Source organism: Nomascus leucogenys, chromosome 9 (genome assembly GCF_006542625.1).
Source record: "Nomascus leucogenys isolate Asia chromosome 9, Asia_NLE_v1, whole genome shotgun sequence".
Taxonomy (NCBI): domain Eukaryota; kingdom Metazoa; phylum Chordata; class Mammalia; order Primates; family Hylobatidae; genus Nomascus; species Nomascus leucogenys.
Genome location: NC_044389.1, coordinates 81243733 through 81387911, shown reverse-complemented (window position 1 = coordinate 81387911; position 144179 = coordinate 81243733). Strand labels below are relative to the sequence as shown.

Below are 144179 nucleotides of genomic sequence, written 5' to 3'. Positions count from 1 at the left end.
CTTCTTTTCTTAGCAAAATAGTACTTTTACATCAGTCCTTTCTGGTTACTCTATTTGCATATCTTTAAGTATCTCAAAGGAACACACACCACATAGCATATAAATCAGGAATTTTATAGTATCCACTCACAGACTGATTTATGGCAGGACTCCATTTCAGCTCTATTCTGGGCATGTCTGAAAGCAGCCCAAGAGGAGAGATCCACAGGGGCTAGCAGAGAAGTCTCAAAGGAGAGGTCAGGCATGCTACCAAGGTCAGAATGCCTTGTGAGAATGCCGCTATACCCAGCTGTGAGTACAGCTGCTGTTGTGAGAATGACCACTGTGACTGTGCGATGCTATTTAATCAAATGTCTCTTGGTAATTCAAAAAGTGGCAATATGCAACCTGGGATTGCATAAGCCATCCACTTTGCTTTATCTCAGTCTTATCAGCATCAAAATGAAGAATGCAATTGAATAATGCATTTCAGTCTCCTTCCATATATTACAGTTAAATCATATTTCTTCTCAAAACACTTGCTGCATTTAGGCAAGTTTTTTTTTTCCAATAACAGTCTTTACTACAAGAATACAAGTAACGTGTCTTTAGGGATTCTCGAGTAATTTTATCTTCATTACTGTTTATTACATGTATTCTGATATTTAAAAAATTTTTTTAAAAATGTGTGAGTACATACTAGGTGTATATATTTATGAGGCACATGAGATATTTTGCTACAGACATATATTGCATAATAATCACATCAGGGTAAATGGAGTATCCATCATGTCAAGCATTTATCCTTTCTTTGTGCTACAAACAATCCAATTATATTATTTTAGTTACGTTAAAATGTGCGATTATTGTTGTACTGTAGTCATCCTGTTGTGCTAATTCATTCTAACTACATTTTTGTACCCGTTAACCACTTACTCTTCAACTACCTTTCCCAGCCTCTGGTAACCATCATTCTACTGTCTATCTCCATGAATTCAATTGTCTTAATTTTTTAAGCTCCCACTATTCTGATATTTTTTACAAAGATGAACAGGATAGGCTTTCAATTCCTAACATCATTTCATCTTACTTAAAGCAATGCTATTGTTGTCTAGAAATACTTGAGTCTATAATTTAGAAAAACTGAATAGGACATGCCATAAAACATTTTTGGAGGACTCTGAAAAATCTGATATTAATGAAGCTGCTCTTTTAAGGCTTCTATCCTCTTTGAATATAAACAACAGTTCAGGTCCCTGAACAGAATTATGTTATGCTCCTGATGGTCTGGAATGCTGAATAACATTGAAAGAAAATATCTACCCTAATAACATCTCTTTTTCTTTTTCACTTAGGAAGAAAGCATTTGATGAAGTTCTGGGATTGTTGAAAGAATCTTCCTTACTAATACTGTTAGTGATACTCAAAGATTGATATGCAATCAACAGTTTAGTAAGAATATTCTTGGCTTAATTATCAGTCTCAATTCAGAAAATAAAGGAACAGATCCTAATATAAAGAAATTTCACAGAATACAAGCAGAGAGCACTGCTTATAAAAAAGCTAGACTGCCTGGCTAGAATCCTAGCTCTGCTGCTTACTGGCTATGTGATCCTGGAAATATTGTCAACTTTAACCACATTAGCTTCCTTATCTATAAAATGGGTATATTATTTGGAAGGTTGAACAGACTATACCAGCACTCAGAACAATGTCTGGCCCACGGTTAGCATTCCATAAGTGTTCGCTTTTATTCTTCTTCTCACAGGGTCTGCCACAATTACAACTCCTTGTGAGGTAAGCTCAGAAAAGCTTCAGAACCAGCTGGGCATGGTGGCTCACACCTGCAATCCCAGCACTTTGAGAGGCAGAGGCAGGTGGATCACTTGAGGTCAGAAGTTCTAGACCAGCCTGGCAAACAGGATGAAACCCCATCTCTACTAAAAATATAAAAATTAGCCGGGCTTGGTGGCACAAGCCCGTAATCCCATCTACTTGGGAGGCTGAGGCAGGAGAATCACTTGAACCCAGGAGGCGGAGGTTGCAGTGAGCTGAGATCACACCACTGCACTCTAGCCTGGGCAACAGAGCAAGCCAGCTCAAAAAAAAAAAAAAAAAGAAAAGAAAAGAAAGAAAGAAAGAAAAAGAAAAGAAAAGCTTGAGAACTCCTATCCCTGGCTGCAGCTTGGACCAGGGATAAGCAAATGATTCAGCAGTGATAGCCTTGCCCAACAGAGGTGGCCATGATTGAATGAATGGATCAATATTCTCTCTTACAAAACTGAGTGTACAACACACAGAGTAAGTCAGCAGTTTATCATGGGGGTAGAATTCAAAAAAAGAAAAGAACAAAGCCAACCTTTTCTCACCCAGAAAAAAGGCAATGATCAGAAGCCATGAGACAATAAAAGCCAAGAGTAGTCAGAAACCATGAATGGCAAAAGCTAAGAAAGACAATGGAGAGAAGTCAGTTCATTGCTCAGTAGCAGGAATAGCAGCTACAGAGAGCAGCTGAGTCACCAGAATGGTATAGGACTGCAATAGGAATCTACAGCAGCATGAGAACACAATGGCAAGAACTGGTAATATCCCAAATGATTTTCCAGATTCATTCCAACGCGGGTGGGAGGACTGGCTGTAAGACAGAAATTTGTCTTCTTTACTTTAACACCCCATTACCTAAGATTCCCTAACATGTCATTTTGGCTTGTGATTAGAAACAGCCTAACTCTCCTTGCAGCCACTGTGATCCATTGAAACTCAGAAGTGAGCTTGATTCTTGTCTTTTCTGATAACTCACGTATAGTGGGTGGGAATATCAGTTCTCAGGTATAGATGTGCAAAAAATTTTGTACATCAAGATACTTTCTGATTTTGAGCAACACTCCCCACCCACGATTCTACCCAGCATGCAGAAATTTAACTTTGTTCATTCTTTAAGCTTGATGCCAATCTCCCCAGGGCTGTTCGTGGTTCTGGAATCTTATGCAGTGCCAGGGCATCAAGGAGGTAACAGAAAGGCACACTAGTCATTGGTCATCTCTTCATAGACCTGTCCATGCTCTTTCTGCATCATCCCTTCAGGTCCAGTAGCGCTTTGCTGCTTCCACACCACGTTTGCAGCATGGGTATTTTTTGCCAAGCCTGAGAATTTCATACTTTGGGGTCTCTTGCTCTCTCCCTAGCAATACTACCACAAATCTGGATCAGGGTCCTCATGTCCAAAACTTGAGTTCCTCTGGTATTATAGAGCATGTGGGTATTGTTTTATCAACTGAGCAAAGTTCTTTTACTTCAGCTTTCTCCAAGTCATTTTATCTTTACCTGCTATTTCTCTCCTTTACTGAGGCTTAGCCTTTTGAAATAAAACCAGACAGTTTTCTAGGCAAGTTCAATGTCCATCCTTACAACAGACTTCACCTTGAAGAAGAAAGCACAGACATGGCTAATATGAGAGGAAGGAAAGGGAAAAATAAATGAAGATAAAAGTTAAATATTTTAAAATATTTTTGTTCTCATTTTTTTTTCTTTTTGCCTTAAATACTTGGAAGCCAAGATTTGAATTTCATGCTCAGTACCCACAGAGTAGAATATTTACCAGTGTTACATCTCTTTTAGAATTTGTCTAGCAGCTTTTCCAGTTTTCAACGAGGTAAAAAGAAGTAAAAAAATAAGGCCGAGCATGGTGGCTCACACCTGTAATCCCAGCACTTCGGGAGGCCAAGGCAGAAGGATAGCTTGAGCCCAGGAGTTTGAGACCAGTCTGGGTAATAAAGCAAAACCTTATCTTTATAATAAATAAAGAAAGAAAAGGAAAAAATAATATTTATTAGTTTATTTTTCTTAAATTTTCATTTCTGTCAGTCTTGTTTTGCTGTGTTACTAATGTCTACTAATATATTTTCCTTATTTAAATCAGTATTGATTTTTTAAAAACTGGTAAAATTCATTGCAGCCATGTGGGAGTAGCTAGAGTTTAGTAGGTTACAGGAATAAAGACATGCTGAAGCTATCCTGCAGGACTCAAGGAGACAGAACATGATTTGAGATTTGAAAATTCCTTCTTGATGTCCAGCCGTTCTGGTAACTGGGTAGCTTCTAATGGCTCCATTTTGTGCTCCACTATAATGGAGACAATTATTGTGAGTCTGATTGTCCTTCCAATAAGTCACCAATACGTGTACTCTCTTCTTTTGCTCAACATAATGGCATCTGTTGCATTAGCTTCTCCTTCTTCTTGGCTTCTCCTGCTTGTAGGCTTCTACTAGTTACATTTCTCTTTTTCTTTCAGTTTTTGCCTTTGCTAATAGTTGAACTCCTTTCAAAGAAAGGTGATATTCTTCAGTCTAGTTAGCTACAGTTATTTCCATTGAACAGTCTTCATGTTTGGACAAATCATAGGTTTTTGACTAAGTGATGGGTTGCTTTTCCTTGGATTAGATAACTGCTCTCATTCATATCAATTGTGGTTAAGGTGACAGGGTTGTCTTACACAAGAAAAGAACCACACACAGAAGTAATATCCTAGAATAAGACTATAGGGAAAATCCTTTCTAAGGGACTGTAAGCAGACAGCTATCTTAAGGCTTAGCTTGTTCAGTATTGCTGTTAAAAGTAAGATACATGAGGCAAATATTACTCTCAAGATAGTATAAATATATCCTTTCTCTTTGGGAATAAAATCCCACTCCAACTCATGAAGACATCGTTTGGTCCTATGACTTCTATGAGATAATGACCAAAGTGTAAATTGGTACATTCTCACAGTCTAGGTTATTTAGTCTTAAATAAGAACTTATACAACATTGTAACCTGTGACTACAAAATGAAATTACACTTTCTATTTCTACCTAAGTTATTACAACATAAGTTGCCCAGTGGCCCCCTAAATATTCCCATTATCTCTGATGACAACTTCTAATCTCTAGATTATTTTGTAGATCCATTTGCTCAGTGCCTTAGTCTGTTTAGTGTTGTTTTATTTTATTTTATTTTATTTTATCTTTTTTTGAGATAGGATCTCACTCTATTGCCCAGGCTGGAGTGCAGTGGTATGATATAGCTCACTGCAACCTTGAATTCCTGGACTCAAGTGATCCTCTGGCCTCAGCCTTCTGAGTAGGTAGGACTACAGGCACACATCACCATACCCAGCTAATTTTTAAATTGTTTTTGTAGAGACAGGGCCTCACTATGTTGCCCAGACTGGTCTTGAACACATGGTCTCACCCCTGCCTCCCAAAGTGCTGGGATTACAGGCATGAGCCACCACACCTGGCCTGTTTAGTGTTGCTATAAAGGAATACTTGAGGCTGAGTATTTTATAAAGAAAGAAAAGAGGTTTATTTAACACACAGCTTTGCTGGCTGGAACGTTCAAAATTGGGCATCTGGTGAGGGCCTCAGGCTGCTTTCACTCATGGCAGAAGGCAAAGGGAAGCTGGTATGTGCAGAGGCACAGTGAGAGAGGAATGAAAGAGACAGAGAGAGGAAGTGCCAGGTTCTTTTTTTTTTTTTTTTTTTTTTTTTGAGATGGAGTCTCTCTCTGTCACCCAGGCTGGAGTGCAGTGGCACAATCTCAGCTCACTGCAACCTCCGCCTCCCAGGTTCAAGTGATTCTCCTGCCTCAGCCTCCCAGGTAGCTGGGATTACAGGCATGTACCACCACACCCGGCTAATTTTTGTATTTTTAGTAGAGACGGGGTTTCACCATATTGGCCAGGCTGGTCTCGAACTCCTGGCCTCAGGTGATCCGCCCACCTCAGCCTCCCACAATGCTGGGATTACAGGCATGAGCCACCACACGCTGCAAGGCTCTTTTTAACAACCAGCTTTCATGGGAACTAAGAGAGCGAGAACTCACCACCCCCACAGTGAGGAGGTTAATCCATTCATAAAGCATCCACCTCCATGACTCAGATATCTTCCATTAGGCCCCATCTCCAACATTGGGGAACAAATTTCAACATGAGGTTTTGGGGGACAAATATCTAAACTATAGCACCCAGCTTCCACTAGCTTGTGGATACAAATAAGTCACATTAAGTGGAATAACCCAATAGTCACAGGTTCACAGCACCTGCATAATGCAGGACTTCAGTCTCCTTTTAAAATGTCAGTTTCTAGAGGTGTTTTTAGGCATCTTCAGTGGGTGTCTCACATATGCTCACAAACACACACTGATTCAGCAACCACCCACCAGGCACCACATTTGCTTACTGGAGCTATAGTTCTTCCACCAGCACTGTGTTTCCCCAAAGGATCTGGTTCTGCTCCGTTGGCATGGTAATTTCTTCTGGATTTTGCAGTGTTCAAGGAGGCCTCTGGATCATTTGATGAGCACTGCAGGCACCAAGTTCCCTATAGATGCTGCAGAGCCTGGGCATCAGCTTCTGCCTCTGCTCCACCAGGCAGGGCAGTTCTTACTGGTCTCAACCACTCCTCTGCCTGTTAGTGCCTCTCTCTTTAGGAAATGCCTTCACCACTATCTCTCACCAAGCACCACCACAAAGGCACGTGAAGGAAGGATGCTTCTCTTCCTCTTGGATTCAATTCTGCAGGAGGAATTCAAATCAGTGGCATCAGTGTTTTACAACTTTCAGTGAAACAGTACTTTCAATTTTTACTTACAGACCACTCTTTCTCTAGGTCCCAGACACCCACTCAGGGGACTTGTATATGATAAGAAGCTGAACGATAGCCACCAGCCTGCCTACAGAGCACTATTATCCTCCTACGAAGGCTCTCTTACAAACACAAGTTTGTTTCTGACTCAGCTTTTCTTCAACGTGATTTCTCCCAAGAGGGAAATTTTTCCTTATGAAAGTGGTTCCTGTTGGGCCAGACATCCCTGTTCATGTTGGGAATTCACCTAACTTCAAATTAAGATTCCCTTCTGTGCTTGGATACTATTTGGTACATTGTCCTTTCCCAGTTTCATCTGGTAGAGTGGAAGATCTTCAAGTAATGCACAAATACATATGCTGTCTTCGCCACTGAAAGAGAACCAAGACATCCCTATAGACATTAGCAAGTGAAAACATAATGATTAAAAATACTGTTGAGATGAGAAAAACAAAATCCACTTCATTTGTGTCAGAGCCAACTGCTTAGTCTAATACGCATAATTATAGACTTGCAGTTTTCAGCAATTTTACAGAAATTTTTTTCAAAAATAATAAATCATTGAAATCCAGAATCTTAGAATAATTTAGAAAGCTGTCAGTAGCTCATAGAACTCAATAACAAAAGGCTGGGCGTGATGGCTCACACCTGTAATCCCAGCACTTTAGGAGGCCGAGGCAGGTGGACTCACCTGAGTTCAGGAGTTCAAGACCAGCCTGGCCCACTTGGTGAAACCCCATCTCTACAAAAATACAAAAATTAGCCGGGCATGATGGCGTGTGCCTATAATCCCAGCTACTCGGGAAGCTGAGACGGGAGAATCTCTTGAACCCAGGAGACGGTGGTTGCAGTGAGCCAAGATTGCGTCACTGCACTCCGGCCTAGGGGGCTGAGCGAGAGTACGTCTCAAAAAAAAACAATAATAATAATAATAATAATAATAGTGCCTGTCTCGCAGGATTGTGGTGAGGATTGGGTGAGATTTCACATATATATCCTAAAAATGTTGCCTACATATATCTAAAAATGCATGCTATCATTTTAACAAGTATATATTATTACATTGTATAAATGTTTCATAATTTATTTGTGTTTAAGTTTCAAGTATCAGAGGAAAATCTTATTTCTTTTATTATTTCTAAATTCTTGAAAGTTATCTCACCATAATCTTTCTGGAACAACTAACCAGCTGACACATAGCAAAGTATATGTGATCATTATTATTACACCTTTAATTTATGTATGAGTACTTTTCAGTTTAAGTTAAAAAAAACTTAAAAGATTTTGAACTAATATGTTTTAAAAAGCTAAAAGCTAAACTTCTTTTTTTATTCTTTTCAAGACGGAGTCTCCCTCAGCTATCCAGGCTGGAGTGCAGTGGCACCATGTCGGCTCACTGCAACCTCCACCTCTCGGGTTCAAGTGATTCTCCTGCCTCCTGAGCAGCTGGGATTACAGGTGCACACCACCACGCCCAGCTAATTTTTGTATTTTGTATTTTTATTTTTTTTTTGACATGGAGTTTCACTCTTGTCACCCAGGCCGGAGTGCAGTGGCACCATGTCGGCTCACTGCAATGTTCGCCTCCTGGACTCAAGTGATTCTCCCGCCTCAGCTTCCCGAGTAGCTGGGATTACAGGTGCCCACCACCACGCCCAGCAAATGTTTGTATTTTTAGTAGAGACGGGGTTTCACCATATTGGCCAGGCTGGTCTTGAGCTCCTGACCTTGTGATCACAGGTGTGAGCCAGGACTTTTTTTTTTTTTTTGGAATGATTTATTCCGTTTCATAAATGGACAGTGTAAACAGACACTTATGATGCCTCATATCACATCCCTGGGGCCCACCCCTTATTTCTACAACAGATATGGTACACAGATACCAGCAAGTTAAGAATCGAGCTCACAGAGTCCACCTCCAGCTCACCTTGTGTGTGTGTTTCTGCTTCTGCCTCAGCATCTTACCTGTAGATGCAAGTGCTCACTCTGGCATCAAGCACAGAGTGGCTATCAACCTGTAGAGCTTCCCACATTCGTGCTATTGTCAATTGCTACTTATTACTATAATTATGTTGCTGTATTTATTGCAGTAAAGTTCAGAGGAAAATAAGATCTTATACAAACGTGTTATATGTTTCTTAGAAATAGAAGATTGTATTTTCTCTTTTTTGTGGCTTAGTCCATTTGTGCTGCTGTAACAAAATACCTGAGACTGTGTAATTTATAAATAATAGAAATATATTTCGTACAGTTCTGGAGGCTGAAAAGTCCAAGACCAAGGTGCCAGTAGGTTCAGTGTTTGGTGAGGGCCCTCGTCTCTGCTTCCAGTATGGTGCCTTGATCACTGTGTCTTCACATGGAGGAAGGGAGGGAAGGGCAAAAGGACCCAGGCTGTTTCCCTCCAGCCTTTTTATAAGGCACTGATCCATTCATGAAGGGACAGCCCTTATGACTTAATCACTTCCCAAAAGACCCGTCCTCTTAATACCACCACAATGGGGGTTAGGTTTCAACATGGATTTTGGAGGGGACACATTCAAACCATAGCACTGGCAAAGAACATTTTATAATATCCTGGCTACTTCATCCATTTATGCACCCTGCCTTTCCCTGTAGGTATTTAAGTTTCTGGACCATCTTCACAAACTTTACTTAAGTTAAACCACATAGTAAATTATACAAATATTACCTTGGTAAAGATTTTGAAAACAGTGGAGGCTGGATGCCGTGGCTCACGCTTGTAATCCCAGCGCTTTGGGAGTCTGAGGCGGGCGAATCACGAGGTCAGGAGATCGAGACCACCCTGGCTAATACTGTGAAACTCGGTCTCTACTAAAAATACAAAAAAATTAGCCAGACATGGTGGCGGGTGCCTGTAGTCCCAGCTTCTCGGGAGGCTGAGGCAGAATGGTGTGAACCCAGGAGGCAGAGCTTGCAGTGAGCTGAGATCGCGCCACTGCACTCCAGCCTGGGCGTCAGAGTGGGACTCTGTCTCAAAAAGAAAAAAAAAAAAAGAAAAAAAAGAAAAGAGTGGAAATGTCAGGGCTGGCTTCAAATGAACGCCTGTAGTACTTCATTGTTAAGTATGACATTGGTTATTGGTTTCATATAAGTAATTATTATTATGGTAAGGGAGCTGCCTGCAATTCTAGTTTGAATCTGAGGTTGGCACTTAATTTGTATTAAATATATTTTCAGCATTTATCTAGATGCATTCATGAACTGTTTCCTTTAACTGTTTAATGTGATTGACTTTGTATATAACATATACATGCATATGACAGGCTTTCAACGAGTGGATTATTTTTCTTTTTTTCTTTTTTTGAGACAGAGCCTTGCTCTGTCATGCAGGCTGGAGTGCAGTGGCGAGATCTCAGCTCTCTACGACTTCTACCTCCCCGGTTCAAGTAATTCCCCTGCCTCAGCCTCCCGGGTAGCTGGGATTACAGGTGCATGCCACCATGCCCAGCTAATTTTTTTTGTATTTTCAGTAGAGATGAGGTTTCACCATGTTGGCCAGACTGGTCTCAAACTCCTGACCTCAGGCAATATGCCCACCTTGGCCTCCCAAAGTGCTGGGATTACAGGCATGAGCCACTGCACCTGGCCAGATTATTTTTTATTATTGAAATAAATCTCACTTTGAGACATGACTGGTATATTTTTCTAATATTTTATTTGGAATTATTTTCCATTTTAATTTCTGTTCTTAATCAGTTTTGATGACAGAGTCATCTTAGCCTCCTAATATTGAGAAGTTTTCCATTGTTTCTATTTGCTCCAAAATATCTAAATAGAATATATGGTATCTGTTCCCTGAAATATGATGTAAAATAGTTTATCAGTTAAACCATTTGTGTAGTTTGTTTTGGGAAGAGTTAATTATTTGACCATCTTCTCAACAACTTCTGTTGTTACTAGTCTGTTTGGTCATGACTCTTCTTGGCTAATTTGTTCAAAATTTTGCCACAAAGTCGCATATTACATGTTCATGTAATATAATTTTTTTTCAGATTTTTGAGTGCATCTCTTTTCTCATTTATAACCTGGTATATTTGTTGTATTTTTTCTCCTCTCACTGTCTCTCTTTTGTTATAATTCAATGCTATTTGGCTGGGAATGCCTGAGATACATACCCCTTGTCAATAAGGCCTCCCCATTGGCTATGATTCTCCCTTTCTTTCACAGTGCATGGATCATCACTGCCTAAGTTTGTTTCTCTGATTCCTTGCATTCAGTGCTTCAATAGCTGACATGTCCCCTACTCGCCAACACATTCCTACTTTGTATATGTTAATGCTGTTATAGTCTAATCCATCTTTTACAGTCCAATCAAATTGGTTTAGAGCCTTGCTATTTGAGGTGACTTCACCCATTATTGGTTTTTGCTTTTGACATGAAAACAACGTTAATTTTCTGATTTTAAGAACAACATGAACTGGTCGTAAAACATTTAAATATTATGCTACAGCATAAACAATGTAAAAATTTACCAGAGATATACTACTCAGTTAAAGTCACTGTTAATGTTTTGGAAAACATCCTTTTAGATCTCCCTTAATTTAAAAAAAAAAAAAAATGGCTGGGTGTGGTGGCTCACGCCTGTAATCCCAGCACTTTGGGAGGCCGAGACAGGCGGATCACCTGAGGTCGAGAGTTTGAGACCAGCCTGACCAACGTGGAGAAACCCCGTCTCTACTAAAAATACAAAATTAGCTGGGCGTGGTGGCACATGGCTGTAGTCCCAGCTACTCGGGGTGCTCAGGAAGGAGAACTCGGGAGGCGGAGGTTGCAGTGAACTGAGATCGCGCCATTGCACTCCAGCCTGGGCAACAAGAGCAAAACTCCCTCTCAAAAAAAAAAAAAAAATGCTGTAAGTATATGCCTTTTTGTTACTTACTTTATGTACTCAAAAATATATCACAGACATTTGCCGATGTCAATAACTGCAAATGTATGTTATCATTTTAACAAGTACATATTATTAGATTGTACAAATGTTTCATAATTTATTTGTGTTTAAGTTTCAAGTATCAGAGGAAAACCTTATTTCCTTTATTATGTCTAAATTCTTGAAAGCTATCTCACTGTAATCTTTCTAGAACTAACCAATTTCTTTCTTTTCTTTTTTTTTGTTTTTTGAGACGAAGTCTCGCTCTGTCGCCCACTGGGCTCACTGCAACCTCTGCCTCCTGGGTTCAAGCAACTGTATTGCCTCAGCCTCCTGAGTAGCTGGGATTAGAGGCGCGAGCCACCAGTCCTGGCTAATTTTCGTATTTTTAGTAGAGACAGGGTTTCACAACGTTGGTCAGGCTGGTCTCGAACTCCTGACCTCATGATCTGCCCACCTCAGCCTCCCAAAGTGCTGGGATTACAGGCGTGAGCCACCATGCCTGGCCCCAATTTCCAAGTTTATCATGTCCCAGGCCCTCGGCTAAGATACTTCACATGCATTAGCTTATTTCATTCTTCTTACAAAATAAGAGCAAAACCTGAGTGAAAAGCGAAATCACAGACCACATTCCAGGTGACTGGGCACCATAAGTTTACCACACCGAAGTGTTTTTCTCTACTTGTTTTCAAAGGCCTCTTGAAGCTACTTGTTGACCCTCTGGGGCTGAATTTTCACTTTCACTTCAGTTAGCATTTACTGAGCCCTTACCAACATTGATTTGAGCCCAGTTTCTTCACCTATAAAATAAGATTATTGGATTAGATGTTTCTAGGACTTTTTCCAGCTCTGAAGTGTTTGATTCTAAGTAGAAGACATTGTGGCAGGTGGGTGTGTGTGTTTTCAGGGAAAGGGGAAAGACACAATGATTGTAAAATGTCCCTTACTATTAAAGAGTTTATGATATATCAGCAAAGACAAATATATAGACAACTCATTAGAAAGTGTAAAGCTTAAATCTTTTTTTTCCCATCTTACTCCTTTTATTATACAACGAACCATCCTTAGTGTGAAATTAATGGTTAGATACATAAATGTGAGGGATAACATGAGAAAATCTAGGAGAAAAAAAATCTTCATTTAAATCTGAGATTGTGGGATTATCAGCTCCAATTAGCCTTAATCAGCAACTTACCTATTTTTATTTATTTATTTATTTTTTGTGACAGAGTTTCACTCTGTCACCCAGGCTATAGTGCAGTGGCATGATCTCAGCTCACTACAACCTCTGCCTCCCAGGTTCAGGCTATTCTCCTGCCTCAGACTCCCCAGTAGGTGGGATTACAGGCGCCTGCTACCATGCCTGGCTAATGATTGTATTTTTAGTAGAGACGGGGTTTCGCCACATTGGCCAGGCTCGAACTCCTGGTCTCGAACTCGCGACCTCAGGTGATCCACCTGCCTTGGCCTCCCACAGTGCTGGGATTACAGACATGAACCACTGCTCTCGGCCTCTATTTTTTTTTTAAATACACAAATAAGACAAACTTGATAATTTAACTTTTAAATTGGCAATTGAAGCTCTAGGATGTCCTTAACTTTTTTAAAAGATCATTTTAAACCAAATCACTAATTCAACACACAGCAGAAATGGTACAAATTTCAGATTTGGCTTTTGCTGAATAGAGCCTAAGAATGAAGAAACATTTGCCTTTTCCAGATTACTTAAGTAATTTAAAATATAAATAATTGCCTTAAGTCTCACTGAGTAGAGAACGTGAAAGTTCCCGGTATAAAAAAATAAAACCTTTAGGGTTTGAAGTTTGATAGTCATTTCATTTTGCAGTAGAAAAGAGACTAGATTTTGTTTGCTTTCCATAATTACTTCACTGTCTCCCTCCATTTCAAAATTGAGATTCACAAATGAACTGAATACCACTGTCCCTGGTTGATCTGTCTGAACAATGGAATCAGTCTGCAATTTATTCTGTTGGGTGTTTTGTTTTTGTTTTTGTTTTTGTTTTGAGATGGAGTCTTACTCTGTCATCAGGCTGGAGTGCAGTGGCGCAATCTCAGCCTCCAGGGTTCAAGCGATTCTTCTGCCTCAGCCTCCCAAGTAGCTGGGATTGCAGCGGCACACCACCACACCCAGCTAATTTTTGTATTTTTAGTAGAGATGGGGTTTCACCATGTTGACCAGGATGGTCTTGATCTCTTGACCTCGTGATCTGCCAGCCTCAGCCTCCCAAAGTGCTGGGATTACAGGCGTGAGCCACCACGCCTGGCCTTATTCTGTTGATATTGTCTTTCTGCTCCTACAGACATTCTCCTCCTCTTCCTCCTCCTCCTCTGTTGGTACTGTCTTTCTGCTTCTGTAGACATCCTATTTTTCTCCTCTTCTTCCTTCACTCCACCTCCTCCACCTCCTTCTTCTTATGGGTCAAGAGTAGGCAAAACATCTTTCCTCTCTAGGCCATCAACTTCATCTTCATCTGTGCTGTATTCCTTCATTGTTTCATCCTAACAAAAGAGGATGGCTCTCCTTGGGACTTTCTTCTTTCCTTGTGTCACTCCCAGTTCTACATTTTCAAAGCCTCTTTTGTCACTCATCCAATCTCACGTTTCCCCGTGAGATGAAATTTGGTTTATGGTTGTCCTGACATCAACGGTTCCTTTTGGACCATCTAAAGTTTAAATCTTTTAAGTGGCATTTTATGGGAACACATCAGAGGACAAATTGACTAAACAAGTCAGAGACAGCTTCATGGAGAACGTGAAAATTAAGCTGAGCTCAAAGGCCAAATAAACAGCAAGCGGGCAAAGATTCAGGTATGTAGAGATTTAATCTGTGATTTGAGATGAAGAGTAGATTGGGTGTGGTGGCTCACGCCTGTAATCCCAGCACTTTGGGAGGCCGAGACAGGCAGATCACAAGGTCAGGAGATCGAGATCATCCTGGGTAACACAGTGAAACCCCATCTCTACTAAAAAAAAAAAATACAAAAAAAAATACAAAAAATTAGCCAGGTGTTGTGGCATGGGCCTGTAGTCCCAGGTGCTCAGGAGGCTGAGAGAGGAGAATCACTTGAACCCAGGAGGCAGACATTGCAGTGAGCCGAGATTGTGCCACTGCACTCCAGCCTGGGCGACAGAGTGAGACTCTGTCTTAAATAAATAAATAAATAAATAAATAAATAAATAAATAAAATAAGATGGAGAGTAAATGGAATGGAGGATGTGCCTGACACTGTCCATTTAGCCTTTGGCTTCCCTCCTCACTGTGCTCCATTCTTCTCCATCATGCTTTGTGCCCTGGGAAGCTTACCTGCATTGGTGGGCTTGTTTATCCTCTGGATTCAAGATGGGTTTAGCTAGCTTGGAGATAAGAGGGTGGGGAGAGAGTGAAGTATTCAAGATCTTTATTCCTTTGGCCCCTTCCCTACCATGTTTCCGTGGCTCACTCGCTCTCTCTACTGAAGTCCACAAATTTGTCTAGAGTCCTGCTCTGTACACTTCTCTCTCTGGGTTCTGGCAGAGTTCCTTCCCCTTAGCCTTCATACCTAGATATTCAGTTGCAACAGTCCCCCACCCACCCTAAAGCCAGCTGGGAATACTATACCACGTCCTGTTGGCTCCCTAAACTTTGCCCATGTTTGCAAATAATTACCTTACTAAAAATCTCCTACAATTACGCAGGTTAATATGCCATCCATTTCTTGCTGTTACCTTAATACTGTTGCTGTGATTACAGGAATCATTTAATATGCCTCTACATTTTCATAATTGTGAAATCACAATGTACCTTATCAGTGATGTGTAGGTTCCACTGTGCCTCTTGGTCCCTGACCCAAAAGGTTTGTTAAATCAATGACATACAATCATAATATATAGTCATATGATCGATGGCATGTTAGAATTGAGTAACTATGGTATATAGTGAAAGATACTCTAGTGAAGGGCTGAAAAGGCCCATCTCATATTCTTGTGGAAAAAAAGACCATTTGAATTTTACTCTATAGGCAACCAAGAGCAATTGCTTGGCTTCTAGAACAGAGTGCCATAATTAGGCTTGTGATATAAAAAAATAATAAACTTTCAACAGTATGAAGGGTGGACTGAATATGGAGGTCTGAATACAGGAAGGCCAATTGGGCTGCTGTTGCAATAATTCAGATGAAAAGCAGTGAAGGTCCAAGTAGGGCAATTAGAGTGGAAATAAAGAGAATAAGATAGCTATAACAGACTGATGAGCTGCTACAGTTGCAAGAAAAAGTGGTTAAATCATTATAGCTCAAGTATTGGGTTTATGACCTACAGCAAATCTGAAAGAATAGGTACAGACCCACAAAGCTTCCTTCTCCTAGGTGCTAGGAACAATAGCACCATCTATGTGGAAACTAGGGAAGAGTTCTCAACCTTATACTAATAACTTTTTTTTTGAGATAGGGTCTCTATATCATCCAGGCTGGTCTCAAACTGCTGGGTTCAAGTAATCCTTCCAACATACCAAGAACTGTGAAGGCCATAAGACAATAACAATTAAAACTGGATGTGTTTTAATTAAAACAATTAAAACATTAAAACCGGGCATGGTGACTCATGCCTTCAAAACCCAGCACTTTGGGAGGCTGAAGCAGAAGGATCACTTGAGCCCAGAAGTTCAAGACCAGCTTGGGCAACATAGTGAGACTCCGTCTCTACTTTAAAAAAAATGGAATAAAAATACCATAAAAAAGTGAAATTGGATGATGGGTAAATGAGATTTATTGTTATTCCTCCAGCTTTTGTTTAATGTTTGGAGTTTTTTATATTAAAAAATTTAAAATTTTTTTTTAAACTTTGAGAAACATCTCTCAAATACAGAAGAATTTGGACTAAATCGAAGAAAAAATAGAGAGACAAAAACATTAGAGGTTAGGAACACAGTCTCTGAGCAAGACTGAGTTCATTTCTAAATCAGAAACCAAGACCCACAAAATACTCAAGCTTCCCATAGCTTCAGCCCTCTTCCTCTCTCTCTTAAGCCATAGAAGGGGATGATCCTAATTTTAAAACTTACAAAGCCTTGACTGTGTACCAGGAACCATTTCATACATCTTATAAGCATTAACTCATTCAATCCTAACTAGTCTCCTGTTACAGATAAAGAAACTGAGCCACAGAAAAGTTCAGAAGTCCAAGGGCGGCTGGGTGCAGTGGCTCACACCTGTAATCCCAGCACTTTGGGAGGCTGAGGCAGGTGGATCATGAGGTCAGGAGATCGAGACCATCCTGGCCACATGATGAAACCCTGTCTCTACTAAAAATACAAAAATTAGCTGGGTGTGGTGGTGCGTGCCTGTAATCCCAACTACTTGGAAAGCTGAGGCATGAGAACCACTTGAACCCAGAAGGCGGAGGTTGAGGTTGCAGTGAGCTGAGATCACGCCACTGCACTCCAGCCTGGCGACAAAGCAAGACTCTGTCTCAAAAAAAAAAAGAAAGAAAGAAAGAAAAAGGAAGAGAAAAAAAAAAAAAGAAGTCCAAGGACACACAGATGGTAAGCAACAGACACAATCAGACATTCTGGTTCCAGAAGCTGTTTGTACATACTACATATCACAGAGTATAGTGTAGATGTTATTACAAAGAGAATATACCCATTCCTAATATTATGGTATAGTTTACAGTTCCCAGGTAAAAAGAGAGTGGACAGTCAAGCAGAATTCACCAACATTTTTTGGGTGAAAAGCAGATTTGGACAGAACTGCTCATAAATGAACCATGGAAAAAGTGTACTATAATAAATAAGTACACAAACTAAAAGAAAGAAAACATCATGGTACTATTGGATAATAGTTCAGAGTAAAAGTTTTTATATAAACACATTATATAAAGGTTTTTATATAACACATTAAACCAAAAAATTGCTAAATAATCCAAAGATTTAAACTTAAGATCTAAAAACATGAAACTGCATAAAAAATAATTAAATACACACACACACACACACACACTCAGTGTGCAGATGGGTAGATTAAGAAAATATATAAATAGGGCCAGGTGCAGTAGCTCATGTGTAAGTGCCTGTAATCCTAGAACTTTGGGAGGTTCACAAGACAGGAGGATCACTTGAGCCAGGAGTTCGAGACCAGCCTGGGCAAGACAAGGAGATCCTGTCTCTACAAAAATTTTTAAAAAATTAGCCAAGCATAGTGGTGCACATCTGTAGTCCTAGCAACCCAGAGGGGTGAGGTGGAAGGATCACTTGAGCCCAGGAGGCCAAGACTGCAGTGAGCCATGTTCATGCCACTGCACTCCAGCATGGGTGACAGAATGAGACTTTGTCTCAAAAAAGAGTATAACATTAATACTTTTATATTATAAATATTTATATATACTATAAATATATATTTTTATATACATATATTACATATAAAATATTTTTAAAATATTTATTGATAATTATTCAGGATTGATAATATTTATTTGGGATTGAGCATAGCGATGGGAACATGGTGTGCATATTCAGGGAGGTAATGAAAGACAAGAGTTCTTAAGGAAAAAATGAAAATATTACATAAGTGTCTATACACAATTATTCTTCATTACAAGAATCAATAACAAAGGTGGCATCAGTGCAAGGCTGGACAGGCAGTTGCTAGGCAGATGTACTCACAGAAGTATTTTTTGTGTACGGTTGTGATGGCCTTTGTGCAAGGTTGTGGTTTTTGCAGTCAGTCTTTTGTGATAGTTCTTATCATGTATATAAGCATGACAACCCTCGCTTTGTGGCCTTCTCTGGCTTCATATTTCAGGGTTTGACACAAGTGACTCCTTTTTGATCTGACAACTTTGATACATCCCCCTTTTGATCAAAAGATTTTTCTACAAGCATTGCTGATCAGTTATTCCATAGTTAGGGTTTGTTTTTTTGTTTGTTTGTTTGTTTGTTTGTTTTTTCCTACTTTTAAAAAAAGTAGGCAAGGCGTGATGGCTCACCCCTGTAATCCCAGCAATTTGAAAGGCCAAGGCAGGCAGATCGCTTGAGCTCAGAAGTTCGAGACTAGCCTGGCCAACATGGTGAAATCCTGCCTCTACTAAAAATACAAAAATTAGCCAGGCATGGTGGTGCATGCCTGTAATCCCAGCTACTCGGGTGGCTGAGGCAAAAGAATCACTTGAACCCGGGAGGCAGAGGTTGCCGTGAGCCAAGATTGCACCATTGCACTCCAGCCTGAGCAACAGAGTGAGACTCTGTCTTAAAAAAAAAAAAAAGTATAAACAGTGTCTTGATATGTTGCCCAGGCTGGAGTGCAGTGTCTGTTCATAGGCTCAGTCACTGTGCACTATAGCCTTGAACTCCTGGGCTGAAGTGATCCTCTTGCTTCAGCCTCCTGAGTAACTGGGACTGGAGGCAAATGCCATCACACCCAGCTATGGAGTTAGGTTTTGATTGTCCCTCAAAGCCAAGACTTATGTGTCCCAGGTTGTTGTCTACATTGGAGGGAGTGACTCATGACTAAGAATCAGTGGCAAAACCTTTTTAGCAAGGGAGGTTTGGAGGAAATGACTCTCAGGCTAAATCCGCCGGGAGTCCATTGTTAAGTTTTTGTGTGTTCCATAGATGTTGTCTATCATCTCAAAGTGCTAGACCAGCATTAAAATCTGCAAAGAGTTGTATAACTGCAAAAGTGACAGGCAACAGGTACAAAGTTTAAAAAGGAAAACACTAAGTAAAATTAATAGTAATATGATAATCCCAGTTTGCATAGTGGTTTTAAGCCATGAGCCTATGTTTAAAGGCAACCAATTGAATAAATCAAATGGCCATGGGAAATTGGATGAGACCTGGTTTTTTTTGTTGCTGTTGTTGTTGTTTGTTTTTTGAGATGGAGTCTCATTCTGTTGCCCAGGCTGGAGTGCTGTGGCATGATCTCGGCTCACTGCAACCTCCGCCTCCTGGTATCAAGCAACTCTCCTGACTCAGCCTCCTGAGTAGCTGGGATTACAGGTGCATGCCACCACGCCCGGGTAATTTTTATATTTTTAGTAGACATGGGGTTTCACCATGTTGGCTAGGCTGGTCTCGAACTCCTGAGCTCAAGTGATCTGCCCGCCTCGGCCTCCCTAAGTGCTGAGATTACAGGCATGAGCCACTGCACCCGGCCATATGAGACCTGCTGTAACCATGGCTTCTTTTCTTATTTTGTGTATTTGGGTCTCAACTTCCCCAGAAGAATTTATCCTGGTACAGCATGTAGTGTTTGTGTTGACACAGATATCTCTGTTTAGCTAGTAGGTAGCAATCCTGTTATTTAGCATTCCATGACTTGGTTGAATTAAAGCAGAGAGAGTTAGCTCAAAAAAAAAAAAGAAAAGAAAAAAGGACCCTTAGTATAATATGAACAAAAAGTTGTATTAGGGATGTTGCCAAAGTTACCCATTAACTAAAGGATTTCTTAGATCAGGTTCTGTCAAGTTACATGCAATAGCTACTAATTGTGAAATTTTCATTACACCTGTCAAAGACAAAAGGTAGGCATAAGCAAAGAAAAAATTAATAGGGATAAGAGTCTCATTATGATGGAGAATCTTATTCCATTGTCTTGGGAAAACCCATCTACAGTATGAAACTGTCAAATTCACATCCTGGTTTTGGTCCTGGCACTGGGTGGTCCAGTGAACTTTTGGGGAAGCCCTTACATTAGGCATGAGATTTGTCCCTTAAAAGTTATTCAGTTTCATCTTATAAGGCCTGAAAAACAGAGCAGTTCCTTTCTTTTTTTTTTTTGTTTTTTTGAGACAGAGTCTTACTCTGTCATCAGGCTGGAGTGCAGTGGCTTGACCTCGACTCACTACAATCTCTGCCTCCTGGGTTCAAACAATTCTCCTGCCTCAGCCTCCCAAGTAGCTAGGACTACAGGCACGTGCCACCATGCCCAGCTAATTTTTGTATTTTTAGTATAGACACGGTTTCACCATGTTGGCTAGGAAGGTCTCGATCTCTTGAGCTTGTGATCCACCCGCCTCGGCCTCCCAAAGTGCTGGGATTACAGGCATGAGCCACCGCACCGGGCTAAACAGAGCAGTTCTTATACTTAGTTGAATAGTTGTAGCCAGATATTGGTGGGAATGAGGTGAATTCAGGATCTAATCTAGTCTATAAGCAGATATCAAAAACTCAAAACACTGCACAGGGCTACAATTTTGTTTATCAAATTAAGCAGTGGTCAACCATGATACACGGCTACAATCTAGTCACAGGTGTATTATAGCTTTTTTAAAAAACAAACAAAAAACAACAACAACAAAAACACGTAACTTTCTTTCCAGTCATCCCAATTTCTACTAAAAACAATCAGAAAAAGACAAAATTATTTGTAAAATAATTTAGTGTCATCGATGTTGGTATGATCGTTTACAGAAGTGCAGGAAGAATAGTTATTTTTCACACAGAAATTTCATCTTTTTTCTTTTTCATTTTTTTTTTTTTTTTTTTGTTTGGTTGTTTTGAGTCAAGGTCTCACTCTATCACCCAGGCTGGAGTGCAGTGCCATGATCTCAGCTCACTGCAGCCTCGACCTCCTAGGCTTAAGCAATCCTACCAGCTCAGTGTCTCAAGTAGCTGGACCTACAGGCATGTGCCACCATGCCCGGCTAATTTTTGCATTTTGGTAGAGCTAGGTTTCACCACGCTGTCCAGGCTGGCCCCAGACTCCTGGCCTCCAGCGATCCGCCCACCTCAGCCTCCCAAAGTGCTAGGATTACAGGCACGAGCCATTGTGACTGGCAAAAATCTCGTATTTAAAAACCACTTGAGGCTAAGAAGCCAAACCAAAAGAGACTTCAGATTTTGCCTGCAGTACCTATAAATGAATTTTTTTTTTTTTTTTTTTTTTGAGATGCAGTCTCACTCTGTCACCCAGGCTAGAGTGCAGTGGTGCCATCTTGGCTCACTACAACCTCTGCCTCCTGGGTTCAAGCGATTCTCCTGCCTCAGCCTCCCAAGTAGCTGGGATTACAGGCACGGGCCACCACGCCCGGATAATTTTTGTATTTTTAGTAGAGATGGGGTTTCACTATGTTGGCGAGGCTGGTTTCAAACTCCTGACCTCGTGATCCGCCTGCTTTGGCTTCCCAAAGTGCTGGGATTACAGGCATGAGCCACTGTGCTCGGCCTAAATTATTTAAATATAACATCCCAGTCAAAATCTTGCTAGTAAAGCCAACATCTTCAATTGTATCCTGTTATAAAGAGAGCAGATCTTATTGAATTTATGCAAACTATTTTATTTAATTTTTCTATCATTTGTTTATTTATTTATTTTTTGAGACAGAGTTTCACTCTTGTCGCCCAGGCTGGAGTGCCACGGTGCGATCTCAGCTTACTGCAACCTCTGCCTCCCGGTTCAAGCGATTCTCCTGCCTCAGCCTCCCGAGTAGCTGGGATTACAGAGGCCCACCACCACACCTAGCTAATTTTTGTATTTTTTTTAGTAGAGACGGGGTTTCACCATGTTGGCCAGGCTGGTCTGAAACTCCTGACCTCAGGTGATGCACTCGCTTTGGCCTCCCAAAGTGTTGGGATTATAGGAGTGAGCCACCACGCCTGGCCAAAACTATTGACTTAAAAAAATTTAAACTAAAATACAAATAGTTTCAGAATTTTGGAGGAATCAAGTAGGAAGAAAAAGTAAATTCTTCCAATTTTATTACAAAAGTATGCATTATCAAATTTCCATAAATTATAGCTAGTTCTGAGAAAAAGTTTCCTTAAATCTGGAAAACAAAACATTTAAGTAAAGAGCCAACAATGTTTCAAATAAGAGTTATAAAAACATTATCCTTTTCAGTTATACAATCTCATGTAATTAATTTTTGTTTTACTTGGTCTTGATTAACAGTTTCATGAATGCATCAGTTTCTTCATTAGAATTCTGTAAATTTTTACTAGAACCATTGATTTTAAAGTTATCAGAAACCTGTATTCAAGAGCATTTGCTAGAGTCTTTCCATGAATCGGATTGCAGATGCTCTTATTTTTTATTTATTTTATTTTATTTTAAATAGAGACAGGGTCTTGCCATGTTGCTCAGGCTGATCTTGAACCTACAGTCGCAAGTGATCCTCCTGTCTCAGCCTCCCAAAGTGCTGGCATTACAGGCATGAGCCACCATACCCAAGCTGAATGCAGATGCTTTTAGTGAAAAATCAAAATTGTGGATGACAGAGACTTTGAATAACCAGGGTGAGAAATCTGATGAAAGTTTAGCAATTGACAAGGAAATTCAGTTATTTCTATTTCATATATCATTTTAAGATAACAACCAGAATCATGACTGACAGCAACACATCAGGATCATCAGACTTTCAGAAATTTTACATAATCTTCAGAACAGTCACAGTGTTTTTTTTTTTTTTTTGAGACGGAGTCTCGCTCTTTCACCCAGGCTGGAGTGCAGTGGAGCGATCTCGGCTCACTGCAGGCTCCGCCTCCCGGGGTTCACGCCATTCTCCTGCCTCAGCCTCCCGCGTAGCTGGGACTACAGGCGCCTGCCACCTCGCCTGGCTAATTTTTTGTATTTTTAGTAGAGACGGGGGTTTCACCGTGTTAGCCAGGATGGTCTCGATCTCCTGACCTCGTGATCCGCCCACCTCGGCCTCCCAAAGTGCTGGGATTACAGGCGTGAGCCACCGCGCCCGGCCGCAGTCACAGTGTTAATATATAGAATATCAATATTATATTCGTGTAAATATAACTTTAACAAAGATTTAACATCATTTATTTGACAATGCTTCCCAAACAATGTAATACATCTAACAAGCCTAATTATTAACATTTCTACCAGATGAGAAATACATTATTGGAGGCTCTCCAGAGTTCCAAATGGAAAATCTCAAAGTTAATTGTAGGTCAAGAAAACTTAATTTAGAGCTTTGATATGAGGAAGCCTGCCAAAGATGTCAAAAGGTTTAAAACATCTGATCAAAATGGGATCACATGTCATTGTGAAATAATAATCATTCACTTAACCAGAATGGTAATTAAAATATTTCAAAAGCAAATACAGAATATTATATAGATGCAAAATAGAAACAAAAACAAAAGAAAACAAAACAAATAAAGAAACTTTAACTCTTTTAAAGCTCAGTTTTCCTACGTAATAAAAAACCTAATAAAAACAATGTGATACGCAGGAATTATCTTGATGAAACACCAAATCTTTGTTTCCTAGGCCAATTACCAAAGCATAAAGAAAAACCTCCTGCATTGTGATTGCTTTTCTTTATGGGAAGCACATTCAGATAACCTGGAAGTCAGATTTGATATAAAGATACTTGAATTCAATCAGACACTGGAAGAGTGTATGTCCAAGGTTATGAGTGTACACTGTGTCATAGAAGTAAACAAGAAAACCAGTCCCTTGAGCAGGGAGAATATATGGCTCTTAGAAAAAGCAAAAGCATGTGAAATTGCCTGGTTACATGGAACAATTCAGATACATCAAGAAAAGCCAAGAGTACAGAATCTAGTTATATTGGAGGAAAGCATTGCTCTCCTAGGCCTTCAGGAGAAACATATTCGGTGTCAGGTCACAACAGCAGAGTTAGGACTGGAGAAAAAAGTTACAAGAGCTGACAAAAAAGCTGAAGGCGAGAGTCATCACCCCAGCCAAACAAAAAGAGTACCTTCTCAAGGAGAAAAAGAGGAGAAGCAGAAGGTACTCATGCCTACCTGCAAATCACATGCAGTGAGATGTAGCAAAATTTGAAATTCTGAGATATGAATCTGAAAAGCTTCCAAAGAAAAACTCTATTTTGAGAAATTAAATTACTATTCTCAATGAAGAAGATAGCATTTTTAACCTGGAATTATGGAAACTAAATGGAGACTATAAAACAGAAAAAAGTTTAGTTCAGAAGATGGTTAAAAACTTAAAAGAGTTCAAAATTGATTTTAGAAATCAAAACCTCTTACAAATTTTATGAAGAGCAGATCAATACTCCAAAAAAAGTGGTTCTAACACAGGGAACTAAAATTTTAGTTTTGTATCCATAACATATTTATATATATGTATATATATACACATATGTAGCTATTTTTATTTAATTATACATATAATTAAATCGAAATCTTTAGAAATATTTACAAATAATTCTCTTTTAATTTTAGCCAACTTCATCGCTTCTCAGCCTTTTGGCTAAAACCAAGTATAATTTTAGCCAACTTGATCACACACAAAATTTCTTTCATAAGAGTCATCTTTCACATTTTACAACTAGCTCAGATCGTCTGTGACCTGCTCAGACCTTTGGTTTTGTCCTATTTATAGTTGCTCCTTCTTTAACAACCAGTCATTTTACTTTAGGACAAAATTTACTTTTTTTCTTTTGATTTTGACCACTTGAGATTCTCTCTCATACCAAAAAAAAAAAACCTCTTCTCTTTTTAACCTCCCTTTCCAAAAATACATCTTCATACCTATAACTTTCTATGCAAGCCTCTCTTCTACCTACTGGTTCCTTTCTGCCTTACTGCTATCTTCTTTCTAAATTTACTTTCAAAATAACCTTAAATAACCTCTGAATTTAGACAAAACTATTCTTTCCTTTAAAAAAATTCTCATCTTCAAAGTTTTTCTCACCAAAAACATAACTTAATTTCTTATACATCTTGCATGCAGAATCACATACATTAATTAGAATTTTTAACTCTCAGTAACCCTAATTTCTAGTGAAAGCCCAGGAAGCAAGCAAATTCTGAACTATCTGACATATATCAACCTCCTATGAATATGTATTTCATAATCTCTAGAAACATGTGCTTTCTCATAGAACAATTTTCCAATGTGAAACAGAACATATTTATTAATAAGCCCAAATATCTTTTCTCTTTCTTTAAAACTTAAGAAGCCAAAAGTAGGCCAGGTGTGGTGTCTCATGCCTGTAATCCTAGCACTTGGGGAGGCTGAGGTGAAAGTACCGCTTGAGCCCAGGAGTTCAAGACAAGCCTGGGCAACATACAGAGACTCCATCTCTAAAAAAAAATCAAAGGCTGGGCATGGTGGCTCATGCCTGTAATCCCAGCACTTTGGGAGGCCAAGACCAGCGGATCACCTGAGGTCAGGAGTTCAAGAGCAGCCTGACCAACATGGAGAAATCCCATCTCTACTAAAAATACAAAATTATCTGGGTGTGGTAGCGCATGCCTGTAATTCCAGCTACTCAGGAGGCTGAGGCAGGAGAATCGCTTGAACCCGGGAGGCGAAGGTTGCAGTGAGCTGAGATTGCACCATTACACTCCAGCCTGGGTAACAAGAGCGCAACTCTGGCTTAAAAAAAAAAAAAATCAAAAAATTAGCTGGGTGTGGTGGTTCACACCTGTAGTCCTAGCTACTGGGGAGGCTAAGCTGGGAGGATCTGCTCGAGCCTGGGAGGTAGAGGTTGCAGTGAGCTGTGATCATGCATTTCAGCCTGGGTGAGAGTGAGACGCTGTCTCAAAAAAAAAAAAAAAAAAGCCAGGCACGGTGCTCATGCCTGTAATCTCAGCACTTTGAGAGGCCAAAGCGGGCAGATCACCTGAGGTCAGGAGTTCAAGACCAGCCTGGCCAACATGGTGAAACCCTGTCTACTAAAAATACAAAAATTAGCTGGGTGCGGTGGCAGGCGCCTGTAATCCCAGCTTCTTGGGAGGCTGAGGCAGAATTGCTTGAACCCGTGAGGGGGAGGTTGCAGTGAGCCGAGATTGCGCCATTGTACTCCGGCCTGGGGGAAAAGGTGAAACTTTGTCTCAAAAAAGAAAAAAAAAGCCAAAAGTAAATTAATTTGAATCTATGTTCAGTAATTAATGTTTTTATATTTTATATTATTTGGCTATGACCCAGACATTTAATGAATAACTATTAATTATTTAATATAACTTTAAGATCTCAAATTATATGAAAAGTTCATTTATAAATGCTTATTCCCTTTTCATTTACCTAATTTATTTTTTAACAATTATACCTAGATTACTTATGAAAACAAATATTACACAGAGCTAATCATTATTTCAAGTTACCTTTCTGTTAGCCATTTTTACAGCATGTGAATGTTAGATGTTCACCTTAAGAACCTTAAAGTACATGGATATTTTATTGATTACTTAGAAGATACAGCTGTTTTCACTAAAGTAACAATACTAAACTAGTCTTATTCATCAAAAAGTTGCACAAAAATAGGCTGGGCAGGATGGTTCATGCCTGTAATCCTGACACTTTGGGAGGCTAAGGTGGGAGGATCAGTTGAGCCCAGGAGGTTGAGACTAGCCTGGGCAACATAGTGAAACCCTATCTCTATAAAAAAATTAAAAAGAATAAAAAAGTACCATCTATTTGGGAGGCTGAGGTGAGAGGATTGCTTGAGTCTGAGAGGTTGAGGCTGCAGTGAGTCATGATCATGTCACTGCACTCCAGACTGGGAAACAGAGCAAGATCCTGCCTTTAAAAAAAAAAAAAAAAAAAAAAGTAGGCCGGGTGTGGTGGCTCATGCCTGTAATCCCAGCACTTTGGGAGGCTGAGGTGGGAGGATTACCTGAGGTTGGGAGTTCGAGACCAGTCCAACCAACATGGTGAAACCCTGTCTTTACTAAAAATACAAAATTAGCCAGGCATGGTGGCGCTTGCTTGTAATCCCAGTTACTCATGAGGCTGAGGAGGAGAATCACTTGAACCTGGGAGACAGAGGTTGCAGTGAGCAGAGATCGCATCATTGCACTCCAGCCTGGACAACAAGAGCAAAACTCTGTCTCAAAAAAAAAAAAAAGTGACATAAACTGTATTAGTCAGGGTTCCCTAGAGGGACAGACTAATAGGATACATACATACATACATATATACATACATACATACATATATGAGTTTATAGATATATAGGGGAGTTTATTAAGTATTAACTTATATGATCACAAGGTCCAACAATAGGCTGTCTGCAAGCTTGAGGAGCAAGGAAACCCAGTCCAAGTCTCAAAACTGAAGAACCTGGAGTCCAATGTTCAAGGACAAGAAGCATCCAGCATGGGAGAAAGACGTAGGCTGGGAAGCTAGGCCAGTCTCTCCTTTTCACGTTTTTCTGCCTGCTTTGTATTAACTGGCAGCTGATTAGATGGTGCCCACCAGATTAAGGGTGGATCTGCCTTCCCCAGCTCATTGACTCAAATGTTAATCTCTTTTGGCAACACCCTCACAGACATACCCAGGATCAATACTTTGTATCCTTCAATCCAATCAAATTGACACTCAGTATTAACCATCACACAAAGATCATTTTGCTTTTAAGGCTGGAATTATAGTTTTATGACCTGTGTGTCGAATCCTGACACTTTAAAACAGCTAGAACAAATATAAAATTGTCTGAACAATAAATGCAGGCAAAAATGTATGCTGACAATTCTAAAAACATTTCTATTTTACTGACAAATTTAAAACCAGCTTATTTATCAAAGATTCACTTAAGTCACATAAATGAAAAGGCATTTGTGTTAATTACTACATATTTCAACAGTTTTAGATATAATTTTACATGAGTAACCATTTATCTCTAAGCCAATCTAAATAGGCTTCCTTAAGGGATTTCTGGTCAATTATGCCAGATTTTACCACGTAGACACAACATATAACATGCATAAACACATATGTTAACAAAGATCTTATAGCTTTCACTTTTACATGTATTCATGAGACTGTAAAATATAGTAACATAAATTCACTGGTTGGATCTGAGTTACATCCCTATAGCAGCTGGTAAAAAGAAAAAAACTCTCTCTTACCTTTTTTTTTAAAGCCTCAAATTTAGTGGTTAGTTTCTCAGGTGTTTTTACATTTCAGCTAGGACTCACTGAATTGTATAATGAGCGTGTGTATTTTTTTTTAGTACATACATATATACCCAAAAATAAGTGGTAGTACAGAGATAAGATTGTTTTAGGCTCATGCAGGGAAGTCATCGCCTCAATAGTTAAGGAGTAAAATTTATTATATCTCCTACTTTACATTCCTTATTTCTCCATTTCCCTCTCCATGTTGACTGCAGCCAGTTTAAGTATTCACATAAAAACAACTTCTCCCAAGAAAATGCTCTTACTTCCAGTCGACTTTCTCAGGATTGTGGAAACCCTCCCAGAAGCCCTCTAGTGGACAAAACTTTAACACCTTACATTGGCCTGTTTTTGGAGACCAGTGAAATAAGCAATAGGATTGCCACAAATAGTTTCGACCAGTAGTTCTCAACCTGAGATGATTTCACTGTCTAGGAGTCACTTGGCAATATCTGGAGATATTTTTAGTTGTTACGCCTTAGAGAAAGGGTGCACTGGCATCTAAAGGATAGAAGCCAGGGATACTGCTAAACATCTCACAATACATAAAACGACCTCCACAACTAAGAATTATCTGACCCTAAATGTCAACAGTATGGTGACTTCTGACTTAGACTAATCATTGTGAGACACTCTTGTTGAGGAGTCATCCACCATGACCACTACGATAACCTCGACTTGTATAAAGTCAAGTGTCTGCATTCACCCTCTCAGTTATGACTCCTTCTAATTTTCCACCCAGGTCATGTTCCTCCAATAATGGTGTAAGGGGAACCATGAGGCAAGTCCCAGTAGAACCACATGGTTAGAGTGAGAAGGAATAGGTCTCCAAAAGATGAGAATTGCAATTATTACAGAAAGAAAGCTGAACTATAGATCTATAGATGTCCACTACACTAAGACAGTGAGAATGAAGAGGAGAGGGAATACTTGAGAACTTAAAAATATGGCCAGGCACGGTGGCTCACATCTGTAATCCCAGCACTTTGGGAGGGTGAAGTGGGTGGATCATTCGAGGTCAGGAGTTCAAGACCATCCTGGGCAACATGGTGAAACCCTGTCTCTACTAAAAATACAAAAATTAGCTGGCATGGTTGGGCGTGCCTGTAGTCCTAGCTATTCGGGAGGCTGAGGCACAGTAACCACTTTAACCCAAGAGGTGGAGGTTGCAGTGAGCCAAGATTGAGCCACTGCACTCCAGCCTGGGCAACAGAGGGAGACTCCGTCTTGAAAAAAAAAATAATAACTGCTAAACCTTGCTGATTTACTGGATGTGGAGGATGAAAGAGTGACCATCATTGGAGAGATGATGACAAGATTTTAGGAAAAGAGTGACTGGAAGATGATTTTATAATTAACCAGGATAAAGAATTCAGGAAAAGAAATATATTTGGTGAGGTAGAAGGGAGATTAGTACTGTTTTGAGACTTCACTTACCTTCATCAGCATTCATCTAGGAGCAATTATCAGGATTAATTTTATAAGGTTGTCCTTGAGGTTATTTATTTATTTATTTTATTTTTAAAAATTTATTTATTTTTAAAAATTATATTGCCCAGGCTAGTATCAAACCCCTGGGCTCAAGTCATCTTCCTCCTTTGGCCTGCTAGAGTGCTGAGATTACAGGCATGAGCCACCACACCTGTCCTGTTCTTGAGTTTTATAACCTATTCAATAATGGCAAGTGTCACTAACTTTCCTAGTCTGATATAGGGAGATACTTAGCCCATGAGTCAGCTACCATATTTGTATTCTAGGGCCTCGAGTAGTGCAGGCAACACACAGCCAAATCTTTCTGGACTATCCTTTTCAATGTGACAGGGAGACTACCACCAATTTCCTTTCCTCTGTTAAAGCACTTTTTTAGTTCAGGCAGAATATATTGCAACCACATAGTTTTACATTCCTTGGTTAAAATCACAATCCAATTGTTCTTCCCTAAAATTACACCTCAGCTATGTTTATTTAATTTTGGTACTTTCCACTCATTATTGGGGAAGTAGTTTCTGTTGTCGCATTTCCCTTTGAATTAATTAAAAAGCCAAGAAACTTACTAGTCCAAGAGGACTATCCTAATACCAAGCTACTTAGCTGCTGAAGAGAGAATTAGAGAAGTGGACCAGTCTACCAACAGCCCTAGTTTGCAATTACGCTTTTGTCCATACACTTACATAACTAAAAGCAGCCACTACTGTGATTCTTCTCAGAATAAAAATGTGCTAAAGGGAAATTCTGTCTCCACTTAAAGTAGCAGCTGACAGTTTTTAAATTTGTTAAAACAAATATCAAATTCTACATACCCAGGCAACACATTTTACTTACTAGTTCCATTCACACCTTGCAACATGCCTTGCTTTTAGCTCTGTGAACCACTTGTTTACTCACTCCCTTGCCATTTTTGTTATTTCGTAAATCATTGGCTACAGGTCTATCTCAAGAGACTGGGCCTTAGAAATATTTTAACTATCTCCAGCCAACTTTCTCTTGCCTCAGATTCCTCTAATACCTTATTTTTCTTTCTTATTTATTTAGACTAAAATGTACTTTGTAATCTCATGTCAGTACCTTACCAATTTCACCAATTTCCTTTCCTTCCTTCCTTCCTTCTTTCCTTCCTTCCTTCCTTCCTTTCCTTCCTTCCTTTTCTTTCTTTTTTCTGAGGCGAGTCTCGCTCTGTTGCCAAGCTGGAGTGCAGTGACACTATCTCAGCCCACTGCAACCTCTGCCTCCTGGGTTCAAGTGATTCTCCTCCCTCAGCCTCCCAAGTAGCTTGGACTATAGGCACACGCCACCAAGCCCAGCTAATTTTTGTATTTTTAGTAGACACAGGGTTTCACCATGTTGGCCAGAATGGTCTTGTTGGATACAAAAATGTTCTGGAAATAAATGCTCGGTGCCACGAAGTGAAACCAGCACTCAGGCAAAAGTTGTCTCAGCAGGGCAATTTACTTCGGAAGAAGGGTGCCACTTGTGTCAATCAAGATCGCAAGAGCACAGAGAATAAAGGAGACCAGGGGTTTTTTATATCCTTAATGCAATACCTACCTCTTTGTCCCTCCCCGATGGGCTGGGGTCGGACTGCACAATCTGAGCTGACCCGATTGGCTACTTGCAAATATTTTTCTAAATATGGAAGGGAAGGGGGACGTGAAGTACAGTGGTAAAGCATGTGAGACTGTTTGAGACGTGCAGTTTCCGGGGAACAATGGGTGCAGGTAGCCAAGGGAAAAGATGTGAGTTATTGATTAGAGCTGACAGGAAGGGGGTAGGCTGTTTTACAGTAACTAGGGGCAAGGAGGAACAGGAAAGTTGAGTTTGAGAACAAAGGACAAGGAAGTTAGCAGGCTAAACCTTTGAAGAGAAGTTCAAAGAAATTCATTGTATCTTACAGTCTGGATCTCTTGACCTTGTGATCCGCCAGCCTCGGCCTCCCAAAGTGTTGGGATTACAGGTGTGATCCACCATGCCTGGCCAGTACCTTACCAATTTCATTAGCCTGGATGTTATTTCTCTTACAGATAGTCTTCTCCCAGAGAGTAAAACAGCTATTCCCTCTTCATTTCAAATCTACAAAATCGGTGACCACTACATTCTACAGATTCTGTGTGGTTTTCATTACAGAAGACACATCTGTTGGTTTCCCAGTAGTTGACCCTTAAACAATGTGTGAGTTAGGGGTGTTCAGCTCCCCATGCAGTTGAAAATTCACACATAACTTTTTTATTTAATTTTTTCAAAATTTAAAACACTTTTTTTTTGAGACAGTGTCTTGCTCTGTTGCTCAGGCTGGAGTGCAGTGGCATGATCTCAGCTCACTGCAATCTCCGCCTCCCGGGTTCAAGCGATTCTCGTGCCTCAGGCTCCCAAGTAGCTGGGATTACGGGTCCACAACACCATGCCCAGCTAATTTTTGTATTTTTAGTAAAGACAGGGTTTCACCATGTTGGCCAGGCTGGTCTCGAACTCCTGGCCTCAAGTGATCCACCCACCTTGGTCTCCCAAAGTGCTGGGATTATAGGTATGAGACGCCCAGCTGAAAATTCACATATAACTTTTGACTCCCCCAAAACTTAACTATTCATAGCCTACTGTTGACAAGAAGTCTTACCAATAACATAGTCTATCTATTAACACATATATTTTATGCATTCATGACATACCTTTTTCTTAATTTTTTCAATATTTCTAGGCTATGCAGTTTGTGAGATTTTTCTTTTTCTTTTTTTTTTTTTTACAGCCCAGAGGTCCTTTATTTATTTATTTATTTTAACACCTATTATGCCATGAATTCATAGGGAATAGGTTCCAGCAGCTCAGGCTCCTTCCCATTGGTTCTCACAAAGTGTGCTTCTCTGGGTGGAGCAGGCTGGCGCTTTAGTTGAACCCAGGTACCTTTCTCTTTGCCTTCTTTCTTTTTCTGATCATTTTCCTTCACGCGTTTCAGGAAGCTGTCTCGGCTCTTAGAGTGCTTAATGTGCTCAGTACGCACATTAATTCTCTTGGCAAGAATCTTGCCCTTAACTTGTTTGTTTACAACAATGCCAACAGCATGCTGGGTAACATTGTAGACTCTTCCAGTTTTGCCATGGTAACACTTGTGGGGCACTCCTTTCTGAACAGTACCCATTCCCTTGATGTCTACAATATCACCTTTCTTATAGATTCGCATATACGTGGCCAAAGGAACAACTCCATGTTTTCTAAAAGGCCTAGAGAACATATATCGGGTGCCTCTCCTCTTTCTCTTTGTGTTTGTCATTTTGGTGAATTACTGGAAGACGGCAGTTCCGCGAGATTTTTCAAATTGTCCTAAATCTCCAAAAAAATTTGCAATATATTTATATTTAAAAAGTCCATGTGTAAATGTACCCACATAGTTCAAACACGTGTTGTTCAAGGGTCAACTGTATATAACAGTCTCCTATTAATGTTGCTTAAAAGACGTTTAAGGAATTTTGGACCTTCCATTTTTTTTGCTTTTCATGTATTACCTGAACCCCGTATATCCTCACTTAAACAGGAAGACTAGGATAGTACTTCAGGCTCTGGGTATCAATGTCAAGTCAAACCTGAGTCCGGCAGTATTAGAACTGCTTGGGTGTTCCCCTTTACAAAGTATACAGTTGCACAAGTAAACAGCCATAGATCATTTTGGGGGAAGAACTGGGGAATCATTAACCCCATTGCTTGCCACAGTTCCTTTCTCCTGGCGCTTAACTTCTTTAGTCAATGGATTTTGGGTCTAAAAATTGGCTCAGGTCCAGGAACTTGGCAGGGGATTGTGATGTTTCATTGGTACAACTGCCTATGGCCTCCTTATCATCCATCATTTATTTTTATTTTTTTTAGAAGGTGGAGCTTACCATGTTGTCCAGGTTGGTGGGCTCAGGCAATCCTCCTGCCTTGGCCTCCCAAAGTGCTGGGATTACAGGCGTGAGCCACTGCACCCGGCCAACAATACATTCTTTTAATTCCTTTAACACCCAACACTGATAAGTTGGCTGTGAAATCTCATGCCGATACCACACTTTTGGAGAGCAACATGAATTCCATTATGTATAAACAGTCAAAACTATGTATCCTATAAACTAATTCTATTGATGAAAAATTATCCTGAGGAAATCATCTAAATAGGAAAACACATTTCTCATAAATGTATGCATTAGAACATTATAATAATATAAGACTGGAAATTACCTGAATATGTAACCATTTGGAACTGATTAAGGGAACTGTGATATATCCACTCAGTAGAATATTCTGAAGCCACTAATGTTACCAATGATGTGATGCACCAGGAAGAATACAATATTATTTTTGTAGTATTTCTGTCAAAATGATTGAAGAAACTGGCAAAATACGAATATTGATTTTATGATTTTTATTTTAGATAAAACTACTATTATATTTCATGATTTCATTATTTGTATTATGGTGCTGTAAGAAAACGTCTTTATTCATAGGAGGAACATGCTGAAGTATTTAGAGGTAAAGGATCATCATGCCTGCAACTTCCTCTCAAATGGTTCAGAAGTAATGAGATTAAGAGAGGCAATGCAACAAATTAATAATTGGTGAATTTAGAAGGGCTTAGAAGAAGAGTTACTATTACAAGTATTCTGTAAGTTTAAAATTTTTCCAAAAAAAAAAAGTTTAAAAACTGTTATCCCATCTATAGGCAATGTCCAAAATGTTTGCAATAAGATGTCATGTGGAAAAAATGGAGAATTCAAAATTGTTTGTGCAGGCTGGGGGTGACTCATACATACAATCTCAGAGTTTTAGGAGGCCAAAGCTGGAGGATCACTTGAGCCCAGGAGTTCGAGACTAGCCTGGGCAACATAACAAGATCTTTTCTCTACAAAAAATAAAAAAATGAGCTGGGCATGGTGGCACATGTTTGTAGTCCTAGCCATCATTCAGGAGGCTGAGGTGGGCGGATCGCTTGAGCCGCACAGTTAGAGGCTGCAGTAAGACAGGATTGTGCCACTGCACTCCAGCCTAGTAGTACAGGAAGACCCTGTCTCTAAACAAACAAACAAAAACTCTTTGCACCCTATAATTGTAAAAGCATAAAATGTTGGCACATGGATATATTAGAATAGCAGAAGAGGTTTCCCTTAAAAAATTTTTTTCTTTACTTTTTCTTTTTCTTGATTTTCTTTTAAAAATCAAGGTGCCTTATTAGCCAGTAGGTAGTGCCTCAGTCTCATAAAAATCACCAAGGAGAGAGTAAACAAAAAACTAACTAGAATAATAAAATAATTTTAAAAATTCCAATTCTGCCCCAATCTTTTAATTTTCAAAATTCCTTGGTCACATTTGAGTACATCCCATGTTTTTAAGCAATGTCCTGAGTAGGTAATGGGAATTGGTGTCTCTCAAACTGTAAAATTAAAATAAGGGTTCACAGTGGCTCAGGCCTGTAATCCCAGCACTTTGGGAGGCCGAGGCGGGCAGATCACGAAGTCAGGAGTTCAAGACCAGGCTGGCCATCTCTACTAAAAATACAAAAATTAGCAGGTCGTAGTGGCAGGTGCCTGTAGTCCCACAGTCCCAGCTACTCGGGAGGCTGAGGCAGGAGAATTTCTTGAACCAAGGAGGTGGAGGTTGCAGTGAGCCGAGACTGCACCACCGCACTCCAGCCTAAGTGACAGAGTGACACTCCATCTCAAAAAAGAAAAGAAAAAAGTGTTTAAAGACAGATGAAAGAAGCACTAATCATTAATGCAGGTCAAATACTTCAGTGAGCAAGTTTCAGTAGTTTATAACAATTACAAATAAACCTGTTAAATTTTTCTGGACAATGCTAGTATCCGGATTTTACAAAAATAAGTAAATTTATTATTGATGGCAACTAAATGATATTTATAGTGTTTTTTATCATTCAATAGATTCTATCCACTCACTATACTTTTCTGGGTTGTCCTACAGCAAGTACATGTTTTTAATGGTGTCTGTCTTTTGTGCAATTCCTATAAGTTTGCTATTAAAATACATGAAGGCTGAGCATGGCGGCTCACACCTGTAATCCCAGCACTTTTAGGGGCTGAAGAAGGAGAATCACTAGAGGCCAGGAGTTGACACCAGCCTGGACAATATAGCAAGGCCTCGTCTCTACAAAAACAATTTAAAAATTAGACAGGTGTGGTGGCATGTGCCTTGTATCCCCAGCTACTTGGAAAGCTGAGGTGGGAGGATCTTTTGAGCCAAAGAGTCCAGTGCTGCTGTGAGTTATGATCATGCCACTGCATTTCAACCTGGGTGACAGAGCAAGACCCCATTTAAACTCTATTTTAAAAGAGTTCCTAATTCACAGGTCTCCAGTGATATAGTTGGAGTACAAAGAGAGGCTCATGGCAATTCCTGGGGAAGGATGGTCAGTTACCCAGACAATACCTGTAGTATAGCATGTCCTCAGAGAATCATCACAGTCTCAGGACTCAGAGAAAATCCAGTCCAGAGGGGGTTCTTTCCCTTAGCCAAACTCATAGAGGGTAATTCTAACAAGCCAACAAACCAGAAAACCGAATACCATTTTTAAAATGGACTCTGAGCAATGTAACTATTGTGGTCTGGATATTAATGTTTTCTGATCAGCCCTAAATGTAAATCAATATGGGAAGATATGTTTATCATATGGCTGCTTGATGAATCTGGAAGTCAAACAAGGTGAATTAGTTGTACGGTTTGTGTCCTCAAGCAACCAACCCCAACAAAGGCCAATGGACCAGAGATTAGTATTTTTGTGCCAAGGCACCCTGTCCCTGGGACAATGCTGGAGATGGATTACCAAATACTGTCATTCTAGGTTGTTCTTTTATAGATGTCAAGCAGCCAACTCCCACCTATTAACATATTTCTTTCTTTGAGACACGGTCTTGCTTTCTCACCCAGGCTGGAGTGCAGTGGCACGATCATAGCTCATTGCAACTTTGATCTCCTGGGGTGGAGCAATCCTCCCATCTCAGCCTCCCAGGTAACTAGCACTATAGACATATGCCACCATGCCTGGCTAATTGCTTTTTATTTTTTGTAGAGACGATGTCTCACTACGTTGCCCAGGCTCATCCTGAACTACTGGCTTCAAGCTATCCTCAAGCCTCGGCCTCCCAAAGTGCTGGCATCACAGGTGTGAGACACCACACCCAGCCTTGAGTTATTTTTAAAGACTATCGATTTATCCCATATATTTTATTTTTTCAGAATTTCAGTTTTATAAGATAAATTCATTTTGATAAGTATCTTGTTGTTGGCTCAACATGCTACCTACATAAATTTTTCACATACTTTGCAGATTATTTCTATTTCAATGATCTTTCTTATTATATGGTCCAATTACCATCTAGTTAATAATATATAGTGGTTAAGAGCTCCAACGATGGAATTGTGTTTTTGTGAAAGTTATTTAAGTTTTTTAAGCTTCAGTTTCCTTATCTGAAAAATAAGTGTATCTACCTCAAAATGTTGTTTTGAAGATACAATGAGGTACTATAAGTGCATATAAATGACTTAACATAGCAACTAGCATATAGTAATTTTCCTATTCGTTCCATTATTAGTTCTGAGACTAGACTTTAAAAAAAATTACATTTGGCCAGGTGCCTGGTAGCTCATGCCTGTAATCCCAGCACTTTGGGAGGCCGAGGCGGGTGGATCACCTGAGGTCAGGAGTTCCAGACCAGCCTGGCCAACATAGCGAAACCCTGTCTCTACTAAAAATACAAAAGTTAGCCAGATGTGGTGGCACGCACCTGTAGCCCCAGCTATTTGGGAGGCTGAGGCAGGAGGATTGCTTGAACCCAGGAGGCAGAGGTTGCAGTGAGCCAAGATCGTGCCACTGTATTCCAGCCTGGGCAACAGAGTGAGACTCCATCTCAGGGGAAAAAAAAATTACATTTGAGTTTTCCCCAAATATTTGATAGCAATCTATCTACAAATCATCAATGAGCTAATATTTTAGTAGTAGAGGCAATCAACAACTAATTAAATAATGTTTAACAGCAACTTTAGAGTTAGGGTTATGAAGTGGCCTAAAGAAAACCAAAGCAGAGTGAGGGGATAAAGAGTAATGGAAACAGTAATTTAGATAGGGTGGTCAAGGAAGCCCTCCTTCAGGAGATCACATTGGAACAGAGGCCTGGATGAAATGAGGGAAGGAAGTATGTAATTCTCTCATTCATTATGTGAATGTGTGCTGGTTATGGTGCTTGTTAACTGCATCCTTTTGGTTCTTAGTCACACCTCTTTATATGGGTACTGAACTATTTATATTTCTATGACTTAGTACGCCAGCCAGATTTTACAGTCGGGGAAGGAAGTGCCTGTACTTCCTGTGTCCTTTAAATATCCTCCACTGGTTACATAGTTCCCATTACTAACTTAGTACTCGTTGGATGGTTTCTATTCAGTTCTGTAAATGAACTTGGAATTACAAGTCCTTTGAAGAGCAATAAAGAATAATAGAGAATAGATAGAGAAATAAAACATAAAATTTCAGCTCTATATATTTAAGATTGGCAAAAACAAAACAAAACAACCACTTACACACATACATAAAAACCTAATCATTAAATCTTTGACATGGTAGAATCTCAAATAGGCAAAGACACACTAATGGTCATAAAACACATGCAACAAAGTATATACAAAAATGGAGATTTTCCTGAAACTCTGTGCTTGAAAAAAATAAAGAAAAATTGTTAAAAACTATTTAAAAAATGGAAAGAAACTAAACCATAAAGAATAGAGCATCTATAAGTATTGTAAAGGTATGAGTCTTGGTTGACAAGAGGGAATTTTTTGATTAACAGAAAATTTAATAAAAATGGAAACTGTTGTTTAAAAAAAGTTTTAAGAACATCACTGGCTTTCAGTCCTATAGGTATTTCCTTGCCAATCTCATTGATTTTTTGCTGTTATATAACAGCTTCATGAAAATAGGACATCTGGCCAGGAATGGTGGCTCATGCCTGCAATCCCAGCACTTTGGGAGGCCCAGGTAGGGGGATCGCTTGAGCCCAGGAGTTCGAGACCAGCCTGGGGAACATAGCTAGACACTCCTGTCTCTGCAAAATATAAAAAATTAGCTAGGCATGGTGGCCCATGCCTGTAGTCCTAGCTACTTGGGAAGCTAAGGTGGGAGGATCCCTTGAACCCAGAAGGTCAAGGCTGCAGTAAGCCATAATCATGCCACTGCACTCCAGCCTGGGTAACAGAGTAACACCCTGAAAAGAAAGAAAGGAAGGAAGGAAGGAAGGAAGGAAGGAAGGAAGAGAGAGAGAGAAGGGGAGGGGAGGAGGGGGAGGGGAGAGGGGGGAGGGGAGGAGGGGGGAGGGGAAGGGAGCAGAAGGGTGGGGAAGGGTGGGGAAGGGTGGGGAAGGGAGGGGAAGGGAAGGGAAGGGGAAAAATAGGACATCTATGCTGTCCTTTTCTCTTCAAAGAAGGTAACCTGACACGACTTCTAACCAGCAGAAAATAACAATGCGATCAACAGAATTATTTTGGATAGTCTAAGTAACAGTAGATAGTCTCTGTAATTAGAAATCCACTTATCTGTTTATTATTATTATTTTTTTTTTGGAAATGGAGTCTCACTGTGTCACCCAGACTGGAGTGCAGTGGTGGGATCTCGGCTCACTGCAACCTCCGCCTCCCAGGTTTAAGCGATTCTCCTGCCTCAGCCTTCTGAGTAGCTGAGATTACAGGCAGGTGCCACCATGCCTGGCTAATTTTTGTATTTTTAGTAGAGACAGGATTTCACCATGTTGGTCAGGCTGGTCTCGAACTATTGACCTCAGGTGATCCGCCTGCCTTGGCCTCCAAAAGTGCTGGGATTACAGGCGTGAGCCACTGCACCTGGCCTGTTAATTCTATCTACTTTAAAACCTAGTAGAGCTAAGCCCACTAGACAAAAGCTTTCATTCATCACTTCTGATATTCAGGTAAACCGAAACATATGAACAGGCAATGGCTTTGAGTTCTCATACAGCCTCAATTAGGTGTTAGTCAAGTCAAGCATCCATTATGTACTCAATAATAGGTATGACACAGCTCTGGACCTCATTAACACTATAAACACACAGGCACAGGCAGCCTGCATACACTCCTTTTCCTGGTGTCAACATTATTTAAAAGCATGGGAAATAGTAATGAGACAGTGTCTTCTTCATTAGAACCTTAGGAATCTACTAGATTTCTTCATCTCTATTTGTTGTTATTAGTAGCCAAACTGTGCAAAAAACACGGTCTTGAGAAATGATAGCACAGTATCTTAGAGGGAAAGGAAATGTAGGATGCCAGTGTGGGGACAAATTTCTGATTGCCAGTGATTGTTGTGAGCATAACAATAATTTCATGAACATTAAAGCCTCTATTGAGGGCAGCTGCAGTTGTAAAGGAAAAAAAAAATGGTCCCGAACATTTAAAACTACACTGGTGTATATCATAATCAAACAAAGTAAACAGAAAAAAATTTAAACTTTGCTAAAAAAAAAAAAAAGGGCAGGAGAAGCAGTTGATCTTTAGGAAGGCACGCAGTTGCTTATTATGAATCATTTCTAGGGTCCGATGCATTTTTAAAGCCGGTTACAGTCATTACAAAGCACACCCTTGTGAGGTAAGTGTATCATCACCTTTGGTTCATAAATAAAAAAGCTGAGACGCCGAGCGATTAAGTCACTCGCCTAAGGAGAATGAGTCAACGTCAAGAGTCATAGTTGACCCGGCCTAACGACTCCAGACCATAAGTCCAGGGCTTAGTCAGTGGGGCCCGGAGTGGCTTCCCCGGCTGGCACCTGGACTTAGGCTATTTCCGTGCACGTAAAAGCAGAATATTGGAACGGTTGCACAGAACTTCCAAATAATTTTTACCGCCACGCAAGATTTAGCCCTGAGGTCTTAATCTCAGGATTTGGGACAGTAAAAGCTGTCGTCCCTCCCCCTCGTCCAGCCGGTGGCAAGCGGGTACTGCGGGCGGTTCCGTCCGTCCCCTTTCGCAGAAATGGCAACAAATGACCACCAGCATTAGCTGAGCCAGGGGACGTGGGAGGGTTGATTGCCTAAACGACTCTGCATCGCCGCCTCTTTTTGAAACTAAGAGAAAATGGTGGGAGATCAAAAGAAAACTAAATAAACACACAGGCAACTTGTCCTGGGACCTCAACTAAGCAAATGAAGCCTTATTGTGTGTGCTGAGCCTGCAGTTCCCAACCTTCCGGGGAAGATGAGAGGACAGGGCGACAAAGGGCACAGTAGGCTTGCCTGGCAGTAAGTGTGACCGCAGCTATCTAGGCGGAAGAGCAGAAGACTGAAACCACCCTCCAGCAAGCGAGTGTCCGCCGCGTTGAGAACCGCGCACCCTACCCATCGGCCACGTGACCAGTCCTTCTTTAAAAAAAATTTCTTTGCCTTAAAAAAAAAAAAAAAAGGTGAGGGAGAGACTCCACTTCCCAGAAGCCTCTCGTTACCCACGCAGCCGCAGTCTTGCGCAGGCGCTGCCAGGGCCAAACGGACACATCCGTCACGTGGCCAGTAGCTGGCCAATCCGGTTTGAATCTCATTTTTTTCCTCTTACCCCCCCCCCTCTGGAGCGGTTGTGCGATCAGATCGATCTAAGATGGCGACTGTCGAACCGGTGAGTATTGCCTTTGGCCCCCACCCCCACGGGTCCCCGCGCTCCGTCTCCCTTCTGACTGGGGGACTCCGCGGGACGGCGTTCCCGGCGCGCACTGTACCCCTTGCCGCCCCCTCCCCCTCATATTGGACTTGACCTCCCGCGGACAAGTGGGGACGTCCCGGAGGCTGGCCGAGGCGGCGTGTAGCGCACACTTTCTGGTGGGGGCCTGAGAACTGGGGGAGCGGTGTGGGGGAGGGGCGGCGTGGCGCCTCCTGCGGAACCGCGAGATGTCTACAGGGTGGAGGGTAGCTGGGGTTCTGGGCTAGGTGTGTGGGGATGGTGTCGTCGTGATAGGAAGGCGCGGGGCCGGCTCCCAGCGAGCACTGGGATCCGCAGGCAGGGTGGGCGGCGAGCCGGCCTGGAGTGAGATGGAGGAGGGAGCCCTGGGGCAGCCTTTCCCTCCTTGCAGAGCCCCAACCCCGGGGCTCGGGTGCGGGGCGCGCGCACGTCTTCCTTAGACCGGTGGACTGGGGAGCTGGTGGGCGAGTGTTGCCGGAGGGTGGGTTAGGCGGGAGTGGTGCCGCGGCACGCGCGGAGGAGCTTCGACCTCGCTTAGGGGAGTTGAGACGGGCGAGCGCCTGTTAATCCGGCGCGCGGGAGAGTTGCTGGTGTTTGCGCCAGGGGAGGCGAGAAAGGTTTGGGGTGGGAAGGAACACTCGTGTGTCACGGTGAAGCTCTCCAAGTAGAATGAGAGATGGTGGTGGTGAGAAGGGGTATCACATTGTCCTCGCCCCTCCATGCTTGGGACTGGGCTGTCATGGAGGAGGGAAGGGGGAGGAGCGAGGCCTACAGATCGCTGTAGCCGGTCGGCTTGCCGGCCGGACCTGCTGCATTTCACACGCGCCCGTCTTCCATTCATTCATCCTTTCCGCGCAGTGCGCACGCCTCAGAGAATGCGAATGGGTCTCGATCCCTCTGTTCTTCCAGTCTTTATCACCTGGAAGATTTCTGAGACGCAGTTTATTGGAAATAGAAACTTTTAAATCTACTTTTCCATTTGACTTTTTTTTTCTCTTTATCTATGCTACAGGCTTTCATTTCAATTTAGGCACCATTTTAAACTTAACTGAAGCAAGCTAGTCCCAGGGTAGGTTTGTAGTTAATCTTTAAGCAGAGGGTATATTTTTCATAATTTGGGTTTGCCAGGACTGGCTCACTGAAACTTCTGGGCCCTGTTGCCTTTTTAGAGATGACACAGATAAGTGAAGATATCTTGTGTGCATAATGGAGTTTATTAGCAATCAGAAAACCTTTCACACTCTGGAACCAGCTCTAGACCTTGGTTGCCAGATACTTTTGTGTCTCTTTTCATGGTAGCTCGTGGTTTTGCTAATGGTTTACCAGTTTGCTTTGACTTTTAAAAAGACTTTTTTTTTTTTTTTTTTGAGATGGAGTCTTGCTCTGTCGCCCAGACCCGAGTGCAGTGGCGTGATCTTGGCTCACTGCAACCTCCCTCTCCCGGGTTCAAGCGATTCTCCTGCTTCAGCCTCCTCAGTAGATGGGATTACAGGTGCGCACCACCGTGCCCTGCTAATTTTTGTATTTTTAGTAGAGACGGGGTTTCACCATGCTGGCCAGGCTGGTCTGAAACTCCTGACCTCAAGTGATCCTCCCGCCTCAGCCTCCCAAATTGCTGGGATTATAGGCGTGAGCCACTGCACCCGGCACTTTTAAAGACTTTTATAAAACTATTTCAAAAACTCTTATAGACTACACAAAGGCTTATTTTTCATTGCGTTGATGTAAACTATCCTTACCTTGTCAGAATTCAAGGCAGCTTCTCTGCTTGCTTACTTGTTTTTTTATTGGCACCAGTTTTCATTTATGTTCCTGGGAATTAAATTGACTGAAAAACTCGTAAGTTGTTGCTACAGCTAACTGACTTTAGGACATTAATGTTATATAACACTAATGAAGGATAAGTATGTAAAATATACATTTTAAACCCCTTTGACAGGTTCTGATGTCCACTTTTGTCTAGATCTGTTCCTATCCCACTTATACTAGTGTCAGTAAAAAGCATTACATCTGGTAATAGGGGCAAGGCTACAAGACTGTAAACTATAAAACAATAAGGAATTCTGTGAGGTTTCTGTCACATTTAGGTCCCTTGAGTTTTGCAGTTTATGCAGTTTTGTTTCAGCAGCACAGAACAGAACTGCAAAGTGATGAAGGACTATATTTTGAGTTAGTAAATATTAATAGCTCCTCATATATCCAGGGTGTTGTACCAAGTGTTCTTTAGGATACAAAGTTATACAATATGTGACTTGTTGAATGTAAACCCTTAAGGAACTTAATTCCTAGGGATGTGGTCGGTGATACAGTATTTGTTCTGGTGCAGACTTTGGGAGATTTGGATGTTATGTTTAGATTTGGGGAGTAGGGGAACCTAAAAACAAAGTGTGTGAAGGTGGAAACTAAAGTATTTTGAGAATATATGTAAAATAGTATCGAAGTGTTTAGTTTTAGTGAGAAATGAATCTTTTTTCGATACTGACTTTCACTCTTGTTGCCCAGGCTGGAGTGCAATGGCACGATCTTGGCTCACCGCAACCTCCGCCTCCTGGGTTCAAGCGATTCTCTTGCCTCAGCCTCCCGAGTGGCTGGGATTACAGGCATGTGCCACCACGCCCGGCTAATTTTGTACTTTTAGTAGAGATGGGGTTTCTCCATGTTGGTCAGGCTGGTCTTCAACTCCCGACCTCAGGTGATCCGCCCGTCTTGGCCTCCCAAAGTGCTGGGATTACAGGTGTGAGCCACCGCACCCGGCCTGAAAATTTTTAGTACTTTTAATATACCCTTGTGCACAGGCTAGTTATGTAGAATTATTTTTGACAGTTTTAAATAGTTGGATTTTGTGTGTAGGGGGTGTAGGATCTTGCTCTGTTGCTGGGGCTGGAGTGCAGTGGCGCAATCATAGCTCACTGCAGCCTCAAACTCCTGGGCTCAAGAGATGCTCCCATCTCAGCCTCTGGTGTAGCAAGCACTACAGGCGCGGGCCACCACGCCCAGATAATTTTTAAACTTTTTGTAGAGGTGGAATCGCGCGATGGTTACCCAGGCTGGTCTCAAACTCCTGGACTCAAGTGGTCCTCCCACCTTGGCCTCTCAATATGTTGGGTTACAGGCATGAGCCACCGAGCCTGGCCTGGATTTTTTTTTGAAGCAACTGATTAGAATTGGATCGTACTTGAGATACCCCTGCTGAAGGCTGCAAAAGTCATGTTTTTTCTTACTTCAGCTAGTTTGTGAGCTTCCATAATGGTTTTCTGCTGTGCGTTATCATAAACACTTAAAAAGAGCCATGGGCTTTTCCTGCTTATCCCATCATTCATAGGTATCTGGATGATTTTTGTCTATGGACATTACATAAAGTATCATTTTCAGTTTGATATTATTGTGTGGTTTTCTCTTTGTATGAGTTGAGTTACATGAAGATGTGGCCCACAAATACTAAATTTGTTGAGAAGCTTGAAAGGGAAAATTAAGGGAAACATTTTACCTCTTAACGGATAATTTGGCAAAAATTTGAACATTAGGGCAAACAGTACTCTGATGTTACTCTATTGGCATTTGAATTGTGGCTGGGTCAAAATTAGGTTTAATATTAGTCTGTGAAAATGGCAAGGCCGTCTTACCTCCAGTGGGTCGTGTTTCTTTGTAGCTTTATCTTCATTCTACATCCTTCATTATTAGAATTAAAAAAAATTTTTTTGACTTGTAGTTCCTTTTGAGGTAAGAGATTAATTTTGGTTTCTTTAGCTTAGCTGAAAGTATATAATTTTACTTGTTTTTACATTGTAGCTCTTGAATTTTTTAAAACCACACTAATTTCATAAGTGAATCAACTTGGACAATCAGCTGATTTAATGCTTCCTTTTTTATACTTTGGAAACGTGCTCTGTACTACACAGCTTATTAATAAGAGTAATTAAGGCTTAAATACATATTGACAAATATATGTTGTGCTATATAATTCATATTAATGAACAATTGAACGCCAACCAGACTGTGCAAATTAGCGGGCTTTTTGCTTAATGAAAGAACCCACTGTATCAGAGTTCCTCGATAATTCACGTAAATTTGGCTCTGGTGTTCATATTCCAGATTTTTTCAATTAAAAGAAAAAAAATATACTTGCTGAGTTCGGTGGCTCACGCCTGTAATCTCAGCACTCTGGGAGGCCGAGGCGGGTGGGAATCACTTGAGGTCAGGTGTTCAAGACCAGCCTGGCCAACATGGTGAAACCCCATCTCTACTAAAAATACAAAACGTAGCCGGGCGTGGTGATGCGTGCTTGTAATCCCAGGTACTCAGGAGGCTGAGGCAGGAGAAGCTCTTGAACCCGGGAGGCGGAGGTTGTAGTGAGCTGAGATTGTGCCGCTGCACTCCAACCTGGGTGACAGAGCGAGACTCCGTCTCAAAAAAATAAATAAATCAAAGAAGTTTCCTTAATCTATTAGTACTGGTGAGTTGCACCGTCTTAGTCATAGAGACTTTTTTGAGAAGTGGAAATGAGCATGGGTTATAGTCTCATTTTAATATCTGAGTGATCTTGAAGACTGAAATTTCTAAGTCAGCTGAAAGTCGGAATAAGATATCTTACAGTGATTTCAATTTTTAAATGCAGTATTCAAAGGTGACAGTTTGTCAACTGTTAAGGGACTAAAGTTGACATTCCATGAATGTTTTATACTCATGTATACCCATGCATTTACATACTGTTTTCCCTCTTTTCTAGGAAATTCACATTGCTGCTTTTTAATTATCAATCCTTAGCCATTAGCAAGAAATGCAAAGCCTGTGATTCACAATCCTCAGATGTTCTTCCCACTCCTATCCCTACCATAAAAATCACTAGTGTTCCTTCAAAAGTCCCTAATCATGTCTCCAGAAAAAGAAAGGGGCTGGGCTTGGCGGCTCACATGTGTAATCCGAGGCTTTGGGAGACAAAGGCAGGAGGATCACTTGAGCCCGGAGTTTGAGACCAGCCTGGCCAACATGGTGAGACCCTGTCTCTCCAAAAAATTAAAAAATTAGCTGAATATGGTGGTGCATACCTGTGTCCTAGCCACTCAGGAGGCTGAAATGGGAGGATCCCTTGAGCCTGGGAGGTCAAAGCTGCAGTAAGCTGTGATCACACCACTGCACTCCAGCCTGGGTGACAGAAAGAGACCCTGTCTCACCAAAAAAAAAAAAAAAATTTTTTTTTTTTTTTTTTTTTGTATCTAAAATACTAATAGTCATTTCTGGGCACTTCTGGAACCTCAGAATGTGGTCAGAAATATAAGTGGTTTTTTTTTTTTTCTTTCCCCAGTTGGAATTTTTGATACATTATTCCAAAGAAACAATAGGAAAATGGGCTGGGCGTGGTGGCTCACACCTGTAATCCCGGCACTTTGGGAGGCCGAGGTGGGCGGATCACCTGAGGTCAGGAGTTCGAGACCAGCCTGACCAGCATGGAGAAACCCTGTCTTTACTTAACAAAATTACAAAATTAGCTAGGTATGGTGGCACGTGCCTGTAATCCCAGCTTCTTGGGAGGCTGAGGCGGAAGAATCGTTTGAACTTGGGAGGTGGAGGTTGCGGTGAGCCGAGATCTGCCTTTGCACTCCAGCCTGGGCAACAAGACTGAAACTCCGTCTCAAAAAAAAAAAGAAACAAACAATAGGAAAATGAAGTTTAGTCACACTATATTCAGTAAGTTTCTGTGGAATCATTACAAATCTTACCAGCATTGGATTTACAGGGATATGGAATTAAGGATATGGAATTAAGGATATGGATTTATGGTTGTAAGCAATTTAAAAAAAATCTTAACAAACATACCTTGTTTGTAACAGCTATTTTTAATGTAGAAAGATCGTTATTTGTAATTGCTACACATAGCACTTATTCTATGTTAAGTACCACACTGAATGCTTTACATATATTAACTCATTTAATTCTTAACAGTACAGATGAAGTAACATTGTGTGACTAACTTGCTCCAAGATCACACAGCTAATAAGTGATGGGGTGGAGTTTAAATTAAAGCAGCCCAAGTGCAGAGTGTATATTCTGCACTGTCTTTCCAGTAGGCATGTAATGTGCTTTGCTTAGGTGACTTCAGAAGGGGAGATGAATTTTGATAAGCTTAGTATATGTTTTGCTACAGCTATAAAATAAAATGCGTGGACATTTATTTTTAGGCCCTGTTATATTACAATGTTAGATAACAAAAATATATAATTTTGAGGACTAAACCAAGCAATTACACCAATCGTGTTTTAGTAACTAATTGAGAACTTTGTGGATAGATTTCTAAAGAAAGCGGATGGACACTTAACCTTCTCCCCCTTTCTAATTTGATTTTTGGCATTTCCTAGTTCGTGTGATTTCCCAGTTAAAATACTTTGCTAGTGAAAAAAGTTTTAGTACATTTTTAAAAGTTTGTGAATTTTGGATTTATTCTAGACTTAACTACCTTAGTACTTTTAGTAATTTTGGTGCTAGGTCTGGCAAAGGGTAAAACAGTTGTTTTCAAAAAGTTTAAGCTAAAATGTACACATACATGTTTCTTGGTGTATTTTAAGCTTGTTACTACAAAATGCTATACAGAAATTAGTTGTAATTTTTTTTCTGTGCTCTGCTCATTACTGTCATTGTTATCTCCACAAAAATACAAAATTAGCCGGGCGCGGTGGCTCACACCTGTAATCCCAGCACTTTGGGAGGCCGAGGCGGGCGGATCACAAGGTCAGGAGATCGAGACCATCCTGGCTAATATGGTGAAACCCAGTCTCTACTAAAAATACAAAAAATTAGCCGGGTGTGGTGGCAGGCACCTGTAGTCCCAGCTACTTGGGAGGCTGAGGCAGGAGAATGGCGTGAACCCGGGAGGCGGAGCTTGCAGTGAGCTGAGATTGCACCACTGCACTCCAGCCTGGGTGACAGAGCGAGACTCCGTCTCAAAAAAATAAAAATAAATAAAAATAAAAAATAAAAATACAAGAATTAGCCAAGCGTGATGGCAGGTACCTCTAGTTCCAGCTACTCGGGAGACTGAGGCAAGAGAATTGCTTGAACCTGGGAGGTGGAGGTTGCAGTGAGCCGAGACGATGCCATTGCACTCCATTACTGTCATTGTAGTGAGCAGAGCAGAGAAAAAAATATTGTAACTAATTTTGATATATATGTCTACATACATATGTCAACATATTAATATTGCCATGAAACTTCTTATGGGGCAGTAGCCTATGCTGGCACAAAATCTGGTCAGAAGTATTAACTAAGGCAAGAAAGCTTGATATTTTAATTGATATGTGAAATGTACATTTTTTCTTATAGTTCTTTTTCTAATGAATAAATGAATATAGGTGAGGAATTCGTATTTCAAGTGATTTTTAACTTTCTACCACGGTCACGTAGTTCTTTAAGTGTTACATATAAAGTTTTGGTGCCACAAAAGGAATAGCACTTGAATATAAATTTTCTTTTTTAAGTTTTAGCAAGGCAAGTTATTTTTATAGAACTCATATTTAACATAAGTGAGACAGAACTCAAACCTGAGTCTCAAGCTTTATTACTATCTTGTGTAAAAAGAGGAACAAATTCAACCAAAACTAAAGTCCATCCTTCAGTAAAACTTGTATGTTAGGGTTGATACTGATGCATAGGTACACAAATAAGTGTAAAATTCTAACTGAAAGAATATGCCAGATGGTTTATGGATGGTGGGATTAGGAGGGTTGAATTTTTTTCATTTGAACTTGTACACTTTGTTACCATGTTGTGGATTTTTTTTTTTTTTTTTTTTTGGAGATGGAGTCTGGCTCTGTCGCCCCGGCTGGAGTGCAGTGGCTCGATGTCTGCTCACTGCAAGCTCCGCCTCCCGGGTTCACGCCATTCTCCTGCCTCAGCCTCCCGAATAGCTGGGACTACAGGCGCCCGCCACCGCGCCTGGCTAATTGTTTTGTATTTTTAGTAGAGACAGGGTTTCACTGTGTTAGCCAGGATGGTCTCGATCTCCTGACCTCGTGATCCGCCCGCCTCGGCCTCCCAAAGTGCTGGGATTACAGGCGTGAGCCACTGCGCCCGGCCCCATGTTGTGGATTGTAAAATCTCTTTTGGATGTTGGTTTATAGATCATGGTATTTAGCTTTTCTTTATTTTTTGTTTTTTTTTCTTTGACTTAGTTACATATTCATGGTCCAAAATAGCAATTTGGTAAAGCCTATAGCCCCTATCTTAGAGTGTTTTAAAATGTAGGCCAGGCACAGTGGTTCATGCTTGTAAACCCAACACTTTGGGAGGCTGAGACGGGTGAATCACCTGAGGTCAGGAGTTCAAGACCAGCCTGGCCAAAATGATGAAACGTCATCTTTACTAAAAATACAAAAATTAGCTGAGCGTGTTCGTGGGTGCCTGTAGTCCCAGCTAAGGCTGAGGCAAGAGAATTGCTTGAACCTGGGAGGTGGAGGTTGCAGTGAGCCGAGATGGTGCCATTGCATCCGGCCTGGGCAACAAGAGTGAAACTCCGTCTCAAAAAAAAAAGAAAAGAAAAAAAATGTTTTAACATGTATTACATAAAATACATAGGTTTACAAAGGAAACCAATTATAGTGAAGTACAACAAGGATTGAATTAGCATGAATCATATTAAAGACATTATCTGGCACAGGCTAAGTTCTGTCTAATGTGGAAAACCTATCTCCTGCCTATCTTCCCCAACCACCTCATTCCCCTTTCCAAATTGCCCGGTTACAGTTTTTTGAGGATTCTACTAGAAAAAGGCTGTCCAGGAGAACTTTGTGAGATAATGGAAAGGGTCTTTTTTACTGTCCAATACAGTAGCCACTGGCTGTACATGGTAATTGAGCATTTGGATATTGTGGCTTGTGCAACCAAGGAAATAAATTTTAAACTTTATTTAATATTAATAATTAACCACATGTAGGTAATGGCTACCAAATTGTGCAGTATGGCCTCAGAAGCTAGAAATTCTGGCCGGGCATGGTGGCTCATGCCTGTAATCCCAGCACTTTGGGAGGCTGTGGCAGGTGGATCACTTGAGGTCAGGAGTTTGAGACCAGCCTGGCCAACATGGTGAAACCCCATCTCTACTAAAAATACAAAAATTAGCTGGGTGTGGTGGCACGTGCCTGTAGTCCCAGCTACTCGGGAGGCTGAGACAGGAGAATCACTTGAACCTGGGAGGCAGAGGTTGCAGTGAGCCAAGATTGCACCACTGCACGCCAGCCTGGGTGATAGAGCAAGACTCCATCTCAAAAAAAAAAACAAAGAAAGAATCTAGAAATTCTGGTGTGTGCAAATGTATGTATACATATTGTATTTAGTTCAACTTTATAAGGTATAACTGGATATGTCCAGTTTGGTTAGATACATTATTCTATCCTAGAAAAGCTTGTCGCTCTGTATTTTAAACTTTGAAAGATAGTTATTTACTCTTGTATAGAATTAGAAGTGTTCTGTGGGTTAATTTTTTTTTTTTTTTTTTTTTTTTGCTAGTCTTTTTGTTTTTGTTTTGAGATGGAGTCTCACTCTGTTGTCAGGCTGGAGTGCAGTGGCACGATCTCGGGTCACTGCAACCTCCACCTCCTGGGTTCAGGTGACTCCTGCCTCAGCCTCCTGAGTAGCTGGGACTACAGGTGTGTGCCACCACTGCCAACTAATTTTTGTGTTTTTAGTAGAGACAGCATTTCACCATGTTGGCTAGGATGGTCTTGATCTCTTGACCTCATGATCTGCCTGCCTCAGCCTCTCGAAGTGCTGGGATTACAGGCATGAGCCACCACACCCAGCCTTTTTACTAGTTTTTAAAATGTGTGTGTAAATAGACAGTACTTTACATTGTTCAAAACTCAAGTTTTATGCAAAAGTACACAGTCTCCTGAAGCTGATACTGAAGCTGATCTCTGTCCAGGCAGATGACCTAGAGGCAACCAGCATTGTCAATTGTTTAACTTTTAATAGAGATTTGTGCATATACAGCAAAGATGTATATTTATAAAAAGTAAATAGTAGCCAGCTATGTGCACTCTTCTGGCACATTGTGTTTTTTCACTTAATATGTCTTGTAGAGCATTACATATCAACACATAAAGTTTTCACTTCTTTTTTCTGATGATATATATTACACTATATGGTTTTAACATAATTATTTCTATATTAATATTTAGGTCATTTCCAACCATTTGCTATTTCAAACATTATTGGGATGAATAAACTTTTCCCTGTATCATTCCATACACGAGATAATATATCTATAAAGTAGATGTTTTGACAACAAATTGAAAAATTTTAAACCCTGTTGGTCAGATAAAACACTTCTGCAACTATAGTTGGTTTTCAGGCTACAATTTTTTTTTTTTAGTGCTCCTCCCTTTTTCAAAATAATGAAATGTTTATATGTAAAAACAAAGTATAAAATAGGTATGTAAGTTTTCTTTTATCTTTAATTTTTTTTCTTTCTTTTTTTTCCGAGACGGAGCTTTGCTGTTGCCCAGGCTGGAGTGCAGTGACACAATCTCAGCTCACTGCAACCTCCGCCTCCTGGGTTCAAGCGATTCTCCTGCTTCAGCCTCCCAACTAGCTGGATTACAGGCGCCTGCCACCACGTCCAGCTAATTGTGTTTTTAGTAGAGATGGGGTTTCATCATGTTGGCCAGGCTGGTCTCAAACTCCTGATTTCAGGTAATCCACCTGCTTTGGCCTCCCAAAGTTCTGAGATTACAGGCATGAGCCACCATGCCTCGCAAAAAAAAAATTTTTTTGAGACAGGGTTTCTCACTGTTGCCCAGACTGGAGTGCAGTGACTTGTTCTCTGCTTACTGCAACCTCCGCCTCCCACTTTCAAGCGATCATCCTGCCTCAGCATCCCGAGTAGCTCCTAGGTGTGCGCCACCACGTCTGGCTAATTTTTGTATTTTTAGTAAAAACGGAGTTTCATCATGTTGGCCAGGCTGGTCTCAAACTCCTGGGCTCAAGCAGTCCTACTGCCTTGGCCTCCCAAAGTGCTGTGATTACAGGTGTGAGCCATCATGCCTGGCCAGGTTTTAGAGTAGTAAACTGAAGACCCATGTACCATGACCTAGGACACTATAGCAGCATTTCAGCTTTTTTAATACTCCGTGATCACATTCTTGTGTCTTTGGCCCCTCCTCCATCTTCTTTTCTGACTTTTGAGTCAAGCATTCCCTTGCTTTTTGTTTTTTCTACATTAACCTCTCATGCATGTATCTTTCAGCTGTGTGTTGTTTAGTTTTGAAAAAACTAAAAAGCTAGATGTTTAAGGGAAAGATGGTATTGCCACTATTGGATGAAGGCTCATAAAAAATGATAATCTGCACACCGTTTTTGGTTTATAGTTTGGCTTCAGCTTCCTAGAATTTCTACTAGAGCCCTTTTTGGGGAAACCAGTGGGCATGAACATGAACATGCGAAACATAGGATTTATAGTTGTTATCTGGTGAGGCTGTTTTGTGGGCCAGGCAAAAAATCTCCAGTAAGAGAGTGGTCTTTGGGAATATGCTGCTATGTATCTTGTTTTAAGATTGGATTAAACTGAACTCTTCTGGTATAAAGTTACCTAATGCAGTTAGCAGGTCATAAAGGAGAGAAGAGGAACTTCATGAACACGTGGTCAAGCAGAGTTAAGTAGAGATAAAAGTCTGGGCTGGACACTTGAGCATTTGGGTTTTTTGTGTGTATGTGTTTAGAAAAGGTATAATAATAGGCATTTTAATCATAACAGCCATTAAATCGCATTGCTCCAGTCACATTCACCTGAATCACATTGCTCCAATCTGGACTGTTGCCATTTATATATGGTAAACATTTGTCTTCCCTGGATCTCCTTTTACCATGTTTTTGATTCTTTCATTTGACTTTTGTGTTCCACTCTTCCATTTGCTGTGCCCTTTATCTTCCTGTTATTTGGTTTCTTGTCTCACGTTGGTGGGCCACATCTCCAGCAGTTTTTTGAGAAAAAGTACATAGTAAAAAAATTTTTGAGGATTCTGAAGTCAAGTTTCATGGTGGACTTCTGTTGTAGCTGCTGATGAGTCTGAAAGTATTCTGGTAGCTAAAAATTTTTTAGAGTGACCTGTTCCTCTCTCACCCTCACTCCTTAGAATTTGTAGACTCTTTTTCTCGTCCCCATTTCACAATAATACACCTTAGTATAAGTCTGTTTTCATCCATTGTACTGTGTACTCATTGGGCATTTTTAATATGGCCACTCGCGTCCATCACTTCTCGTAGGTTTATTGGTAATTCTCCTCTTTTTTCTCTTCTCTTTGAAACAGTTACTCAGATATTAGATCTCTTGGACTAGTTCTCTAGGAAATTTCATTCATTTTTCAACCTTCATTGTAAATTTCCATTCATTTTGAATTTCCAGGTATTTATTTTCTCCCTCCCATCCTCCTTCCGTTCCTTTTTTTTTTTTTTTGTCCTCTGAATGTTCATTTTTATAGCTTCCTGTAATTGTTATATACATGCAAAATCTTAACTTATTCCTTTGAGGAAGTATGTAGACTTGTTTTTTTGAGACAGCCTCACTCTGTTGCCCAGGCTGGAGTGCAGTGGCACCATCTTGGCTCACTGCAACCTCTGCCTCCTAGGTTCAAGCGATTATCCCACCTCAGCCTCCCAAATAGCTGGGATTACAGGTGCCCACCACCATGCCCAGCTAATTTTTATATTTTTAGTAGAGACGGGTTTTCACCATGTTGGCCAGTCTGGTCTCAAACTCCTGACCTCAAGTGATCCGCCAGCCTCGGCCTCCCAAAGTGCTGGGATTACAGGCATGAGCAGAAGCAAAGTTTTAAAAAGGAAGAGCAAAGGTGACTGGGGAACTTACCATACCATGAAGAAAAATATTATTAAAGGTAATGCCAGGCGCAGTGGCTCACGTCTGTAATCCTAGCACTGTGGGAGGCTGAGGCAGGTGGATCACCTGAGGTCAGGAGTTCGAGATCAGCCTGGCCAACGTGGCGAAACCCCATCTCTACTAAAAATACAAAAAATTAGCTGGGCGTGGTGGCGGGTGCCTATAATTCTAGCTACTTGGGAGGCTGAGGCAGGAGAATTGCTTGAACCTGGGAAGTGGAGGTTGCAGTGAGCCAAGATTGCGCCATTGCACTTCAGCCTGAGTGACAGAGCAAGACTCTGTCTCAAAAAAAAAAAAAGAAAAAAGTAATTTACAAAAATATGATATTGGCTGTTGGCACATGAGGGGTGGGCAGATTATTGGAATACACTGAGCAGTCCAGGAGTAGTTTCGGATGTTTATTTGGGCTTTAATGTAACTGTGTTATAATACATTTGGAACATTTAGATCATTGTGAAAAAAGTAATCTGTAATCTCAACAACTAGGTGTTCTCTGGTAATATTTTGGTTCACTTGTTTGTGAACTTTTTTTTTTTTTTTAACCATATCCTCCTTCGTACCTTTTCTTTTTCCCTTTTAAATACTTAATTTTCAGCCGGGTGCGTGTGCGTAGCTCATGCCTGAAACCTGAAGCACTTTGGGAGGCTGAGGCAGGTGAATTGCTTAAGCCCAGGAGTTCAAGCCCAGCCTAGGCAACATGGTGAAACCTTATGTCTACTAAAGATATTAATAGAAAAAACTAGCTGGGTGTGTTGGCATGTGCCTGTAGTCCCAGCTACTCAGAAGGCTGAGGCGGGAGGATTGATTGAGCCCTGGAGGTCGAGACTACAGTGAGCTGTGATTGTGCCACTGCACTCCAGCCTGGGCATCAGAGCGGGACCCTGTCTCAAAAACTAACTACTTGATTTTCTTAGAGCAGTTTTAGGTTCGGAGCAAAATTGAGCAGAAAGTACAGTTCCCGTAACTTACTCCTTGCCCTGGTGCAGGTACAGCTTTCCCAGTGTCATCATCCTACAACAGAATGGCACATTTGTTAGAATTGATGAACCTAAATTGACATTATTGTCACCCAAAGTTCATACTTTACATTAGGGTTCACTCTTGATGTTGTACATTCTGTGGGTTTTGTGAAATGTAAAATGACATGTATCTATGGTTATAATATCGTACAGAATAATTTTACTGCCCTAAAAATCCTCTCTGTTCTGCTTGTTTATACCCTCCCCACCAACCACTGATCTTTTTGTCTTTTCCAAAGTGTCACAGAGTTAGAATCATACAGTATGTAGCCTTTTCAGCTTAGCTTCTTTCACTTAGTAATATGCATTTAAGTTCTTTCTATGTCTTTTTATGGCTTGATAACTCATTTTAGCACTCAGTAATGTTTCATTTTCTGGATGCACTACAGTTTATTTAGGACTTCTTAAAATAGATCAAAAGCAAAAAAAAGTGTTTTGTTTTTTTTTTTGAGACGGAGTCTGGCTCTGTTGCCAGGCTGGAGTGCAGTGGCATGGTCTCAGCTCACTGCAACTCCTCCAGGGTTCAAGCGATTCTCCTGCCTCAGCCTCCCAAGTAGCTGGGATTACAGGCACGCGCCACCACGCCTGGCTAATTTTTGTATTTTTAGTGGAGATGAGGTTTCACCATGTTGGCCAGTCTGGTCTTAAACTCCTGACCTCATGATCTGCCCACCTTGGCCTCTCAAAGTGCTGGGATTACAGGTGTGAGCCACCGCGCCTGGCCCCTTTTTTTTTTTTTAAGTGCTCATTTTTATATGGTTCTGTAATCTGCTTTTCTCCACAGTTGTATTAGTTTTAAAGTAATTTTTACAAACATGTTTAGTGCTTACATCATAAGTGCCATGGTTTGTTTATCTGTTACCTTTTGGTTATATCTGTTGATAGATGTATTGTCTCTTAGAAGTCTAATTACTAGGTTAAAGAATGTAGATCTTTTTGTTTTAATTTTACTATTTTTCTATTTTCCCATTTAGTTTTGACTTGGAACTCAGTAGATCCTTTTACGTTTGGAAGCTTCATAGTTTATTAACTTAAACTAAGTAAATAGAAGGTTGTATTCCACTCTGTAATCCTGGGAACATATGAAACTGACTATACCTGGTTTTGTAAATTTTTTTAAGGCATATATTTCTTCAAAATATTTTCTTTTGAAAGGTGATTTTAAAACCTTAGTACATAAAAAGGCAGGTGTGATGGCCCACGCCTGTAATCCTAGCAACTTCGAAGGCTGAGGCAGGAGGATCACTTGAGGCCAAGAGTTTGAGACCAGGCTGAGCAATATAGTGAGACCTGTCTCTAAAAATTAGCTGGGCATGGTGGCTCATGCCTGTAGTCCCAGCTATTCAGTAGCATCTCTTGAGCCTAGGAGTTTGAGGCTGCAGTGAGCTATGATTGCACCCCTGCACTCCAGCCTAAGTAATAGTGATACCTTCCTCTGAAGGCAAAAAAGAAAAAAAAAAATCTGTTGGATAAGAAGTTGTTACAGAAAACAAAATGACCTTATTAAAGCTATAGTTTACATTGAAATTATAACTTTAACTTTCAAAAACAAACACATAGAATTTTTTTTTTTTTTTGAGATGGAGTCTTGCTCTATTGGCCAGGCTAGAATGCAGTGACACTACCTTGGCTCACTGCAACCTCTGCCTCCCAGGTTCAAGCAATTCTCCTGCCTCAGCCTCCCACGTAGCTGGGATTACAGGCGCGTGCCACTACACCTGGCTAATTTTTGTATTTTTAGTAGAGACGGGGTTTCACCATGTCGGACCAGGCTGGTCTCAAACACCTGACCTCAGGTGATCCGCCTGCCTTGGCCTCCCAAAGTGCTGGGATTACAGGCATGAGCCACCGCGCCCAGCCAAACACATAGAATTTTAACAGTAACTGCTCATTTGTTTAAACTGTGACATGTAAAGATTGATTTTTTTAAAAAAACTAGAATTTAATTAGTATCATGAAATTTTAGTTATGCTTTCTAAGTTTTAAAATGTATAAACGTTTAAATAGCAGTTAAATTCTTTAAAAGATTTGCCTTTCAAATACTTCTTATAAAGCTTTAAGGAATAATTGAAATGGAAATTATCATGTTACTGCAGTCAACAGTTTTGTGCACTGGTCCTAATGCCATTTTAGTGTTGATATATTTTGAATCATTTTTTACTTTTGTATAATGTTCAATGTATGTAAATTTTTCTTTGTGTTTTTTTTTTTTTGAGATGGAGTCTCGCTCTTTCGCCATGCTGGAGTGCAGTGGTGCGATCTCGGCTCACTGCAACCTCTGATTCCCTGGTTCAAGTGATTCTCCTGCCTCAGCCTCCTGAGTAGCTGGGATTACAGGCATGCACCACCACGCCCCCCTAATTTTTGTATTTTTTAGTAGCTGCTGGGTTTCACTATGTTGGCCAGGATGGTCTCAATCTCCTGACCTCATGATCCACCCGTGTTGGCCTCCCAAAGTGTTGGGATTACAAGCGTGAGCCACAGTGCCTGGCCGTTCGTAAATTTTTCTTTTTCTTTTTCTTTTCCTTTTTTTTTTTTTCGAGACTGAGTTTTGCTCTTGTTGCCTAGGCTGTAGTGCAGTGGCGCGATCTCGGCTCACTGCAATTTCCCTCTCCCGGGTTCAAGTGATTCTCCTGCTTCAGCCTGCCAAGTAACTGGGATTACAGGCATGCGCCACCACGCCCAGTTAATTTTGTGTTTTTGGTAGAGATGGGGTTTCACCATGTTAGTCAGGTGGGTCTTGAACTCCTGACCTCGTGAATCGCCCGCCTCGGCCTCCCAAAGTGCTGGGATTATATGTGTGAGCCACTGCGCCCGGCCTGTAAATTTTTCTAGTTATTTTAAATTATGAATCTTCTGGTAGCCTTTGGTTTAAATAGTAGAGACATTTAAATTTTATCATTACCCTTGTCATCCTAGATCACACATCTGTTATTTCTTGTGTCTGTGTTATCACCTCCCCAAACCTAAACTGAATTTGTGATGTTGGCTTAAGCTATATAATATGTGCAAAGTAATTTGATCAGTAGGTACATGTTAGTGCTCCCTTAAGAATGCTCATTAAAAAATTTTATTTTCAAATGTTAAAAGGTGTCCACAAGTCTTATGTTTTTTTTTTTTTTTTTTTTTTTGAGACAGAGTTTCGCTCTTGTTGCCCAGGCTGGAGTGTAATGGCTTGATTTCATCTCACTGCAACCTCTGCCTCCCGGGTTCAAGCGATTCTCCTGCCTCAGCCTCCCGAGTAGCTGGGATTACAGGCATATGTGCCACCACGCCCTGCTAATTTTGTATTTTTAGTAGAGATGGGATTTCTCCATGTTGATCAGGCTGGTCTCAAACTCCCAACCTCAGGTGCTCCACCTGCCATGGCCACCCAAAGTGCTGGGATTACAGGCGTAAGCCACCGCTCCCGGCCTCCTACAACTCTTTCTAGTAGTTAAGAATGTGCTGGGCACGGTGGCTCACACCTGTAATCCCAGCACTTTGGGAGGCCGAGGCGGGTGGATCGCGAGGTTAGGAGTTCAAGACCAGTCTGGCCAAGATGGTGAAACCCCCGTCTCTACTAAAAATACAAAAATTAGCCGGGCGTGGTGGCAGGCGCCTGTAATCCCAGCTACTTGGGAGGCTGAGGCAGAGAATTGCTTGAACCCAGGAGATGGAAGTTACATTGAGCCGAGATTGTGCTACTGCAATCCAGCCTGGGCAACAAGGCAAGACTCTGTCTCAAAGGGAAAAAAAAAAAAGGATTCATCCAAGTTTTAGGCCTGGTGCAGTGGCTCATGCCTGTAATCCCAGCACTTTAGGAGGCCGAGGTGGGCGGATCACTTGAGGTCAGGAGGAGTTCAAGACCAGCCGGGCCAACATGGTAAAACCTCGTCTCTACTTAAAATACAAAAAAATTAGCCAGGTGTGGTGGTGCATGCCTGTAGTCCCAGCTACTCGTGAGGCTGAGGCAAGAGAACTGTTTGAACCCAGGAGGTGGAGGTTGCAGTGAGCCAAGATCTTGCCACTGCACTCCAGCCTATGTGACAGAGTGAGAATCTGTCTCAAAAAAAAAAAAAATCCATCCAAGTTTTAAAACTGTTTATTTGAAGATCAGAAATGCAAGTGTAGACTGTTGGGAGTTTTTTAAATTAATAAAATGTGTTTAAGTATAGCTTGCTGAGTATCCAGAAATATAAATATTTGGCAACAAATGTAATCAGCTCTATTCACTCATGAGTTAGTGCTACTTATTAATTTTGATCAAGTAATTAGGTTATTATTTAAATAAACAGCTATTGAATTTTTATAGTATTTTTGGACACTGCACAATTTGTACACATCATCACAACTCTTTAGTAATCCAGCTACCAGTGATTTTTTGTTATTGCTGAGATTCCATTTTATATTAATTGAAAAGCACTTTAAGAAGAACTGTTTTTTGAATCATGATTGATACATGATGTCTCAGGGTCTTTTACATGAAAATTTTTTCCATGTGAGCAGTGTTTTAATGTTGAAAGATTTGTATTTTGCTAAATCTCCATGTGTTTTTTTAAATTTCAACTTTCTAGGTTAAGGGAGGAGTATAAAAGTCATAGTTTTGATGCTTTATTACAGATAAGGAAGACCTGCAAAATCCACAGCCACACTTTCATGAGTGATGCCATATTAGCTGGTATTCCTTTACTATAAATAGATGTTTGAAAGCTGAAAACCAAAACAGTTTAATAGCCTGAGGCAATTTTTCAGTGTTTTTCACCAAATTTTTTGTTCCTTACAAGACAGGTGGTAAGACTATAGTTGTTCTTGTGTATTAGTTAATTAATTACACTAATTTACATATAGGAGGGTGCTGTGAGGAAATGCATGGTTTGTTGAAAAGAACTGAGGACTGACAGCCGCCTCCTCCATGGTTACCCTGGCTCTCTGTCCCACCCTTCTCATGGCGCTTGGGGGACCATGGCTGATCCTGTCGTGAGACAAATTAAGACTCCTGTGGTGAAGCAGTTGGTCAGAGAAAAAGTGATGCATGAAAAAGAAGCAAAACAACAAGAAGGAAAGAAAAAAATGAGAGCTGAAGATGGTGAAAATGATGCCATTAAAAAGCAGGCAGAAATTCTGCGAGAATCCCAGGTGATAAGCCTTGTTTGCCAGCACAGGTTGGAAGCTGCATATACCGTTCTTCGGCAGATGTTAGAAAGTGAAAAAGATTTGGGAGAAGCTGAGGAATATAAAGAACATTTAGTCCTGGATTCAGTGAAGTTAGAAGTCTGAAACTTTTCTGTACAGGATGTGTTTTGCATTAAATCATGGGGTCCAGTTTACATTTCATTATTTTTGACCACTCCTGTGTGTTCAAGTGTGACAACGTGATTCTTTTTATGTGATTGTATATATTTTTTTGCCTGATTTAATTTGTCAAATGAATGGCAAAACTGAGAACTGAGTGGATACTACAAGGAGCAGAAAAGTATGAAGTCTGTTTACATATTTGTATTAAATAATGTTCTCATTAAAGTTATTTGTACACATAAAAGAGGTTTGTACTTACACTTACCTGTATATGTGAGATATTTGACCAATGGGTATTTAGTGTCCTGTTGTGCATAATAATACGAACTCACTATATAGTTGCTTTTTTTCCTGGTAGTGGGTTTTTTTGTGTGGGAGGAAGGGTGAGGTGTACCATTTATGCCTTTTTTACTAGTTTATTGGCAGTCACATGCATTGGCAAGATGAGCAAAGGTGTTGAGCCTGAGGCTGTAGAGCAGAGCACAGTATATATTATAGATTTATGTTGCCTAGAAAGAGAATCTTTGTAACCATATAATTTATTATTCAGTCCTGGCCACCTTTGGGAGTGAATGAGAGTTCTATTAACAATTATACTGAAACTACAAACAGGTAGAACTAGGACATGTGTTGTTCTTAGCCGTAAACCCTGATAGTCCTGGATTTAAATGACATATTTACTTTTCTAGGACTTCAGATTTGAAGAGTGGAGAGAATAATGGTTGTTTCACAGGATTATGAAGATTGACTATGTTGAGATGATTTATAGTATGTTGAGATAATATGTATGAAAATAATGTAGCACATGGCCTGGTAGTTACTGCTTAGTAAATATTCCCTATTGAGTAAAAACTCATAGTTTGGATGAGGTGTGAGCTTTTCAAAATCACGAAGCACCACCCTTTTCTATTCTTACTGTGTCTGTCCTTCTGCTCATTATTTGATACCTTTATTTAATATAGTGACTTCAGTTTACTAGAACGTTGTATTAGTACCTTGTAGAAATAATTGCAGCTGTCTTTGCCATATGTAGCATTTACATTTCTAATATGGACACAGCTGGTTTTCCAGTTCAGCTACAGAAAGTGAAGGAAGGGGGAATATAAGGAAGCGCTACTGGATGTGGGTCATCAATCATGTTGTTATCCACTATTTGGTGCTGTAGCATTGACCGAACACGTTTATTTTTGTGTCATCAGGAAGGGGGAGAGTGTTGGTATCAGAATTATTTAGGTGTGGTAACAGTAATCTGGGCAGTTATTTCTAACTTAATCATGAGTTGTTTCTCTTTTCATATCCCCACTTACTGTATGTATGATTGGGGGTGGGATGAAGGTGGGGAAGGTCTGGTGTAAGGATCTGAGGATAGATAGAAATTATTGAGCCAGGACAATAATTTAGAGAGCATATCCTAGGTAGTTTAGGTTACCACTCCCTGTTCAGTATATTACTGGGATATGAATGTTCGTAATTTATCTTCTATTGTTCTTAAAGTTTTTTCCTCACCTTAAAATTTAAAGGACTGGCTGAACTTCCTCCAGAGTTTGAAGTCTAGTTCAGTATGCCGCATTTACTCAGGTCTTACCTTTGTAAACTCTTATATTAATGTCATCTCAAGTACTGATTGCTCATAGTAGCTGACAGTTATTGATCACTTTAATGCCAAGCTCTTGGATTGTTGATGAAAACCCCCACGGCACTTTTTTTACAAGGGAAGAAACTGATCCTTACAGGGGTTTTAAGGACTTGCCCTAGATCACTTAAATCCCTATTGTACTCTGAAAGTTTTCGCCTATCATACTCATTTTAAGACTTAAAGGACTCCAAATTGGGGTTAGAGGTGGATCCAGGCTGTGTTGTTGAGCTACCCATTTTGCAATATGGCTCCTAGAGCATCAGGGATTGATAAACCTGGGATTGCTTTTTCTGTTATGAGAGGAAAACTGTAGTAGTGAAGTCAGAGCCTGGTATATACAGACTGTCAGTTGCAGCATTATTTGGAAGCACAGAAGATGGTATGTGAATAAATGTGCCTGATACAGAATGTCTTTCTCCCTCGAGCCCCCTTTTTTGTGCCTTTTTTGATGCTTGATTTCAATGTCCTTTATGCCGTTCCTTGGTAATAGATAGTTGCAGCTCAATGCTACATTTTAGCCATCCATGAGGCCAAAGATACGATGCCTTCAGTACAGAAAAGGGGAAATAGGGTATCTGGGAGTACCTTTAAAAGTAGGAAAAGTAGGTTTCCTCACTTGAATTTACTTTAAAATGACTTTATATTGCGTTAATCATTATTGTTCTGGGAGGAATACCTATATCTACACATATCAAAGAATTCAGGAAGGAGGAAAGTGATAAATATAATTAAAAACTTTTATTTCTAAAATCATACAAAACAACTCAGCATAGTGTCTGGTCATGCAGTTTGCTCTGAATAAATATTTGGAGAATGGCAAGCCAGGTAACCATTCACTTAAAATTTTTAGCTACTTTATAAAAAGCAACCCTTATTTTGCATTTCCCATGTATCAGTTTAAATGCTTTTATTTTTTAATTCATTTAATCCCCATTGTGATCCTAGGAGATAAATGTCACAATGTCCATTTTAAGATGAGGAAATTGAGGCCACAGAAGTTACTTGCTCTGAATTTTACAGCTGTGAATGGCAGAGCTGGGATTCCAACATGGGGAACATGGCTCTAGAGGGTGTGATCAGAAGCAGTGCATCTCATATTCTGATGACAATCTGGTTTGTGTTTGTTTTTAAAGTTTCATTTAATTTAATTTTTTAGAGACAGAGTCTTACTCTGTCACCCAGGCTGGAATGCAGTGGTGCTATCATAGCTCACTGCAGCTTTAGAACTCCTGGGCTCAAGTAGTGCTCCTCTTTTGGCCTCCTGGGCTCAAGAAATCCTCCTGCTTTGGCCTCCCAAGGTGTTGGGATTACAGGGATGAGCCACCATGCCTGGCCTTTTCTTTTTTTTAAATTTCTAATATAATACTTTTGTAAAATGATAAAGATGAAGACACGCATACAAAATGTAAGCTTGAATTTGATTAGTTTCAGCAGATACAGAATTGTCAAATTGCTACAGATTTTCGAAGTCTTTACTTTGCATTTCTATACTTAACCTCACTGTCAACCATAACCAGTTTGTGGACCAGCAGTAGTAGTCTGTGGACTATACTTTGAGTTACTGGTTCAAACCATTATTAGTGCCGAGAGGAACTACTGATTATTACATACTTCCAATAAGGTGTTAGGTGATTTGTCTTAACCCGGAAAAAAATTTTTTGGAAGTCCTGTGAGTAAGTAGATGTTTGTTGAATGAAGGTAATGGAGGACACAAATGGGGTGTTCTGAGGGGGAAGGCTCATCATTATTTCTAGAAGAAATGGTTTATATGTATATTTAGGTTGAGAGTTGCTGAGAAATCTTGAATGTTCAAAACTATGGAAAAGCACATCATGGTTTTGGAATTTAAAGAATGTAGACTTGAACATGATGAGGAAAATCCAAAGTTTAGTCAGATTTATTGAAAACACCACAGAATGATGCTAGATCTGGGAAATATTTACCTCTATAATGTTAGGATTGTCCTGTAAGATTAATATTATACCTGTGCTAATTTTTGCAGAATGTAGTAAAAAGCTATCTGACATTCTTTGCAGCCAATTGTTAGACTTTTCTCGCCCTTGCTTGCTTTTTTTCTTCACTTTCAACTTTCTCTTGTTGCTATGACAGTTTATTCAGTCCTGGGTTTGCTAAATTACAATACTGAACATTTTTATTTGAAGCTGATAAACTCAGCAAATCTTAAACCAGGTTTAATACTTCGCTCTCAAATTGGTTATCTTTTTCTGTTCCCTTACTTGCCATTTGTATTTAATCTCTTTGACCTTCTAGTTAATGGCTTTCATTGCCCCCAAGATGAAAGGTACACTTTTAGCCTGACCTTTGAGGCCGTTAACAGTCTCACTCCAACCTACCATTCTAGCTCTTTGGTTTCATGAACCCTCTCTTTCAGCCACATTGGTTACTACCTGGATGAACACAGCACCATCCCATGGCCTCACTCTTAGTCCCTATTCTACCCACTTAAAATTTGTTACACAATGCTTTTTCAAGGGAATATTGCCTATTTTAGGGTAAAAATGTGTTTGACTACTTTGAGATTAGCTATACGCTAAATTAGCCTTTACTTTTTTGTCCAGGTAGTTTATAAACCTAGAAATATTGGTCATTTAATTTTTTTTCCTTTTTTTTTTTTAAAATTCCCTAATAGAATCTGAGATTGGTCATTTAGGATGTAATTTCCAGTTAAATTTGCTTATTGAGAGAACACCAGCCTAAGAGAGTAGAGAGAGGAATATGGTAGGATTTTGCAGTAGAGTTTTGTTTTTAAACTGAATGTAAACTTAAAACTATTTAGTGTCTATAGGAAGCAACCTTAAAATTAAGGTTAGATATCTTAAAATAGAACTTGTTTCTTGAAATATTTTTTAGTTCCCATATAGATCATACGAAAAGATGACTGTCTATGCCCAATAAAAATTTTTATGGTATTTCACATCATTTGTTTTAAAATCTAGTATGTTTAAAAGTGAAGACTAAAGATTTTAAATTAGTATACTTACTGGTTCATACATATACACATACTTAAAAATGTGTAGCTCCTTTTTTAAGTTGTTGGGAAATTGTCCTTTTTTGTTTTGTTTTGTTTTGAGACAGTTTTGCTCTTGTTGCCCAGGCTGGAGTGCAGTGGCACGATCTCTGCTCACTGCAATCTCCGCCTCCTGGGTTCAAGCAATTCTCTTACCTTAGCCTCCCCAGTAGCTGGGATTATGGGCGCGTGCTACCACAGCCAGCTAATTTTTGCATTTTTAGTAGAGATGGGGTTTCACCATGTCGGCCAGGCTGGTCTTGAACTCCTGAGCTCAGGTGATCCACCTGCCTCGACCTCCCAAGGTGCTGGGATTACAGGCGTGAGCCACCATGCCCAGCCAGTTATGTGTTCTTGATATGAAGACTATAGTATCAGTTATTTACAGTGGGACTTTTATTTTAATTCAAAATAACATTTTAAAATTCTAGGAACTGAATATGTTTTTCCTGAGTGATAACTTGCTTTTAATTCCTATATGTCCAAAGACTTGAGAGAGAGAAAGAGGATTGTTTCTTTTTCTTTCTTCCCCTTTCTTCACTGGGTCTCACTTGCTGAGGCTGTTTTCAAACTCCTGGACTCAAGCAATCCCCTCGCCTTGGCCTCTCAAAGTGCTGGGATTACAGACATAAGTCCCTGCAGCCGTTTTGCTTATGTTTCACAAATACTGTGCAGTCGCAAGTTTTGGCTCACCTGTTCTTCTGTTAGGCCAACCAGAGTTACACTCTGAAAGTGCCAATTTAGGAGTTAGCCAAAAACCTGTGAGGCATTTTTACATATATTGAGGAGCCCACTTCTCATCTACAGCAGTTTTTCTCTGGTACCCTGTCCCCCAAAGTCTACCTGCCTGCCGGTCTCTCATTGTTTTCATTGAGACTCCCACTGTCTGCCTGGAAACCCATCATTAATTTTAAGCTAGTGGGATAGGAAATGGCATTCAGTAATTATCATCTGTTTGAACACTTAAATTTACTGGTAATTAAATGTTGATAAAAGTGTTTGGTTTTAAGGCATTACTTACTGTATGTCAATTTTCAGGCCTTAATCATTCTATGTAAACATTTAAACTTATTCAATTAAGTAATCAAGTTAATAAGTTCCTATTGGGTTAAGTACTGTGATTATTGAGTAAAATCAAGACATGGTCTCTATTCTGGGTGACTTTATAGGCTAATAGAAATTCTTGTACGTGTCGTATGTTGATAAGAAAAAACATATCCCTTGGGAGGCTGAGGTGAGAGGATCGCTTGAGCTCAGGAGTTTGAGACCAGCCTGGCCAACATGGTGAGACTTTGTCTCTACTAAAAATAAAAAAGAATTAGCCGGGTATCATGGTGCCTGTCTGTAGTCCCAGTTACCCTGGAGGCTGAGGCAAGAAGATTGCTTGAGCCAGGGAGATTGAGGCTGCAGTGAGCTATGAGTGAGACCCCATCTCTAAGAAAAATAAAATACAAAAAAAAAAAACAAACCCATATTCTTTCAAATAAATATTTACCACCTTTCTGCTCTGAGTTCTTTTAGATAATAAATATTTGACTTACATATCTCGTTATGTTAACATAGATCTCTATTTTTTGCTGCTTCAGTCTGATATCCAAACACTTGTTGCATTGTCCTTTTTTTGGTATCAGTCTTTGTCCTAGTGCCTTTCTGTGGCTCTCTTCTTTTGCTGACAACAATTTATGATAGTATGAAGAGCTACATGGAAGAATGTGGTGAACACCTATTTTAAATTACTGTCCCCAGACTCCTTTTCTTTCTGATATTTTTAGATGACAGTCTTAATTTTGTCTAGCCTAAAAGAAGATTTAAGTTCAAGCCAATGTCCATCTTGTTAGGGTCCATTGAAAATATTAAGTTGCCGAACTTTTAGGTTACCATAGGGTAAACAGTATGCCATGAAGGTAAGACCTGCGTATCACTAGCTTGATCACGTTACAAAGCTTTTTTGTCATCATAATGTTTTGTTTTGTTTTGTTTGTTTTTGAGACAGGGTCTTGCCGTGTTGCCCAGGCTGGTCTCAAACTCCTGGGCTCAAGCAATCCTCCTATTAATCTCCCGAGTAGGTAGGATTATAGAGACGCACCACAACCCAGTGATATAGTTGTTATACTCTTGAAACTTTAGTTTCCATCCTCTGTCCTTCCTGATACCCCTTTCAGTACCATATGCAGTATCTTAATATGATGGTATATTAAGAAAGATAGATTTTCCCAACTTTGTTGCATAGTCTGTGACAGTCTTCTTGCTATTTAAAAAATAAAAAAAAAGTGCAAGTGGAAGGATAACTATAAATACTGTTATATTTTCAAATATGAGAAACCCTTTGCTCTTTGCTCTTAATGAAGAGATAGGAGAATAGAGAATGGTTCTTTAGAGGTTGGTCTGTGGTCTGTTTTGTGAAGCAATCTGCTTTAATTCCTTCTTCTTAAAAAATATCAATGCTGGGCGTGGTGGCTCACGCCTGTAATCCCAGCACTTTGGGAGGCCAAGGCAGGTGGATCACGAGGTCAGGAGTTCAAGACCAGCTTGACCAATGTGGTGAAACCCTGTGTCTACTAAAAATACAAAAATCAGCCAGGCATGGTGGCACACATCTGTAATCCCAGCTACTCAGGAGGCTGAGGCAGGAGAACTGCTTGAACCTGGGATGAGGAGGTTGCAGTGAGCCAAGATCACATGACTGCACTCCAGCCTGGGCAACAGAGAGAGACTCCGTCTCAAAAAAAAAAAAAATTATCAGCATATCAGATCAGCTTTAGTTAGAATATTGCTGTCATAGATGTGTTAAGACATTTAAAATAATGTTTTATATTCTTTTCCACTAGGAAACCACCCCTACTCCTAATCCCCCGACTACAGAAGAGGAGAAAACTGAATCTAATCAGGAGGTTGCTAACCCAGAACACTATATTAAACATCCCCTACAGAACAGGTAAGCTTCCTGACACCTAGGTTTTCTGAGTTAGGCCACAAGGTAAATGGTGAATGGGGCAAGTTTGAAGGGAAGTTAGATTATGAAACTAGTTTTAGATATGCTAAGGTTGAGGGTTCTATTTTCACTTGGATGACCCATGACCAGCAGACGGTTTTATGTGTGTCTTGAGTTCAAAAGGAACTATGTGAGAGATTAGTTTGAAAAGTATTGGTCGTAATGGAAGCCACATTAGTAAATAAGTTCCCTTAAGGAGAAGTGAACTTGACTCAGGACAAAGACCTGGGATACTAGCATCATATAGTCAGTGGTGGTCGCCCAGCGTGGTGGCTCACACCTGTAAACCCAGCACTTTAGGAGGTGAAGGCGGGCGGATCACCTTAGGTCGGGAGTTTGAGACCAACCTGGCCAACATGGTGAAACTCCATCTCTACTAAAAATACAAAAATTAGCTGGGCGTGGTGGCAGACGCCTGTAATCCCAGCTGCTCAGGAGGCTGAGGTGAGATAATTGCTTGAACCCAGGAGGTGCAGGTTGCAGTGAACTGAGATATCACGCCATTGCCCTCCAGCCTGGGCAACAAGAGCGAAACTCCATCTCAAAAAAAAAAGAGACAGTGGTGGTCATGGAAACCAAGAAGGTGGTTTATTCTAAGATAGGGTGGTTTACAGCACATGTGCTAAAAAGGTCAAATGAAGCAAGATGTCAAAATATCCATTGGATTGAACACTTTTAAAAAAGTCCCTACTGACTTAGGAAAAAGTTTTTTAGTAAGGTTTCATAGAGTAGTTCCATAAAACATGGAAAAAGAGATTAGGGCAGTTTGAAGAGTGAATAGGAGATATACAGATGTATAGAGTAAGAACAGGTGACTTGAAGTTGGACTGAGAATGAGAAACGAGAGCCAGGGAATGTGGAGTTTGAAGGTTGGTTGGTTTGTAAGTGAGAGACTAGAAAAGGGGACAGATTAAAATTAGTTAAGTTTTCATAGTTAACAGTGTAGCAGGAAATTGAGTATTAGTTCATTATATGGCTTTTCCTAACTCTTCCCACTCCTTTCCAGTAGGTTTGTTTTTATTTATTTTCTGGGGTATATGAGAATTAACTTGAGTTCACTGAATGCTGATGGTGGGAAGAAAATGGCAGTTTAGAAACATTGTAACAATCTAGAGGAAAGTAAATTGGAATTAACTTCTGAGGTTCTTGAAGTATTTCAATTCATTTCGTTGTCTTTTTTTCTATTTACTTTTTTTAGGGCAGACCATTCACTCTTTACTTAAAAGAGTCCACAAGTGTATTTATAATTTAGTTTCATTTATTAAAATTTTTTTATGATCTTAATTTTTTAAAATGTTTCCTTTATTCATCATCGAAGACCTACTGAAATAAATAGTTCAAATATGCTGTATGTAGTTTTCTCATAGGAGACCCTTTGGTTCAGTATATCCTCCAGAGAGGAACAAATCAGTGTTTTAGACAATGGAGATTGTCAGCTAGTGGGGACATCAGAGGTCAAACAGTCTATGAAGGATAAAATCCTTCCTCAGGAAAGCAATGTACCACATGTATTAGGTTGAACAATTCATTAGGGGCAGTTTTATATAGTTTAACCTAATAGTAGCACCAAAACCCACATTTTTTTTTCATTTTTTCAGTGATATAAAACAAACTCTATATCTTCTAGCTGTCTGTGAACCCAGTTCTTGGTGTCGCTTTTATTGTGGGGAGAAGTAAACAAGGCGTATATCCCTCAAGGCTTGAATGGAGTCTAAGAAGGGATTCTTAAGGTTCCTTATCAGTTTAAAAAAAAAAAAAAGGGTTTCAATCTTAAAATGGAAGTCGCCGGGGACTTGAGTTTCTCTATAAATTCTACTTTTTGTGCAAAATAGCAAGTATCATTTGGAAAAATACTATATTTTATGGCTCCAATTTTGGCAGTTTTCTCATTATTTACTTCTTGCGTTTTACTTTCTTCACTCCCCAGAGTAGTCAATGTTAAATTTGGTTTGTATTCCAGAAGTATTAAATGCACATATATATACTTTTTAATACATATGTCCATACAGTTGATTTTTCTGTTTGTATGTGCAGATTTTACCTCATTGTTTTAAACCGCCGTCTTGTATTATATTAATATACAGCCATGTATTTTATTAGGTTTACATTAATGGCTGTATAGATTTTTCTTTTTACACACAGTGCTGTAATTTACATCCTTACATACTTGTGCACTTGTGTGAATTTTTTTTTTTTTTTTTTTTTTTTGAGACGGAGTCTCGCTCTGTCACCCAGGCTGGAGTGCAGTGGCGTGATCTCGGCTCACTGCAAACTCCGCCTCCCAGGTTCACGCCATTCTCCTGCCTCAGCCTCTCCGAGTAGCTGGGACTACAGGCGCCCACCACCACGCCCGGCTAATTTTTTTGTATTTTTAGTAGAGATGGGGTTTCACAGTGGTCTCCATCTCCTGACCTCGTGATCCGCCCGCCTCAGCCTCCCAAAGTGCTGGGATTACAAGCGTGAGCCGCTGCGCGCGGCCCTTGTGTGAATATATTTATAGGGTAAAATTTCAGATCTAGAACAAAGATTACCCTTCAACAACCTTTGCACAGATACTGCCACATTATTCTGTTTTATTGGCTTAGACTTAATAGTTTGAGAGTTCCTGGTTTCTATATCCTTGCCAACTCTTGTGATTAGTCTTTTAAGTTGTTGCCAATCAGATCGGTCCCAGTCTGATTTGGGAAAACAATTTCAGTATTTTCAATTTGCATTTTAAAATTGAAGTTTCAAAATATTTTCATATTGATGATTTGTGGTTTTTATCTAAGGACAGATTATTCAATTCTTCTATTTTTTTTTCTTTTGGATTATCTTTTTTCCCCTACTTTCAAGCTAACAAGTTATGGAATATCTTTTCAAGTTTATTTCCAAGCATTTTATATTAGAGTGCTAACTCACCCAAGGCAGGGAAGTTGGAGGAGTATTAAGTCAGAAACAGGTTGTCCAAATCATTTGTCTTCTAACATTGTCTGTGGAATTCTGTTTTTTTTTTTTTTTAAGAGGTCTTTAATTTTCATGTAGGCAAATACTGCTTTTCCTCAGTGGTTTCTGGGTTTCATATCAATTTTAGGAAAACTTTACCACACAATTAAGCTTTTTTTTTTTTAACTTTTTAATAGTTGCATAGTAGTCACTTGCATGGATGTATAATATTATTTAAATCAGCAGTACTCAAGTATTTGGTCTCACGATTCCTTTACACTTAAAAATTATTGGCAACTGTACAGAGCTTTATGTGGATTTTTATCCATTGTTATTTACTATATTTTTACAGTAAATAATGCTAAGATGTTACTTTATTTTTCACGTTTAAAAATGAATATATAATTTCACCTGAAAAACTTGAGAAATGTAAAATTATTCGTTTAGAAAATCTATCACGTTAATATAAGTGACATTTTGTAATGAAAATAATTATTTGAAATAAAAAATATATAATGGGAAGAACAGCATTTTTGCCATCTGGTTTTTTTGTTTTGTTTTGTTTTTTGTTTTTTGGAGTCTTGGCCCTGTCACGCAGGCTGGACCTCCACCTCCCGGGTTTAAGCGATTCTTCTGCCTCAGCCTCCCGAGTAGCCGGAACCACAGGTGTGTGCCACCACACCTGGCTAATTTTTGTAGTTTCTGGTAGAGACGGGGTTTCACCATGTTGGCCAGGCTGATCTTGAACTCCTAACCTCGTGATCCACCCACCTCGGCCTCCCAAAGTGCTGGGATTACAGGCGTGAGCCACCGCGCCTGGCCACACTTTTGCCATCTTAGAAGTCAACTGGATTTTCATAGCTGTTTCTGCCTTCAGTCTGTGGAGTTAAGATGTTTCACTGGAAGTATAAGAAGACAATACAGCCTCACACAGGTATTTGGTTGGAAAAAGAATAGTTTTTAAAAGCCTTTAAAAATAATTGTTGATATGCTCCTTTGATACACTACTAGGTTTCTTCCCCCCGCTTTTTCCTAGGACACATGCTCAAAGAGACACTAGGTTTCTTAAAGGCTAGTTGCAATGTGGAATCTGAAACCATATCCAAGAATTTTTTTCTACTTTGTTATGTTAAAACCCATTGGTCTGTTGTCTTGCATCTGGAATGGATCTCTTACGTGTGTAAGATTTTTAACATCATACACTGCTTATTTGGAAAATAATGGTTCAGTGAGTTATGCAGATCTTCCAAATGTTGACACATTTTCTTATATAGTATCAAACAATAATTCATTAATATTACCTCTAAACTCATTAAGCGTCTTTGATTTTTAGGAAGTTGTCAGGCTTACAGTGGCAGATGAAATCTTTCTAAAATTCTGATTTTTCTACTGAAAGCTTAAATTTTAAGCAACAATCTTAAGTTCAGACAATTGCCTACATATTGTGTTTTGTTGTACAGTAGTGGAAGTGGTTTTTGTGCAGATTATGAAAAATATGGAAATAGATTGAAATTTAATGAAACTGGTAATGTTTATTGCCTCATCAGAGTCATTCCTTTTTTTTTGTTCTCGAGACGGAGTTTCGCTTTGTTGCCTAGGCTGGAGTGCAATGATGTGATCTTGGCTCACTGCAACCTCCGCCTCCTGGTTCATTCTCATGCCTCTGCCTCCCAAATAGCTGGGATTGCAGGCACCTGCCACCATGCCCATCTAATTTTTGTATTTTTAGTAGAGACAGGGTTTCACCATGATGGCCAGGCTGGTCTTGAACTCCTGACCTCAGGTGATCCGCCCACCTCAGCCTCCCAAAGTGCTAGGATTACAGGTGTGAGCCACTGTGCCCGGCCCAAAGGCATTCTTATATGAAACTCACATTATCAGTACTGTGAGAGTTGGTAGTAATAAATGGACAGTGACTACTCGTATAGTTTTGTGTCACTGTCTTGTTCTTGCTAAGGCACCAGCAGATTTAACTACTGTTGCTTTTGCACTATTAGTGCAAATGTGAATACTGAAAAGCAAAGTGACTTAGCATTATTATGAAAATGGATCTTAGGGCCTCCTGCCTGTCTGCAAACCACATTTTGAGAACTGTTGATTTAAATAATTCCTTGTTGATAAGCACTTAGGATGTTTTCAAATTTTCCAAAACTAAAAACGTCATTTGTTTGTTTTTGGAGACAGGGTCTCACTCTGGCACCCAGGCTGGGGTGGTGTAATCTCAGCTCGCTGCAGCCTTCACCTTCCATGCTCAAGCCGTCTTTCCACCCCAGCTGGGGCCCCACAGGCATGCACCACCACCATTTTAGTATTTTGGGGAGTTTTGCTATTTCCCAGGCTGGCCTTGAACTCGTAGACTCAAGCAATTCATCCACCTCGGCCTCGCAAAATGCTGGGATCACAGGCATGAGCCAACATGCCTGGCTTTTTTTTTTCTGAAGAGACATGGTCCCATTCTGTCGCCCAGACTGGGGAGCAGTGGCATGATAATAGCTCATTGCAGCCTCAAATTTCTGGGCTCAAATGACCTTCCCACATCAGCCTTCTAAGTAGCTAGGTCCATAGGTGTGTACCACCATGCCTAGCTAAGATTTTTTTTTTTTTTTTTTTTTTTTTTTTTTTTTTGAGAAATACAGGGTCTTGCTGTGTTGCTCAGGCTGTTCTCAAACTCCTGACCTCAAGCAGTCCTTTCCCCTTCCCCTTCCATTCCCTGTCCCTGTCCCCGTCCCTGTCCCGTTCCTTGACAGGGTCTTGCTCTATCACTCTATGGCATGATCATAGCTCACTGCAACCTCGAACTCTTTGGCTCAAGTGATCCTCCTGCCTTGGCCTCCAGAGTAGCAGGGACTATAGACACATGCCATCATGCCTAGCTGATTTTTTTTTTTTTTTTTTTTTTTTTTGAGATGGAGCTTCGCTCTGCACCAGGCTGGAGTGCAGTGGTGCAATCTCGGCTCACGGCAACATCCGCCTCCCAGGTTCAAGCGATTCTTCTGCCTCAGCCTCCTGAGTAGCTGGGACTACAGGCACGTGCCACCACGCCCAGCCAGTTTTTGTATTTTTAGTAGAGACGGGGTTTCACCATGTTGGCCAGGTTGGTCTCGATCTCTTGATCTCATGATCCACCCACCTTGGCCTCCCAAAGTGCTGGGATTACAGGCATAAGCCACTGCGCCCAGCCCATGCCTGGCTAATGTTTTAAATGTCTGATAGAGATGAGGTCTCACTATGTTGCCCAGGCTGGTCTTGAGCTCCTGGGCTCAAGTGATCCTCCTGCCTCAGCCTCCTAAAGTGCTATTGTTACAGGTGTGATCCACCTTGCCTGGCCTCACAGATCTTTATGTGTTTAAATGGCTGGGGGCAGAGTTTTTTTGTTTTGAAAAAAGACTGAATTATTTTTAAAAATCCAACGTGTAGTACTTGACCTTGTTGGTGGTTTTGTTGCCTTTTTCTTTTTTATTGATAATGGGGTGGCAGTTGCTGACAAATTGTCAAGTACATGTTGAAATGCATCTCATTTTTCTGTCTAGGTGAAGTTACCAAGCATTAATTATAGGATTATGAAATATATATTCAATTTGGAAGGCTCTTTAGACAACATTTGTGTTGATGAGAAAATGAAATTTCCCTTTGACTTTCCTTTGGTATTGTAATTCAGAGAATATTCGGTTTAATTCTTCTAAAGGAGAATCATCTTGGGATAATAACATTTAAGTGTAACTTTAATGTTCCACGAGTTTATCTTCAAGGCATTAGAGAAAATATTATACAGGCGTACCTCATTTTACTGTGCTTCACAAATCATGCCTTTTCTATAAATGGAAGGTTTGTGGAAATCCTGTGTCAGGCAGTTCTGTTGACGCCATGTTTCCAATGGCATGTGCTCACTTGGTGTCTCTGTGTCACATTTCGGTAATTCTCATGATATTTCAAACTTTTATTGTATCTGTTATGATCTGTGATCAGTGATCTTTGATGTTGCTATTATAATTGTTTTGAGGCACCATGAACATTGGCCATATAAGACAGCAAACTTAATTGATAAATGTTGTATGTGTTCTGACTTCTCCACTGACTGGCCATTCCCATCTCCTTGTCCTTGGGTCTGCCTATTCCCTGAGACACAACAATGTTGAAATTAAGCCAATTAATAGCCCTACAGTGGCCTCTACATGTTATAGTGAAAGGAGGAGTTACATGTCTCTCACTTTAAATCAAAAGCTTGAAATGGTTACGCTTACGAGGAAGACATGTCAAAAGCCAACACAGGCCAAAAGCTAGATCTCTTGTACCAAATAAATTAGCCAGGTTGTGAAAGCAAAGGAAAAATTCTTGAAGGAGATCGAAAATCCTGCTCCAGCAAACACATGAATGATAAGAAAACAAAACAGCCTTATTGCTGATATAGAGAAAGTTCAAGTGGTCTGGGAAGTAAATAAAACCAGCTACAACATTCCCTTATGACAAAGCCTAATCCATAGCAAGGCCCTAACTCCGTTTGGTGTCATGAAGGCTGAGAGAGGTGGGGATGCTGCAGAGTAAAAGTTGAAAGCTGGCAGAGGTCAGTTATAAGGTATAAGGAGAGTCACCCCCCTAAAAGTACAAGGTGAAGCAGCAAGGGCTGATATAGAAATTGCAGCAAAATCTCCAGATCTAGCTAAGGTAATTGATGAAGGAAGTTTACACTAAAAACAGATTTTCAGTGTAAACAAAACAGCCTTCTACTGGAAGAAGATGCCATCTTCTAGGACTTTGCTAGCTAGAGAGAAGTCAGTGCCTAGCTTCAAAGCTACAAAGGACAGGCTGACTGTTGTTAGGGGATCTTGCAGCCGATGACTTTAAGTTGAAGCCAGTGCCCATTTGCCATTCCCAAAATCTTAAGAATCCTTAAGAATGATGCTAAATCCACTCTGCCCATGCTCTAGAAATGGAGCAACAAAGCCTGGATGACAGTGCATCGATTTATAGCATGGTTTACTGAATACTTTAAGCCTACTGTTGAAACCTACTGCCCAGAAAAAAGGTTTCCTTTCAAAATATCACTGCTCCTTGATGATGCACCTAGTCACCCAAGAGCGCTGATGGACATGAATTGTTTTCATGCCTCTTAACACAGTGTACTTTCCACAGCCTATGGAGCAGCAAAGAGGAATTTTGACTTTCAAGCCTTATTGTTTATTAATAAGAACTATATTTCATAAGGTTATAAATGCTGTAGATAGTGAGTCCTTTGATGGATCTGGACAAAGTAAATTGAAAACCTTCCGAAAGGATTCAGCATTCTGGATGTCATTAAGAAAATTCATGATTCATGGGAGGTCAGAATATCAACATGAAGAAGAGTTAGGAAGAATTTGATTCCAACCCGTAGTGATGACTTTGAAGGGTTCAAGACTTTAGTGGAAGGAGCAACTGCAGATGTGCAGAGAACAAGAGACCAATAGCAAGAAACGGAGCCTGAAGATGTTACTGAATTGCTGCAGTCTCATGAGAAAACTTGAATGGATAAGGTATTGCTTCTTATGGGTGAGCAGAAAACAAGGTTTCTTGAGATGCAATCTATTCCTGGTAAAGATGCTGTGAACATTGTTGAAGTGACAACAAAGGATTTGAATATTACATAAACCAAATTGATAAAGCAACTGCAGGGTTTGGGAGGATTGACTCCAATTTTGAAAGAAATTCTACTGTGTAAAATGCTTACAAACAGCATTGCATGCTATGGAGAAATCTTTTGTGAAATGAAGAGACAATCAGTGTGACAAACTTCGTTGTTGTCTTAAGAAATTGCCACAGCCACCCCAATCTTCAGCAACCACTACTGTGATCAGTCAGCAGCAAACAAGGGAAGACCCTCCATCAGCAAGAAGATTACCACTCTTTGTAGGCTCAGATGATCGTTAGCATTTTTAGCAATATAATTTTTAATTAAGGTATGTTCATTTTTTTTTAGACATAATGCTATTTCAGACATAATGTAGACTACAGTATAGTGTAAACATAACTTTTATATGCACCGGGAAACCAAAAAATTTGTGTTGACTCTCCTTAAAGATAGTTCCTTTATTGTGATACTCACTTTATTATGATGATCTAGAACTGAACTCACAATATATCCAAGGTAGGCCGGGCGCAGTGGCTCACGCCTGTAATCCCAGCACTTTGGGAGGCCGAGGCGGGCGGATCACGAGGTCAGGAGATCGAGACCATCCTGGCTAACACGGTGAAACCCCGTCTCTACTAAAAATACAAAAAATTAGCCGGGCAAGGTGGCGGGCGCCTGTAGTCCCAGCTACGCGGGAGGCTGAGGCAGGAGAATGGCGTGAACCCCAGGGGGGCGGAGCCTGCAGTGAGCTGAGATCACACCACTGCACTCCAGCCTGGGTGAAAGAGCGAGACTCTGTCTCCAAAAAAAAAATATATCCAAGGTATGCCTGTATATATAATATGTTAAGTATATATAAGCTATTATATATTATGTAGGAATAAAGCTATTTTAAGAGAAGTATATACAGATATATTAAAACTGGTATACATTATTTCAGAACATATCTATGCAGCATTACTCAATCTTTATTATTTTCCCAGTTAGGTATTTGATTAAATATAGAATCACATTTAATAGTTTCCCCACTCCTGGCACTCTCATTTCTTCTTGGCTAATTTGTTCCTCTGAGAAATATCAGCCATCCTGTTTCTCGCCTTCTTTTTTTTTTTTTTTTTGAGAGAGAGTTTCCCTCTGTTGCCCTGGCTGGAGTGCTGTGGCACAATCTCGGCTCACGGCAACCTCCACCACTTGGATTCAAGTGATTCTTGTGCCTCAGCTTCCTGAGTAGCTGGAATTACAGGCACATACCACCATGCCTGGCTAAATTTTTTTGTATTTTTAGTAGAAACCAGGTTTCACCATGTTGGCCAGGCTGGTCTCGAACTCCTGACCTCACATGATCCGCCCACCTCAGCCTTCCAAAGTGTTGACATTACAGGCTTGAGCCACCACACCTGGCCCTTGTTGTCTTCTTTTATCGTTTAAGTGTTTCTGCTGGTTGTTTTTTTTTTTGTTTTTTTTTTTTTTGAGATGAATTTCGCTCGTCGCCCAGGCTGGAGTGCAGTGGCGTGATCTCAGCTCACTGTAGCCTCCTGCTTCAGCCTCCCAAGTAGCTGGGAATACAGGCATGCACCACCATGCCTGGCTAGTTTTGTATTTTTCATAGAGATGGAGTTTCTCCATGTTGGTCAGGCTGGTCTGGAACTCCCAGCCTCAGGTGATCCGCCCACCTCAGCCTCCCAAAGTGCTGGGATTACAGGCGTGAGCCACCACGCCTGGCTCTGCTGTGTTTTTCTTAAATAACTGTGCTTTCTTATCTCTGTCAGAGCACTTAGCACACTATAGTTGTCCCTCTGCCTCATTTCTGTGAATTCCATTGAGTGATGAGTTTCAGTGTGTCTTGAGTCTCTAGGTATAGCAGAGAATCTGTTATGTAGTAGACATAACATACATATTTTTTAAATGAAAGAAATGGAGAACTCTCATTATTTGCCACTGTAATAACAACTAGCATTTTACTTTTTTCCCTAAATTTTTGTGGTAAACATAAAAATTTACTGTATTAACTATTTTTAAATGTACAGTTCAGTTAATGTTAAGTACTTTCTGCGACCAATTATTGTGCAGCTAATCTCCAGAACTCTTGTTCATCTTCCAAAACTGTAAACTCTGTAACCCTAAACTCTCTTCTCTTTGGCTAGTGGCAATCACCATTCTTTTTGTTTCTATGAATCTGACTTCTTATACCTCATATAAGTGGAATCATACAGTATTTGTCTTTTTTGGAGGGGAACTGGCTTATTCACTTAATGTCCTTAGTTTCCCCTTATGTTTTATCAAGTGTTAGAATTTCCTTCATCAGGGCTTTTTAGTATTTCATTGTGTGTATATATACATTTTTCATTCATCTGTTGATGGACAGTTGGGTTGCTTCTACCTTTTGACTTTTGTGAATAATGTTGCTTTTAACATGAGTATGCAGCTACCATTTTTTGACATTGACTTTTTATTTTTAGATGGGCACTCTGGTTTTTTAAAAATGATAAAAGCAAAACCTGGCAAGCAAACCTGCGGCTGATCTCTAAGTTTGATACTGTTGAAGACTTTTGGGCGTAAGTAACCATTTGTTTTAGGATGTTTGTTGTTTTATTAGTTATGTAGTTTTTTTATTTTTAAGTCGAATTCACAAAATGAAGCGTGAGGTAAACAGTTAATGAATGTTCATCTATTTTTTATCTCCTCACAAAAGTTTGAATTGTGGATTATGCTTTATTAGTTTTACAGAGCTTCAATCTTGTCATCTCTCAGCCCCGATTATTCTGTTTCTTGTCCTGAGATATCCTTAGCTCAAGAATCCTTTATTGCCCTTAGAACTTTTGACAACTAGTTGGAACTTGTTCCACTCTTGGTTGCTGAGATACATTTGCCTCATAACTGGGTATTCCAGTGCATTGTTGGGTCCTCATTTCTGCAAACTGTTTTCAGTGCAATATCTGGAATTTCCTGTACCAGAGATTTTAAGATATCAAAGGCTGAAGTGTTCAGAATTCAGGGTTTGTCAAGGGAATGCCAGTATCTATCATGATACTTTATTCATTTCATTATACTTTGATCAACCTCACGAAGAATAGTTGAAATATTTTTGAAATTTTGTTTCTGTATAAAAGAAAGTTAAGAATTGGGATCATCAACTTTTGCATGACCTCAAAACAAAATTTAAGGCTGGGCTCAGTGACTCATGCCTGTAATACTAATACTTTGGGATGCTGAGGCAGGAAGATCACTTGCGGCCAGGAGTTCAAGACCAACCTGGTCAACATGAGTCCCTGTTTCTCTATAAAATAAATAAAATTAAAAATTGTGAAGTCTATTTCAAGAAGTTTTGATAATTGATTCTCTTAAAAACAGAGTTAATCCAGTGTGTCTAATTTACTTGGAGAATGAGTAGGGAGGTACTATTTGAGACCATGAAAGGCAAAACTCTTTAATCAGCACTTTAAATTACCTAGCAGTTATCTAAATATTCTAACTTGTACATCTTTTTTTAGGATCATATACATGCTGAATTAGTGATGCTACTCTTATGTTTTAATGTAACCCCCTCAAGATATTCTGCTCATACAATGAAATAGATTGTGGTATAAAATTTATACATATATATACACGTACATCTTCAACAGCAGAAACAGTATTTTTTTGTATATTTCCAGTGCTTGGCCTCTAATAGATATTTTGTATTCATTTGTGTTGTTGAAAAACGCAAAGCATATGATTAAAAGTATAAACTTTGAGAGTATTTGAGAACATTCGAGAGTAAACTTTGAGAGTATTTATTTTTTATTAAAAGCATTGACACTTAATAATAACTACATTTAAGGCCTAATAATTTATAGGTCTAGTTGTCTAGTTAAACTAGGGTTATTCTTCTTTGCCCATCACCAAAACATCAGGTAGTTTTTCTTCTCTAATTTTGTTTATTCAGGACTCTTAAATAACTCCAGTCTTCCGCACCCCCCAAAAAAAGCTTTTCCTTCTCCTACAGAGAAAAAGGAAGCCTTGAGCCACCTTCCCCAGTCAGATTTGCATTTATCTAGTTTGTTTGGCTTTTACCAGTTTACATAATTCTACCTTCTAATTAGAACAGTTCCTCCACACTTCAGTTACGTGTAGTCAATGTCATTGCTTAGTAGATTTTTATACCATAATTTAGAGATATGAAGGATTTTTCAGTTTTCTATAAATGTGTGGGCCACTTCCTAATTTCTGTTTTTATCTAGCAAATTTATTGCAAATAACCATTGAGTCCTTTTGTATTTATCCAGACTGCATAGTCTTAGGATTCTGTTTAGATGTGCCATTATAGATTCTCATTATGGACTCACTTGAGAGACCTTTGAGCACCATGGAAGAGAAAGGGGGCAGCAAAAAGAAAAAAGTATTTTATTGAAGGTCATTCCCACAATATCCATTTATTTTATGAAATTAGTAGCGCTAATTTTATAGTCACTTAGTATCCAGGCTTTTTTTGTTGCCTAATGGAGGCTGTCATTGATGATGTAGTTGGGAGTTACCATTAGGTGGTGACTCAGCAAACCTTATGTGGTCTTAGGTTGTCTCACCTAAACTATATTTGTGTGTTAGACTATGGAATTTGATTGAAAGGATGCGAACTTCTTTCTTCAATCTTTTTTTTTTTTTTTTGAGATGGAGTCTAGCTGTGTCACCAGGCTGAAGTGCAATGGGGTGATCTTGGCTCACTGCATCCTCTGCCTCCTGGGTTCAAGCGATTTTCCTGCCTCAGCCTCCCTGGTAGCTGGGATTATAGGTGCATGCCACCACGCCCGGCTGATTTTGTATTTTTAGTAGAGACGGGGTTTCATCATGTTGGTCAGGCTGGTCTCGAACTCCTGACCTCGTGGTCCACCTGCCTCAGCCTCCCAAAGTGCTGGGATTACAGGCGTGAGCCACCGCGCCTGGCCCTTAAATCTTTACCTGAAATATTCCTAGATGGGGTTAACATAGCACCAGGAGAACCAGACTAAGGATAATAGAATCATTCATGGTCTGTAGACACAGCTAAGATCATTATTTCTGCCATCTAATATTGGAGACAAGCAAAAGATTCTTAAGAGTTGCCAATTTTTAAATCAATTTTGCTGTAAAAGACCACAGGAGATCAAATGATCTAAGCCTCCTGCCTTCAGGCAAGCAACTAAGTCATCGCAAATGTTATTCTGTTATTTTGATATTTGGGAAATAGTTTAGAAATACAGGATTTAGGAGTTTAGAAATTTAGGAGTTTAGAAATACAGACTGCAGTGTTCCATCTCATATTTAGGTGATTATAATCCCAAGAGGTAGGGCTTGGAACTATATTTATTTATTTATTTTTCTAAAATCATTTTTAAAATGATTATTATGTTGACTAACCAGTGACAATTTGTGGTGTTTGGGAACCATTGATCTGTTCTACTCTTGGATACCCTCAAGGATAGTGACTGTTTCAGTCATGCAATCCTGATGGTCAGGAAGTTCATATTTTCTGGTTTTTTTTTTTTTATGTTTGTGAAAAAACTGTTTATTAACTTCAGAAATAATTTCATCTACTTAAAGCCACCTTCTACCTCTCTTCTCAGTTTCTTGTATATATACATATATATGCACTGAGTTAACTAACATAAAATATATTTTTGTCAGAGCAGTCACTAGAAATTTTTTTGAAAATTATACCTGTCATCTGAACTTGATTATTTAACTGCTTTTAAGATCTGTTTTGTCCATTTTGGAAACTGACTCCTTAGAAACAAGTAAACATGAACTTTTATCTGTTCATTTTCATCACATGTTCTAAATGTATATATATGTAAGCACCTAAACTCTATATTACATATTCTGTGTTTTTAATTGTTACTTTCTTTTACCTAGTCTGTACAACCATATCCAGTTGTCTAGTAATTTAATGCCTGGCTGTGACTACTCACTTTTTAAGGTATGCTTAATTGGTGATTTTATATATATATTATAGGACTGGGCCATTTGGTATTCATTAAGAAATCTTGCCATAAACTTAGGAATATTTGATAGTGTGATGAATAGGCTGATAATTTAATTGGCTGTAGTATGCTTTAGTATCAATATATCTTACTCTATTTGTTTATAAAAATTGAGAGAGAGTTACTCTGTGGGCACATACTGAGATTGATTTTGATGAGAGCTTTGATTATCCAGTCTACTCCTTCCTTTATATATTTGAGCAGACTGAGTTTATCAAGCATTCTTAACCTTAGGAGCATGGGTCCTTGGAATACTTATTATTGGGCTTTGTCAGGTGGTAGGGGGACGGGACATTCATTAACTGAAATTGCATGGTTTTTGCATGTATTTTTAGCTATAGAAATGTACAGAGCTTCTAAAATATGTTTGCTTCTCAGAAAGTTTAAGAACCTTCAAATTAAGTGAAACCCAAGATTTGATAGCTAATAAGTGACAAAGTCAGGACTCTAATTCTGCAATGTCATGCCTCTGGCTTTAAGTCTTATGTGCTTTTTAAAAACTACATCAATGGCAGTTTTATGGACAATAAAGTAAGAAGTTGACAGTGTTGTTGCTTAACTGTTTCTAATGATTAGCTCTCAAAGTCAAGGTAACAATGTTGTGTAATACTGTTGTCTTCTAACCCTGTAGGATGGTATTGAGCCTATGTGGGAAGATGAGAAAAACAAACGGGGAGGACGATGGCTAATTACATTGAACAAACAGCAGAGACGAAGTGACCTCGATCGCTTTTGGCTAGAGACAGTAAGGTTTTAAAAGTATAAAGCAGTTTTAGAGGTAGTTTTGGAATACTGAAACTTAAGATATGTTACGTTTTACATTTGTTATTTAATTTAAGAGAAGGATGCCCAACACTAGAAAATCAGGGTCAGTAATTATTTTTGTTCTGTCATATGACTCCCGTTTATAGTACAGTGAAACATCCTATAAGTCAGATATTTTAAGTGATTGGCAGTTGACTCTCACCACAATAAGCTCACTGTGGTCATTTCATTAACCTCAAAATTATAGAACCTTGCATTTTGTTATGATTGAAGTTTTTGCAACCCTCTTACAGCATTGCTATATATATACTAAACTTTTAAATATTTATATTGTTAGAGCAAGGGTCTTGCTCTGTTACCCAGGCTGGAGTGCGGATATTTATTTATATGGCTCACTTCAGCCTCACCCTCTGGGTTCAAGCGATCCTCCCACTTCAGCCTCTTAAGTAGCTGGGACTACAGGTGCATGCCACCATGCCCAGCTAATTTTCTAATTTTTTTCCTAGAGATGGGATCTTGCTACGTTGCCCAGGTTGGTCTCAAACTTCTGGCCCCAAGTGATCCTCCCACTTCAGCCTCCCAAAGTGCTGGAATTACAGGTGTGAGTCACTGTGCCTGTCCCACTAAACTTTTTAGATCAGTGAAGCAAATAATAAAATTGTTGCGTACTACCATTCGACCTACATATTGTGATATTAACTGGAACTTTTGGCTTTACAAGACAAATTAAATATGAGATAATAGGCATTTTCTGTAGACAGAGGTTCCAAACCCCAAGCTTGTAGTCTCTTTTGTATCCCTAGCACTTGAAACCGTGCCTGGTTTATAGTTAGCACTTGTTAAGTTAATCACTTCAAATGATTGAATAAGTGACTATTTTGTGTTTTTTTTAGAGACAGGGTCTTGTTCTGTCGCCCAGGCTAGAGTACAGTGGGGCCATCATAGCTCACTGTAGCCTCCTGGGTTCAAGCAATCATCCTGCCTTAGCCTCTCAAGTAGCTGGGACTACAGGTGCATGCCAGCACACCCAGCTAATGAATGAATGACTTTTTAAGAAGAAAATTCTGTTTTTGAGGGGGAAGATCATGAGCAAATACCATTTTGGAATTCCACATTAAAAAGTCAGGACATTTCCATTTTGCAGTTAAAAAAAATGTTCTGGTAGGGATGGTTGTACAACAATGTTGAATGTACTTAACACCACTGAACTGCACACTTAAAAGTGGTTAAAATGGTAAATTTTATGTTATTTGTATTTTGCCACAATTAAGAAACCTGTTAGGGCTGGGCTCACACCTGTGATCTCAACACTTCAGGAGGCCGAGGCAGGCATTTCACTTAAACTCAGGAGTTCAAGACCAGCTTGGGCAACATGGCAAAACCCCGTCTCTACAAAAAATACAAAAATTAACTGGGTATAGTGACATGTCCCGTCCCTGTATGTATGCCTGCCTACTCAGGAGGCTGAGGTGGGAGGATCGTTTGAGCCCAGGAGGTTGAGGCTGCAGTGAGCTGTGATGATCCCACTGCACTCCAGCCAGGGTGACAGAGCAAGATCCTGTCTCAAACAACAACGAAAAACCAGACAATTAAAAAATATTCATAAAAAATAAGAACAAGAGGAAATTAACCATGAATAGCTATTTTTGTTATTCTATTAATATTTATTTGCTCATAAATATAAGCAGCAAATGAATATTAATAAAATCAGCTTTTATGTTTGCCATGACATTAACTGCCAAATTTGCTGAAAAAGGCTGATTTGATAGTAAATAAATGAATGAGTATTTAAAAGTCAGGACAGATCTATATATGCAAATAAAATTTACACATTTAAGAAATTAACTCTTGATTTAAAAACTGCCTTCAGTTTTGTTATCTATGCAAATACAGAAGAGACATTTGCAGTGTAATAAGCTTGTTTATAATCTATTAAATGTAATTTGGGATTTTTTTTTAAGCTTCTGTGCCTTATTGGAGAATCTTTTGATGACTACAGTGATGATGTATGTGGCGCTGTTGTTAATGTTAGAGCTAAAGGTGATAAGATAGCAATATGGACTACTGAATGTGAAAACAGAGAAGCTGTTACACATATAGGGTAAGTTTTGCTCTTTGCCTACTTATTTTACAATATTAAGATGACTAAAACCAGAAGTTATTTTATTTGTAGCTTTAGAAATACTTCGGTTTGTAGATCCTGTTTTCCTTGTATTGTTTTTGAACACTTTTATAATTTTGAATGGCTCAATTGGTGCACAACGTCTTGTTCATATATATATATATATATGTTTTTTGGGTTTTTTTCACAGCTATTTATTTAGAGACAGAGTCTCACTCTATTGTCCAGGCTATAGTACAGTGGCATGATGTAGGCTCACTGCAACCTCCGCCTCCTGGGTTCAAGAGATTCTTATGTCTCAGCCTCCCTAGTAGCTGGGAATACAGGTGCATGCCACCACGCTTGGGTAATTTTTTGTATTTTTAGTAGAGACCAGGTTTCACCATGTTGGCCAGGCTGGTCTTTAACTCTTGGTCTCAAGTGATCCGTCCACCTCAGCCTCCCAAAGTGCTATCATTACAGGCATGAGCCACTGTGCCTGGCCTTGTTCATATGTGTTTTATTTCTGTAAAATTGCTTTTTCTTAGCAGTGAAGTATATAACCACTAGAGCACTCTCCTTTGGCATGTAGCATTTTTTATTCATTCACAAATGAGAATGTATTATTTCCTACTTTGAAAGTGCTGTTTGAAAAAAAGTACTACTTTGAAAAGAGCTAATGTATGCTCATAATAATTAATAATTCAGTGATTATTGGCAAATAGTATATATGCATTTAAAGCATGTGCGTTTACTACATATAATTTTCATTAAAATTTATATAACATATCTTGGTTTTTGTTCCATGTTTAAAACCCACATATGTAGGGTTTTATTAAACCTTTTTTTGTAAATTTTATTCTTTGCAAAAGTGGCTTTTTTTTTTTTGAGACAGGGCCTCACTGTGTTATTCAGGCAAGAGTGCAGTGGTGCAGTCATGGCTCACTTCAGCCTCAGCCTCCTGGGCTCAGGTGATCCTCCCACCTCAGCCACCCAATTAGCTGCAACTACAGGTGTGTATGACCACACCTGCCTATTTTCTTGTATTTTTTTTGTAGAGAAGGGGTTTTGCCATGTTTTCCAGACTGGTCATGAACTCCTGGACTTGATCAAGCCACCCCAGCCTTTCAAAGTGCTGAGATTACAGGCGTGAGCCACCACGCTAAACCAGCTGACATTTTTTTTCTAACTAGGATTTCTTTTTACCTCAATTATATTAGTAATATTTGATGCCAGGCACGGTGGCTCACACCTGTAATCCCAGCACTTTGGGAGGCCGAGGCAGGCGGATCACGAGGTCAGGAGATCAAGACCATCCTGGCCAACACGGTTAAACCCCGTCTCTACTAAAAATACAAAAAAAAAAAAATTAGCTGGGCGTGGTGGCGGGTGCCTGTAGTCCCAGCTATTTGGGAGACTGAGGCAGGAGAATGGCGTGAACCTGGGAGGCGGAGCTTGCAGGGGGCCACTGCGCGCCAGCCTGGGAGACAGAGCAAGACTCTGTCTCACCAAAAAAAAAAAAAAAAAAATTTGACTTACAATTTTATGTTAAAATTAAGTGCTGGTCAGTCAGTGGTCAAAATGTTTGGTTTGCCCCTTTGTGATTTTTCAAATATTAATTTTTCTTTTTAAAATTAATTTTTTGAGACAGAGTCACACTCTGTTTTCCAGGCCGGGTTGCAGTAGCGCGATCTCAGCTCACTGCAACCTCCACCTCTTGGGTTCAAGTGATTCTCTTGCCTCAGCCTCCTGAATAGCTGGGACCACAGGCCTGAGCCACTACGGTATTTTTTGTAGAGACAGGGTTTTGCCATGTTGGCCAGGCTGGTGTCAAACTCCTAGCCTCAAGTCATCCACCTTCCTCAGCCTCCCAAAGTGCCGGAATTTCAGGCGTGATCCATTGCTCTCAGCCATGTAAATTTTTCTGTGAACATAATTTATTTCTGGATCAAAAGGTATAGGGATTTTCTACATTTCATGCTATATGGGGTTCCATTAGAGAAAGGAGTTGATTTGTCATCATATTTTAATGTTTCTTCCAGCATCAAAACCTAATTTTGGAGGATTTACTTTTTTTTTTTTAAACAAGAGTTAATTAAGAATTTTTTTCCTACGGAAGTTTTGTATTTTTGTCAATATTAAATGTTTTTGAGTGTATATTAAGACTTCAGATTTTCAAACGAAGATTCATTTTTAACCCTTCCAATTTGCATGACTTGCTTTTTGGCATTTTTAATAATTAAGTATAATTGAAAGGAATGCATTGCATTATAATGCAAATTTGATAATTAACACTTTAGTTACCATAAAATTACTTTTTAATACCTTATTTTAGGGGGAAGGTAGTAAATCTTCTGGAAGGTATAAAAAAACCTATCCTAGTGTGTTGGAGGATTTAACTCCATTAATATGTTTATTCCTTTATTTTTATTTGATTTTTGCTTATTTTTGAATTTTTACTATTTTTTTCTTAAAGATTCCTTTTTTTTTTTTTTTTTTTGAGATGGAGTCTTGCTCTGTCACCCGGGCTGGAGTGCAGTGGCACAATTTCGGCTCACTGCAAGCTCCGCCTCCCAGGTTCATGCCATTCTCCTGCCTCAGCCTCCCGAGTTGCTGGGACTACAGGCACCCGCACTACGCCCGGCTAATTTTTTGTATTTTTAGTAGAGGCGGGGTTTCACCATGTTAGCCAGGATGGTCTCGATCTCCTGACCTTGTGATCCGCCCGCCTCGACCTCCCAAAGTGCTGGGATTACAGGCATGAGCCACCGCGCCTGGCCAAAGATTCAGATTTTTAAGGTGGCCTGTGAAGCTCTCTGTGATCTTCCTCTGAAATCTTGTCACCTTTATCTCATGTTCACTTTACTTATGAGCCATAGCCACACAGCCTAATTTTTATTTCTCAGCTTTCAGATGTGCTCATTCTCTTAACATTATCCTTTTGACCTCGTGATATTTAAAGGGGAAGACTTGTCTAATTTTGTAGATGAGATTAGAATCTTTTTGTTATACAGTATCACAGCCCTTATATTTACTCTTTGGCACTCATGACAAGTGCCATTTTATTCTTGCAATAGAGTCGTGTCTTGAAAATTAGGTCGTAAAGTTAGTATGTAAGGCAGATATGACATTCTCCCTCAAAGTGTTTCATTTTAATCTCCCTCAAAGTGTTTAGTTTTTATTTGTGCAATCTTATAACAGGTATGGTTAATATAATTTGTGTAGTAATATACAATATTTGCTAGGGTTCAGACGTGAAATGCAACATTTTAGATCAAAGAATGAAAATAAACATGTTTGTTTTACAGATTTCTGTTTAAGTATGCATGTGATACAAGTCTGTCATATGTATTTGTGATTGATTGTGTTTTCTCTACTAGACTATAAATGCAGTCAGCTCAGGGACTGTCCTTGCTTTGTTCACTGTTGATTTAGTAATAATTATAGTATCATAATAAATAACAGTATAATAATATAGTAATGCTCCTGTAATTTAGTAATAACATACCTGACTGGCTCTCAAATATTTTAAAAGTAATTAACCAAGAATATCGCAAAAACGAAGAGTAAATTGTGCTAAAAGGAAAAGGGTGTATATTTAATTTCCTATTTTACTCTCAAGTCTATATTTTTTAATATAAAAACTAATAACCGTAAATTTTTAAATGTATTTCTTGTGAGTAAAAGTTAATGGCTACTTTTTTCTTCTTCTTCTTTTTTCTTCTAGGAGGGTATACAAGGAAAGGTTAGGACTTCCTCCAAAGATAGTGATTGGTTATCAGTCCCATGCAGACACAGCTACTAAGAGCGGCTCCACCACTAAAAATAGGTTTGTTGTTTAAGAAGACACCTTCTGAGTATTCTCATAGGAGACTGCGTCAAGCAATCGAGATTTGGGAGCTGAACCAAAGCCTCTTCAAAAAGCAGAGTGGACTGCATTTAAATTTGATTTCCATCTAAATGTTTCTAAGATATAAGAGAAGTCTCATTCGCCTTTGTCTTGTACTTCTGTGTTCATTTTTTTTTTTTTTTTTTTTTTTTGGCTAGAGTTTCCACTATTCCAATCAAAGAATTACAGTACACATCCCCAGAATCCATAAATGTGTTCCTGGCTCACTCTGTAATAGTTCAGTAGAATTACCATTAATTACATACAGATTTTACCTATTCACAATAGTCAAAAAACAACTTGGCATTTCTATACTTTACAGGAAAAAAAATTCTGTTGTTCCATTGTATGCAGGAGCATATTTTGCTGGTTTGAAAGATTATGATGCATACAGTTTTCTAGCAATTTTCTTTGTTTCTTTTTACAGCATTGTCTTTGCTGTACTCTTGCTGATGGCTGCTAGATTTTAATTTATTTGTTTCCCTACTTGATATTAGTGATTTCTGATTTTAGTTTTTCATTTGTTTTGCTTTTGTTCTTTTCCTCATGTAACATTGGTGAAGGATCCAGGAATATGACACAAAGGTGGAATAAACATTAATTTTGTGCATTCTTTGGTAATTTTTTTTGTTTTCTGTAACTACAAAGCATTGCTACAAATTTATGCATTTCATTCAAATCAGTGATCTATGTTTGTGTGATTTCCTAAACATAATTGTGGATTATAAAAAATGTAACATCATAATTACATTCCTAACTAGAATTAGTATGTCTGTTTTTATATCTTTATGCTGTATTTTAACACTTTGTATTACTTAGGTTATTTTGCTTTGGTTAAAAGTGGCTCAAGTAGAAAAGCAGTCCCATTCATATTAAGACAGTGTACAAAACTGTAAATAAAATGTGTACAGTGAATTGTCTTTTAGACAACTAGATTTGTCCTTTTATTTCTCCATCTTTATAGAAGGAATTTGTACTTCTTATTGCAAGGCAGTCTCTATATTATGTCTTCTTTTGTGGTGTCTTCCATGTGAACAGCATAAGTTTGGAGCACTAGTTTGATTATTATGTTTATTACAATTTTTAATAAATTGAGTAGGTAGTATCATATATATGGAATTAAATTGATGTGGCTATCTTTGTTTTTTTATAAAGTAAGGCACAGTCCTTCAGTCTTAGGTAAATAATGTACTCTCTTAATATGTTAATACTCATGAGAATTGGGATCTGATGCATCACCATTTGATTGGTAGCAACAGTGGTTGTAAAACTTGGTTGCTGAATTGAGTTGTTTCTATGTAAGTGTCAAAAAGATAGTGTAGGGAAAGTACAGGTGGTGGGGACATATGCATTAAGAATTTTGTTAGTGTTGCAATCTAAATAGAATGGAATAAACAGGTATTAAGACATATTTATAGTGGTAAATTGTTGTAGTATGGTATTCTGTAAACTTGAAAACTTGATCTACTCTTTGTAGGTATCATTTGAAAGCAAACTTGAAAATGTTTTGTACATAGTACATACTTGTATAGTCCTGTGAAATGAAGTATGGCTATCAGACCAAAGGATAAGCCAAACTGTAGGTAGCAGAATGGAAATTATTAGTTTGAGAGGAAAGTTTGTCTTTGAATGGTGATTATGACTTAATCATTTTAAAACTGATAAACTTGACAAAAACCCTGTATGAAATAAACATGAAATTAATAGCACTGATTTCATTGTAAAATTTTAAAGCAGTTTAAAGGGTACCACAGGTTATCACAGTACTCTCAGTGCCACAAACACCTCTTGTTCAGTATTCTAGAAATACTGAATCTTCTGTGTTTATTATAATCTCAGCATACCGTACGTAATGTCTGCTAGTTAAACTTGGGTAATTGGTTAAGGTGACTTGCTATGTCAATATGTATAGTTTTGAGTACTTCAAGAGTTTACTTAAAAGTGATGATGTTAGTGGTATGTTGGCAATGGGTGGGACTGAAGTAGTATATCTATTATAAACTAATGATCTATTTTCTTAATTCTAAGATGAAGTCCAATTTTAAGAAGCATCAGCTTTTAGGTGCAAAGGAGGAATAACACATTAAATGTATACAGTTCTAAATTTTTGAAATAACTAATTTGTAGCATTTGATTATTGTTATTACCATTTTAGAATCATGATTTTATTTTAAACCTTTTTCTTGGGGACAAGAAAGGATAATAAATTACTCTGAATCACTTTTGGCAGTTGCCACTTAAATAGTACAGTGACTTGCAACTTTTATAACTTTATTAGCACCTTCTCTAAATATAAAATTAGGCTATATGTTATTTTCCAACTTCTGTTTAGCAGGATATTATAAGTAGATTAAATAGATATATTTTCTTTCTCTTTTTTTTTTTTGAGATGGAGTCTCGCTTTGTCGCCCAGGCTGGAGTGCAGTGGCGTGATCTCCGAGTAGCTGGGACTATAGGCAGCCGCCACCATGCCCGGCTAATTTTTTTTGTATTTTTAGTAGAGACGGGGTTTCACTATGTTAGCCAGGGTGGTCTTGATCTCCTGACTTTGTGATCCGCCTGCTTCTGCCTCCCAAAGTGCTGGGATTACAGGCGTGAGCCGCCGCGCCGGCCCAAATAGATGTGTTTTCGTAATAGAGAATTGAAATAGGCTTTAATGGGTGAATAGCAGTTTGTTGTAGGCATGTGACATTTCATTTAATGAATTTAATGTTTATTATCCCAATTCTACAGAATGAATTAATGCATACGATGCAATTAAATAATTACAACACTTACATAGTAATAATTTATGTGCCAGGCAGTAGTTTAGTCACTTTACATGCATATTAACCTGCAGAATAATCTTTTGAGATGTGGGTGCTGTTACTGAGAATTTAACTTTTGCTTGTAAATTGCAAAAGGTGGATTTGAATTCTGGAAATTTGGTTCCAGAGACAATAATTACTTAACCCTGTCTCCATAGGGTACAGCCTGTCTAATAGGCTATAGTAAATCACCTCAGCTTGTTATAGGTCGGGCATACAAACATTTCTCCATTTTACTCCCTTTGGTAATGAATCTAGTAATAGATGGAAATTTTCCCTAGATTCACTGTGTTAGTCAGTTGGGGAAGTTTGGAGGCAAAGGTACGGGGTTTACGGGAGGTAGTGTAAGTAAATATAGTCACATGCTATATAAGGAAGTTTTGGTCAGCAGCAGACCACATATAGGATGGTGGGCCAGTAACATTATAACACTGTATTTTTACTGTATCTTTTCTATGTTTTGTTATATTTAGATACACAAATAGCATTATGGAGTATTCAGTATGGTAACATGCTATACAGGTTTGTAGCCTAGGAGCAATAATAGACTGTTCCCTGAAGCCTGTGTTTGTGGTAGGTTATACCATTCAGGTTTGTGTAAGTACACAACGAAATCATCTAATGGCCCATTTCTCAAAACATATTCCCATCATTAATCAATGCATGGTCATGTTTTCATATACATTTTAAGCTTCTGTATTCTGAGCTAATATAAATGGCAAAGTAAGGCAAAATTATTAAAACTGATAGGCACTGAGATTCTTAAATGCTAAAGTTGCATTCAAAAGGATAATTTTAGGCGTTGTGACAAAGCAGTGTTATATTTTAAAGTTAATGACAAGGCTATGCACCTTTTATCTCTAATTGTTTCTTTCAGAATGTTTTTATTGAGCAGTAAAACAATAAATGTCATCCTTTTTATACAAATTCAAGAGTTTAGGCCAGATTGACATTGATAAACAAAACTTCAGCATATCTCTCGAGGTCAGTGTAGAAATTGTGTGTCTGGAAACTTCTATAGTAATTTTATATTACTGTGACATTAGTATGTGATCACTTTTCTAGTAATGTTTTAAAAAAATATATCTTACAGGCCAGGCATAGTGCTTTATGCCTGTAATCCCAGCACTTTGGGAGGCCAAGGTGGCAGGATTGCATGAGTCCAGGAGTTCAACACCAGTCTGAGCAATAAAGTAAGACCCCATCGCTACAAACAAATTAAAAAATATGTATGTGTGTAATATATATAATATATAACAAAACACGTATACGTATGTGTATATATAGTATGTCTGGCAGAGTACAATTTAGGGGTTAAGACTGTTCCCTCACATAATAGTGTGAGAAACACTGTTCACAGGTTGCTTTCCCCATTAGCCCAGGGCAACTCATTTGCCCATCATTCCCTAAAACAACCGGGTCTGTTACATCTACAATTTTCGTCTTCATACAGTTATGGATTTGGTGTCAAAAACTTTGGTCCTGTTCTGTACCATCTTAAAATAAACTCTTGTGTCCTGCTTTACTGTGAATTCCAAAGTAGGCATTAGGTAGCCTTCCTACTACCATAGTTTAGAGTTAAATATTCTTATGACCATTCCACTGGTAGAAGCAAAAAATGAAATTGTAGGCATGTGATCACATGTGCCTATGGTGCTGTCTTTTCCAATATAGGGGAACTAATTTTCATATTTTAATCTTGCAGCTTTTTGTTTACTTCATGCATTGTGATTTCTCATAGTTATGCACGGAACTCACTTCCCTACCTTTTCTGAAAAAAAGTATGTATACACACATACATATGTATTGAGCACCTCTGTTTACTATGTTCCACATGCTAGGCATATAGCAAGAACAGAACGGTCTGGGGCCCTGCTCTAAAGAAGATTTGAAAGCAGACATATATTAAAAATGCGTGAGTCTGGCCAGGAGCGGTGGCTCATGCCTGCAACCCCAGCACTTTGGGAGACTGAAGCGGGTGAATCACCTGAGGTCAGGAGTTCCAGACCAGCCTGGCCAACATGGTAAAACCCCGTCTCTACTAAAAATACAAAAATTAGCCGGGCATGGTGGCATGCGCCTGTAATCCCAGCTACTTTGGAGACTGAGGAGAATCACTTGAGCCCAGGAGGTGGAGGTTGCAGTGAGCTGAGATCGCGCCACTGTACTCCAGCCTGGGTGACAGAGCAAGACTCCATCTCAAAAAAAAGCACGTGTCTTCATAAGGTTCTACAAATAGAGAACCTGTTGTTACTGAAAATAGGACTAGGGTTTTATTACTGGGTATTATGCAGTCGAGGTAAATATAAAATGAGGTTGTTCTTTTTTTTTTGAGACGGAGTCTTATTTGCCAGGCTAGAGTGCAGTGGCGCGCTCTTAGCTCCGCCTCCCGGGTTCAAACGATTCTCTTGCCTCAGCCTCTTGAGTAGCTGGGACTACAGGTGCGTGACACCACACCCAACTGATTTTTGTATTTTTAGTAGAGATGATGGGGTTTCACCATGATGGCCAGGATGGTCTCGATTTTTTGACCTCGTGATCCGCTCACCTCGGCCTCCCAAAGTGCTGGGATTACAGGCGTGAGCCACTGCACCCGGCCCTGGTTGGTCTAAATACTTTCCAGCTCTAAGACATTGATTCTAAACAGATCACATTCCAGGAGGACTCTAGCAAACCAGCATATGCAAATTATAGCTTTTGCAAGACCGTTTCTACTTTTATATTACTGAACTCTATATGATTGTCCAAGTAAAGTTTTGTGTCTCTTTGAGTATGTGATTGTACTTTAAAATTTTTTCACCATTCATTTAACATATTTTAGCATACTGTAGTATTTTTAATGCAATTGTGTTTGCATTGGTGTGGCTTTAGAGGCTTCTCCAGCCACCTTCCCAAAATACTGATCTGTGATTTTTTTCTTTAATGTTTGGCCAAACGTAATACATGCTTATTTTATTTTTCATCCCTACGGAAAGGTAGAAGATGAGAATTCCGTCTCCTATCCTACTGTTGCTTTTCAAGGTGCCACTCAAATTTCTTGTACGTGTCTAGAAACTTGTGCATACAACAGAAGTACAGTGTGGCTGGGCATGGTGGCTCATGCCTGTAATCCCAGCACTTTGTGAAGCCAAGGTGGGTGGATCACCTGAGGTCAGGAGTTTGAGACCAGCCTGGCCAACATGATGAAACCCCATCTTTACTAAAATTAGAAAAAATTAGCCAGGCATGGTGTTGCACACCTGTTATCCCAGCTACTGGGGAGGCTGAGGCACGAGAATTGCTTGAACTCGGGTGGCAGAGGCTGCAGTGAGCTAAGATCACGCCACTGCATTCCAGCCTGGGCAACAGAGCCAGACTCCATCTTCAAAAAAAAAAAAAAAAAGATGGACACTATATGTAACTTTTATCGTTGGACACAAAAATTCCATTAGCTTTATTTTCTCATTTTTACTTGTCATGATGTATGTAGAACACATTATTTTTAGTGTCTGGTGTTCCATTATACAGATGTCTCTCTTGTTGGTTGAAGTTTTGCCTTCACAGACCCTCAAGTTGTATTCGTATCTTTTTACACTAAGCATAAAGAAGACGGATTGGGGCCGGGCATGGTGGCTCACGCCTGTAATCCCGGCACTTTGGGAGGCTGAGGTGGGTGGATCACGAGGTCAGGAGTTCGAGACCAGCCTGGCCAACATACCGAAACCCTGTCTCTAAAAATATGGGAAAAAAAATTAGCCAGGCGTGGTGGTGCACACCTGTAGCTACTTGGGAGGCTGAGGCAGGAGAATCACTTGAACCCAGGAGGCGGAGGTTGCAGTGAGCATATTGCACCATTGCATTCCAGCCTGCGCAACAGAGGAAGACTGTTTCAAAAAAAAAAAAAAAAAAAAGGTGGATTGATTTTCTTCAGCAGTATCAAGTTGCACTTACCATCCACACCTTCAACACCCAAACCATTCTAATCCACGTATACAGACTATCATCTGTTTTGTTATGGTGTTCCATAATGCAGCTTTTTGAGTTACGCAGTTTTGGTCCTCATATTTTTCTGATTGGTTTTTAATGTATTTTCTTCTAACGAGCCAATGTTGTTATACATGTAATTTGTTTATTTGCTAGATTGTACTCTTTCCCAAAGATGGGCTATGAACTAGCATCTACTTTCATTTTACCTATTTACCTGTAAACATTGAAAAAACTGAATCAAATGCAGTGATATTGGACCTAGTTTTATTGTTATGCCTTATAACGAATTTAACTTCACAGTTTCCTAAATGAGAGCATTTCCCAAACACATCTTTATGATCATAACCAGTTTCCCTTGGCATTTGATTTATTTTTATTTATTTATCTTTTTGAGACGGAGTTTTGCTCTTGTTGCCCAGGCTGGAGTGCAATGGCGTGATCTCAGGTCACTGCAACCTCTGCCTCCCGGGTTCAAGCGATTCTTCTGCCTCAGCCTCCAAGTAGCTGGGATTACAGGCATGCACCACCACGCCTGACTAATTTTGTATTTTTAGAGACAGGGTTTCTCCGTGTTGGTCAGGCTGGTCTCAAACTTCCAACCTCAGGTGATCCGCCCACCTTGGCCTCCCAAAGTGTTGGGATTACAGGCGTGAGCCACAGTGTCTGGCCTGATTTGTTTTTAAGAGCATTATTTTTCTGCTTTATTTTGTGACTTCAACATTTGACTCAATTTTGGGTGAATGGTTTGTGCATGATACCTGACGTGTTTTGATGTGTAGTATATGCCATAGGACATGTGAGACAAGATGTGTCCCAACTTGATCTTGTTTTGTATTGTTTATGTCAAGGTGTTGAGTATATTAGATATACTGTTGGGGCTCTGTGTTCTATCTCTGCTTTTTAGATAATAACCATGGTTAAATATTGCAATGTCCTGCATGTCTCCACACACGGGTTTTGTAACTGAGTCAGAATGATAAGTGATTAGTAAGCACATTTTTTCTCCTTTCAGGAAACCACTATTTTCCTTTTCTACATGCTGTTTTGTAAGTAGTACTTTTATGAAGATTGTCTTCAAATGTTCGCATCTTCCATTTCTACTGCCCTTGGGTTATCCATCCTGTCATTTTGTGCCTATCACTTGTTTTTTTTACCTTTAAGTTCAGGGGTGCAAGTGTAGATTTGTTACATAGGTAAACTTGTGTCATGGGGTTTGTTGTACAGATTATTTCATCACCCAGGTGTTAAGCCTAGTATGCACTAGTTGTTTTTCCTAATCTTCTGCCTGCTCCCACCCTCCACCCTCTGATAGGCCCCAGTGTGTGTTGTTCCCCTTTATGTGTCCATGTGTTCTCATCATTTAGCTCCCACTTATAAGTGAGAATGTGGTGTTTGGTTTTCTGTTCCTGCATTAGTTTGCTAAGGATGATGGCCTCAAGCTCCATCCATGTCCCTGTAAAGGACCTGATCTTGTACTTTTTTATGGCTGCATAATATTCTGTGGTGTATGTGTACCACATTTTCTTTATCCAGTCTATCATTAGGCAGTTAGGTTGATTCCGTGTTTTTGCTATTGTGAATAGTGCTGCAGTGAACATACATGTGCATGTCTTTTTATAATAGAATGATTTATATTCTGTTGTGTATATACCCAGTAATGGGATTGCTGAGTTGAATGCTGTTTCTGCCTTTAGGTCTTTGATGAATTGCCACACTGTCTTCCACAATGGTTGAACTAATTTACACTCCCACCAACGGTGAATAAGTGTTCACTTTTCTCCACAACCTTGTCAGCATCTGTTATTTTTTGACTTTTTAATAATAGCCATTCTGACTGCTCACATCTATTTTGTAAATAAAGTTTTATTGAAACATGGCCTTACCCATTTGTTTACATATATCTGTGGCTGTTTTTGTGCCACAGTGTCAGAGTTGTCTTAAAGTAGACAGAGACTATCTGGCTGTAAAGCATGACATATTTACTAACTGGTTCTTTATGGAAAAAGTTGGCTGACCACCTACTCTATAAACGTTTTGTAGTGATTGTACTCTTGGCAAAAAACCAAATAGCTTACTCTCTTTAAATTTCTCTTTTACTTCCTACAAACTCCTAACACCATTTACAACTTGGTCCTCAATATGGTCAACTAACCTTGGTTTGCATGGCTCCACTTCCTTTCACCTTCCACTTAGGCAGTGTCTCCCAGTCCACTGCAGTTTCTATTTGTCTCCTGACTGTTCCTGTATCAGTTCTTACCTAAATGACATAACACCTGATCTCCCTACTTTTTGCCTCTGCCCTCAAATGTGCTCATTGTTGATCTATCTCCCTGTTAGGTGTTCTTTTTCTACTCTTTAGAAAGCAGCCAAGGAAACCAGGGTTCTCTCAAAGTGGAAAATACTGGAACTTATATACTGTTATCATAATGATAGTTGGTGTTTTGAATTATAGGAATGATTCCAGGTGGTTTCTGAATCATCCAGTAAAGCTGTATTCACTCTGTAGGACTGTCTTAGTATTTCCTGCATTATCTAAAGCAGCATGTAGTGTGGATTTATTTGTTCATTGCCTTATTGCAGGAAGTAAATTTAAAAATGAAGAAAAGGGAGAATGTGAAAAAATATTAAACCAAAAGTAAGGTTAGCATGCCAAATGCATTCCATAAAGCCCATTGTAAGTGACCACTGTAAGTGAAGCAATTTACTCAAAGATGCTGATGTCATGCTTGGGCAACTTTCATTTGTGGGATACAATTTTTGCCCTAAGAAATCTAGCAGGCTATGCCAATGGAAGACAAGATCCAATAGATGTATACTTTACGATAACATTAAAGAAAAAGTAGCCACCCCCTCCAGATAAGTGCATGCATGTTTGGGAGGCAGACAACCTGAGTTCACATTCTAGTTCTGCTATTAGCTGTATAAACTTAGTCAAAGTTAATTGAGCTTCCTAAGCTAGTTTCCTCATTTGTGGAACAAGGAGTAATACCTGTATCAGAGGGTGGTTGTGAGACTTTATAAATGAATTCCTGGGTGTACAGAATGTAACGTATGGCTTGGTGTGTAGCAAATGTTTAATGGATGTTAGCCTTCCCTATGTCTCGGTGAAGGAACACCTATAGTGTGAGTAATGCAGTGACTCTAACTCTTTTATGTTTTTTTTCTTTTTGTAGAGTTCATCAATGTAGGTTGACGAAATGATACAAACTGCAATTCTGTCAATGTAACTGGGTGGTGATCCACATTTTGAGGCCCAAGTTTATAGTCCAGCCTAATTTATACAGTCTCAGGTGTAATGTGTGTTTCTTAATCTAATACTTCCTGATAAAGTTATGTGTTCTTCACCCCATGGTGGCAACACCTTGATGATTGATTATCATTTAATACATATACATCAAATTGTGTACTACCGAGGACTTTATAGATCTCCTGAAGCTGCACTCAATAGAATTCTTGGCTGAGGATCCTTGTACAGTATTCCCAAATTAAGGCCCCCTGATCTAGAGGGATGGTAATAGGTGCATAAATCTTTAAATCAGTGGTTAAGTCTGTTAGACCCAGCACCTCATATGTAAAATCAGTGCACACTATTATCCTGAAGTGAAATTCATATGTATATAACTTGCTTACCTACTTTTTTTTAAAGAAAAAAAGTCTTAACTGGAGAATAATAGAGATAATATAATAGGAGAAATAAGAGGGAAGTCGTTTTAAATAAAATATTTGTTTTAGTTCCAACATAACTACATAATGAAGTAGTCTGAAAACTGAACCTCTACCTAGATGTACACATAACTTTTAAATGTAGGCTATTAAATAAGTTTTTCTGAAATGGGGCACAACACTTACTAAAAGTTCTGGACAAAAATGTATCTTTTCCTCAATTTACATATGGTATTCCTGGAAAATTCAGAATACATTAAAGTTGCACAAAAAATACTTGGTGCTAGATAATCTTAGAAAATTGAGTTCAATTCAAATGTTCACTATTATGAGATTATTTTAAAATTACATAAATATCTGGCAAGATATTTGAATGCCATTTGAGATGCCAGCTCTTAGATGTGTAGTAGTGCCAGAAGCACTTCACCAGTAATTGTTCCAACCAAAGTCCCATTAATTTTTACTGGTACAGCAGTGCTCACTGGTTCCGTGCCCATTGAAAACCAGTCCTATAGATCAGTGCTTTTCAAATTCATTGTGCTCATGAACCAGCTGGTCACTCTAATTATGCTTGCAGTCAGGTCTGATTCAGCATTTCTAAGAAGCTCCCAAGTGATTCAGATGATCCTTATAGTCCAGGTACCACATTTTAAAAATCTATTTTTTGTTGATAATTGTACATATTTATGGGGTATGTGTGATATTTTGATACATGCATACAATGTGTAATGATCAAATCAAGAGTATTTAGGATATTCATCATCTCAAACATGTAACATTTATTTCTTTGTTCATGTACCTACATTTTGAAAGTATTAAGGCATAATGCCCTGTATCTGCTATCCAAAACAGTAGCCACTATCCACATGTGGCTACTTAATGTTAATTAAATAAAATTCACCAGCTCCTCATACTAGCTACATTTCAGGTACTCAATACATGTGGCTAGTGGTTATTATGTTGGACAGTGCAGGTATTTCTATCTCCAAAAGTTCTATTGGACAGCTGTGCTGTATGCATATCTTTCTCAGGTGAGCTTTTAATGTTTCAAATGGCAGTGCATTTTACTTTTGGACAAGTATCTGAAGAGCAATCATATGCTTTGAGAGCTAAGCTTAAATAAGATTGTCATTCTTTTTGTTGAGTCTGATAATGAAATGTACCTGATTGGAATGCCACCAAATCATCCTAGCAGTGGGTCGAAGTTCTGCTACAAAGAGCTCTAAAGCATAAAGTGTTTTTCAAAAAAGTTCCTTACTGCAACCTACAGTAAGAAATACATTCTATATTGTGGCTCAGTTTATGTAGATATATGTATACACCAAAACAAAAGTTTCATTAAGTGGTTCTCAGTGTTACCATATGGAATGCGTTTTGAGATTTTCTATGCTAGTCTATTTCATTTAAAAATTTTAAAAAATTTAAGAGACAGAATCTCACTGTGTTTCCTAGGCTAGAGTGCAGTGACTATTCACAGGTGCCATCATGGTGCACTACAGCCTCAAATTCTGGGCTCAAGCCATCTTCCCACCTCAGCCTCTCTAGTAGCTAGGATTATAGGTGTGCACCACCCAACTTCTTCTTTTTTTTTTTTTTCTTTTAATGCTGGTCTCAATCCTCTTTATCTAGTCAGTCACAATCTGAAGTTTGAAAAAGTGCCACAAAAAGTATTTGTGGTAATGTGGGCCTATGAAAATTACAAAGCAATTTATAACAGTTGGCCACCTTGGTCATAAAAAATTCTCTCTGAAGCCTTCATTGTTTGTTTACAATTGGTTAATTTAACTTCAAGTTATACTCTTAACATAAATACAAAATGTATCCCTAAATAACTGAGTGAATCATTTTGCTACATGGTACTGTTAACTATTAATCTATTAATCAGCTAAATAATCTGTTAAAAGTGTAATGCTGGTTTTAGATAGGTTCTCTGTAGAATATGTTTTGCAGGGGGTAGGCAGGTCAACGATGGAACATTTAATTACGTTGCCTATTTAAAGCCTCACAATTCATGACCGTAAGCCTATGTCATCATCTGCAATAACATGAATACTTCTCTTTGTTGTGTATAGCAGAAGAGCCTATATTCACCTTATCCAAATGTGGTGTCACGTTGTTACAAATTGAAAAGAAGGTGGAGGGAATATGCATATTCCTTTTTTATACCACTAGAATTCTGACCCATTAAAAGATGTTTTTATTACTCAATCTCCCACAAGCATGAAAAAGCAGACTCAGCCAATCAACAAATACTTGTCGAGCATCTATTATGTGTTGAATAGACAGTGGAGAACAAAATAGGACATGGTTTCACCCTCATGATGATTATCTGTAAATCTATGAAATGTGTCCCAATCTCTATTACATTTTGTTAAGTGATTATTATATGCCAGGTACCTCTTAAGTGCTGGTTTACACTAGTAAAAGATCAGGACAAAAACATCTACCCAAATGAAGCTTTTGTTTTTTGGGGGGTTTTTTGGTTTGCTTGTTTTTTTAAAAAATGCAATCTTTCTATGTTGCCCAGCCTGGCTCAGTGGTCCCAAGTAGCTGGGAATACAGACATGCAACATAACACCCAGCTAATTTTTAAATTTGTTTGTAGAAATGGGGTCTCACTGTGTTGCCCAGTCAGGTCTCGAACTCCTGGGCTCCAGTGATCCTCCTGCCTCAGCCTCCCAAGTAGCTAGGAATACAAGCATGAGCCACCATGCCTGATTTAAAGCTTTTGTCCTAATGGATTTGTAGATATGCTCATTTCCCCCTTGTATTTCTAAGAGTTTTTGTCTTATACAGTTCATGTAAAGTTATTTGATGCTAAAAGATGGCAATTTTCATTGCTAACTAGGCTTCGTTACACACAGAAATGTCTAATTTAATTTCTCCAATGCAATATATATCCCTGGTATTATCTGTGTGAACTCCTTTCCTCTAGGAACTATTGCTTCTCTCTAACCCCTGAAGTCTAACCTTTAATGTAGGTTAGAATTGTAAATGGACAGGTTTCACTTTAGACCAATCATTAGAATTATCTATGTGTAAATTCCAGGTTATTATTATTATTATTGTGTTGTTTTTTTTTTGAGACCGGGTCACGCTCTGTCGCCCAGGCTGGAGTGCAGTGGCGCAATCTCGGCTTACTGCAAGCTCCGCCTCCCAGGTTCATGCCATTCTCCTGCCTCAGTCTCCCGAGTAACTGGGACTACAGGCGCCCACCACCACGCCCGGCTAATTTTGTATTTTTAGTAGAGACGGGGTTTCACCTTGTTAGCCAAGATAGTCTCAATCGCCTGTCCTCGTGATTCGCCCGCCTCGGCCTTCCAAAGTGCTGGAATTACAGGCGTGAGCAACTGCACCTGGCCTGAGCCACTGCACCGGGCCAATTCCAGGTAAATATTTTTTTTTTAACTTTACATCTTGACATAATTTCAAAGTTACATAAAAATTATAACAATAATACAAGAATACATTTTTTTTTTGAGACAGAATTTCGCTCTTGTCACCCAGGCTAGAGTGCAATGGCGCCATCTTGGCTCACTGCAACCTACACCTCCTGGGTTCAAGTGATTCTCCTGCCTCAGCCTCTCGAGTAGCTGGGATTATAGGTGCCCACCACCACGCGGCTAATTTTTGTATTTTTAGTAAAGATGGGGTTTCTCCATGTTGGTCAGGCTGGTCTCAAACTCCTGACCTCAGGTGTTCCACCTCCCTCAGCCTCCCGAAGTGCTGGGAGTACAGGCGTGAGCCACCGTGCCTGGCAAGAATACAATTATTTCCAAGACTACCCTTCACCTAGATTCATTAAATGTTAGCATTTTACTACATTTACTTTATTCTTTTTTAAAACTTTTTATAGAGATGGGATCTCATTATGTTGCTCAGGCTGTTCTCAAACTTCGGTCCTCAAGCAACTCCAACCTTGGTCTCCCAACGTGCTGAGATTACAGGCATAAGCCACCACATTCAGCCTATTCTTCCTACCTAAATTTTTTTCCGGAACCATTTGAGAATAAGCTGACATGATACTCCTTTAGCCCCAAATATTTCAATGTGTATTTCCTAAAATCTTTGTTTCCTAAAACCAAGAACATTTTTTATTTTTTAATCTTGAGATGGAGTCTCTCTCTGTCGCCAGGCTGGAGTGCAGTGGCATGATCTCGGTTCACTGCAATCTCTGCCTCTTGGGTTCAAGCGATTCTCCTGCCTTGGCCTCCCGAGAAGCTGGGACTACAGGCGTGTGCCATCACAACCAGCTAATTTTTGTATTTTTAGTAGAGACGGGGTTTCACCATGTTGGCCAGGATGGTCTTGATCGCCTGACCTCGTGATCCACCCCCCTCGGCCTCCCAAAGTGCTGGGATTACAGGCGTGAGCCACCGCGCCCAGCTTTCAAGAACATTTTTTTGCATTACCATAGTATAATGATCAAAATCAGGAAATTAGCATTAATACACTCAAGCATTTTATAGGCCTTATTCAGATTTTACCGTCTGTCCAATACACCTCCTACTCTTTCTTGTTTTGTTTTGTTTTGTTTTTTGCTTGTCAGTTGGATTTCAGTTGCATAGCCTGATGAAAATAACCATTTTATTCTTTTTAACTATAAATTTTTCATATTCTCTGGGGAAGTATTTTCTATCTGCTGATCAGTTTTGCTGCTTTTTCGTTTTATTTCTATTATTATTTTTCATAGAGACAAGGTCTTGTTGCCCAAGCTGGTCTTGAACTCTTGGACTCAAGTGACCTTTCTGCCTCAGCCTCCTGAAGCGCTGGGATTACAAGTGTGAGCCACTGTGCGTGGCTTATTTTATTTCTGATATTATCTTTGATGTGCTATTTTTAAAAAGTTATTTGGTGAGGCCGGGCGTGGTGGCTCATGCCTGTAATCCCAGCACTTTGGGTGGCCGAAGTGGGCAAATCACCTGAGGTCGGAAGTTCAAGACCAGGCTGACCAACACGGAGAAACCCTGTGTCTACTAAAAATACAAAATTAGCCAGGCATGGTGGCACATACCTGTAATCCCAGCTACTTGGGAGGCTGAGGCAGGAGAATCACTTGAACCTGGGAGGTGGAGGTTGCGGTGAGCCATTGCACTCCAGCCTGGGGAACAAGAGTGAAACTGTCTCAAAAAAAGAAAAAAAAAAATTAGTGAATTGCAGTTTGAGTGTACTTTTCCGGTATTTCTCACATTTTCTGTTGCCAGGCCTCCTTGGTACCATCTAAGTTTTGTATGCCCCGCTGCCTGTATCAGTCCTGCTCACTTCCATTTTTGCACTGCTTATAGCAAAGAAGGATATACATTTTAGGGTGCACGTGTATTTTGCTGGTGCTTTCTGAGATTTGCCACCAGTGGGCTGTTTCTATTCTGTCTGTACAATCTCAGGTGCTTTCGCACTACTTACCTATGTTTTGGCGTCCATATTATACTTTTTCTGTGTTTCATTGAGAAAGGTCATAGGGTCTCCCCTACCCCATATTCTTGTTGTTTTCATCCAGGTGCTGTTATATATAAAGTTTTGGTGCCACAAAATAAATAGCACTCGAATATAAAATTTTCTTTTTAATTCTCAGCAAGGCAAGGCACTTCTATAGAAGGGTGCGCCCTTACAGATGGAGCAATGGTGAGTGCACACTTGGACAAGGGAGGGGAAGGGGTTCTTATCCCTGACGCACGTGGCGCCTTCTGCTGTGTCTTTCCCCTATTGGCTAGGGTTAGGCCGCACAGGATAAACTAATTCCGATTGGCTAATTTAAAGAGAGTGAGGGGGTGAGTGGTTGGCGGGGAAAAAAGGTTATGACAGAGCAGGTAATCAGAATGAGTCAGGGTGGAACAGGTAATGGAAAAAGGTTGCTTTAGGAGGAAGTCAAGTTTAAAAGTAGAAGGTAAAGAATTGAACATACTGACATATTGATTCTTTGAAAAGAAATTTAGAACTCATATCTAACAGTTCTAAAAGGAGAAAGTAAAAGATGCTGATCTGCACAGCTATTTCACATCAGAAGTCCTTATTCCTCTTCACTGTTACTTCGTTATGATTTTGGGAAGGAAGGGAGACAAATTTATCCTCTGTCTATTATTTTCAATTGGAGGCCAGAGTTTGGTCATTTTTAACTTTTCAGATCATCCTTATTTACTGTACAAGATTAATTTATCTTTATTGTTATAACATATATCTTTGATTATAGTCATCTTTTTAGTTTTTAATTTTTATTTTTAATTTTTTCACTTTTAATTTTTTTAAAAATAAAATAGAGATGGTTTCATTATGTTGCCCAGAGCTGGTCTTGACTTCAAGTGATCCTCTCTCCTCAGCCTCCCAAAGTGATGGGATTACAGGTACGAGCAACCCCACCCTGCATTTTTAGTCTTTTAAATGTTTGATTGCTACTTCTTTTTCGGTGTTTTGCTTTAAACTACTTTCTTTCCTTTTGTATTTCTAAAATATGCAAATTTTGTATTTGATTTGTATAGTGGATGTTTTAAGTCTCCAAAATCATTCCTTAATCTGTGTTCTTTAAGTGCCAGTGTCAACCGTGACATGACATGTAATATTTTTATTTAGCTCCTCTTAAAAAAATTCAACTTTTATATTTCTCAGTCTTTTTTAAATGCCCGATTATTTTAAATACTTTTAAAAACATCATCTCTTTTCTCACTGAATAGTAACTTTTGACAATTTGTACCATGGTTTTTTTTTTTTAATTTTTTTTTTTTTTACTTTTGAGGCAGAGTTTCACTCTTGTTGCCCAGTCTGGAGTGCAATGGTGCAATCTTGGCTCGCTGCAACCTCCACCTCCTGGGTTCAAGCAATTCTCCTGCCTCAGCCTCCCAAGTAGCTGGGATTACTGGCATGTGCCACCACGCCTGGCTAACTTTTATATATTTTTTAGTAGAGATGGGGTTTCTCCATGTTGGTCAGGCTAGTCTCGAACTCCTGACCTCAGGTGATCTCACCTTCGCCTCCCAAAGTGCTGGGATTACAGGCATGAGCCACCACACCCGGCCTTGTACCATGTTTTATAATCACGTTTACAGCATTTAAGTTTATCTCAAAAGTTTATCTCTAATTTATCTTATTTATTGCCTGACTCTAATGTCATTTTTTAAAATAATGAAATCAGCTGTATTATTTTGATTTCATTATTTTAAAATAATGAAACTATGTGTAATAATAAAATAAAATTATTGTTTTGAGTTGACTCTATAAAGGATATTTGCTCACTAAAGATCCAAACAATTTATAAAAGTATAGGATTAAATGAAACTTACCTGCAATTTCCTTCCATCTCCCTGATCCAAGATAAGTACTGTTAATATTTTGGTGGTAGTTTTTTTTTAATGTTTTTATTGAGAAAGGATCTAGCTCTGTCAGTCACCCAAGCTGGAGTGCAGTGGTGCAATCTTGGCTCACTGCAGCCTCAACCTCCAGGGCTCAAGTGATCCTCCCACCTCAGCCTCCCAGGTAGCTGGGGCTACAGGCCTGCATCACCAGTCTCAGCTAATTTTTGTATGTATATATATTTTTCTACAGATAGGGTTTTACCATGTTGCCCAGGCTGGTCTTGAACTCATAGGCTCAAGTTATCCACTGGTCTTGGCCTTCCAAAGTGCTGGGATTATAGGCATGAACCACTGCACCTGGCCTGGTGGTCAAATTTTTATGGATCCATAAAATTTACATAGATACAGGGTTAGTTAAGATGTTGGGCTGCAATTGACCCAAATACTTGACTGAAAGTAATGTCAACAATAGAAATTTATTCATTAAATATATAACTTGTAATAAGAAGGCTGGAGATGACAGTTGTAGGATTGATAGCAGTTTAGCAGAGTCAGGGCTTTGGATTGACTTCTCTTGATCTTGCCTTCCTGGCATAATCGCAGGATGGCTCTACCAGCTCCAGTCATAACTTCCTCAGATAACTATGTTCAAAAGCTAGAAGCAAGGAAATGAGCTGCTTCTCTTCATGTCTCTCTTTTCACGGGGAAACAATATGCTTCCTAGGAGACTCTGGCAGATTTTTAGTTCCCATTGGTCAGGTTACATGGTCATCCTTCAACTACAAGGGAGACCGGGAACAAGTGTTTCTGGCATTTTCTGCTACTATATTGAGAGGTAAGCTTTGATAGCAAGGAAGAATGATCAGGAGCGGCTGTTGGATAGACAACCTATGGTATCTGCCACACATGTATAATTGTACATAATGGGGACTGTATCATTTGTGTTGATTTTGGGGTGGACATTTTTCAAAAGAGCATTATTTTTTTCCTTACCTTGCCCAAGCTCCACATGACCATTATCAACACTGGTACCTCCCTTTCACTAGGCTAATATATGTATATCTATAGAGTGGAGGTTTAGTCATTGTTTCATAAAGTGGGCTCACAGTATTAACACCTGAATCTTGCTTTTCTTGCTTAATACGTAGTACAGATCCTTCTAAGAAAACAGGCATAGATCTAATTTCAGTTCTTTTAAAGCCTGCATAAACTAGGCTGTGTATGTATCACATTTTACTTAATTATATCCTTATTGCTGAGGATTCACTCTTGTTTCTAGTTTTCTCCACTATAAGTAGTGTCCTTGTAGATATTCTTCTTTTACATTTGTCCTTACATTTGGAAGTTTATTTAGATTATGCAGATGGTGACCTACTGCTCAGTTAAGGGGAATATTATCATACATATGTATCATTTTACAGAAACTCAGAAATGCTGTTATAAATCTGCATATTCTCCATGAGTATAGAAGAGTTCCATTTTATTGGTATCTGTTCCAGTGGTCAGTGTTTGTTCATTGCATGTTTGTTCATTCTGTCAGTGTCTACTGAGTGTCTGCCATGTTCCTGGCACTGTTCTAAGTGCTAGAGTGAAAAAGTTCCTGTCTCCTACTGAGGGAGACAGGCAATAAACAAATGAATACAATAAAATAAGTATTGTACAAATGCAATAAGCAAGTCAGTTATGCTAGGTAACTGATAAGTGTTGTGAGGCAAATAAAGTAGGGTCAGCACATGGAGCAGTATGGAAGGAGCATTATATATAAGATTGTTGAGTGATCAGGGCAAATTTCTGAGCAGTTGACTTTTGGCCAAAGACCTGAATTAAGGAGCAAGCCAGAGTTGTATCTAAGGAATGAGTGTTTCAGGAAAAGGGAGCTGTGCTTTGTGTGAAGGTCACTAGCTGGATAGTGTGGCTGGGGTGGAGTGATAAGGGAGAAGTAGAAAGAAATGGGGTCAGAAGGGATGGTCTGGGTTTGGATTACATTAGGCTCTATAAGCTATAGTAACAACTTTGGTAATGTGTTAACTAAAGCTCCTTGTTCTTGATAATCTAATGGATGTAAAGTAATTTGTCATTGTTACTTTATATTTCTCTGCATAGTAGTATTTTGAACATCTTTTCATGTATGTATTTGTATTTACTTTTCTGCATATTTACTTTCTCAGGACATTTTTCTGTCAGGTTGCTTTTTTACTACTGTTTTCTAAGAGCTATTTAATTATTTGTTTTGCATTGTAAATACTTTTGCAAGCATATTGTTTTTTGACTCTAGTTATGGTACTTTTTCTCATCCAAAAACTGTGATACAAATCTATGTATGTATGTTGTTAGTTCATACAAGTTAATGACCATTATATCCGCATGAATTGCTACTTTATATGATGCCTCTCTTTATTCAGTGTATGGCTTTTAATATTAGATGCACATGGACTGATAGTAACAAAGAGAAAAGGTTTTGCCACTTACTAGCTTGTGACCTTGGGTAAGTTTCTTAACCTCTGTACTTCCATTCTGTTAAAATGGGGATTATAACAATCTCATGGGATTGTTATGAGAATTAGGAGGGTTAACATTTCTAAAGTGCTGAGAAGAGTGCCTGGCACATTGTAAGTATTATATAAATGTCTGTTACGCAGCTAAGATATCCTTTACTTGCTGAATGAAAAATAATTTCCAGATATGGAAATATTCAGAGACCATACAAACCACCTACAGCATTTTAGCCAAATGTTCAAGAAAGGGCTCAAACTTGATTAAGAAAGAAATCTTTTTTTTTGGAGGGGTAAGAAGATGACTCTTTTTCTCTCTCTTATGCTTTTTCTTTCAATTTGTTAGCTTGTATGATTTTATCCTTGGAGTACAGAATTTTATGAAGCCATGTGTAGGTGTGTATGTTTTTTCTGACAATCCTAACTGGGACTTAGTGGACCCCTTTAATTTGCAGACTTCAGTTTTCTTTTATTAATTTGTTTAATTATTGCCTTTCCTTCATCTGTATTTCTTTAACTTCTCTTGGCACTCCTGTCATTTTTATGAGAGATACTCTGGATCTGTCCTGGTAGTTTTTATTTTTTCTCTCATGTTTTTGCATGTTTGCTGAATGCTTTGAGCTAGGCCTTCAACCTGACCTTTACAGTTCACCATTTGAAATCTAAATAGTGACCTTTCTTTGCTTCAATTCATCTACTTATTTTCTAAGTTTAAAACCCATGGTTTGTGATTTGTAATCAGGTTTTCTTAAGCACTTTTTTTGGTTTGTTCAAGATGGCTTCTTTGTCCTCCAGTAATTCTGTTTTGGGAGGTAAGAGTGGTTCTGCCCATTCCTCCTCACTCTGGCTGCTAGGTTAGGGGTCTTGTTATTTTCCTTTTACTCTGCGTGGCTACACCCTTGCTCAGAGCTAAAGTCCTGATGCTGGTGTTCCTCTAGTGCAACTCCACTAGTTCTGAGAGACACTGTCGTTTTCTACCTTGCGGCCCACTGGCACCTAAGCCAGAAGGTGTTTATTCACTGCTGACAATGCTCTATTCCCTTGACTTCTCAGATTCTGGGCAGCAGGGATCCAATCTGCCTGTCAGTTTTCCACAGGTCCCCAAGGGCCAGAGATTCAAAAAGAAATGTTCGTGAAATCTGGTATGATCTTATATCAGTGCCTTTTTTTTTTCTTTTTCTTTTTCTTTTTTTTTTGAGATGGCGTCTCCCTCTGTTGCCCAGACAGGAGTGCAGTGGTGCACTCTTAACTCACTGCAACTTCCCGCCTCCCAGGTTCAAGTGATTCTTGTGCCTCAACAGCCTGAGCAGCTGGGATTACAGGCGCACACCACCACGCCTGGCTAATTTTTGTATTTTTGGTAGAGACAGGGGTTTCACCATGTTGGCCAGGCTCATCTCGAGCTCCTGACCTCAGGTGATCCACCCTCTTCAGCCCCCCAAAGTAGTGGGATTACAGGCGTGAGCCAGTCAAGCATATATGGGTGACTTTTCAATCCTCATCCTAAGGCTCTTGTTCTTTTTACAGGGCCCCACGTCTTCATCTGGCCTGGAGGGGAAAGTCCTAAGTTCCCTCTATCTGAAATGATCTAAGAAGACCTGAGGGTTAGCTCACATAGTCCATACCTACCTACTTGGGGAAGCAGTTGTTACTGGGCTGGAGTAGAGAGTGTCAAATGGCAGGAACACATTCATATGGCCATCTTCCCTGAAATCTCCTAATCTTGAGCTCTGTATTTTGGGATGTTTGGTCTTTATATAATTTTTCCAAGAAGGATTCATAGGTGGTATATTTTTCAGCCTTTGAATATCTGAAATGTTCTTTCGTTTCTCTTACATGTTAAAGGAAATTTGAATAGGTATAAATAATTAGAATCCTTTGGTTGCAATGTTTTTCTTTGAAAATTTTATAGATATTGCTTAATTATTCTTGGCATTTAAAAATTGCAGTCAGGCCCGCCCCCTAATGTTTGCAGCTGTAGAGCCCAAGGCAAGAGTTCAAATGAAGATCCACATATAATATGTCTAACTATTTAAAATATTTGAATTGGCTGAGTACAGTGGCTCATGCCTATAATCCTAGCACTTTAGGAGGCTGAGGCAGGAGGATCACTTGAGCCCAGGAATTTGAGACCAGCTTGGGCAACAAAGTGAGGCCCTGTCTCTACAAAAAAATCATTCGGGTGTGGTGGCACAGTCCTCTAGTCCCAGCTACAAAGGAGGCTGATGTGGGAGGATCACATGAGCCCTGGTAGGTTGAGGCTGCAGTGAGCTGTGATTGTGCCACTGCACTCCAGCCTGGGTGACTGAGTGAGACGCTGTCTCAAAGAAAAACAAAGAGAAAATAAAAAATAAAATAAAATATTTGAATCAAGCTAACAAACTTCAAATATATTCCATCTTCTTACCTTGGCAAATAACTTTTCATTATAATGATATTAAGAAAGATATGTAACATTGTGGTTTGTATATGACACAGTGCAAAATATCAAAGATGACAATTATTGCACTTATCCAGGTGTTTAGCAGCAATGTTTGAGTGAGTGATGAAAACATATCTTTGATTAATATTCATTTTGTTCAGATATCTTTTTCAGGAACTCTGCTTATTTTGATTCTGTTATCTATATATTTGGCTATTCTTCCATTGTTTTATCTCTTCTGGTCTTTTCTTTTTTTTTGCGATGGAGTTTCGCTCTTGTTGCCCAGGCTGGAGTACAATGGCACGATCTCTGCTCACCGCAACCTCCGCCTCCTGGGTTCAAGCAGTTCTCCTGACTCAGTGTCCTGAGTAGCTGGGATCACAGGCATGCACCACCACGCCCGGCTAATTTTGTATTTGTGGTAGACATGGGGTTTCTCCATGTTGGTTAGGCTGGTGTCGAACTCCCAACCTCAGATGATCTGCCCGCCTTGGCCTCCCAAAGTGCTGGGATTACAGGCGTGAGCCACCATGTCCAGCCATCTCTTCTTGTCTTTTCAAATCTTCATTCCAAGAAACTTTCTCAGTTTTGTCTTGCTTTCATCCTAGCAAAATCATTAATTTAATTCTGTGTGTGTGTGTGTGTGTATGTGTGTATTTTTAGAGACAGGGTCTTGCTCTGTCACCAGGCTGGACGGAGTGCAGTGGTGCAATCATAGCTCACTACAGCCTCTAATTCCTGGGCTCAAGCAGTCTTCCTGCCTCTGCCTCGAAATGAATTTTCTCATTATTTGTGGTCTGTTGGCAGTAATATAAAATATAAGAAATGTATTTCAAATGTATAATATTTACATACATTTCATTGAAAATGAAAAGTTAAGTAAATATTAAAAATTATTTTCATGTTTTCAAAAAAGTTGTCTTTTAAAATATTCAAAATTATTTTTTAAAAGACAAAATGTAAATATAATTGTCTCAATTTTAAATAAAAATTTAAATACAACTTTAAATTTAATTTTTGAAAATTTAATAAAATGTTATTAAATGGTTTATATAAACCTCTGCAATTCTAATGTTTAATGTCCACCTTGTTGCCAGTGTAAAAAATCAGTAGCACATTTCACATATTACTTCTGCAACTATTTATACATACATTTAAGAGTTGGTTAATATTGCACAGTGTTGCACTTTGGGTACCAGGTATGAATATTTTGTTATTTGTATCATTCTGTCTTTTAAAAATCTAGTCTTATTTAGACAGCTCTGTTATGTTTTCCCCATGACACTGCCTATTTGAAGAAACAAGATCAGTTGTTTTGTGGGATGATCCATACCCCAGATTTTTAAACTTATTCCTCTATCCTCTCCCAGTTCTAAACTGGAAGTTCAGCCTAGTGGCTTGACTAGAATCATGTTAAATATTTTTGAAAATATTTATTTTCATGGCTGGTGCTGTGTATGGCATATTGCTTCACATCAGTAAGCACATAATGTCAAGCTTGATCACCTGGCTAGGATGATAATATGAGATCTCTCCATTGTAGTCATATGTTTTTCCTTTGCAACAAGCAAGTAATCTGTGGGGTGATACTTTGTTTGTTTGTTTTGAACTCAGCTTCAGAATGGGGTGATACTTTGGTTCTGCACCAATATTTTCTTCTCCAACAATATTATATCTAATGGTCTTAGCATCCTTGTCTGAATTACTTTATGAGATTTGCAGAAAGATTTTCCAAGTAAATTCCTCTTCATTTGTTAACTCATTTTTTCTCAGTCAGAAAGAACAATTTTCACTCATCAGCTGCAGATAAATTTTGGTTTGTCCTCAGAGTTTAATTCCTCTCTTTAAACTACCAGCTTTCAGAGTAAGAAACGGTCACCTACAAGGAATGAAGAGAGGATGAGGAGAGGACAAGGATAGAAGCAAGACTTCTCTGAATATAACCTTTTCTATAGTTTAGATTTTCTTCTTACTAATGTGTTTCAAATGTTTTAAAAATTAATTTAGAAGTGTAAAAAGCAAACATCCAAATTTAATTCAAACAATTAAGGAACCTGTTTTTATTTCATATTGTTAGGATCCATACAGAGAAAGTAATGATTCCAAGTGACTGTTGAATATAGTACTCCACTTGTACATCCTTAATATGATATATTCTAAGAAAAAAAGGAACTCAACTTAAACTTTGCTGGGTAGTTTTATTGCTGATAGTAATATCAGTATTGTAATTATCAACCAAGATTTTCACTGCCAGAGAAAAGAGCTGCAAATATCACATCAAAAGTTCAGAAAGATCGCTGTAGTCTTAAATGTGAATTATAAATATCAACATGAACTTCTTCAAATATATTTAAATAATTTCCTAGTTTTGTGCACTGAAAGAACCTAGATCTGATGATGCCCCAATTGGTAAAAATAAGGTTCCTAGGTATATATTATCTCACGCACAAAATTTATGTTTACCCTATAGTAAAACTGCAAGGCTGGTTAAATCCAAGTCTCCTCTCAAAGAAGTGCCTGTGCTCTGTGCAGCAGAACATAACTGGAGAGAAACCCACCTACATGAACTTCCCTGTCCTGAACCTACCTCGAGAGTGTAGTATATATCCCTGGTCCATTCACTGAGTTCCTGTTCTAATTATCTCCTGCTGCTCTTTACCCATACTTCCAAGTCACTTCCTCTGTCCTCACTCTGATGATTTTTGCTTCCTAATTCTCTGAGAAAATGGAGGCAATCGGAAGAAAATTCCCTAGGCTCCCATTTCATCTGCTCACATAGACAATGACTCACAGGTATCCTGGTCTCACCTCTGCTCCTATAGAACCTATTTTTGTTTTTGTTGTTGTTGTTTGCTTTGCCAGCCACTGCCTTCATTCTCTGCTTTACAGCAAAATGCCTCAGAAGAGTGATCTGCACTTTCTAGAGGATCCATGAAACTATCATCCATGTACATCTATAGAACATTTCTGTCTCCTCAGGTTTCCTCATGTTCCATCCTAGTCAATATCACCCTTAACAATCACTATTCTGACTTCTGTCATTATTCATTAGTTTTGCCTGATCTCAAACTTCATATAAATGCAGCATCCAGTATGCACCGTTGTGACCTCTTTCACTTAATACAGTGTCTATAGTATTAATCTATTTTGTTGCAAGCATCAAGGTTTTTGATTTTTTAAAATTACTATGTACTATTCCATTGTAAGACCATACCATAACTGATTCATTCTACAGAGGGACATTTGAGTGGCTTCTAGTTTTTTAGTATTATGAATTATGCTGCAGCGAGCATTCTTAAAAGATATATTTTGGTGGACATGTGCATTCATCTCTTGGGTATGCGTCTAGAAATAGAACTGTTTTGTTTTAGCACATAGTGCCATCAATTTTTCTATTGCCAAACCATTTTCCAAAGTGGTTGAACAAAGTTATCTCTTTTTTTGGGACGGAATTTTGCTCTTGTTCCCAGGCTGGAGTGCAATGGCGCAATCTCGGCTCACCGCAACCTCTGCCTCCCGGGTTCAAGTGATTCTCCTGCCTCAGCCTCCTGAGTAGCTGGGATTACAAACATGCGCCACCACACCTGGCTAATTTTGTATTTTATCAGCAATAAATGAAGGTTCCAATTGTTGCTTCATAGCAACATTAATATCTTATATTGACAGTCTTTTTAACTTTAACCATATGGTAGGTGAGTTATCTCATTGTAGATTTTTTTTTTTTTTTTTTTTTTTTTTAGCAGAGTATTGTGCTGTCACCCAGGCTGGAGTGCAGTGGCACCATCTCAGCTCATTGCAACCTCTGCCTCCCGAGTTCAGGTGATTCTTCTGTCTCAGCCTCCTGAGTATCTGGGACTACAGGTGCCCACCACCACACTTGGCTAATTTTTTGTACTTTTAGTAGATATGGGGTTTCGCCATGTCACCCAGACTGGTCTCAAACTCCTGGCCTCAAGTGATCCACCTGCCTCAGCCTCCCCAAGTGCTGGGGTTACAGGCATGAGCCACTGCACCCGGTCTCATTGTAGTTTTAATTATTATTTCTATGAAGAATAATTATATTCAACACCTTTGCCTATTCTTGTTGGCTACCTGAATAGCCTATTTTGTGACAGACCTGTTCAGGTCTTTTTCCCATTTAAAAAAATTGGATTATTTGTCATTTTCTTGCTGTTTTGGATATGAGCCTTTGTTGGATATACATGCCATGGAAATCTCTCAGTTTGTGGTTTGCTTTTTTAATTCTAATTTTAAATATAGTTTAGATGTAGAAATGGAGTCTCACTTTGTTGCCCAGTCTGGTCTCAAACTCCTGACCTCAAGTGATCCTCCCACCTTGACCTCCCAAAGTGCTGGGATTACAGATGTGAGCTATCATGCCCAGCCTGTTGACATATTTAGTTCTGTCTTTTGATGAATTTTAATTTTAATTTTAATGAAGCTAGTCTTTTATGGTTAGTGTTCTATTTAGGACTGTCTTGAAGATGTTCTCTTGTTTTAAATGCTTTATTGTTTTATTTTATACACTTGAAACTGTGATACATCTCAAATTAATTTTGGCAAAGTATGATTGGCAGGGGTCAAGTTTCATTTTGTCCTATGAATTCAATTGTTCCAATACCAATTATTGAAAAACGATTCATTCCCTTAGAGAGTTGCACTGATATCTGTCACAAATCAGGTCTTTTTCTGACTGTTCTCTTCCAGTGGTCTATTTGTATATTCTTGTGGCATCCCACACTATCTTAACTACTGCAACTCTTGTGCTAAGTCTTGAATTCTGGTAGCATAAATTCTTCAAATTTATCTTTTTTCAAGTTTGATTGAGCTTTTCTGATGCTGTGGTTTTTTTTGATACCTCACAAAGTAATACATATTTATGGGTCCAATGCAGATAACATCAATTTTAGGTTATCAGCAATCAGTTGATAGAAAAAAAGTCTCTTCCATGATGCTTGAGGCAAATATTTTGAAGAGCCTCTGATGGTAAAATCTCACCAATGGTGTTTTAAATTTCTATAGTACGACTTTACTCATTCCTTTATTCTCCCAGGCTAATCATGTGCAGAAAGGTACCAGTTGCTAAAATGAGGGTCCATAATATTCATTTTGGAATAGTGGTAAGAAGTGGAAGGTTAACACTGATATCCTTGACATAAATAAATCAGAGAATAAAGATATAGGTAATAAATCCTCAGTTTCTTTCCATATATTATTGACACCACCAGGATCTGTTGATAATGAATTGAGAAATTTCATTTATTTACTTACTGAGATAGAGTCTCACTCTGTTGCCCAGGCTGGAGTGCAGTGGCGTGATCTTGGCTCACTGCAACCTCCATCTCCTTCTCAAGTGGCCCTCCTGCCTCAGGCACCCGAGTAGCTGGGACTACAGGCGCCCATTACCATGCCCAGCTAATTTTTGTGTTTTTAGTAGAGGTGGGGTTTCACCATGCTGGCCAGGCTGGTCTCGAACTCCTGACCTTAGGTGATCCACCCGCCTCAGCCTCCCAAAATGTTGGGATTACAGGCATGAGCCACTGCTCCTGGCTAATGAATTGAGAAAATTTACATCTAAATCAGTGGTTCTCAACTGGGAGCAATTTTTGAACCCTAGGGGGACATTTGGCAATGTCTGGAGTACTTCTGTTTTGTTGTTGTTGTTTGTTTGTTTGTTTTTGGTCACAATTGGGATGAGGGGAAAGCAGGGAGGATGGTGTGACTAGCATCTTGTAGGGAGAGGCCAAGAATGCTGCTGACCATCCCACAATGCACCAGACAGCACCCCTCACCACCAAGAATTATCCAGCCTCAAATGTCATAGTGCTGAAGTTAAGAAACCCCAATCTAGATGATTACATCTTTCTCTAAAAGAATGATCTGCTGGCAAATAACCCACCCACTTAATTCTGATATGGGATTTGAAAATAAAGAGAACAGACAGCACGTGTCTTCATGAGGGAATATGGTGCAGGAGTGGGGAGGTAGGATTTAAATATTAAGATAAACCACATGCAGTTTACCAGAAAATAAAATCAAGAATGCAAGGAAGAAATGGTGGTAATGTGAACTCTGGGGTCAACAGCGGCTCCCCCATGGAGGTTGGAGAAAAGGCTGACAAACCCACTCTCACTTCTATGTGAAACCATTCTTTCCTGATTTGTAATTGTAGCATTGGTTATGTGGAAGGGGAAGAGATATGCCACCCTACTCTGAAACTTTCCAGGGGGAATGGTATTTCTGGTAGCTGTAATTTGAAACTAGTGTTTACATAAGTCTCAGTGACCACTCTCCATCAGGCCCTAGTATCTTTCTTGCTCTTCACCCTCTTGTACTGATTCCTTTCCTCTCCCAGAGTTTAGAATCCTGGGTTTTGGGAACCACTCATGCTTTACTCTCTGTTGGGTCATTTCTATTAGTATACAAATATTTTTTTATCTCTACCATCTTAAAAAATAAAACCTTTCCTTAAATCATTTCTGTTTTCTTTTTCTGCAAAACTTAAAAAGGTTGTGTTTCCTTGTTGTATCCAATTTAATTCTTCCAATTTTTGCCTGAAGTCACTTCAATAAGTCTTAGCTTACCTTCTAGTCTTCCTACTTCTATCCTTCCTTCTCTGTTGTATTCTCAGCAAAGCCAGAATGATTCTTTAAAATGATCCTTTAAAAATTCAATGTGCATGCTCAAAATGCTGTAATAGCTCCTCATTTTGCATAATAAAAGCCAAAGTTTTTCATATCCCAAAGACTCTATGTGCTCTGACCCTCTTTATCTCTTTTTTTCCTATCTCCTAGTAATCTCCTCCTTGCTCATTCCACACCAGCCACTCTGTTCTCCTTGACGTTTCTAGAATATTCTAGTCTCAAGGCTTTTCCATTTTTTCCTCTGCTTAGAGCCTCTTTCCTCCAGATACCCATATGGCATATTCCCACTACTCCTCAAGTCATTGCTCATTGAGCTCTACCTTGACTCTAACTCCTCAAATTGTAAAAACTCCATGTTATTTCCCAATCTTCCTCACCCAGTTCTATTTTCTTCACAACAATCATCCACTTCTTTTCTTTTCTTCTTTCTTTCTCTCTTTCTTTCTTTTCTTTCTCTTGTTCTTTCTTTCTCTTTCTTTCTTTTCCCTTTCTTCCTCTTTCTTTCTCTTTCTTTCTTTCTTTCTTTCTTCTTTCTTTCTTTCTTTCTTTTTCTTTCTTTCTTCTGTCCTTCCTTCCTTCCTTCCTTCCTTCCTTCCTTCCTTCCTTCCTCCCTCCCTCCCTCCCTCCCTACCTACCTTCTTTCCTTCCTTCCTTCCTTCCTGCCTTCATGCCTTCCTGCCTTCCTCCCTCCCCCCCCTTCCCTCCTTCTTTCTTTTTTGAGAAGGGTCCCACTCTGTCACCCAGGCTGGAGTGCAATAGCACAATCATAGCTCACTGCAGTCTGGAACTCCTGGGCTCAAGCGATCCTCTGACCTCAGCCTCCCAAGTAGCTAGAACTACAGGTGCTCTCAACTTCTAAGTTGTTCATTCCTTCAATATTTTTTGATTACCTACTGTGTGCCAGGCATAGTACTAGTTTCTGGGGATAAGTCAGTGAACAAAATAGACAAAAATATCTGCCTTCATTGAGTTTATATTCCAGAGGAGGGAGATAAATCAACATAATTAGGGAATCATATTTTTTTTAAGTAGAAGAATAAATTGTCAGTGGCTCCTCAACTTGTGAGATGCAATTAAAACACTATTTAGAGGAAACTTTACATTAGAAAAGAAAAAGGCTGAAAGCTAATAAGCTAAGCATTCATTTTACTGCTTAAAGTTAGAAAAGAAGTAAAAAGAAAGAAGTGTTAAAGATAAGAGAATTAAAACAAATTTACAGCTCAGGAAAAGCACGGAAAAAAGATAGGAGAATGAAACAGAAAACAAATCTACAAAAGCAAGGACCAACCAAACTAAAAGTGGGTTCCTTGTAAACATTAATACATTTGATTAAGTTGTTCAATCTGATCAAGAAAGAAAGCAAAACGAAATACCCAAGATCAGGAATTTAAAGAAAAATGTCACTTCAGATTCTACAAACACTCAAAAGATAACAAACTTTTATTTTAAAACTTTATGCCAATACATTTGAAAGTTTGATTTAAAGGGACAAATTTCAACAAAAATGCAACTCACTAAACCTATGAAAGAAAGAGGAATAAAATCATATTACTATTAAAGCAACTGAATTAATAATTAAAAACCTATCACACACATACAAAAGTATCCAGGCCCAGATGGCATCAACTACAAGTTCTGCCAAACATTTAGGCAGAAATTATCTCAATCTTGTAAACTCTTCCAGAGAATAGATAAGAGGAAAACTTCCCACATCATTTTATAAGTCTAGCAAAATCCTGATACAAAAATCCAACAAGGACAAAATGAGAAAAAAAAATAAAGGCCAATTTTATTTATGAACATGGATGCAAACATGCTAAATAAAATCATTTCTTTTTTTTTTTTTTTTTTGGAGACGGAGTTTTTGCTCTTGTTGCCCAGGCTGGAGTGCAATGGCACGATCTTGGCTCACCGCAACCTCTGCCTCTTGGGTTCAAGTGATTCTCCTGCCTCAGCCTCCCGAGTAACTGGGATTACAGGCATGTGCCTCCACGCCTGGCTAATTTTGTATTTTTAGTAGAGACGGGGTTTCTCCATGTTGGTCAGGCTGGTCTTGAACTCCTGACCTCAGGTGATCCGCCCGCCTCGGCTTCCCAAAGTGCTAGGATTACAGGCGTGAGCCACCACGCCCGGCCAAATAAAATAATTTCAAAACAAATTCAGCAATAAATTAAAAAATAATATATCATGACTGGCTGCTCAGCCTGTGGAGTAGCCATTTTTTGTATTTACTTTCTTAATAAACTTGCTTTCAATTTACTCTACTGATTTGCCTCAAATTCTTTCTTACACGAGATCCAAGAACCCTCTCTTGGGGTCTGGATTGGAACCCCCTTCCAATAACAATTTCCTTGCAAACCCCAAAGGGACTATACTGAGGAGACCCCCGACCCAAAGGAAATAGATACAACACTGATTGGCCGACTTTGGATAAGTGGTAGGGTATCCGGGTAAAGGATGGGATTGGGTTAGAGGCCCAACTTAGGAGAGTTAATGTCTCTCCTAAGACAGAGTAGGTTAAAGGTGCCTCTTAAAAGGCAGGACGCTTGACTGCACTTGCCTTCAAGGCCTGACTTAGGAAGGTTAAAGTCCTTCCTAAGATTTAGGGGGTTAGAGATCTCTCTCAGTAAAGTCCCTCAGCTAAGAACAGATTTGGCACTACAGGATGTTAATTGCTATTCTTTTTGGATTAATCCTTGCACTCTTTGCTGATGGCTGTGGGTGACAGGATTAGGCATGTACAGGATCATGGGACATGGGGAACTTTTTTTCTCTCCAAAGGGGGAATCTTGAGAGCTGATGGGACTGCTGGAAAAGATTCCTTCACTACCAACAAGCAGCTGCCTGAACTTTTGATTCAGTGTCACTGTAATGGGTGTGTCTTTCTCTGGCTTCCCTGAACTCCTTGCCTTCCCCACTCTGCTGCAGGCAATGCTTTTCTCCCTTCCTTTCCTTTCTCTTTTCTATCTTTTCTGTTATTCAGGGCAACTGTCCACTGTTTCATCCTGCCCAGAGACCACATGTTGAAAAGTGTTCTTGGGAGCTTGACCTCGTAACCACGTGGCAGTACTTCCTCTTGGTCTCCGGCTTCCATAGAACAGGGATTTTGGGGCTCCTGTCATAGTTAGCACTAAAAATTATTCTGAGCAGTTAAAAGCCTTTGCAAGCTCAAAATTGGCTGCTCTGGACTCCTTCTGGGTCGGGCACTGGAAACCGCCCAGTGTTGTAGTTCAGTAGCTAAGGCTTTGCCATTTTACCGTGGCAGGTTCAATCCTGATTTAGGGTATGAGTACTTTCTGGTTGATATTTGAGTGACCTTTGACATTTTTTTATTCTCTTCCCCTCCATGAACCATCTTGAATTTTCTTTGAGCAACTGGGAGGTACCTTTGGTAAAGTTCAAAAGCCAGAAATATTGGTGGTTTGGCATGGCTAAAGTCAGGTAATAAGAGATTTAAAAGGACTTTTTTTTTTTTTTATAAGAGCGCTATGGTTAAAAGTCAGCTTGATTAAAAGCAGATATTCAAGCTCTTATAGCCTGAGACTTCTTGGGACGAACTGAGGAGGCACAAGATCATGTTTTGGGAAAAATCTGTTTTGGGAAAAGCTTTCCTCACAGAACCCCAGGAATTGAAAGTGGATAGATCCCTCTCAAAATCTAAGGCTCTGTTCTGTTCCACCTGCCTCACCCTCCCAAAGTGCTGGGGTTACAGGTGTGAGCCACCATGCCCAACTTCTTTGACTCTTGAAAATTTTCCATTTAACTACTTTGGAGCATTAGATTCTAGATAAGGCATGGGGACATCTGGAGTCAGCCATGGCCCTAGCTGTGCTGGAAAGAGGCAGACCTTATCTGCACTTCTGTTTGATGTGCTAGGCTCCACACCTAGTAAATAATTAAAATTGCTTAGTTCTCAGGGGTTTTTTTCCCAAAAATAATCGTTTCTAAGAGTTAACATTATAACATATAATTGAGACTATTGAAGAAACAGTTTTACATGCTAGGTGTATAAGGAAAGTGAAATGTGTTTTTGGTAAAAGATTATAAGAAATCATGAAAATGTGGATCTTTTTTGCCTAAAGTGTTAAAGGATTGTTTCAAGTTAGATAGGAAAAAGCTAAAGATTTGAACAAGTTGTGAAAGATTTATGAACAACTACTCTTGTAAAAAAATCGTGTGCAAACATATTAGCTAAAACTTAAAGAGGCATTATTCGCTTTTTCCATAAATTGAGCATTGGAATAAAAGCACAACAGGGTTTCCTGAGAGCAATGATCTGCTCTTTAACAAAAAAATTGTAAGTGGTTATAAAATGTTTATGAGAATCTTACCTTATGATCAAACTGATTAAAATTTGATAGATTTATCCACAAGGTTTTATTAAGAATTGGGTTTGACATCAATTATGCATTAATGCAAAGGTAAAATTTAGGCTTTCTCTTGAACAAGATTTTGATTTAATTAAAAAAATGAAAATTTTTGTTTGCCTTTTGAATAAACTACAGGAAAAAGAAGGGAAAGAAAAGAGAGACTGTTTGGAAAGCTAAGTCTTCTCTCTATTAATAAGGTTTTCCTTTTTGAAAATTTTGAGTTATCATTTTGGCTAAATGAATGGCTTATAATAACCTCATATTCTATTTTAAAATATCAAGTACTTAAACCTTTAATATTTGACAAACTTTCCAAAATCAAATTATAAATTATGTCTTTTTCTTACGTAGTTAATCTTTTATATATTAAGTCCCCTAAAGTCCAAAAATGATGTATTTGGCTTATTTGGAATATTAAAATCATACAGGAAATGTTATCAAATATGAAATGGTGTTTGGCTTTCTTTGGGCTGTATTTGTATAAATATGTTATTGGTATGTGTTCTAAAATTATGGGAAACTTATAATTCTGATATAACTTAGTGTATAACAGTTATAATTGTTATGTACAATTATTGTATGACACAGATATAACCAAAATTCCTATTTAATTGTGGCTTTAATAGTGGCTGCCCTAAGACTTTTTGTCATCCACAGATAATTGTTGTCATGTTTTTATCCTCTTCAAAAGGTGGTTTTATAATCAACTGTAGAACTCTAACAAACAAGTGCTCTTGAATGTAGGTTTCTAGTAACTTTGGAGATTGTGACATTAGAATAGAGGAAAAAACTTTCAGGGCTCTCCTGGAGAGCTGGAATGTTCATGAATATCAAGCAGAACAGGAGTTAACTGCATGGACTGAACTAATAGAAGACTGAAGTAATCTTTTTGACTTTTGCTTAAAATGTTGCTGATCCTTTGTTTTGTTTATCAGAGCCAAGAAAACTTTTCTCTTGAACTATTTACAGCTTTTAACAATTGAGCAAAGTATACCCCTGTGAACAAACTTTGGAGTATATTTGTTTCTCTCTAACTGATTTCTCCAGAATTTGGAAACTATTTGTGAGTATTCTTAATTTATGGCAATACAGTTATTTGCATAAATACAATAAGAATGTTTTCTTTTGTAACAGTTCACAATTGGAGAAGTTAGTTATTTTACCAAGGCTTTGGCTGGAATAGTACACTTTAAGGAATCAAATTTGACTTGTAGAGGCAATAAAAGCTGAAAACTGGCCTCATACCTTGTCTACACAGTCCCTGTACAGGGTTCCTAACTGTAGTAAGTAAAGAATGTTACTTTCTGACAGGCCCAGGAGCCCCAAGTGATCTTAGGACATCAAGAGGAGAGGAATTTACCCAATTCCTAGGTATTTGAGGGTACAAACCCTGGGCTGGGCTCGACTTCAGAAAAAGTCTTATCTGAGATTCCTTTTATGGAACAAAGTTCCATCAAAGCCAATTTTAAAAGCCTATGTAGCAAATAATTATTTTTGCTGCACTTTATACAAATAACCAGGCCAAATATAATAAAGCAAATCAGGCTTGCCATAATTTGTCTTTAGTAAAAATGGGAAACTGGAAAAAGAAAAAAATTATTTCAAGATAATGATACATTATTATTTCAAGATAATAATGATACATCTGTTATTAGATTCTAGTGCCATCAGTTATTTTTGAGTTTTTTTTTTTTTCCAGCAATAGACTGACTGCATATTCCTGTGAACCAACAAGTGATCTCTGGCTGCAGCTCAGAAGAAACAAGGATGGGTAATGTAAAAATTTGGATCAATATTCTAATTCTGACCACATATTGGAATCAGCTAGCAACCCCAAATCAGCTTGGTTTCAATAATTGCACAGTTCTTGGAAATCCTTCTTATTTAGTTTACTTGGGATAATTTTACTGATTTTGTTTTACTGTTGTGGAAAATATTGCTGTTGTACTCTGTTTAGGAATGCAGGATAAGTTTACTGAATGTTTTCTTAAATTGAACACTTATTAATCTTCCAGATACCACCTTTTGTCAGAACTCAGAGTTATGAATGACCCTCAGCATACAGATATCTTGTGACTGAGCTCCTGTCTATCCTGAATACAAGAGACCCTAATAGGCAGGAATATCATTGCCCTCATTCAGCCTGAAGAAGTTACAGAAGATAGGTATTCATTCCTCTACAACCGTTAGGATTACAGGTTCTCTTATAAAAGGGAGGGGGAAATATGTCACAGGTGTTTGAACCAGAGCAACTCCATCTTGAATAGGGGCCGGGTAAAATAAGGCTGAGACTCGCTGGGCTGCATACCCAGGAGGTTAGGCATTCTTAGTCACAGGATGAGATAGGAGGTTGGCACAAGATACAGGTCATAAAGACCTTGCTGATAAAACAGGCTGTGGTAAAGAAGCCAGCCAAAACCCATCATAACCAAGATGGTGATGAGAGTGACCTCTGACCCCTCTCACTGCTTATTATATGCCAATTATAATGCATTAGCATGCTAAAAGACACTCCCAGCAGCACCATGACTGTTTACAAATGCCATGGCAACATCAGGAAGTTACCCTATATTGTCTAAAAAGGGGAGGAACCTCCAGTTCCCAGAATTGCCTACCTCTTTCTTGGAAAATTCAAGAATAATCCACCATTTGTTTAACATATAATCAAGAAGTAACAATAAGTACAAGCAGTTGAGCAGCCCAAGACACTGCTCTGCCTATGGAGTAGACATTTTTTATTCCTTTACTTTCTTAATAAACTTGCTTTCACTTAAAAAAAAGATGATATATCATGACCAAATTGGATTTATGTAAGGATTTCAAGTTGGCTTAACATCAGAAAATTTACCAACATAACTCACCAATTAATAGATTAGTGGATAAAAATTATAATATTTCTCAATATATGCAGAAAAAGGATTATACTAAATCCAATATCCGTGATTTAAAAAATACTGCTAGTAAATTAAGAATAGCAGGGAACTTCGTTAATCTTACAGAGAGCATCTACCAAAATTTACAGCAGATGTTATATTTAACCAGGGAAAGTAAAACGGTTTCCCTTTAAGAATGGGAGAAAGATAAATTTGCCCACTTCTATTCAACATTCTATGGGAGGTCCTAGAGAGATCACAAAACTGAAAATAGCAATGCACAGGAGTATGGGATAAAAAATAAAATTGTCATTATTTGCAGATAATAGGTGAACTTAGAATTTAGCAGGTTTTCTGGGTTCATAAGCAATATATAAATCATATTTTTATATATCATTAACAAGCAGTTAGAAAATAAAATTTAAAATAGGCAATATTTGCATTAGCATAAAAAATGTCTAATGAACAGATCTAATGAAAAAAATGTTAAAGACCTTTATGCAGGAGGCTAAATAGATTACTGAAAGAAATTTTAACAGATTTAAATAAGGGAAGCTGTATGTCATGTTCATGGAATGAAAAATCCAATACTGTAAGCTGTCAATTCACTCAAATTGCCCATAGAGCTATAGATTTAATGTAATATTAATCAGAATGGCAAGGGAAATTTTGTGTATAAATTAACAGTGATTTAAACTTATGTGGAAATAAAAGGCTAAGAATAGACAAGACACTCAATAAAAAAGAATAGTTTTCAGGGAACTTGCCCTACCAAGTGTCAAGACTTATTTTTAAGTATTAGGAATTTTAAAAATACAATCTTTTGGTGCGAAGATCAGAAAATAAGACAATGGAATAAAATAGAAAACCCAGAAATAGACTCATGCATATATGAACACCTGATTCATGACAAAGATGACACTGCATATCAGTGAGGGGAAAAGATGGCCTTTCCAACAAATGATGTAGGAAAAATTAGATATTACTGTGGAAAAAAAGAAGCTTCAGCCCAAACTCATATCACACACACACACAAAGTAACTCCAGATGAAATAAAGACTGTATTAGTCCATTTTCACACTGCTGATAAAGACATACCTGGACTGGGAAGAAAAAGAGGTTTAATTGGACTTACAGTTCCACATGGCTGGGGATGCCTCAGAATCGTGGCGGGGGCAGGGGAAGGCACTTCTTACATGGCAGTGGCAAGAGAAAATGAGGAAGAAGCAAAAGTGAAAACCCCTGATAAACCCATCAGATCTCGTGAGACTTATTCACTGTCACGAGAATAGCATGCCAAAGACTGTCCTGCATGATTCAATTACTTCTCCCTAGGTCCCTCCCACAACACATGGGAATTCTGGGAGATAAAATTCAAGTTGCGATTTGGGTGAGGACACAGCCCAACCATATCATTCCATGCCTGGATGCTCCAAATCTCATGTCTGCACATTTCAAAACCAATCATGCCTTCCCCAACAGTCCCCCAAAGTCTTAACTCATTTCAGCATTAACCCAAAAGTCCCCAGTCCAAAGTCTCATCTGAGACAAGGCAAATCCCTTCTGCCTATGAGCCTGTAAAATCAAAAACAAGCTAGTTACTTTCTAGGTACAATGAGGATACAGGTATTGGGTAAATACAGCCTTTCCAAATGGGAGAAATTGGCCAAAACAAAGGGGTTACAGGATCCATGCAAGCCAGAAATCCAGCGGGGTAGTCAAATCTTAAAGCTTAAAAATGATCTCTTTGACTCCAGGTCTCACATCCAGGTCACGCTGATGCAAGATGTGGGTTCCCTTGGTCTTGGGCAGCTCTGCCCCTGTGGCTTTGCAGGGTACAGACTCCCTCCCAGCTGCTTTCATGGGCTGGCATTGAATGTCTGTGGCTTCTCCATGCACACAATGCAAGCTGCTGTTGGATCTACCATTCTGGGGTCTGGAGGACGATGGCCCTCTTCTCACAGCTCCACTAAGTAGTGCCCCAGAAGGGACTCTGTGTGGGGGCTCCGACCCCACATTTCCCTTCCACACTGCACTAGCAGAGGTTGTTTATGAGGGCCCCGCCCTGCAGCAAGCTTTTGCCTGGGCATCCAGGCGTTTCCACACATCTCCTGAAATCTAAGCAGAGGTTACCAAACCTCAATTCTTGGCTTCTGTGCACCTGCAGGTTCAACACCACAGGGAAGCTGCCAAGGTCCAGAACTTCCACCCTCTGAAGCCAGAGCCCGAGCTGTATGTTGGCCCCTTTCAGCCATGGCTGGAGTGGCTGGGACACAGGACACCAAGCCCCTAGGCTGCACACAGCACGGGGACCCTGGGCCCAGTTTTTCCTCCTGAGCCTCCAGGCCTCTTATGGGAGGGGCTGCTCTGAAGGTCTCTGACATGGCCTGGAGACATTTTCCCTATGCTCTTGGGAATTAACATTAGGCTCCTTGCTATTTATGCAAATTTCTGCAGCTGGCTTGAATTTCTCCCCCTAAAATGGATTTTTCTTTTCTACTGCATCATCAGACTGCAAATTTTCCAAACTTTTATCTTCTGTTTTCCTTTTAAAATGGAATGCTTTTAACAGCATCCAAGTCATCTCTTGAATGCTGTGGTGCTTAGAAATTTCTTCTGCTGGATACCCTAAATCATCTCTCTCAAGTTCAAAGTTCCATAAATCTCTAGGGGAGGGGCAAAATGCTGCCAGTCTCTTTGCTAAAACATAACAAGAGTCACCTTTACTCCATTTCCCAACAAGTTCCTCATCTCCATCTGAAACCACCTCAGCCTGGTCCTATTGTCCATATCACTATCAGCATTTTTGTCAAAGCCATTCAACAAGTCTCTAGGAGGTTCTAAACTTTCCCACATTTTCCTGTCTTCTTCTGAGTCCTCGAAACTGTTCCAACCTCTGCCTGTTACCCAGTTCCAGAGTCGCTTCCATGTTTTCGGGTATCTTCTCAGCAACACCCCACTCTACTGGTACTGGTACCAGTTTATTGTATTAGTCCATTTTCACACTGCTGATAAAGACATACCTGAGACTGGGAAGAAAAAGAGGTTTAATTGGACTTACAGGTCCACATGGCTGGGGAGGCCTCAGAATTATGGAGGGAGGCAAAAGTACTTCTTACATGGCGGTGGCAAAAGAAAACGAGGAAGAAGCAAAAGTGGAAACCCCTCATAAATCCATCACATCTCATGAGACTTATTAACTACCATGAGAATAGCACAGGAAAGACCAGCCCCCATGATTCAGTTACCTCCCCCTGGGTTCCTCCTACAACATGTGGGAATTTTGGGAGGTACAATTCAAATTGAGATTTGGGTGGGGACACAGCCAAAGCATATCAAAGACCTAAGTACAAGGCCAAACAATGAAATATTTAGAAGATAACATCTTCATGGCCTTTGGCCATGGCACAAAATGCATTAATGTTAAGAAAAAATTAATTTGATTACATTAAAATTATGAGTCTGTATTTCTCAAAAAAAGACCATTAAGATAGTAAAAAGGCAAGCAATAGAGTGGGAGAAGGAAATTGCAACATATATAGCCAACCAGAATATGTAAAGCACTTCTACAGCATCAAGAAGGAAAAAGATAAGAAAACTCACAGAAAAATTACCTAATCAACTTTACAAGGAGGATACCCATATAGTTCACAAACATGTGAAAAGGTACCAAATCTTATTAGTATTTAGGAAAATATAAAGTAAAACCACAAGATAGTATCCCAAACCCACCAGATAGGCAAAAAAAGTCCTGCAAAAATTGAAAAGCTCAACAAAAAGTGGAAGGGTCAAATATTTTAAAAATTACATTGGTAGATCAAAATCCTACCATATTAATAACTGCATAAATATAAATGGACTAAACTATTAAAAGGTAGAGATTATCAGAATGGATTAAAAAAGCAAGACTGACTCCAATGTATACTATCCACAAGAAATGAACTTTAAATATGAAAGATATATTAAAAACAAAAGGAAAGAGATATAGCATGCAAATGGTAAGCATCAGCATGTTGGGATGGGCATATAAGTGTCAGTTAATATACCTGACAAAACTAGTATCACAAGCAAGGCTACAGGGTAATTGTACACATATCAGTGCACAAACTTTAAAATATTAACAATTAGAATCTAGTAGCACGCCCGGGCATGGTGACTCACACCTGTAATCCCAGCACTTTGAGAGGCCGAGGCAGGTGTCAGGAGTTCAAGACCAGCCTAACCAACAGGGAGAAACCCCATCTCTACTAAAAATGCAAAATTAGCCGGGTGTGGCAGTGCATGCCTGTAATCCCAGCTACTTGGGAGGCTGAGGCAGGAGAAACGCTTGAACCTGGGAGGCAGAGGTTGCGGTGAGCCGAGATTGCATCACTGCACTCCCGCCTCGGCAACAAGAGCAAAACTCCGTCTAAAAAAAAAAAAAAAGAATCTAATAGCACATTAATGCAGTAATAGTCTATACTCTAGTTGGAGTCATATCAGAAATACAAGAACAGTCACAAAGAAAACAATAACAGCTAACCAGGTTAATAGATAAGAAATGAGAATGACAGGATTATCTCGATGCATACAAGCATTTAAAAAATTTCAATATCTCTTTTTGATTTTTAAAAAATAATAAGAATTAGTAGAAATTTTCTCAACACATTTTTAAAGTCATGTATCGGCTGGACTGGGCTTTTACCTAGGGGGAGTAGGGGACAATCCTTTCACTGCCCCTTTAGGATGTTGGCAGTGCTTAGCTCCTTGTGGTTGTAGGACCGCACTTCCTGTTTCCTTGTTTGCTGTCTGGCAGGGACTGCTCTCAGCTCCTGGAAGCTGTTAATATTTCTCACCACATGGTTTCCTGCACTTCCAAAGCCAGCAATGACATGTCAAATGTTTCTGACACTTGGAATCTCTCTGACTTCCAGCTCTACTACCAGCTAGAGAAAAATCTGTTTTTATAGGGCTCATATGATTAACACCAACCAAGGTACTCTCTCTCTCTATTTTAAGATCACATGATTAGTAACCTTAATTACATCTGCAAAATACTTTTGCCATGTAACTAATATAATCATAGGAGAAACACCAGGGGGCAGAGACCATGGTGATCATCTTAGAACTGTGCCTACAACAGAAGCTTAGAGAAACAAAGACAGGATTATGAAGGTGTGGTGTACACCACGAATAGAGAGAAATAGCCTTAGGCTATAAAAATTTAACATGTGATTTTTTTCTTTGTAACTTGAACACAATCTTAAATTGAGAAAAAATACTCTTATAAAAAGGTAAAAGACAAAAGGGACATATATTAAATTGCAAATTTTTTGAATAAACTAGGCTGGTGCAAAAGTAATTGTGGTTTCAGACTGAATTTTAAATCATTATAACTAGGCTCAAACATCTTTATTAATGAAAATGGGAACCATTACAATCAACACATTTTTGTGAGTAAGAAATAAGTTTGTTTATTCCTGTAGCATAAAGATCCTTGCTTCAAGATTTGATAAATGCTTGGTTGGCAGATGAGGCCAAATTTCGTAGCCTAATTCGTCCAACTTTTGAAGTGTTGGTTGTGTAATGTGCAGTCAGGCATTGTTGTGAAGAAGAATTAGGCCCTTTCTATTGACCAATGCTGGCTGCAGCCTTTGCAGTTTTCGGTGCACCTCACTGATTTGCTGAGCATACTTCTCAGATGTAATGGTTTCACTGGGATTCAGAAAGCTGTAGTGGATCAGACTGGCAGCAGACCACCAAACAGTGACCATGACCTTTTTTTGGTGCAAGTTTGGCTTTGGGAAGTGCTTTGGAGCTTTTTCTTGGTCCAACCACTGAGCTGATCATTGCTGGTTGTTGTATAAAATCCACTTTTTGTCACATGTCACAATCCAATCGAGAAATTGTTCATTGCTGTTGCATAGAATAAGAGAAGACGACACTTCACAATGACGATTTTTTCACCTTCCCAATTTGCTTTAAATGCCCAATGACCACAGCATGATCGATGTTGAGTTCTTTGGCAACTTTTTGTGTAGTTGTGAGGATCAGCCTCAATGATTGCTCTCAACTGGCCATTGTCAACTTCCAATGGCTGGCCACCACACTCCTCATCTTCAAGGCTCTTGTCTCCTTTGCAAAACTTTTTTTTTTTTTTTGAGACAGAGTCTTGCTCTGTCACCCAGGCTGGAGTGCAGTGGTATGATCTCGGCTCACTACAACCTCTGCCTCCCAGGTTCAAGCGATTCACCTGACTCAGCCTCCTAAGTAGCTGGGATTACAGGTGCATGCCACCATGCCTGGCTAGTTTTTGTATTTTTTGTAGAGTGCTGGGATTACAGGCATGAGCCACCTCACCCAGCCACCTTTGTAAAACTTCTCAAACCACCACCGCACTTTACGTTCATTAGCAGTTCTGGGCCAGATGCACTGTTGATGTTGCAAGTTGTCTCCTCTGCTTTACGACCCATTTTGAACTCGAGTAAGAAAATTGCTTTTTGTCTAACCTCATTTCCATAGTCTAAAATAAACATAAATAGAAAGTAATAAGTTATTAGCCAAAAAAGTGAGAAATACCCATTAAAATGATGTATAACATAACCACATTTATTTAAGAATGTATTCAAATATCAAGTGGCAAATTTTAACAATGCAAAAACCATAATTACTTTTGCACTCACCTAGTATTATTTTAATTTCAGCACAGTGCTGAGCACTGTCCCCAACCATTTCTGTCATTATTTAAATGAAGACCACTCGAAAATTCTGTTCTCTAATCATCACAAGATTTTTATGTGGGATAATTTGGAGATGGATTTCTTTAATTTTTTTTCAAGATAAAGAGCTATTAAATTAGAAGTGTGTGTGTGTGTGTGTGTTTAACTCATTGTATGACATGGATCACTAAGGCCTGTTTTAAGGGACTAATGGAAGTCATCCAGAAACACTAAAATTAACCACCTCACAATATTCCAAACTAATGGGAAATGCATGACTAATTCTATTCTGATATGGGACATCAATGCTACATAAACATTATTTCAAAAATTTTAAAAGGAGTATTTTTTAAAATTAATGTTTGTTAAATTACCTTTAAGCAAATTCTAGATGAAAAAAATTCCTTTAAAGGTGTTAGAGGTTACTAAATAAGCATGAACATATTTTGTGGAGAACTTATGTTGTTGTACGGTGTATTATTTTGTACTTCAAACATCAGTTGTCAAACACATGCCCAAAATAATCTCTGACACAAGGTATCCAAGTCATACTGTCTAATTTGTATAACTTGATTCTCAGAGAGGGCTTCAGTGTGTTATTTAGAAGCTCACATCTTTGTCTCAACTTTTCATACATGCAAACATATAATTTGAATAACAGCCTGTCGAAAAAGCAACTTCCTCACATCATTCACCAATCACAAGCCTCCCTTCTTCCTTATATATGCACACACTTAACCTTCAAGTTTTTTTGTTTGTTTGTTTGTTTTTTTGTTTTTTTGTTTTTGAGGCAGAGTTTTGCTCTTGTTGCCCAGGCTGGAGTGCAATGGCACGATCTTGGCTCACCACAATCTCTGCCTCCCAGGTTCAAGCCATTCTCCTGCCTCAGCCTCCTGAGTAGCTGGGATTACAGGCACGCGCCACTGTGCCTGGCTAATTTTGTAGTTTTAGTAGAGACGGGGTTTCTCCATGTTGGTCAGGCTGGTCTCGAACTCCTGACCTCAGGTGATCCACTCTCCTCAGCCTCCCAAAGCACTGGGATTACAGGCGTGAGCCACTGCTCCCAGCCTTCTAGTTTTATTTATTTATTTATTTATTTATTTATTTATTTATTTATTTATTTATTTCAAGATGAAGTCTTGCTCTGCTGCCCAGGCTGGAGTGCAGTGGCACAATCTCAGCTCACTGCAACCTCCACCTCCCGGGTTCAAGTGATTCTCCTGCCTAGCCTCCCGAGTAGCTGGGATTACAGGCACCCACCACCACGCCTGGCTAATTTTTGTATTTTAGTAGAGATGGGGTTTCACCAGTTGGTCAGGCTGGTCTCGAACTTCTGACCTCAGGTGGTCCTTCTGCCTCGGCCTCCCAAAGTGCTGGGATTACAGGCATGAGCCACTGTGCCCGGCCATCCTTCAGGTTTTTTAAAATGTTGTTTTAACAACATCAACTGGAAAAGCATGGAAATGGTTAAGAATGCACTTTGTATCCTTTCGGGCTTACTTTATTTTGATAACAGGCTTTTCATCATCACTTCTAAATTGTTTATGAGGTAAAAGAAAAGTAGCATGTCATAGTAGAAAGTGCCCTGGGTTAGGATCCAGGGGGCCTGGGTTCTGGTCCTGACTCTACTCTGCTACTACCTACTGGACAAGTCTCCTAACCTTTTAGTGATCCCCCTTTTTCAACCGGTAAGACAGGTTGTATTCGATCATTGTTTCCCAAAGTGTGCTTCATTCATGAGTATTAAATGCTAAAGAAAGTTTGGAAATATTGGATTAAGCCAAGTTAAAGATTTTCTTTAATGTAGGATTTCTCAGAAGTTTTAACATGCCAATGTGTATTGTGGATTTTCAAAGTAGAAATGCATTATGCAGGATCTCCTAAATTTGCCTGACTAAAGAACTCTTTTACTGAAAAGCACTTAATAGAAGCACTGTCAAGAATTGCTGAACCCAGAGATCGCTGAATTACTGTCCAATACCATGATTCTATCATGATTTCCAGGCCATTGTCTAATCCTTTAGGGACTACACTCACATCTTGGTATGAGACTTTAGGTCTGCTATCCTGAAAATTTGTCCAGGAAGCCACAGATGCAAGTAAATGGGTCTAAAATATGTTCAATAATGCAAACTTGTATCCTAAAATATTTCAGAAGGGAAATACAGACATGCCATTACATGATTATCATTTTTTAGTAAGATACAATTTTTTTGGATCACAGGAATGAAAAGTTCTAGATTTTACATTAATATTTTGCTCTGACTTTACTAAAGATATTGAAATAAGAGTAAATTTCTATTTTTTAATGGATAATTGTTAAAGCTATTACAATGAGAAAGCGATTTATAAAGAAAGCAAGTCTTTACAGACAAATAGAATTTTAAATTAACTCTTCCTTCTAATTTTTGAAGAGTGATATGTTTACCCATTATTTGCAATTCAAAAAATTATATGTGTACTTGCTAACCTGCCACATTGTGATTTTTGATATTCATTTGAAGTAAATTCACCAAATTAACCATAATGATATCTGTTGTTTGGGTTTGTTTGTTTGTTTGTTTAACAGGGTCTCACTGTTGCTCAGGCTGGAGTACACTAATATTGATCATGGTTCACAGCAGCCTCAACCTCCTGGGCTCAAGAGAGCCTCCCACCTCAGCCTCCCAAGTAGCTGGGACTATAGGTACATGCCACCATGCCCAGCTAATTTTTAAATTTTTTGTAGACAGGGTCTCGCTATGTTGCCAAAGCTGATATCAAACTTCTGAGCTCAAGCAATCCTCCCACCTCGGCCTCCCAAAGCACTGGGATTACAGGCATGAGCCACTGTGCCCAGCTATAAGCATAAGATATTATATTTCATGGATCAGTAAGATATATATTCTCTTTCTTTCTTTCTCTGTCTCTCTCTCTCTCTCTCTCTTTCTTTCTTTCTTTTCTTGAGACAGACCCTTGCTCTGTCACCCAGGCTGGAGTGCAGTGGACCGATCTCGGCTCACTGCAACCTCCGCCTACCAGGTTCAATCAATTCTCCTGCCTCAGCCTCCTGAGTAGCTGGGACTACAGGCATGCACTACCACACCTGGCTAATTTTGTATTTTTAGTAGAAATGGAGTTTCATCGTGTTGGTCAGGCTGGTCTCGAACTCTGGACCTCAGGTGATCCGCCTGCCTTGGCCTCCCCAAATGCTGGGATTACAGGCCTGAGCCACTGTGCCTCTCCACTAAGATATATATTTCTAAAAATATTGGAGAAGGTGGGAGTTCCCAACCTCTTTTTTTTTGGCCAGGTAGGGTATATTTAAAAGCAACTTAAAAAAAAAAAAAAAAAAAGCAACTAGCATCTACTATTTCCATAAGATAAAAACATAACATTTTAGCACCATAAATTTAGGAAAGACAACATCAGAATAAAAAAGGAGAGTTATTTAGGCTGGGCATGGTGGCTCATGCCTGTAATCCCAGCACTTGGGGAGGCCGAGGAAGGCGGGTCACTTTAGGTCAGGAGTTTGAAACCAGCCTGGCCAACATGACGAAACCCTGTCTCTACTAAAAATTCAAAACTTAGCTGGGTGTGGTGGTAAAATTCAAAAATTAGCTGCTCCTGTAATCCCAGCTATTTGGGAGGCTGAGGCAGGAGAATCGCTTGAGCACAGGAGGCGGAGGTTGCAGTGAGTCAAGATCTCCCCATGGCACTCCAGCCTGGGCAACAGAATGAGACTCCGAAGAGTTAATTGAATGTTAACTTCATAAAAGGTCAGCTGCATTGCTCCCTTTTTCATCAGTTTCATGTAGATTAGGGAAAGCTTCACCACACAACTCCTCTGGTCCAGGCACCAGCCACTGTTTCAATCAGGTGTGAAGAGCCTCCTTGCCTGGAAGGCCGAGGTCCTGGGAGACAAATGTCCCGCCCTAGGCAATAGATCTCCTGAGGCCACCTCTAAGCTGCAGTGTTTGGGAGAAAAGTTGGGTTACGTTTGTTGATTGGTTGGTTCTGTTTTCAATATTGCTTGCTATTTCTTTTATGTTATCTCTTTCTCTTAACACCCTTTTCTTTCTCATTTTTTCCTTCGTTGTTACACAATCTATTCTCCTGAATCCATTACCTTAATTGGAAAACTCAGAATAAAAATTACACAACACTTTTTTAAATCCAGCAGAGCCAGTCAGGGAGAAGCTGATTTCTCCATGGGAGGAAGTCAGGGGACGAGGGATAGAACAAGGTAGAATGGTTGTCCTAAATGCCCTTTTTGAATTTGGCACATTAAATTCTTTCACCATTGCCTCAGCCTTTGCATGCTCAGCAAGGAAGCACTTTGAGTCAATTGTTCTTTGAAATGTTTCTTTCAGTGCCGCTGTGAGTTGGTGACATTTTCCTTGGCTGCCTCTCATGACCTATTTATAGTACCTGTTTTAAAAATATGCCTGGTTTGACACTTCAGAGTCTATCAGAAGTATGGGAACATGAGTAAAAAAGGGTATGAAAATTAGCAAAAAATAAACAAACCTGTATATATATATACACACACACACACACATATGGGTTTATGACTACTCTTAGATTATTTGTGTGTATATATATATATAAAATAGATTTTTTTTTTGTGTGTGTATATATACATATAAAATCTAGGAGTAGTCATAAAAATCTAGATTTCTCTGGTCTTCAATAGCAGAGTCAAGGTGAGAGCTACTGAGCTATATCTCAGTTTCTCCATTTGTCAATGTCCAAGAGGCAAAAAAGCAGTCAGTCTGAAGAGGAACAAAATGGGGACACACACAAGTTCATTTTGCCCCTTCTGCATGAGCAAACACACCTATATGACCAACTCCAGCCCTGAAGGAGAAGCGATTCTCAGAGTATGGAGAAGACATTCTTTAACATTATCAATGTTGGTCAACATGAGCTCTCAACCCAGAGCACCCTTGCCCACATGTTAGGAGCCCCCCATGCTGAGAAGGCATTTTACTGATCATATTGCCTTCTCCTCTAGATTCTGGATTCTTCACAGATCCAGCCTGTAGCTACTTTCTTCAACCTCATTTATGCTCTCTTTTTGTTCTGAGACAGAGTCTCACTTTGTCACCCAGGCTAGAGTGCAGTGGCGTAATCATACCTCATTGCAGCCTCAAATTCCTCAGCCCAAGCAATCTTCCTGCCTCAGCCTCCTGAGTAGTTGGGACTACAGGTGCATGCCACCATGCCCAGCTGATTTTAAAATATTTTGTGGAGACAAGATCTCCTATGTTGTCCAGGCTGGTTTCTAACTCCTGGCTTCAAGTAATCCTCCCACCTTGGCTTCCCAAAGTGTTGGGATTACAGATATGAGCCATTGCACCTGGCTCCCCCATCTGTGGTCTCTTGATGGACAGACAATACATTTCATGCAGAAGGAGCAAAAACATGGCTGGATCAGCTATACTTTCTGGGTAGGTTACCTGTGTTTTGGAAACACTTTCCAATTATATCAAGTTAGGTAAAATTCTATTCATTTCATCATGAAGCAAATGATACATGAATTCAATATTTTTTCTTTATTCTTTCCTTACAGCTCTTAATTGTCTGCACAGAATCACTTGGAAATATTTTTATTTATATTTCAATATAAATAGAGTCCCCTGGTTCAAAATTTCAAAAATAGAAAAGGCAACTCAGTAAATGGCCTCCTTCTGTCCATGCGCCCAGTCATCTAGTGCCTGTTCCCAGAGGCCTTCAGAGTTTCCCGTTTCTTGTCTATTCTCTTGGGGAAGGGGCTGGGGAAGGACTTCTTTTGTTCATCCACAAGGTTTACCTGAAAAGTGTTTTTTCCCTAACTCTCCTGGCCTCGGCCCTCATCCCTTTCTCCTCTCCTCAGAAAATAATGAGTTATATGATTGATGAGGATGGCAGAAAAATCGGTGCATGGAGCTTAGTTATTTCCTTCCTGCCCTTCCTTTTTGGAGCAATGTGACTCCAGCAAACAGACTTTTTGCTCTCCAATCATGTCTAAACATGGACAGGAGTGGCCCTCACATGGGGAGGGTTGTGGGGGCCCAGCCCAAGTGAATGAGACTGCCTAGTTCTTGGGTTTAGTATTGGGGAATCTACTGTTGGCACATACCTGAGTTGTGTTCTCTGATATGAGCTTTATCAATAATAAAGGTAATATTTTGAATTCCCATTGCCATTCTTTGTTTTCTATCAACCACAATGTATCATTCCAGAGATATAGACACATGTAATTTTCCCCTCCTTTCCTTTAAAAAATTAAGTGATGGTGTACTAAATATCTTGCTCTCCATCTAGGAGATCATTTGTTATCAGTACATAGAGAATATTCTAATTTTCCTTTCTGGATGCATAGAATCCCATTGTGTGGGAAGATCATTATTTAATCAGTCCCATATTAATGAACAGTAAGGCTATTTTCAATGTTTTGGTATTACTAATGTGCTGTAATGAATGACTTTGTACAGATGTCATTTTCCATACGTACAAATATTACCTACCTGACAAAATACAATAATTAGAATTGCTGGGTCAGGCTGGGCACAGTGGCACATGCCTGTAATCCCAGCACTTTGGAAGGCCGAGGTGGGTGGATTGCTTGAGCCCAGGAGTTCAAGGCTGAAGTGAGCCATGATTGCATCACTGCACTCCAGCCTGGGTGACAGGGCAAGACCCTGTATCTAAAAATGAATGAATGAATGAATGAATGAATGAATGAATAAAATAAAAAGAAAAAAAAGAATTGCTGGGTCAAAAATGTGCATGTGTATTTGGATGCATTTCTGCCTTTGTAATTAGTCTACTGAGCAGTTAACCTTACCATATAACATTATTCAACTGGCTTTATAGTACATTTTAATATCTACTGTAGTATTTTTAAAATGACTTTGTGCTATTTTTTGCTGTTTAAGTCTTAATCAAAATTGTATAAAATTTATGCACCTAGTTAAGGAGAATCGACATCTTAATGAAGCTATTTCTTCATTATGATGCCTTTTTAGTTATTCAAGGCTCCTTTTGTGTCTCTTAGTAGAGTTTTAAAGCTTTCTTCATAGAGATCTTGAATAATTCTTAATACTTTACCCCCAAGTATTTGTTATTTTAAATTTTTTACTTTTCTTTCTTATTAAAAAATTCAAGCTTACCAGAAAGTTGCAAAAATAGTACAAAGAACTCCCATACTCCTCTTGCTCAGATTCACCAAGTTTTAACATATTGCCATATTTATTTTATTATCTCTTTCTCAGTATAGATACATTTTTTTCTGACCCATTGGAGAGTATGTTACTTTTATCATGCCCGTTTACCCGTTAATTCTTCCATGTGTATTTCCTACAGACAAAAAATATTTCTTATGTTGTAATAATACAGTAATCAAACTCAAGAAATTTAAAATTGCTATATGCTATTGTTTAATCTGCAGCCCATATTCCAATCTCATTAATTGTCACAATAATGTCATCCGTAGCAGTTTCATTCTTTCTTGGGACAGGATCAGTTGCGGATCATTGGTTATCATGACTCTTCACTCTCCTTTAGAGGACATTCCTCAGTCTCTCTTTGTCTTTCATAAGAATGCCTTTGTCTTTCATAAGACATTTTGGAGAAGGCAGGTCAGCTGTTTTATAGAATTTTTTCAGTTTGGGTTTGTCGATGGTTTCTCATAGTCAGATTCAGGTATGAACTTTTGGCTGGAAAACAATATGAATGCTATTGTGTTCTTGGGGTATCATATTCACAGGCTCATTTATTTCTTATTTTAGCAATATTAATTTTAATAATTAACCCATTTGTTTCTTTTATTATGGTTTTTTTTTTTTTTTTGACAGAGTCTCGCTCTGTTGCCCAGGCTGGTGTGTAGTGGCATGACTGCAGCTCACTGCAACCTCCACCTCCCAGGTTCAAGTGATTCTCCTGCCTCAGCCTCCCGAGTAGCTGGGATTACAGGCATGCACCACCACGTCCAGCTAATTTCTGTATTTTTAGTAGAGATGAGGTTTCACCATGTTGGCCAGGCTGGTCTTGAACTCCTGACCTCAAGTGATCCACTCGCCTTGGCTTCCCAAAGTGCTGGGATTACAGGAATGAGCCACCACGCCCAGCCCTATTTTGTGTTGTAATTCATTGTGATATATATATATATATATATATATGCATGTGTGTATGCATGTGTGTATATGTTTATACATGTACATATAAATATGTAAATATATATCTTTCTGTCATTCCTTCTGATATTAATTCTGTATCCAACTATTTGTTTAAAGAAATGGGTCTCTCACATTTCTGTACATCTTGCAAGCAGGGGCTCTGCCTGCCTGGGTCCAGACACTTTTTTCACGTTGTTGTAGTGAACAGTCATGGAAGATATAGATAGTCCCTTCCTCTCAAGCAGGGAAAAAGTTCATTTACTGTCCAGAATTGTGGTCCTTGAAAGTCACCTGTGTTAGGTACTTGGCCTTCTGAATCACTTGTAGTCTGATATTAGTATACTTTTTATCATAAATGTGACTATCACAAAATTAGCCACTCAACAATAGGCTAATTGTGAAGAAATTCAATGGACCTTCCATGTTCTCTACCATTCACAAGCATCTGGTATCATTGAGTGTTAGAATGGCCTCCTAAAAAACCTACTCAAAAAGATTTCTAATTCTCCCTCCTTCACCTCCTACCAGTCAACACACCTTAGTGAGGCAATCTGATCAATTAATGCAGCTATTTCCCAAAAGCAGTCATTTCCTCTCAGTCACTCCCTGGGTGATGACCAGAGGTGAAGGGCTGTGTAGACTTAGTGGGATTCTGTCCTGACCATTCTTGGGCACGCTTCTTTCTTTCTTCTAAGAGCAACCAAGGCCAGCCTGGTTGGCACACCCTCCAAGCGACAACTAGCCAAAAGGGGGCACAGAAGAGTCAAACTTAATTCTGACTCAGGCACTGGGATTCTCTTTTTGTATTGACATGATCCTAGATCATAAAGATAATGATCACTAAGTTGAGCACACTGCTTGCCAAGTCCCCTTATAGTGGCCCAGGTTGGCCAGAGTTTGTGACATAATAGGCCTCTGTAAGTTTTGTCCATCTTGCACCTGGCCTTTTCAAACAAAATGATGAGTGAAAGCAGGGATATGACTGGAAAAGAAGGCGAAGACGTAGCTACTGGACTGGATTTTGTAGCAATGGAAGAGAGAGCAAAAACCTTAGCACCTGGAGAGGGAACACCCTAGATCCTAGTGATATGGGGAAGGGAGGGACATTAATATTTCTTTCTTTTCTTCTTTCTTTCTCTTTCTTTCTTTCCTTCTTTCCTTTTTTCTTTCTTTTTCTTTCTTTCCTTCTTTCTCTTTCTTTCTTTCCTTCTTTCCTTCTTTCTTCTTTCTTTCTTTTTTTAAGACCCACCCTGGAGCCTTCCCCATGAAGGAAAATGTTCAAAATGCTCTGATGTGGGTCTCCTATGAGCAGTGAGAAAGGGATGACAGAGTAGACATAATTGCTTTCTTAAGTTCTTATTTATCAGAGAGGCTGTGGGGAAGGACAGAAAGCTAAATTTTCATCTTCCATTGTGGGAAATTAATAGATGATGCCTAACCCCATAATTTTTGTTAGGCCCATATTCAGGTTTATTTTATTATGACTATGTAAACTTTATCCATAGATAAGCCAGGTAATAAACTAGGCTTACTTTTATTTTGTATTTTTTTTTTTTATTTTTTTGCTGTGCAATTTTTTGCAGAATGCCAGAGGGGTTGGGATCCAGTATACAAGTGGAGAATTTGGCCCTAAAATTAGTTTCCTATATACTTTACACTAATTTAACTCTAAAATCTCCATGATTATCTAAATCTTTTTTCAGAACTTTCATCAGTGGTTATGTATACTCTCACTCTGACAAACTTGGTTCATCCATTGTAATTGGAAAGATTCTGGCAGAGTATATGCATATAGATGAAGGTAGATTTGTTGGAGGAATGTCAAAAAAGTTATTTTCTGATTGCAGCTGTTTTCTGAGTGAAATAAAAAGCGAGTTCATCAGTGAGAGTGAGAAAGGGCAAGAGGCTCAAAATTTAAGAAGAGGGAAGAAAGTGTGAAACAGCTGTAGAGGAAACTGAGTAAATAAACACAGGAAATGAAATCGGATTTTTCAGGCATACTGGAAGCCCTCTTGAGACTTGTGATCACTCATTTAAAGTAATGACCCTCAGCCTATTGGATGTTTTTTTCCAGTCATGTTCAGTTTCTCAAATTTGGGGACAGAGTAGGCAGGGCATTAGACCAGCGCTGTAACGTTGCTGGGCAAGGACAACAGAGGGCAGCGGGACTAGGAGTGGAGTTTTCCTGCAGGAGAATGATGATGATCGTGATGATGATGATGGATCATGGCTTCTAAGCTGAGTAAGGAAGTAAATGAGAACATGAAGTTTCTTGCCTGCACCTTGGTGTGTTGGAAAAAAAAAGAGAGAGAGAGGGAACATGAAGGGATTGCTGGACAGTGAAAAGGTTGTAGGGTGGATGGACTGGATATTCTGGTGAGGGCAAAGAGTTGCTGGAGTGACAGTAGTTGAGTAAGTCAACTGAAAACATAGAAGGTACCAGAGCAGAGCCATTGAAATCAAGGATTAGATGGTGATGCAGTTGTTGGTAGTGGCAGTGTCTATATATGGCCATAAATGAGGTCAAGATGACAAATGTGGCAGGATCCTACAACTGCTTGAGCAAAGGACAATAATGGCATTTAAGAACATTTGCTTGGTGTTGGCTAACTACCTATTTTAATGAGGAATTTAATTTATAAATTGGTTGTAGATAATGTAACTAAAGGGAAAAAAGCAACCCACCTAAGTTAATGTTACTCCAAGGAACAGAAGCCATTTAACAAAATCTCAAAAGATCTATCAACAGATAAATGGATAAATAGAACATTGTACATCCATAAAATAGAGTATATTTTATCAATAAAATGGAATATTGATACATGCTACAACATAGATGAACCTTGAAAACACTATGCTAAGTGAAAGAAGCCTGTTACAAAAGACCACATATTGTATAACTCCATTTATATGCAACATCCAGAATAGGCAAATCTATAGAGACAATATAGATTGGCGATTTCCTAGGGCTGAGTGAGGGAGGATGGAGAGAAATGTGGAGTGATTGCTAATAGGTATAGGGTTAACGAAAACATTCTAAAATTGTGGTGGTAGTTGCATAACTCTATGAGTGCACTAGAAACCGTTTAATTGTATACTTTCAATAGGCGAACTGTGTGTTATGTGAGTTATATCTCAAACCTATTATTTTTAAAAAATCTTTAAATAATCAGTAGCTGAGT

The 144179-nt window shown here is 39.3% G+C and overlaps 1 protein-coding gene and 2 pseudogenes across 4 annotated transcripts; 2 read left to right on the top strand and 1 right to left on the bottom strand.

The window, feature by feature from the left end:
- Positions 1–3577: 3577 nt before the first annotated feature.
- On the top strand, positions 3578–3620 carry LOC115836804 (annotated as a pseudogene).
- A 28986-nt stretch (positions 3621–32606) lies between these two features.
- LOC100593162 lies at positions 32607–33107 on the bottom strand (annotated as a pseudogene).
- Positions 33108–39913: 6806 nt separating this feature from the next.
- Positions 39914–98916, top strand: EIF4E (eukaryotic translation initiation factor 4E). Of its 4 annotated transcripts, none has more exons than XM_030819157.1 (8): positions 39914–41465; positions 68194–68300; positions 79347–79442; positions 82756–82819; positions 83515–83628; positions 84155–84247; positions 85610–85749; positions 89477–98916. In XM_030819157.1, exons 1-8 carry the CDS (start codon positions 41448–41450, stop codon positions 89589–89591), a joined length of 747 nt encoding a protein of 248 aa, XP_030675017.1. In that variant the 5' UTR covers positions 39914–41447; the 3' UTR covers positions 89592–98916. The 4 variants fall into 4 exon arrangements, with proteins under 4 accessions (XP_030675017.1, XP_030675016.1, XP_030675018.1 ...); XM_030819156.1 differs by lacking the exon at positions 84155–84247 and adding an exon at positions 60258–60542; XM_030819158.1 differs by lacking the exon at positions 84155–84247.
- The last annotated feature ends 45263 nt before the right edge of the window (positions 98917–144179 follow it).

Coding starts and splice junctions, on each gene's coding strand:
- EIF4E (XM_030819156.1), top strand. CDS start 60,369: ATGGCTGATCCTGTCGTGAGACAAATTAAGACTCCTGTGGTGAAGCAG. Junction 68,301..79,346: donor AAACATCCCCTACAGAACAG/GTAAGCTTCCTG, acceptor TTTTATTTTTAG/ATGGGCACTCTGGTTTTTTA. Junction 85,750..89,476: donor GAAGCTGTTACACATATAGG/GTAAGTTTTGCT, acceptor TTTTTCTTCTAG/GAGGGTATACAAGGAAAGGT.